Source organism: Chiroxiphia lanceolata, chromosome 11 (assembly GCF_009829145.1).
Source record: "Chiroxiphia lanceolata isolate bChiLan1 chromosome 11, bChiLan1.pri, whole genome shotgun sequence".
NCBI classification, from domain to species: Eukaryota; Metazoa; Chordata; class Aves; order Passeriformes; family Pipridae; genus Chiroxiphia; species Chiroxiphia lanceolata.
In genome coordinates this window covers 7236247-7374434 of record NC_045647.1, presented here as the reverse complement: position 1 = coordinate 7374434, position 138188 = coordinate 7236247, and the positions used below count along the sequence as shown (strand labels likewise).

Sequence of the window (138188 nt, the reverse complement as noted above, 5' to 3'; positions counted from 1 at the left end):
CATGCCAGACAGTTGAGTCTGCTGCTTTGTGAAACTGTGAAAAGCAGAAACCACATAAGAAGCGGTCCAGACCAGTGATGGTGGAGCAAAAGGGTGGCCAATAAATTGTTTGTGCTGGAGCTGAGTGGTATTGGCTACCCAGCCATGGGCTTGGTTAGGACCAGAGCCTCAGTATTAAATGCTCCTCATCCTAATCTTTGGGTCAATTCCTACCTACAAGGTCCTGTCTCAGAGCCAACATTTAACCCACTTTGATATCCTTTTGGAGCATATAAAACAGTCTCATGACCCAGGAACAGAAGAGCCTCTCTAAGGATGTAGCAGGATGAGTGAGCCAGCAAAACGTTGCAGCCCTTTTAATTTTTCTTCTTCCTTGGCTGAAAAGGAGAAGACAAGAATGATTTAGCTTTAGTGAATGAATTTTTAACAGGGAGGGATCAAACCCTTTGGTGTTAAAAGAGGGAAATTAATGACAGCTGAGTAACGAGATTTAACTCCTTGACATAAAAAGGCTTTTAGTGTTTCCAGAAGCTAAGGGGATGTTCTGTAATGGATTTTGATGCAAAGCAAAGACATGTTGCAACAGGAGTTGTTTGGAGAGGGAAGATCTGTGTCTGTGCAGTTTAGGATGGGGTTGAAGGAAGAGATGCAAATGGATGCAGTGGGATTTGAAGCTCAGCAGGTAAGTTGCTGGGTTTGGATCTCAGCTAGGACATGGCCTGGTCTGGAGGCTAAACATTCACAACTGGTCCTCCTACAAAGAAAACCTCGTATTAGCAAAGCTCCTTGCTATGATGGTGAGTTGCAAGAATAGGCAGCATCAAACCTGTGGCAAATGGAGATGTCCTTCCTATACATCCCCCCTGAGGGACTGGTGGCCCCGTGCTGTGAGGATGACTGCTCCCATGGGGTGCCCATCACACTTCCCAGTGATGGGATATGGGAGCACAGGGTTGGATGAGGAGGGCAAACCTCTCTTGGAGACCATCCCTTCTGAGAATGTGTCCTCTGAGGACCCACCTTGACCAAGTACCCAAGGTCAAAGCGGGCACTTAATCTGGTGGCATCATCCATGCTGGTATCACACTGTCACATAATGTGTCCCTGGTGTTGCTCAGTGTCTTCCCCAATCCCTTTGGGTTTTGGCCAGGTAGAAGATTAGTGAAAGCTTAAAATATCAACTGATGCTCCTTTTCTGGGGTAGAAAGATAGATTGAACTTGAGTCTCTAGGCAGCTTTCCTATTATTAAAGCAAAGAAAACACTGCACAGCCTTGAAAAGATTGTTTGGGAGCTACTGGTGACTCTGAAAGCATCAATTTCCTAATATCACTCTGTTACAAAAGAAGACTGAAATGAACAATATTGTGAAGCCAATTAGGAAAGAGTTCTTTGAAATTGCTAGGGCCCTAACACACTTTCTGTTATTGCTGAAATGTTTCTAAATCTTGCACGACTTGCATTAATGACTTAAAAGCCTTTTATCTGATCAATTCACTCTGTCATCATATGCAACCCTTTTTATTCCAATGCAGCGTGTTGTGAGCAATATCCTGAGTCCTTGGCTTGGATCAAAAGCCCCTTGTGCTAAGCACAGTGAAAATTCAAAGTGAGAAGCAATTCCTGGACAACTCAATAGCAAAGATATTCAAATGTTAGAGAAGGAAACAGAGGCACAGAAAAACCAAGTGCCTTGCTGAGCACATGTAGCAGAGCTGGAACTGCATGCCGGCCTACAGTGGGCTCCTCACTGCAGAGGGAAGAGGCACTGTGATGGTTTCTGCAACAGTTTCTGAACAAAGTGAATGGGTTCTGCAAGGCTTGATCTGCTCAGTCCTTGAAAGTCTCACCTCTGCTCAAAAGCAGAAGGGATGCACTTGGAAGAGCCCCAGCACCTTATAGTTAGGAGTAGGCAGAAGTTTGCAGCTCAGCTGTGGAAAATGCTCTTTCATTAACTCAGACTATTTGTGACTGCTCTGAGCACTCTCAGTGATCAGCTTTGAAGCTGATCTGGTGTAGGCAGCATGTCTGGCTGTATCCTCAGGGAGCTGGCTGAAAACTTGCTTAAAAGGCTACTGTTGTGTTTTGTTTTGTTTCTAGCTTACTCATATTGGAAGCAATGGGAGTTCATCATTGATTTCCCATAGCAGAGCCCACACAAGTGCTAAAGAGTCGAGCAGCAACTGAATTAATGAAATCTGCAGGCACCTCTGCCTCAGCAAGTGGGAACATCATATCAATATCTGATACCCCCAGAAGTGAAGGTGGTACGAAGAGTAGCTAGTCAAGACCTGACCTCCATGGGTTTGGGGTTGGGTTGGGATTTGTGCAGCGACAGTGTTGAGGTGTGAGTAGCCACCCTGGGAAGTTCTGCAGACTTTGGATCTAAGCTTAAAGTTCTGTTCTGAAAAGTCTAAATCATCTCTGCAGGTACGTGAGCTTTCAGACGACTTCCAGAGGAGAAACGGGGGTCAGAGACAGTTTCAGCCTCAGATCTTCAGATTCAATTTCCAAATATCAGCTCAGGAAGGCATGTTCATTCTCACACTTCCATTAGAACACCTACAGCTTCTCCCCGTGACTTCTTACTTTGTATCTGGCCTTAACTCTTTGGCCTTCTGGACTTGAAAAGTTTTGAAAATCTGGCTTTGGTCTAATCTCTAAGGAGCTCTCACAGATCACAGGAGAGCTCTCACAGCCCAGTCCACTGATTTTGAGCAGGTGAGTCGGGGCAGGGTTTTGCATGTTGAACTTTCTGCTGGGAGCCCAGGGCCACATGCACTGTACGTACAATTTTTTTCATAAAACTTTCAGGAAAGAGAAATACACTCTTCAACTATCTTGCTGTTACTGAACCTTCAGTAAGACCTCATGTCTGGGGCACCAGAGTCCAGATGCTGAGGGAACCTTGCAGTCTGAGAGACATTTTGTCTGTCTCCTCCTCCCTCAAAGTAAGCATTGTGTTACTTTTTCATGTAATATAAAACTTGCATACACTTTGCAAGCCTGTGTATGATGCACACCCCATCCCAGGACTGCCATGTGTCCTAGCCCACGAAAGCTTTTCAGCAGCTACACCCTCTCCAGTGGTTATTGCAGCAGGGAGGTAGAGGTTTGCATTATAGCCTGCCAAGGAAGCAGCTAATTGTGGCTGTATGGTAGGAAAACCTTCTTCAGGAGTGTTGGAATGACTCAGAAAGATGTTACGTGGTGCATTCCCTTAGGAGCTAAAACAGAGCAGATGAAAAGCTTTGTCCCAGACTTATGTTCTCTCCAAAGTGTGATAGTTTGTGAGCCTCAAAGGAGCACTCTGAAATGCCTCCTGTAAAAAATAAAATCTCTTTGTTTCAAGCTCAGTCAGGGAAGATAGACGTAGAAGAGATGGTGGTTTACGGTTTTCTGAACTTATAGCTTTTAATCCTGCATTGACTTTTACTGTCAGTGGTTTACAAGGTTTCCAGTGAAGCTGTGTCTCCTCTCCTCACTTTGCTCATCTGCTGTTGCCTTACCCCAGTGTAAGTGTTTATAGCCCTATATCTGAGTCTCACCCAGCAAAGGTAAACAGCAAATGACATTCAGCAGCCAGATAAATCAGGCTGTCTCTCTAATCCCCAGTTGTGCAAAACAGCCATTAAACTTAGATAGATTTGGAGTCATGGGACTGATCTTTTATTCATTGTTATTATAGGAGTTTATGGTATGCATACCCATAACATGAGTCAATCCCGGCACCCAGCACATACAGAGGAGCTGAAACCATGATGCCCCAAAATAAACATAAGGAAACTCATGGGATCACCCTAAGCCCAGTGTCAGGTGTCCATAGCAGGGCTGGTTGTATTTATCTGGTGTATTGCCTTGATGATCTTTTCTCCCATTCAAAGGCTCCGTCCAGAAAGGCCAATTTGGAGAAGATCTGCTGAGGATCACAGGTGGTGCTTGGTTCTTCTGGGCCAAAATGCAAATTGGGGTTTATAGCAAATGAGTGTGTAATGGCTTGCCAAAGAGCCATTGAGTCTCAAAAAGGACCTGGAGCACCAAGGGCCTCTGGGCAGGGAGGGACCCCAATGCCCAGGATGTCCCTCAGATGATGGCTCCTCACTTGACGGCAGCACAAGCTGCAGCCTCTTGCAGGGATGGATGGCACCTTCACATTTCTGACACCTGCAGTGTGACCCCTGGAACCAAAGGGATCAATTTCCATTTGTGATTTCCTCTTCCTTTTATTCCCCTTGCCATGATCCTGCTTTCTTGGAAGCAGCTCCTCAAGTGGGCATGTTTCTAACTCTCCAGCAAAACCAGCAGCCCAAATGGGTGCAGCAGCTCATCAGTGAGCAAAATCAAGACCTTGCTTGTCCTGAGATGATCAATAAATGATGTACAGGATACTAGGAGCTCCTCCACTCTCACACCCTTCTGCACACAGCAGCTTGTTGGCCTCTGCCCACCCGTGCACTACCAGAGCAAAGAATAAACATCATGGTAGGTGATCTTTGATGAGTCTTGCCTTGCTACATGTGATTACTGAGAGCCTTGTCAAGCATTAAGGTTATAAACTGAAAAATGAGCTCCCTGAAAGGCACCTAAGGTAGACAACTCTGACTGGATAAATTGGTGTATGCCAGGTCTCTAGTTGAGTTTGGATAATGAAGCTGGCTAGTACTAGGAATGGCCCAAGTATTGTTACAGTGGGGGCAAGCAGAAAGATCTACAAACCAACCCTGAGACCCTCCCTCCTCCTCCAGCACTGGCCCAGACAGGCTTCCCACTATTTCTTTGATTAGCTTTCCCAGGAGTATGAAATTTGTTTACTTTGACACCTTTACTTTGATACCTGGGGCTGTTGAGGAAGCCTGTGTACAGATGTGGATCCATTTCCCACATTTGCTGGTGGATTTCTCTTGATTCAGGTGTTCTGTCTCCATCCCCACATGATGTTCTTTTGGATTTTTTTTGTAGAAAACATGCACTAGCAGAGACATCCAGGTTAAGCATTATATGACAGTTTGCTTCTCTGAAGCTGGCAGGGGCAAAAACCACATGGGGGGCAGAATGTCCATAGGACCCTTTTTCCTTGGGCACTGCAGCTGGTGTCACAGCTTCCCTGGGTTTGTATGCCACTATGTGGATTTTATATGGGTTTGCCTAATTAATTAATGAAAACAAATTGCAAAATTACCTTCTTATTAAACTGATCTCACTACGGAAATAAGGCTGATTACTTCCCTGACAAATTTTAATTAGGCAGCTACAACAAACTGTAATAAAAAGCACAAATTAAAAACAGATCATACTAGACGTGGCTTTGTCAAATGCTGTGTTAATACCAGGTAACATACACAATGATTAAATTATATGGAAAAAGCTCTTATTTTCTCCTCTGGTAAAAATCTATCATATTTCTAGAGAAAGAAGAGTTTATATAAAAACATCACATTAATAATCAACGCGTCAGTGAGTGTTTATCAGTAGTTTCTTTCCAACAGCATCTCTTAACTTGCACATTCTGCAAGACTCAACCATTACAGTGTTATCTCTCCTCTAAATTTATGCTTGTAGTACACATGACTCAAGGTTACTGCAGAGCCCCTGAGAACAAGAAAAGCTTTATTACCTGCACATACACTCCTCAATTTGTCTTTCCTCTTTTAGCTTTTTAGGGCTTAGATTTGGCTCAGCTGAAAACAGAACACAATTCGATAATGATTTGCATAAGAATTGTAAGCAGAGGCCCACACAAATTAAACATTAATTAATGAGCACCTAAAGCCTTCTGCTGAATGCATCCTGAGGCCAAGCAATGCTGGGAGTGCTCAAGTATGCATGGGGGAAAGAGTGGGTAAGCATATAAAATTAAAGAGAAACACTTAATTCTTCTCCAGTGTTTATCCAGCCCTTGAGACTGCAGAAGAATTGCAGACTTCTTACCCCATTTAGAGGATGATGAGGGTTGGGTTAAAGGGAAAGCTCTTCCACATGGATCTGAATTCATCCAGAAGATCCCAGGCTGTGTTGTGTCCAGGATGCTGGACTCTGGTTGAGGAGTGACAGTGCTCTAAGCCGTAGCCTGGCTGCACCCTGAGAAGGGAGAGGCTGACCCAGCCCCACAGTCTGGGCACTGTGTGGGTGCAAAGTGGGGCTGGGGGTGCTGGGGTGGGTGTTTGGGGTCTGGGATGTGGATGGCATGCTGATGTCTGGGACAGGCAGGCAGCACCTCGGAGATGTGGTGGAGAAGGCAGGTTTATGTTCATTAATGCACAGTCTGGGGGAATTCAATTCATCTGAGGGAATAAGGAGACCTCTGATATAACAGGGCAGTGGGCTTTGGATGTGAGAGAAGGTCAAGGCCGAGTCTGGAGACTTTTGAAATCTGAAGTGACCGTTTTTCTTATGATGTTGGATGGGGAAAAGTACTCCTGAGAAAACTGCCTTTTAGCTTTTTTGGTCAATAGCCATGCTCTGGACCTGCTGCCACCCCTGACCTGTTATAGCCAGAGCCTTCACAAGAAAACATTTTGACTCTGGTTCTCTCCTTTTTTCTAGCCTAGAAAAATGTTTTGCAGCTCTGCTTTAGGCATTTAGCTGGGAGCCCCCAGCTGCTGGGCATTTCAAATCAGCTCAGACATTCTGATAAAAGGAAAACATTCTTTCTGCAGAGCTCCTGGGAGAGAGGTCATGGTGCTGGATTTCCCGGGCTGAGCAGATGGAGAGCTGTTTTGTGCTGCCTTATAGGTATGTGAAATGTCTCCTCACACTAGAGATGTGTTAATATACCAGAAAACAAATGCTAGTATTACTCTGAGCTGGGGGGTTGTTGGTGTCCTTGACCTAATTCAGTTGTGTAGCTGTCTTGAGCATAAAGCTTGCATCCCAGTAGCCTAAGAAAGGTCCAGTCAGGCCCTGCTGCTTCTTTTTGTAAGCCCTAAAAGCTTAGGAAAAGCAGAACGGTCCCCTTGAACTGGAAGCCCCTTGATCTGTCTGTGTGCTCTGCTGCAAACCTGAGATCATTCTGCTGTTGACAATTATTTCATAACAAGATTCCTGGCTAGATGTATGTATCCTAATGAGTACTAGGAGCTAACAAGGGCCAATAGGTACTTTAAGATCAATTGAAGTGCTCAGTCAGTTTGTTAAAGTAATGGAGGGGAGCCTGAACTTTAGATAATAAGCAAATAAATCGAAACACTTGATGTTTTTAAACTCCATGGTACTAATTGCTGCAGCATCTCAGGTCTCTATGAGTCAAAAACACACACTGCCCTTGTGGGCTCCTTGGGAACTGTCATGTGGCTCTCGGCAGACAGCGACTGTCCCCACGTGGCTGGGATCGAGGTGCGCTGATGTTGCACGGCCGAGTGTGCTGCCCCAGGGGAGAACAGGAGGTTTGGCTTCTGGGACCGTAGGGGAGCCCAGGTGCTTGGTTTAGCACTTGGTTTGCTCTGGAGGAATGTATTTAACTTGCTAAGGTGCCTGTGCTGTCGTTGCCCCGTGGAGCCCTGCATCCTGCTGTGCTGTGTTCAGTATTACTGAGTGCCTCCCTCCTTATCTGCCCTATGAGGGTGTCTGGAGCCTGGTATCCACGGAAAAATGATAGCAAAGGGAGTGGCCATTAGCTTATATAGACCTGTGTGCGTAAATATATGTTAAAAATAACATATATACTCTCAGGCACATGGTATGACTCTTGAAGATGTGCAGGGCTAGGAGATGGACTCAATGATCCTTGGGGGTCCCTTCCAACTCAGCATATTCTGTGATATTTTGGCTTCTCTACACACAAACTGTAATATATATGTAATATGTACCATATATAGTTACTAATATATAAGCTATATGTAAAATATCTCTCTGTGCACACACACACATATGTAAGATCTCCTGCAGTTTTCGCTGTTCTGACTTATCTTGCCTAAAAACTTCATCTTGCTTTTAAATGATTTTTTAGGCCACTTACGACTACAGTGAGCAGTACAGATCCCTGGGCATGTTCCTCCTCTGTTGAAAAACTAGGGCTTATTTCTAGCCTTGTGGGTTTTGGGTTTTTTATCCCTCTATTTATTAATGCATTAAAGGATCCTCCTTCTCATCCTGTGACATCCTAGCGGCTTTAAGTACCTTGAAGAGGGGTTTTGTTAAAAGCCCTTTGGCATTAAAATGCTGCCAAGTGGAGTAGGCAAGCATTCTGCTGGTCACTGCCCCTTGTTCCTGCTGATGTGACAGTGCCTTCCCCTGCCAGGAGCCATCCTGGTTCCTTCCTGCTGCTTCTCTTCTTGACAAAGTTTTTCCCCAGTGTGCAGGCACTGAGGTCTCCCTACCCCAGGGCTCTCTCTTAAACCCTCTCTCACATTTGTCATTTCTTATGTCTCTAATGTCGATGTTGAGGAGAGAGGGGCTGTCACTCCACCACAGGCAGCTGTGACAAGTATTTGTGGTGGAAGATCTTTGAAAAATAAATCTTCCTTTTTTTTTTTTTTTTTTAATAGCTGTGATTTGAGTACTAATCTAAAGGGTGATGAATATTTCGTGAAGGTTTGTGACTTTCCTGGGTCATACCACGTTTTTTTAATCTGATTGCTCAGAAACTCCTCTACTTTAATAAGCCCAATAGTTATAGGGAGAGGGCAGAGGAAGGGGGGCTGTGATGATAGCAAAGCCTTCCTGCTTTGCCATTTTGCCTATAACACACTTGTATGTTGTAAATACATCTTGCTGAAGGTAATTACCATGGAAAGTCATCAGCTCTTTCTCCAGGGACCTCCTCCAACAGGTGCATGTGGTGGGAGCCAAATGTCAGGTCTCACGTGGTGTGAGCTCTGAGAGACGGCTCCAAAATCAGGTGTTTCAAGTATTTATTAGTTAATGGTTCCTTGGGGATGTGAGGAAGGCTGGGACTTGAAGGAGCTTGTCTAGAAATGAAAGTCCAAAGATACAAAGGGTTTATATTCACAAGAACAAGTGTCCTGGAGATGCCCTGTGTGAACCTGATTTTAAGAAGGGGCACAGCCCCATTTGTGCTGGTTGGTCTAGGGGAGCCTCCTTGGTGATAGTCATTATGGCCAGCAGGACCAGAGCAGTGATTGTCCCCCTGTGAGGCCTCACCTCAAATCCTGTTGTCAGTTTTGGACCCCTCACTACACAAAAGACACTGAGGGGCTGAAACAGAGAAGGGAGAGCTAGGGAAGGGCCTGGAGCACAAGTCTGAGGAGCAGATGAGGGAGCTGGGGGCGTTCAGGCTGGAGAAAATGAAGCTCAAGGGGAACCTTCTTGTTCTCTACAACTCCCTGACAGGAGGTTGTAGCCAGGTGGAGGTCGATCTCTTTTTCCCGTGACAAGACAAGAGGAAATGGCCTCAGCTTGCACCAGGGAAGGTTTAGTTTGAAGTTTAGGAAAAGTTTTGTCACTGAAAGTGTGGTAAGGCATTGGAACAGGCTACCCAGGGCAGTGGTGGAGTTGCCACCCCTGAAAGTATTTAAAAAGCGTGTGAATGTGGCATTTGGGGCTGTGGTTCAGTGATGGATATGGCAGTGCTGAGTTAGCATTTGGATTCAATGTGGATAGAGATCTCTTCCAACCTAAACTATTCTGTGACTCCCACCACCCAGACTTTGTTCCAGGAACACTTGCAACACTGCGGGGTAGGGATGCTGTTGTTTGAAGTATCCAAAACAAAATTGTGTGGAATATTTAACAAGCTTTTTTTTCCCAACAAGTTTGCTTTACTGCAGGGCACTTAATCTGATGAATTAATGTGAATTAATGTGAGATGGGCTAATGTACCAGCAAAGACAGCAGGCAAAGATCTGTCTGCTGATCCCAGACATGACAGATTTCAACAGTGCTGCTGAGCATAGTGTGTGCTGATGCCACTAAAAATTGCCATAAATATAACAGCAGTATCTATACAGCCTCAGAGGAAGGTGCTTGTAGCTTTTAATTTCTCCTCTCTCTCTGTGATAAGATTGTGAGCAATCATCTTTGGAATAGGAGAGCAGGCTGGTGGGAATCTGCTCTCAAGTGCACAGGACAGAGATGCACACACATTGAATGGTGATACTATTCCCTTCCACAGAGTTTCTTTCAAAGCCCTGGAGGGTGAACCCCATCCTGGAGCCTGCTGCATGCTCCTGCACTGGCTGCCCAAGTATGTCACCCCTGCTACAAGGGCTCTGGTCCTGCAGCAAGCAGCTTTGATTGCCTGGTGCTGGAACCTGAGGACAGAAGCTCCCAGCTCCAACGTCTGCAATTCAACCCCAGGGAAAGATCTAGATTTGAAGACAAGTCAGGAGCCCCAGGCTTCTCTTAGTGTGCTTGGAAGAGGCCAGTGCCTGGAGGAGGGATGCTGCCTTGTTTCTGATGTGTCTGTGTAGGGAACTCACTGGCTCAGACTTTCCACACGTACCCTATATAATCTTACAAAATGTAGTGACAGGACAAGGGGAATGGCTTTAAACTGAGAGTAGGTTTAGATTGGGTATTAGGAAGAAATTCTTCCCTGTGAGGGTGGTGAGGCCCTGAAACAGGTTGCCCAGAAAAGCTGTGGATGCCCCATCCCTGTAAGTGTTAAAGGCCAGGCTGGACGGGGCTTTGAGCAACCTGGTCTGGTGGAAGGTGTCCCTGTCCATGGCAGGGGGGTTGGAATGAGATGATCTTTAAACTCCCTTCCAACCCAAACCATTCTATGATACAGAGGTCTGTTGTTGGGTCCTTAAAATCTTTCTAGAAGCAGCTCTCCTGTGACCACTGTGCACAGTGATGTGTTGGTACTTACAGAGTGTACAATAATGATCATAGTTTGTATATGGAGAAACACCTTTACAGCTTTGCTGTCTGTTTGAACTTACCCACAGCAGGCTCTCAGATGATGCATGTTGAAATGGAACCACCTCGAGATGCCTGTGTCTCAAGAGACCTTTGACGAGAGAGGACAAGATTTCTCTGTTGCTATTTTGAAAGATAAATGACCTGACTGAGTGACTGTCTGCTCACATGAGAAGTGTTTAGTCATTTGGCATGAAGCAGAATATCTAAACCATTAGAGTGTGTGGGCTCTGCAGTGCATAAATAAGTTACAAATTAGGGATTCTGAGTGGGTGCTCACCCCTTGCGTGCAGCGCTCCAAGTGATTACCGTTCTCCTCTTTGTCTAATCAAAGATCCTCAGCTCAGAGCAGGTTTCTAATTTCAACACTTGAGTACAACATATCTCACTAAATTAAATAACCTTTACCCAGGCAAATCATTGCAGAAATCTGTGTCTCATGCATGACAGATGCACGACCCCTGCCTTATATATGGCTTTTTTTCCTTGGCTCTGTAAGACAGCTTCCTCTGAAGGGTAAATGATTTCTTATATAAATATGAATAACCTTGGCTTTGCAATATTGTATCTTCAAACAACTTATTTAAGACATTTACTAGAAAATGCAGAAAGCACCTTGTAACTTTAGACATGATGGTTTACAGGGTCTTGGTTTCCCCAAGATGAATTTGGGACAGGATTTGCAGTAGAGCATCTTTACTCTTAGGGTCCTCAAAAAACTGGCATTCCTGGTGTGTCTTGCATTTTCTGCCTGTATTGCAATGCTGGAGTAACTGTCTAGATAAGGTCTGTGTGCGAATACTGTAACACTGCTCCAGAAAGGAGTCTTCTCTGTGTAAATGCATCTTTATGTAAAGAACTGGTAGGCAAAGTAGTAGGTGCTCATCAATGCAGAGATTTCCTCTACAACTTAGCATGTGCATCTTTCCAACTCTGTCCTGGGTCTCAGCTCTTGGCAGTGTTGCCTGCAGACTTTAATCCTGTCTGATGAAGAAGCTGTGCCATGCCTGCCTCTGATCCAAACCGGGGAGGACTTCAGTTCCATACATAGTCGTACTTTAGGTATCTAAGGCTGACGAAAGCCTATAAATACTAACTCCTGTGATTGAACCAATGGTAGAGAGAGTGTGCTGTGCTTCATAAATGGTGACAACCAGCAAAAGGTACATCCTGGGATTGAAGAATGCAAACAGAGCATCCTTGTAACTAGAGGGAGAGAATATGTCTAGATGTGTGCAGGGGGAGATTACCCTTGCCTGCAGTGATTTAACTTAGAGCCTGACATAAGTGTGTACTCGGGCTCTAACTCACAAAGAGTGGCTTTGCAGGGTTTCTTCTGCCCTCCGCCAGAGGCAGAGACATCTCAATTGCCTGTACAGCAGCTGCTGAGCTGCTGCAGTGCACAGATGAGCACATTAATGCACAGCTGATGCAAGTTGGCTCAGTTTGCTCAGCTGGGAGCTGTGGCTCAATAGATGCCTGAGATGTACCACAGCATCCATGGGAATGCTGCAACCAGCAGATAGATTTTATAGGTGGAGGTTTATCAGTTACCTGGCTTATTCTACAAGGGTAGTGAAGTAGAGCATGAAAATATTCAAATATATGGTTTTAAAAGATCTGTGAAATTATGGCTTAAAAAGGATTCTTGGGATGGGGTTATGGCAGATGGGACTCTGTGGGAAAGGAGTCAACCCTGTTCTTTGCTCATGAAGGGTCTCTCGTTGCCTTTTCTGAATCAGTTCTGACTTCTATGGAGCTCAGCTTCTTACCATCTTGGGTTACATCTTCCACTCTTCTGGGGTTTGGGGCAAGTTTTTCTGTGGAGAGTGGTGCTGTCTTGTCTTCTGGCAGGCATGGGGATGGTGGTTGGGCAAAACCTCACTGTGCCCTACAGAACCATCAGGCAGGAGCTTGTGTACAGAGCTGGGCTTTGCTCTGGGTATGATGGAAGGGTTCAGGGGCATCTGTGTCAGGAAATATTTCATGTACAGTTCATCACAGACCAGGGCCGGGTCTGGTTTATCTAGGGTTTGATAATCTTTCTGCCTATTATATAACCCTGTGTGCACAAAACTGGGAGGAATACCTGCACTCTGTGCATACCCTGGCCCTGAGCAGAGAGCAGGATCCTCACAGCAGTCTCAGAGAGAAGAGCTATCCAGCAGCAAAGTGGTAGCAGCAATCAGTGTGGACCTGACACAGTCAGGTGATGAGCTGCAAATCAGATTTCTTTCTCAATAAGCAGTTAATTTCCAAAGCATTTTCAGGGTTGTTGTTTTGTTTTCTTTTTTTGTCTAAGTGATCAACAACTCATCGGTTCTGCATGTGTATCCTTCAGACAAGGGACTGCTCACAGATCATTGACTGGAATTGTTCCTGCCTTCTGGTTTTGATCTAAACCATGCGCTGATGACTGAGAGAAATATTTTTAAGGACAAGAGGATGGTGGGTGCCATATTTCTGGTGTAAACTTTGAACAAGGAGGCATGTGCTAAAACTCACAGAAATTTTGTGAGCATCTCTCAGAAATGCCAATCTTTCCTTGGCATGTGAATATCCTTAATAATGAATAAAGCTGTTGATATCCCAAAACAAATGTGAGGGAATAGTTTGCCAAAGGAGCAGATGCTGTGTTGCATCCCATTGTATGGTTAAAACTCCCAAAAATGGCTTATCCACAAACCTTTTGCTTTTCCATTAAGTGATAATTCCCAGAGTTGTCTTATTCTGCAAACTTCTAGCTCCTTGGAAGAAACAGAGAGCACTAAAATTAAGACAATAATTTCTGGCTGTGAAACAAACGTTCTGAGGTTTTGGGCTTTTTTCGGTTTTTAGGGGGTTTGATTTTTAGTTTTTGGAGTTTTTTTTTAATAGGGGAAAACTATTCTTTTTTCTTTAGCTTCCTTTAATCTTTAAATAAATTTCATTGGAAACCTAAATTTTTAATTTATTTTTTTTTTATTTTTTCCTTCACTTTTTCCATTTCATCCAGGGCACTAACCACCCCCCTTCCCCAACAATATTGTAGGATATACCTGCATTTTAGTGCAAAATGACCCTGGGAGACATTCCACCCAGTCATTCCTGTTCTTGTTTCTGGGATCAGAAGGCAAAACCCCAAAGTGTGTTGTGTAGAAGCAAGTCAACCTTTGCAACCTTCTAGCTGTGCCAAACTGTTCCTGTGAGCCAGGTTGTGGTTTAACCCCCAAACCTGCCATCTTCCCAGGGGAAGCCCAACACCATCACTGCTGCTGTAAACTCCTCAAGTAGCATGTAACCTGCTTTGTTTGTAGTCACAGTGGAGCAAGGGGCTGCTGTTCTATCTTGGCAACATTTTATTTTGTCTTTGCAATGGAATAGAATAAAAGAATCAAAAAGCTCCCACTGCAGACGATTGTGTGTGTGCAAAGTAGCATCGACAGGAAATAACTACTCGTTGATCAGCCCAGAGATAAGGAGGCTCAGGGGAGACATTATTGCTCTCTAAAACTACCTGAAAGGAGGTTGTAGCCAGATGGGGGTCAGTCTCTTTTCCCAGGTAACAAGGGATAGAATAAGAGGAAACAGCCTCGAGTTGTGCCAGAGGAGGTTTAGATTGGATATTAGAAAATATTTCATCAGTGAAAGGGTTGAAGTGTTGGAACAGGCTGCCCAGAGAAGTGGTGAAGTCACCATCCCTGAGGGTATTTAAAAGAGATGTAAATGTGGCACTCAGGGACATAGTTTAGTTGTGGGCCTGGCAGTGCTGAGTTAATGCTTGGACTTGATGATCTTAGGTTTTTTCAACCTGAATGATTCCATGATTTTTGCACTGACTAATATTTTTTCACTGCTGTTTTGCAAGCCTGTGCTGGTCAGTCTGCATTCCAGTGTTGCCTCCACTTTACAGAGCCCACAGGCAGAGATTTCAGCATGCAGGCATAGAACAGCTTAATGGGATGGCTGAGATGCCTGGATGAGCCCCATCCGGGCATGGCCAACCAGGCAGTCTGGGGTGTGAATTTGCAGCTCTTCGTGGTGTATCATGTGTCACTGAAGGATAGGGGATTGTTTCTTCTGAAAGTGTTCTTATGGAAGATGTGGGGAGCACCTGCAGCCCCTGGCTGGGCTGCACTGATCAACCCAGACACTGCCCTTAGAGTTCTGATTCACACTTTCTCTGTATCAGACACTGAATTACACCCATGTACTCGGCGATAGCTGTGTGGGTTTTAACTCTGATAGTATAAGTAAAATTAGCACGGTTGATGGGCTCATTATCCACTTCTTTGAATACATTTTGCTCTCTAAATGGGAAGTAGGACTCTACTGTGTTGCACAGAGAAGTTTATCCAAAAGAAATGACCAATAACTCATCTCTAATTGCAGGGAGTGCAGGAGAGTAAAAAGCACTTTACCAGCTACTCTCTGACTCCACAGTGCAGAGCTGCTCCAGTCCCTCACATAAGAGTTTAGCTGGGAACTGTGGAGGTCTGTCCCACCAGTTCCACTGTCAGATGCAATTGCATTTTACAGGGAAGGCTTGCAAAGTGGCTGCTCATCACTATTCTCTTCAATGTCAGTTGTAACCTGTCAGGCATTGAAATAAAACAAGCTGTTGGCACTGTAATATGTATTTATGTCACCTTCTGTGCACCTCACGTATCCTGTAGACCACATGAATCTACATAATCAATTTACTCACTGCAAAAAGCTGCAATTCAGAGGCCTGACATGGCTAAAATATTAAAACTCCCATACCAGGCACTCCCTACCATCTAGACAGGCAGATACCTGCAGATTTTATCCGTTATCCGTCAAGATGCTGAGTTTCCTTTGATGTTGCAGGTACAGCCCAGGGCTGTGGCATTGGAATGGTTTACATCTCTTTTAGCAAAATGAAATCCAGTGTGTTAAGTGATTTTTCTCAGGAATTAAATCAAGAGGGAGTATGGTATAAACACATTGGCCAAAGATGCTATAGGGGAACTTGAACCTCCTATTTTACAGTCAGGATGTTTGCCATTGTTTTAAACACAAAAGCCCCCTGTGGAGGCAGAGATGCCTGCAGGGCTCCAGCTGTCAGGAGTGTGGTGAGGGAGAGAAGCAGTGGGAAGTAGGGGCAGATGTCCCACTTAGGACTGGGGCAGGGGGATGCTGAAGTCAAAGCTCCAGCATTTTGCTGCTGGAGGAAAGAGAAGGGGGAATTGGAGATGGAGGAGGTTGGTTGATAACAGCAGTAGCTCAAGGAGCCTCCCATTAGACGTGTTGGTCACTACCTCTCTGGTAATGCCTGGCAAAACAGGTCTGAGAGTCCCTGCTAATGCTGGAAGTTCTGAAATTTAGACGTGTGTGTTTGTTTTCTCAAGCTGTTAAATAGGCTGCAGGCTTTGGTGTCTCATGATCCTAAAATGCAATTGAATTCCCTCAACCTTGGAAATCCCTGTCTTCTCTTGGAGTTCTTGGAAGCTCTCCCTTGTGACCACAGCAAGAAGGGCTCCCCAGACTGTGCTTCCTCTGGTGCACATGTGCTGCACTGAGCAGCTCTGCGAGCTGGGAGACAGATGTTGCAGCTGAAACACTGAGGTGACAAAACCTGACGCGTTTGTGTGTATTTGGGGTAGCTTTTCAATTGTACTGATCTGATAGCAGTTTGTTTTAAAGGACTGGTGTAGTTCAGAATTTCCCAAAAGATGAAATACTGCTTGTAGTCAATTTTAAGACCCAATCCTTCCAAACAGGTATCTCTTATTCAGGAAAATGGAATAATAAAATTACAGTGACTGTATGCTTGAGGGCAAGTGATTAGAAGGATATAACTGAGCTGTATCAGAAAAGCTGAATAAGGATCCCAGAGACTGATGGCAAACAAATTGCTAGTTGTTCATAGGAACTTCTTTATCTGAGATTAATGACAGGAGGTTAGTGGCATCTTGCTCCAGAACCTTTTTTGGCTCTGGGACCCTTGCCAAAGTTTAGGCTCCCATTCTGAGTGTTGACAGGCGGAGAGAGCACTTCAAAATGTGTTATGGACATAATTAGTTACTGTTATCACAGTTTTCTTAATTAGAATATCATAAAAAGGGGAAGTGTGATGATTTACATGGGGAAGATCGGAAGAGCAGCAATTCTAAAGGCCAGAGACTGAATACCAGAGAGTAATATAAAGGTTACCTGCCTCTGTGATGAGAGATGGTGCTCATCTGGGACATTCAGAGGGATGCTTGGAGGTTCTTTAACTGATAACTGAACTTTTTTTTTTCAACTTGCCAGTAACTCAGCCAAATTGCAGGAGCTTTTGTTCAGCAATTGCCCATCCATCTCCTGCAGGATGGCTCACCCGCTGCCAGGATCCTGGCAATGCTGATTACTTGCAAATGTTAAAAGGAAGGCTTACTTTTAAAAAGACAGCAGCTTCTTTCATAAGTTACATTTTTCTTGCTGTTTCTAGACAAGGGAATCCAAGACATTCAAGTTATTAATTCTCATAATTGTGGGGAGAAATTATAAACCTATTTTTAAAAGAATGCAAGCAGCTAAAGAAACCCCGTTATTTTACCGCTATTTTGCCTGGCAGTTCCTTATCAGGGCTGTGCCTCACTTCCCAGACATACCATCCTTTACAAAGGCAAGGTTCCACCTCCCCTGGAGTTCAGCTTAGAAAGCACTGCCTGTTCCCAGCCTCCACACCTGGTTGAAGACTGCTTTTCCAAGTTGTTTTCTGCATCTCCCTGCCTGGTGAGGAGTCCAGACTGAGCTATTCGGCTTGGCTTTCTCTGCCATGATGAGTTTGCTTTGCTGTTGCAGGGAGGAGCATTTGACTGGCTTTGAGGCCAGAGCTCTGGAGCGTGGGGTGGCCCCAGTTATTTCTTGAGGGCTGTGGATCTAAAACTTGCAACAAAATTTCCCACTGATTATCAAAACTACCACAAAACCAAGAGCTCTTCCTGAATGAGATGGACTCAGAGAAGGTGCTTTGGTGGAGAAGGTGTGTTGAGGGTCGTGTCTGGGCTGTGCTGCACTCCTGCAGTTCCCTGCCCTACCACAGGCAGGGATGTAACTCGCGATCAATAAACATGTTTCTTCTGTTTGCATTAATCCTTCGTCTGCAAGTAATAATTAAATTGTACCCAGGGAACTTGGGATGTGGCAGCCCACAGAAGTGCTGAGATCCCAGCTGAGTCGAGGCTCAGCACTCCGGTGTATCAGTGGCCAAGCCCTGCACCTCCTTGGATGGGGGGAGATGGCAGCTCTGCACATCCCCTGAGCCCCAGGAGTGATCCCTCTGCCCCTCCTTCCTCAGGCAGGAGCCCCCAGCAGTGGCAGGGTCATGCTTCACACTCCAGGGAGCACCACACAATGATAAATACGCCTTTCACAGAGCCATCCTACTGGGATTCACTGGGAGAAATTAATCCCCTCCCTTTTCCTCTTCCCTTGACAAATAATTTCCGGTGCGACTGAACTTAAAATACCTAAATGAAATTCAGTGTGACTTTTTTCCCCCCATAAAGCAGTGACTGAGTCATAGTATTCTTGAAGGCAAAAACTATGTTTTTTTTCCCTAATGGCATTCCTTGTGCATATGGCTGTGGAAACTCGCTCCTATTTGTCTCCATCCACCCCCTCTGGCACGCTCACGCTCACACATGCACTTGTTGCTTCGAGGAATGATGGTTCTGGGAGCCATAAGGTGTCTGTATCCTTTGGAGGTAACTGGAACTACTGCTACAAGTGTTCCCTGTGTTTAATTGCTGGGAAGCAGTGATCTGAGAAGCAGAGGGAAGTGCTGGGTTTGGGGAAGTAGAGGTTGCCAAACACAAACCAGGAAAGCATTGTGCCTGCAGGGACTTTTTCAAGCCCTGATGTAGGAAATTGGAGGTTGAAGTTCAGGCTGTGTCACAAAATAATTACAGCAAGATATTTAGCCCTAGATGCTGAGAAGTGTCCTCTTGGGACTGCTATGGCTATTCAGGAGTGGCTCCAGGGGAACATTCCCCAACCCTGAATGACTGATGGACTTGATGTACCTTGGTGGCATGGGATGTTCCACCAAGTGCATAGATCACCAGAAGTACTTTTGTGGGGTTGTTTTGTTCTTGTTGTTTGTTTATTTGGGCTTTTTCCCCCTAATTCTGCACCCTCATTTGACTCATTTAGTGGGAGGGTAACTGGTTGTCTGGTCATGGGAGAAGAGCATGGGAGCAGGCTGGTCCCCAGTGGCATGTCTCACTCCAATCAACTGAAATGTCAATTCAAATTCAATTAAAAATTCAGCTGATGGGATGGGAAATGAGCAAATTTCTTGTTTACCTACCCCTTGTTTGCACTGTCCTAACAATAAGGTGAGCCCAGAGATGCAATGGTGCTTTTTGAGACACCTTTGCATAAGTCTGTGAGGAATTAGTCCCAGAATATGTCTCTCTTTGCCCTCCATGCTGGGTGTTTTTCAGGTGTGGGCTGCCACAGCCCCTCACCCTGCACAGCTGGCACCCAAGTTACCATGGCCAGCGATGTGTTGGAGCTCTCATCCAGGGAAGAAGTGGGCATACATGCTCTCAGTGTTTTTTCTGCAGGCAGTCCCATGCCCAGTGTGCCCACGGTGCCTGTTGTGCCTCAGATCCACCAGGGAAGAATGGGAAAGCAAGATGGGTTAAAAATGCTACAAACTTTGCACATTCATAGGAAGGGACTGTAATTTTCGCATTTAACACTCAGTTAGATCTAATGGAAAGCTGATATTTTTCTGTAGGTGTGAAATTAACCTTTCAATAAAACTAAAAGCTATCTTGAGCGTTTTCAAGCTGAAGTTTAAAATAGAGCAATTATGAAACTTGCTGAAAGACTGCCAAGTTTTCTTGTTGAAAACTGCTGCAAATGAATTATGTTTCCCTTGTGATTTACAGCACAGTGTGAAGGAACTTTAGTTTGTATTTAAATCTGTTTCCATTAAAGACTATTTGCAGCTTACAGAAATTATTTTTTTTTTTTTGGACAATGTTGTCAAACTCCATCAGAGAAAATTCCTTTCAATGTTTAATACCACAAATTGCTAAACATGGCATTGTTTATGAGTGCCACGTGTGGCAATTGTATGCCTTGAAAGAATATTTTCTTTCTGAGAGTGGATGGCTGATGCTAAACAAATTAGCTCTCTTTCTTGTGGAGATTGCTGGAGGCAGACAGGGGGATGAGGAGATTTTGTCTTTCCTTATATCCCAGCAAAGCCAGGATCTTCCATGCCATGCTCCCTTACCCTCATTTAGGTTAAAAAAGGGAAACTGAATTTCGTGTAGGTGTTGCACTCACACGTAGGTGCAGTCGTGGTGTCTGTGCAGGGGATGGTGTTTGCCAACAGGATTGCTACCGGACACTGGAAAAACTCATTGAGTCAGCATCCAATCTGGAAATGCAGCCAAATTTGCAGCCTACTCCTAGAAACAAGGGATTAAATACCAATTCAGAGTGAACTGCTCTCTTTTACGCAGTGGTATTCACTGCAGACAGCACAGAAGAAATTCCTGGGGATGTGGGGCGTGGGAAAGATGGTTGGTCACGGTAACACAACTGTAGTGTCTGGAGTGGAAGCTGCTTCATTGGCCACCTTTCTAGGAAATGGATTGAACTTTCTGTGAAATACATCTGATGGGTATGAAGGATAGGAAAATAAGATGGGTCTGTGGAAAGGATTTTAAACAAGGAGTTAACATTAAAAATATTCCTGTATAGAAGGCCTTGTGTCACATATACAGATACCATCATTTCATGTACATTGACACCTGCAGCTTCAGTTGGATCCTCTCTCCTCAGTGACCTTGAAAGCCTGACAAAGCAAACCATACCGCCAGTGCTAGGTGGTTGTTAAAAATATACATGGTTGGAATCACATATTCCATGTAATGACAAGGTGGTTCTTTGAGGTATTCATGTCTGAGGTCAAAAGCAAAAGAGCATTTATCTCTTGATTTTTTTTTTTTTAATTGCATTCTGAAAATAATATGTTAGAGGCAATAGTCAATCTCCTGTTCAAAGCAGTCCTGAGGCAGGAGCACCATGGCATGACAAGTGCTGGCTCCCGCAGAGGTGGGGTGCTCATGGTGCTCTCCCCCAGCCAGGGATTTGGGATGTGGTCCCCTTGGAGACGTGGCAGTGCCTGCTGGCTCCCTGCTGGCAGCTGTGCCTGGCAGCCTGCTCCAACCCTGCCAGGTGCTGGCAGGTATCCCCCAACTTCACAACATCAAATAATTTTGCTGTTTATTCTGGTTTAAATAACTCAAGGCATGGCTGCTGCTCCCAGACCCAGAGCATACCAGACACAACCATATGTCCCTCGTGTGTGGGGTCAGTCAGCTCACTGTGACCTGCCAGGGGCTCACTCCCCACCAAATGTTTCTCCTCCTTTCCCTGCTGCAGCCATGCACACCCAAACCCTGTAGCACCAACTGCTTTGTGCTGCATCCACCTTGTTTCCAGCTACAGGTGGGTTCAGGTCAGGCTAGATAGCACCATAAACTGGGGGGCTTTTGGCAAACAAGGCAGCTGGGCTCAATTTTACTTCACAGATGGTGTTCCCAGCCTTGTTTTTGCTTGAAGAGCTTCCCCATACTTGACGGACTGCTCTTTGGCACAGAATAAAGTACATCTGGGGACCTGTCCTGGGGTAGACACAACTGAATTATTTGCAATCACCTCTGTGCCTGTGTATCTAATTAAAAAGAAAACATTAACCTGTCAAAGTAATTGATACTCTTGCAGTCTCCATAATTATCCTCCATAAATGTCTGTCAGCTGTACAGGGCTCATATACTGCCATCCATCCTAATAGGAGACAGGCTGCTTGCCTGACTCATGCAGGTGGGCTTGGTGCTTACTACTGGCTTCAGCAAGGTGGTGATGATTTACATCACTGGAAACCTGTTCTGATAAATGTAATAGCTGGTAGGTAATTGATTTCTTGGTAAAAATCAGCAATGAGAGTGTCATGATTCTTGAAAAACACAGCAAAGTGGCTTCTAAAAGCGATGAATCACACTTCTGATTGCATTTATGTCAGTCTTGCATCAACACAGTGGTGAAATCTGTTGGCTGTAGGTTCAGTTGTACTGTCACTGAAGTCAGCACTGATTTAAATTATTTAAGTGACTTAAATGATGCTGAGTCTAGCTCTGCTGTCCCACAGCTGTCTGTGCAGGCCCACATGGGGCCACCTCCTGAAAACAGAGAAGACCTAGTTCACTGTCAATAGAGTTTGAATGGAGTGAATCAAGCAGCCAGCAAAGGTACTGAGGATAGGGAAGTGAGTCTCAAAAGAGCAGGAAAAGGACTTTTGTCATGGTTGTGCTGTGTGTTGTGTCAGTATAAAGAAGGTGAAAGTCACAGTGCAGAATTAAATGCTGAAGTGCAATGCTCACCATTGGTGCTCTGGCACAGAGCAGTGGGCACCTGGGGACTCCTGGGGACAGCTTCATAGTCACAGTTGTGCTGTGCAGGGGCAGTGGGATTTTTGGTGTATTTTTAGCATACAGAAAATCACTAGAGACTGTAAAGGAGAGAAAAATTGAAAAGCTTTTTCTTTCTTAAAGGCAAAAAAGTGCATTTTCCCCTCATGCACATACTCTGCAGGAACTTGAACAGAGGGAATGCTCTCTTCTCCACGGATGTTTTGATGGGGAGGGTCCTGCCCCAGTGGATAACTCTGGGAAATTACTTGCTCTGCTGTCTGAAATTGCTCGACTGCACTTTCAACCATAATTATAAGCTGTCGAAAAGCTGCAACAGATACTGATATTTTGCCAAAGTTATTCTTGGAAAACGAGCTATACCTGAGCTTGCGCTATAAACAGCAGCAAGAGTTCATCAGGAACTCCTCAGTATAATGAATACTGAAAATGCTGCCACACCAACAATCAGGAGATTAGCAGAAACCGTGGGTTTGAACTGCTCTTGGTTTATGGTGCATTGCCAGTATCAGAGGGAGGTTTTGGCTGCCACTTGATATCTGAGATTTACCCTGTATTTCTTCTGTTTCCAGTTCTTTTCCTGGAGCCTCATCAGATTGACCAAATTAGCTCAAATTAGGGCCAGGGTTTTTTGTGTCCACTTTGCCTGAAGAGTTTGCTATTTGGGCATCCACAGCTTCTCTGGGTAACCTGTTCCAATGCCTCAACACTCTCACAGTAAAGAACTTTTTCCTTATATCTGATCTGAGATGCAATGTTTCTGAAATTATCAGATTCTTATAATGGTGCTAATCTTGGAAGCTGATAAAAAAGATGGAAAATCCCATTTCCTATTTCAGGGTATAACACTGTTCCTTAGGCAGTTAGCAGCACAAGAGGCATCATTTTCACAGAATTCTCCAAAGCTTAAAGTTTTCTGTTGCCAAGAAAGCAACATTTTCTTCAATACACTTCCTCTCCCCAAGGTCCTTCAAAATTTCTGTCTACATGAAAAACCTTATTCAGCTGAACACAGTTGACACGTTTCAATCAGCTCTCATTTTAGACAAATAAAGGAACACAACTCTCTTTACCCTGTAGAATAAAGATTTCTTTGGCAGCAAGTTACCTGCTACAGCTGCTACCAAGTCTTTCTGCTTTTGAGTTACTTGAGAGTTATCTTGAGTTAGTTGTGGATGTAGAATGCCTGGAAGTGTTCAAGGCCAGGTTGGATGAGACTTTGAGCAACCTGGTCTAGTGGAACCATGGCAGGGAGGGTTGGAACCAGATGAGCTTTAAGGTCCCTTTTGACTCAAACTATTCTATGATTCTGTGATCAGAGGTGCTTTGTTGGCTTGTGATGTGTGAAGGGGAGCAATAGAGAGGATAAGGGATTTTGCAAGGTCCTTCACACCCACCACTTGCACTGTTTGTGATTATTTCCTATTCTCACCACTGGATCCTGTTTAGAATCACACATTTTATCTCTGTTAGGGACAAAAGTTCTGCTGATTAAATTATGTCTCCACAAAGTGGAGTAAGGGTTGTACAGTGCAAAAGTTTCTAAATTTCCCTTCAAAAAGGGGGTAAAATCACAATACCTACAGAGGTAACTGGCCTGCCCCAGCTCCCCAGCAGCCATAAGAGGCCATTAAGGGAATTTCACAAGTTTTTTGGAGGTGGGATAACTATCACCATCAATTATTTTGTGGCTACCCCTAGGAAAAAAATGCCTGTTAAAAACAGATTAAAGAGAATAGGTTTCTATATTTAACAAGGCCAGACAATATTAATATGCAAGTGCAGGGACATGGCTAATGAATAGGGTTTGTTATTACTAAGGCAATCTATAACTTCTTTGAGTGCCACAAGTGGTGGGGAAGTCACTGCTGAAGTGACCGGAATTAATGAGCTGTCTCAGGAATTTTATCAAGTTCTCCATAAAAGTCTTTCCTTTGCTCCTGAGGAGATGGATATATTCAGAGAAAGGCAGAGAAAAAATTTCTTTGTATCTGCTTAAAGGTTGAATGATCATGAATGCTACAAAACCCCTGAGCTTAGGAAGCTCTTCGTGCTGAATTTTTATGGGAGCTTTGAGCAACATCAGCCCCGTTAGCAAAGAAATACATCTCACCTCTTCAATCTGCTGGTTTACCTCCTATGGCTCCAATCCATCAGGATTCTTCAGTTTATGAGCACATTAAAAACAAGAGAGGTAACATGAACAGACCGGACCAGGTGCGGGCTTTGGTATGGTTTTTTAATAAAGACACTAGTCTGCAGCTTGCACAAAGCTCTTCTTGCTTCATGTTTCCCCAGGGCCAGACTGATTGAACCATCCTACACAAAACTGATTATTTATATAGCAAATTATAGGAGTTTTAGAGGAAAACAAAGGCTTAAGGGTCTCAACGTATTTTGTCAGTGGTGGGATCTCAGGTGAAGGTCCCTCATTCCTTTGGTAGCTACACAGAGGGTGAGGAAGATGTGAAACCCCACTTTTCCCTCCTGTAGAGGAGAGCTGATGCTCACAATGGTCATGTGAAGTAGTTAACCCTCCATGTGCCCTACCTTGCAGTAACAGGAGGGTAAATGCCTGTTTAGTTGAGTAGCTGTGCTGTGGCTGACTCAGAAACAAGTTATTCACATGCCCACGTCACAAAACAACATGTTCTCTTGTATCAGAACTCTTGAGGAGGGCTTGGGTGCATATTCACCCCCTTCTTTGCTGCTGAGGTCTTGGTTCAAGTGAGAGCTAACGGAGGGCATCACACTTCTGTGAAATGTATTTCCTTCAAGAAATTGAAAGGTCTCAAAGGCTCAGGGTGCATGTTTGAGTTAGTGTATATATGCATGTATTCATAATTTCCTGTGGCAACTGTCATCCTCTTTTTATTAAAAATTTCTCACACATATCTACAGATATATATAAATTGCATGTAGGAGTTGTTCTCTCCTGTATCCTAAGAAGGGTGCAGAGTAAGTAAGGGAAGATACAGGACAGAAATGTGCTTCCCTGACATTAACACTATGCCTGTGTCTAAAAGTGCCACCTATAATTAGACAGTGTGAGCAAACAACAGCAATCTTTCTCCTGTTGTTTGCTCCTTTTTCACATTCAGGACTGTGGGTCACTTCCCAGCAAGTACAGGAACCTGTTAGACCACAGCAGGTGGATCTCTGCCAGGTGTGGCTTTCCTCTTCCTGCTGGGAAGTGATGCTAGAGGAGCTCTGCTCCAAAGACGGCTGAGATGTAAGTGGAAAGATGTTGGCCAAGGGCAGGTTTGCAAGGCAGCCCTATGCAGACAGCAGAGACACAATGAGAGAGGAAAATAAGTCCTTTCACATGGTTGTTCTTAATTATTTTTATTTTAAAGACATGAAAAAGGAGAATTCAACAAGTCGTTGAAAGTTATGGTAGGTGAGAACCTTGTGATGACTAAATGTATGTGCAGAACATGTGAATGAATTCAGGGTTTGCCATCAGTCTTCTTAAGATGCAACTTCAGGGTTCAAGAGGGTTTTTTCCAGCTAGAAAAAACGGGAAGAACCTGTTTCCAACTTCTTAAAATATTTTCTAAACTTCAGTTTGTTAAGCACAGTTTTCTAGGCTGGAGAGCTCAAATACTGAACGTGCAGGGGTCTGCCATAGCACCCATTTACCTCACAGATCCCCCAGTGTAGTCCAGACACAAGAGAGTCACTGCTGTCAGCACTGAGCCCCGCACAGGTTACCTGGTGTCCACAGACAAAGATAATCCCAGGGCTCGGAGCTGGACTCCTGCAGGAGAGAAAAAAGTCCGTCTCCCTTCCACAGAAAAATGCAGGCACCGAATGCACTCCAAATATACAAGCTCCTAGCAGGCACTAGTGACATTTAAGCTATAAAAAAATACTTTTGTTTCCTGCTGAAACCTTATGAACCATGATTTGACACCTTTTCCACAAGCTTTGGAGGAGCTGTGCTGAAGGAGGGAGGATTAGCCTTGAGGCAGGGCATGAGCAAGGACAGAAACTGGGGCTTGTTCATCACTCAGCTGATCACTTCTCATTCCAGAGCTAGTTATGAGATATGTTAATTTGAACTGGCAGCAGATTTTGCATAAATACATCTCAGAACACCAGCCAGCCCTAACATTTGCCGTGGAATTTAGTTTTCATATTATTAAAACTTTATAATGAAGTTTTACAGTGCAGATCTTACTTCAAACTTTGCTGCAGTGACATTCAATACTAGCAGAGAATATGCTCACTCCAAAGGTTGAAGGGTGGAATTTTATTAAGTGTCCTGTGCTTGGCCTTAACTTCTTTACAGTGTAGGACATTAGGAATGTGGGGGTTATGTCCATAGGATTTGCAGCATCCCTCTTTTCCGTGTGTGTGACAGAACTACCTAGAATTTTTATGCAGGAGCAAAGCATTTACTGTTGATGATACTGGAACTATTTCTATGACATCTTTTTGTCTAGAATGTATGTATTTTATCCTCTCTTTATAAAGGTAGTTCCACCAAAGTTATTAGCACTCTTCAGAGAATCTTCCCTGGACAAGGTTGCATTTTCCTTCTGAAACCACATGCCCATATGGAAAACACCTTCCCTGTGTGCCTGTGGAGGCTGAGGTGCTGTTGCAAACAGCACAGCTTTTGTTCCTGCTGTTTTATGAGGCTGCCAGAAGGGAAGGGGGTGCAGTGCCTGGGGAGGGCAGGCACACCCAGGCAGGGAGGCAGCAGCCAGTGAAGGAAGCAGAGCTGCAGGGGCTGGAGGAGTGGGAATGAGCTGGCAGAGTGAATTTGCTACCCAGCAGCTTTTGTAGCTGGGGTTGATGCCTTGCCCTTGCCTGCTATTCACAGCTCTTCTCTTGTCCCCCAGCTGATGTGCCAGGTCACTGGGGTGTGTGAGCTCCAGGGCAGCAGGCTGTGGGTGGGAGCAGGGGTTTCGTCTCTCTGAGGGACCCCTGCTCTGGGTAACACTGTGGTAAGCTCACCACCTGACAGGCTTCACCTCTTATCTTCCAGTGCATGTGTTGGTGATGCTGGGAATACCAGCTCTGTGTAATTAAGACACAGCACGTCTCGTTCAGCAGGTTTTTATTCCCAAGTGTTGCTTCTCCTGAGCTCTGTGGGGACCTTTCCCTGAGCCAGGCCTGAAGGATAGAAATATGTTCTCATAAACACATGCCAATGTGGGTGATTTTTCAGGCAGTGAATCCAGCGTGAAGTCTGAGCATCCCTGGGTATCCCCCAGGCAAGGAATGAGGGAAAAGCCTGTATGCTGATCCTCACTGGAGACCTGTGCTGGAAAAGGCAGGGAGGTGAGGAAGGGGCATGCCATGGCTGGGGCTTTGCCCCCCCCCCCGTAGTGAGGGCAAGAGTGGCTATGTCAAGCCAGGCACCACAGTTTATAATCCTGGGTCTAGAGAGATCAGAGGGAGCTGCACAACCCTACCTTGCAGGCAGGTAACATCAGCTGCCCTGTGCATTTCCTGCTGCAGCCTGTATGTCCTGGGACCAGCCAGCAAAATTCGAGCCAGCAAAGGCATGTCTGGATGCTCCCTGCTGTGCCAACTGAATGGACACGGTCTGTGGAAATTTCCTGGGATCAGAGTTTGCTATTTCTGTTATCATTTTTTTACAGCCTGGGCTTGGCTGGAAGCAGCTTGACCTAATAGCACCACTTACCAGGGGTATTTCCATCACAGTCCTGGGATGTGCAGTGGCTGCTGCAGGGTAGGGAAGTTTTAATATTTAATATTTTTTTTTATATTTTGTTTTTATTTTTTTTTTATATTGCCAACTGCTGAGTTCTTAACCTCTTTATGCTTAATGAAATCTTATTGTTTAAATAATACTAAATAAATCCCCACTGGTACTTGGGATGCCCTCTAAACAGGGTTCAGCAAAGCCCCTCAGTCAGACTGGACAATAGCTGGACTGATGATCTGAAGGTGAAAAATGTTAAAGCAGCACTGAGTTGATGGGAGAAAGCCTGGTGAGACACTTGCTGGCCTCAGGATGTCCCTACCCCATGCTGTGACAGAGGAATCATTGAGAGTGAAAGAAAGGCTGACTACTCATAAGGACTTTACTGAAAGACTTTCCCAAAGCTTTTAACAGGCAAAAAAATCTTAATAAGCAAGAAGTACAGAAAACCTCCCTGAAACTTTAATTGCTGTTCTATAACTCTGCAACTGGCAATCTCGCTTTTTACGGGTCTGCTGTACAGCTGGATCATCAGCCACTGAAGGTATTAGTTTATAATTAAAATGCTGGCAGTTCCTTAATTACCAGCACTGCTACAATGTCATTCACCACTTTAATTGTTTGCCTTTCTGATGGGGAGCATGAGTAATTATTTTTCTTCAAGATTTTCCAGTAAAATATTATTGGAAAGGATGTGGTCATCCTGTCAGTCTGCTGGAGGGAGGAACATGCTGTGTTGGTGTAATGCACAGTTTAAGTGTTCAGCAGGTGACTCTGCAGGCAAAACTGCTTCCAAAAGAAAAGCATCAGGGTGATATTTTCAGACACCCAGGCTGACAAGAGAGTAGGATCTGACTTAATAAATGCTGGGAATGGTCTCTCCCCTTGGCTGCTGGAAAGCTGGGGTGGCTGTGTGGATGGTAGGGAGGTAATAATGCTGTCCAAGAGCTCAGTTCCTGTGAAGTTTTGCCTCTTCATCTCCTATTTTGTTAAAAAAAAAAAATAAAATCAGAGCATCACCAATAGAGGAGCTTTTTAACCTTTTCAATGCTTTGTCTAAATGAGCAGCAGCAGGATTGTACTCTAACTTTGGGGGTTAAAAAAATTTCCCAATGGGAATGGTCAAACATTGGAACCCAGACCACAGAGGCAGTGGGACCTTCATCCCTGGGGACACTCAAACACCCAGGTTCAGGCTTAGAGCAACCTCGCATAAATCTGAAGCTGGCCCTACTCTGAGCAGAAGTTTGAACTAGAGACCTCCAAAGATCCCTGGCAGCCAACATGATTGACCGATCCTATACGGCCAGTTTAGGTACCTTACTTTTACTCGTGAGCTAAGAAAAGGCAAAGAGAAGCAGGTACCTGTTGTGCAGGAGGGGACAGGGGGGACACAGCGTGCGAGGGACCTGGTGTGCACACCAGGAACTAGGCTGCTATGGAGCCCCAGGAACAGGCACCTCAGTGTCTCTCTGGCTTTAGCACACCATACACAGAGCTCTACAGCATTTTAGCAAACAAACACAGCCTACTGCTGTTTCACTCACTTGGGAATTGCTGCTGAAATTAATGAGCAGGAGAAGGACGGGGTGCTGAACCCAGCCTGCTGCGGCTGACACGGCTAATCACAGGCACAGCGACAGGCAGGGAGCAATTTGGAGATAACACAACTGGGAATCTTTCTTGTCTCATTTGCACTGACGTATCCATGTAATCATTACATTTTGGTTGGTTACTATTATTTCCCGACGAAATTGCTGCTCTCTGGTCCGTGTGCCCGGTCTCTTCCCCCGCTGCTCCCCCGAGAGATGAGCCATTGTAACGCAAACAAGCGGACGGTGTTCGACAATGGGCGGTAACAGGACAGTGTGAAACAACAAGGTAGCTGAACTTTCCAGTACATCGCTAGGTGTCAAGACAAACAATAACAAGTATTTACTCCTCAGCAGTGACTCTGTGTTTGTATCATGAGTAGAAGCAGTGGAGGGGGCTCTGTGCTGGCTTGAGAAGCTGTGATAGCAATGGGTGTGAGCTACGGTCAGAAAAAATGGGAGTCACTGAGATATGTGTGTTGATTTAATCAGTTTAAGCTTCCAGAAGAGCTTTGTACAGTGTAACCAGCAGTCTGCAAGGTTTTCAGTTGCAGGCTGTGGGTGTGCAAACGTGCAAGTATGTCTGTATACATGCACATACAGAGGCTATAGGTTTAGTCCTAGAGAATGGGAATGACAATCAGCACACAGTTAGTTGGCTTTGCTTTTCCTTTCTCTTTCTTTTTTGCTTCCTTTCTCTTCTTTCCACTCTTCCAAGACAATAAGCCCGCTGGCTCTCATCCCTTCCTTGATCATTCCCTGAGGGCACCGCAGTGGTTTGATGCTACAGCCTGTCTTTGAGCCCTCTGTCCTGAGGATTTGTTATGTTCTAGCTATTTGTCCCCATGGAGCTGTGTCCCGCAGTTTCTGTTTGCCCCCAGCCAGGCTTGGTCTGCAGCTGACTACATGCAGGTTACAAGGCTTTTGAAATCCCCTGCCTGCTACTTGCATTAGCAGGAGAAAGTAAATATTCCCACTGCTTTTTAGCAATTCCCATCCTCAGGCGCTGTTAGTGGCATAAACCATCTATCAGTTGGCAGCAGGCTACGGCAGGAACTGGCACACTTGAAAAGCCCATGACATCGGATTAAAGCATCCACAGGCCAAGTAAACACTGGTGAAGCCCAGGCCTGTGGGGGCAGGGAGCAGGCAGCTCCAGGCAGTGCCCGCAGTCCCTGGCTGTGTTGCTGAGACTGGGCTTGTACAGTGCAGCTTTGCTCCTGGTCCTGCAGTCCAAGCTCTGAGGAAATGCTGTGCTGCCAAACAACCCTGCTGCTTCCCTTAGGATTTTGCTCTCTAACCACACTGTGATGTTTTCATTTTTTCTCACTCCATTTTTTTTTAAATCTGAGTGGCTTTGCAACCTCCCTACATCATTTTCAGCACAGGCCTTTACCCAGATTGCAGGAGCAGTGTGGTTTCCTTCTTAAAACTTGCTTGTTGGGTGCTAGCTCCAGCCTTTATATGCTGTCTAGCAAATCAGCATCACGTGAGAGGCCTGAAATAGAGGTGAACAGTTTTCCTTCATCGTCTATTACATTATTTGGTGTAGGATGGTACAGGCATACCAGTGTTGGCTGATGCATTGTAGGGTTGGTGTCTGGATTTAGTCCTATCAAGCTTAGGGAATGTCTCTATGTATCTTGAGAGATGATGCAGTGGAGCACAAATCCCCTTTTTACATCTCTTCATTCAGTAAATATGCTGGCTATTTACTGGAGCAAAGAGATTACATGGGAGTTTTTCCCCATGTGCCTTGAGATCCTTTGACATTGCTTGGTCTGCTTAGTGCAGCAGCTGGCAGGTTTGAAGGGTTAGGCAGTAAAAGAGAGAAAGGGAGAGAACCTCTCAGAAGCTAAATACAAATATAATCTCTCTATTAAAAGAGGGATTTACTGTCTCTTACACCATCCTCCTGAATGAGTAGAACTGAAAAGTCAAACCCAAACACCCCCCAAATATTCCACTCTGCTCCCCCAGCTCTTCAAGACTGCCTTTACACCCAGGCAGGTCCTGGAGAGCTCTGCCCATGTGGTGAGCCCAGTTCCTGTGCCCTCTCACTGCCACCCTCTGCCCTGTGTGCACAAGCAAAAGGACCCAGGGGCATTGCCAGAGCCCACACAATGTACAGGAAAAAAGCTTTCCTCTGCTTTGTTGGGTTTTGTGGGGCTGGGAAAGGTTGGTTCTGGGGATTTTGTTCTCTTTGTCAATGTGCCAAGAAGTGCTGGGAAGAACCTGTTTTTCCATAAAAGAAACTGAATGAATGTGTGCCCTGGATAGGCTGAGTCCTGAGGTGCAAGACTCTCATTCTTCCAGTGAATCCTGCTGCTGTTACATACCAGCAAATAGTTTTGATGCTCACATCTTATTTGACCGAGGCACAGGTCTCCCAAGGAAAGTTTCTGTCATCAGGACCGTCAGTTTTCCTTAAATCGCTTTTCAAGTTACCTCAATGGCATGACACACTGGTATGTCAGAAGGGTAGAGATGTCACACAGCTCTACATGCTTTGAAAAATAACCTGCACATATCAGCCACCCCAGGGAAAATCTCCAGCATAACTTGTCTCCTGGGGCATTCATGGGTGTGTAGGCAGGTAGTGAGTGGATGCTCCCACTACAGGAGATGCTCCCACTTGTAGTTTTGCACCTTGCTGGGTACTGGGGCCACTAATGACATGGATGGCAGGAGTGGTGGACCCAGTGCTCCACGGCCCTTCCCATTTCCAGCAGTCAGAATAACAAAGCAAAAGAGAATTGATCTGAACGTCTTCTGCAAATTTATGCAGAATGACTCAGAAGATACTGAGGTTAACAGGCACTAAGAAAGAAACCAAGACTTTTTTTTTTTTTTTTGATGTTTCCTGTTAAATAAGTTAAAACATCTCCACCTGTGAATTTCCACTAGGCTGTAAAAGTTTCCTGAATGCAACTGGGAGAAGCTGCACTGGACAGTGATGGTTGTTTCCATGTGTTGTGTCTAAACTTGTCTCTTATCCTTGGTAATCAACCAGGGGCTTTTGCTTTCAGCTTTGAAGCTTATTGTGGTTTGGGATGTTTTTAGCAACAATACAATGCTTTAGAGAAAATACATAGTTTGGAATAGGAGTTAACACATGGGGATTTTGGTGCAGCAAGTTCAATGTAAAGATGAATCTCACTTAGGTTCATATTAGGAGATTTAAGTGTAGTAATGCTTTATTGAAGAGTCATTAGGAAGGTGGCTACAGTCAACTTGCCCTGCCAGATCATAAATTATATGTTGTTTTTTATTCCAAATGAGCTGCTAGTGGGGCTTATTTGTTACATTCAGCACACGCTGTTATTTCCAGCATGCACTTCTGCTTTGTGTCGAGAAGAGCCCAATCTTTCTCTTCTTGGAGATAAACCATAATTTTAAATTCTCTAGGTGGTGACTTTTTCCTTGCAAGCAAACTGGCAAAGCATAACAAAGGTTGTTAGTTTTCCTTTCATTTTTCCTTTAATGTGAGAGCCATTTAAAAGCATGTGTCTGGGCTGTTGACTATTTTAGGAATTCTCACGCAGTATAATGCTTTTAGCAAACTTTTGCCAACTCTTTCACTGTGATGCTGCAAATTCTGAGCATCCCAGTATTGAATGATTCTGAAACATCTCTTGCCTTGGCTTCAGGGTGGCGGAGTTGGGTGTGTTGGAGGCAGCAGTTTAGTGTACCAGAGGGTGCTTGGTCCCTATTGCAAGCACTGTCAGGCTCTGTTCTTCCAGCCCTTGCATGGGAGAGGCAGTGTGGAGGGTTGGGTATCTTGTCATCAGCAGGAAAACGAAGTATTGGATATGCTTGTGTCACAAGATGGGGCATCACAAAGAGTGAAGGTTTCAGCATTGCACCTTCTGCTCCTTGGCAATGTTTTCCGTGTTTTGGGGCAGTTTAGGAGAGGCTTTGAGAATCACCATAGTTCAGGCAAGACACTGAAAATGAAGTGCAGGGGTGAGCAAAACCCTCTTGGGGCTGTGCTACGCAGGGCCAGGAACTGGACTCGATGAACATTGTGGGTCCCTCCAGCTCTGGATATTCTATGATTCCCCGGGGATTTAACTCCTCCGGAGACTGGTGGGACTGTCCGCGCGTGGGAAACGGGAACTAAAAGAAAAAGAAAAGCTCTGGAAGGGGCTGGCGAGGCCGGGAAGCGCTGGGAATGCGCACGGTGGGATCGGCGATTCCCGGGCAGCCCGGCCTCTGCCGCCCCCTCGCGGCTCCATCGGGAGCGGGATCCGTGTGCGGGAGCCCGGGCCGAGAGGGAGGCGAGATAAACAGCGGGAGCCGGGGTTTCTCCGGGCGGTTTCGCACCATTAGGGCATTTGGAATTCGTTTTGTGCCTGTGGGGTGTTAAACAAGTGCTCCCCAGCTCACCCTGCTCTGCCGCGCTCCGGTACGAATCCATGATGGACCACGGTGGGGACCAGTTTTCGGGCTGTTGATAAGCCCACTTAGATGATCCCATGGGTGGTGTCTGGCAGCTCCCAGGAGCTGCTGTGGTTTGTGCCATCTAAACGTGTGGCCCCCCACAAAAGCTACTCAAATACAGATGTAACAAATGTAGAAAAATGAGTTTGTTCCCAAGTTCCGTCCTCGTGGATCCCTTGAGTAACACCACCTCATGCCATTCAGACAGCAACACCAGCAGCTGCCCAACACAAACAGTGCTCTGGCTCTGGCCAGGACAGGCCTTTAGTTCCTTCTTCCATGAAACAAGTCCCCCATCATTTCACCTGGCATAGGGATCTAAGGCACCTCGTCCTTCCCTTCTGGACTCAGCTATCTTGGACAGACCACATGCTGCACCTCTGGCTTTAGGATCACTCTTGAATACCTGGGAAGCTCCTTGGCATGAGGATGCTGAGTCCCTTTGGGATGCCCTGGTGTCCCGTTCCCCAAGTGCCTTCAGCACATCACCGAGCAGCCTCACTCAGCCCTGCCAGGCAGCTCCTGCTGGATTCTTTCCTGCTGCCAGCAGGCAGGTGAACCAGGCCAGGCCAGGGTGGACACCAGGGCAGGCTGCTCCAAGCCTGGCTTTGCCACCCGGCTGCTGTGGCGCTGCCCAGTACACAGGGACAGGAACAGCCTTTTTGTTCTGCCTTTACACAGTGCCCAGCAACACACTGGCCCTGGGCTAGGAGTGGAGGGACTTCTGTGACACCGATATCCTTTGGTAAAACAGACTTGGGAAATGAAGGCCGTGGTAACCCAAGGACATATTTGACAATCTGGATGAAGCTCAAAAAGGTGGAGTGCTTCTCCATTGCCAACTTGCTTTCCACAGGGTCTGTTGCATATAAATCTCTAAAGTGGCTCTATACATCCTTAATGCATGTACTCTAGAAAGAAAAAACCACACAGGTTTTTTTCCAGAGCAGAACTAACAGTATTTGTCTGCATTTTTGAGTTTCTTTTCTTTTTTAAACTCACGAAAAAAGGAGACCCATCTGAGACTTGAGTAAAGGAGTGAGGGAAAGCACGGTACAAGCCAGCTGTGACAGCTGGAAAACTTACATGACAAGTATCTAAAATAATTCATAATTTTTAGCTCATAAATCTTTGGGATCTATTTTTTGCAATTTTCTGTCCTGACAGCAGCTTTCTTCAAATTAACATGGTTTCAGAGATATCCCATCACTTGGCAATGTGTCACTGGGACCTTTTTTCTCCTCCTTCTTCCCTCCTTTCATGGAGCTTGCTAAGTCTAACTTTAAAAATTACACCCAAGTTACCAATTCTGTCCAATGTTCCATTCTCCCTCTGCTGCTCTTGTTTAGACAGGACAGAAGAATAAGTCTTGGCATTGCAAATGTCAGTTTATCACTTCAGCAACTCTCTTTCTGCTTTTATTTTCGCACCCACATAGCAAGAGATGGAGCATTTAGTCCCTATCTGAGCTGAAGGATTATTATATGACAAGGCAAATCATAAAACCAGGAATGATTTCTTATTTAAATAGTGTCATTGTGAACATTCTGAGTTCATGTACCTAGATTTTTATACATGCATATTTAGAGTCAATGCAGGTAAGCAGCATCACAGAAAACCTCTGGAACAGAAGATTAAAGGAAATGTAGATACACATTTCCAACCTATGCAGGGCAGATTTGAAGCTGGAACCTGAGGTTTAGTAACAAAGTAGGTTAAATATTGTTGATAATTAGAATTCCATTTGGTTTTGTTTCTTTTTTTGGTACAAATCTAATGCTCAAGAGGTTAGATACATAAATACTGAAAATATTAGGAGCAAATATTTTGGATGTCTCACTGAGCCCGCATTTGCAATGAATTGATGTTGCTTTTTATTTTGATTGCTCTCCAAGGTGGCCTCGTGACATCACCCTCTTGCTGCCACATTGCACTAGGGCAACTTGAATTTCTAGGGCAGTAATTTCTTTTCAAGATTGCATCACTGTAATTCAAACTAGAATATATTCCTCTGCTATGTGTTTGTATTGCTTCTCTTGTGTGCAACTTTTGGTTTTGCTTATGTATTTCTTACCAGAGGGACAGACTTGGATGTTGCCACGTTTATGGTCAGGTTTTATACAGAGCAGTGCAAGTTCTGAGATAAGATACTTAATTGATGCAAGTAATTTCCAAAGAAATGTGTAAAACAATTAATGGAAAAATTTCAGATTTTCATGATGACACTGCTATGGAGACTTTTTAGGTGTTAAATGTCATCCACCTCTGCACCAAAATTCAGTCCAGGTAGCTTATGAAGGGCATTTCAAACACAAAAAAATGTTAATATGCTTTAAAAGTGTCTTGAGCCTTTGTAATTTATGATCTTCATAATTCATATGTTCATGACAGTGACTACTCCCTGATTTGGCAATAATTTAGTATTGCTGCTTTACAAAATATTTACTATTCACTGTTGTTAGGAGGGGAAAAACACAGTACACTAAATACTTTTTGACGGTGTATTTTTTCATATTAAATCCTCTTTGTTTGCTTAACCACCACCCCAACCTGCCAAATCTGTAGTGCATGAGAAGCACTGCATGTCTGCACAAGCTCTATCAGGCAAACCTGAGCTTCCCCTGTGTTCTGAGTTGACCAGCTGTGAACTAGAAGACTTTTGACAGCTTATTAGTTCAGGGCTGCAGTGTGCTACTGAAGTTGTGTGACTTCTTGTTCAGCTGGCTTGCTGTTAGCAAACCTGGAATGTGAGCAAAACAAGCTCAGATATGTCTGTTCAGCCCAATGCACATAGATCCACGGCCACTGAGAGTGGGAATTATGTGGAAATCCCCCTCAGCTGTCACCGAGTGAGAAGGCAGCTCTGTTCTGTAGAACATCATTATTTTACTTGAACCGTATATGCTTATGGCTCTGTCTGAGTGAGATCCAAAACGTTTTCCTTTACCCAAACCACTGGAAGGCTCAATGTTTTTAGAACAAGGCTAACAGGAGTGACATCATCTACTGCCCCTTCCTTCCTCCTTGCCTTACAAAAGCATAGAGCATACTCCATTCTCTTCTCTTTTTGGGAAGGTTGAAACCTCCCAACAGACTGCAGGATGATCCAGGTGGATAAATTCCGCCTTCCCTATTAATAACACAAGTATCTCTGATTCTTTAACATCATGGTTACTGCTCTGCTGCTTCAGGTTTTTTTTGTGAGGCAGGAAGGGTTCCACCATCTGTTTCAGAAATTATGATGTATTTCGTAATAGTCAATTGACAAGTAAAATCCAGAAGCAGATTATAAATGGTATCAGGATTAGATTCCTGGTTCTTCAAGAACAAAGCTTTTAAATCACAGTTTTAAAAGTCCCATTTCAAAATGTGACTTTTGATGTGGTACAACAAACAAAGCAGAGCAAGGCTTGGATCACTGCAGATCTTTGCATCACTGAGGAAAAAATTAAAGCTAGTACGGGATGATTTTTGTTGTTTTATACCCCTTAACAAGCATTAATTCTATAGAAGTAATTTGTTTCATATGAAACTAGTAAGTTCTAAAATGACAGCTACTTTGAAAAACTAAGACCCTGCTTAGTTCAGATTTAGGTCCCATCTAGACTAAGCTATGGAAGTTGGGACTCATGTAGAGATGCACTGCCCTCAGTCTGATGTCTAGTAAGAAAAGCTCAATGCCTACTAAAAATAGGAAAACCTGTGAAAACACCTTTTATTGACAATGTTTTACAAACACCTTAGTTCACAAGCATTGTGCAGAAGCTTCATCCTTTTTAAACCATAATTTCACAAATTACAAAGTTTGTGAATTAACACAAAGTGCCTGTCTGCACAGATCTGCAACTGTTTTCCCCTGAAGCATAAGCAAAACAAGTATTTTTGTATAAAAATTCACAGAAGCACTAAAAAACTATTTTCAGCTCCACCTCCCTTACTGTTGGTTTCAACACAACATGAAGATACTTGGACTTTCTTCAGTAGTACTGTCAGTCTTCATATCACATCTACTGCTTGGCCTCTGCTTCCATTTGAGTTTCTTGGGATTCTTCAGCTTCTGAAAGTTTTTCATCATCTAAAATTCAATATTACTGTTAGCCAAACATGCTTGGTCATATTTACAGACTATATTGCAGAGCTGTGTCCCACTTAAATAGTTTAATTTTGATTGCCTTGAATGTGTAGCTGACTATCTCATAATATAAAGTGCTATGTTCAAACAAACAAAAAAATCCTTCAAAGTTTTTAAGGATGTTACCTGTAACAGCTATTATTGGAAATATGGGGTAAATTTTATAGCATCAATTCAAGCAAATACGAGAATGCTTCAAATCACATGCCTTCTTTTTGCCTACTAATGGTTTATTTATTTCAAACTGAAGCTGTGCCTTATACTAAAGTGCTACTTCCTTCATAAAATCCTGAAAGCTGAAAAGTAATCTATATATTCATATGAAAATGCATTCTAAAGACTAATACTTAAGCAACTGTTTGTAACATATAATAACAATAACCTTCTGCTAAAGTTCACCTAGGATTAACAGTTCATTCTGCTTAAGAAGATCTAAATGGCCTTAGAGAATGAAAGTCTGCTCTTACAGCCATCTATGCATTTAATCAGGTCATGCTCAAAGGCTGTACCAATTGTTGTGTCTTCGAAAGACATGGCAAATATCCAGCAAATAATATTTTAAAACAATATTTCCATATTAGAACATGAAAAGTTAGTGGTGATTTGAAAACATTAATTATTTGTATTACAAAAATGACTAATTCCTGAATTTAGCTCTTGTGTATGACAGCTTTAGTCCCTCCTCTATCACAAACTCACTGTCTGAGTAGGTCAGTCATTTACCGTTCCTGTATTTCAATTTCTTTTTAGTAAAGCCTCAAATGATACCACGATGGCAGTGATATTTTCAAAACTATCAAAATAGGAATTACACAAATATGTTTGGAAATAAGCACGAGAATAATTTTCTGGAAGAAATACTTTCTCTGTTTAAAAAAACAAACAAACAAAAAAAACTAACCTGAAATTGCTATTCTCCACCCCCACATTTTAAAGAATTCTGCTGCCTACAGATTAACCTGAAGCTAGTCAGGAAATGACACAGTGGGTAGCTTGTAGAAGAAAAGGCTCTGGACTACTAGTGGGGAAAAAAATGCTGCCGATACAAGAGGTCACCAACCTCAATTGCACAGAGCTATCCCACTGCTGGAAGCTGTGAATCCTTTTGATCCACTGAAACCCAACCCAGTCATATCTATTACCTAAGAACAACACTTACTCTCCAGGGTTTGCTGAAGTTCATGGATAGTGCTCAGGAGAACATGGAACTGTTTTCTTCTCAGCTCCAACTGGAACGATAAAGTGTGTATTGTAGGAAACAAAGAGCCAAACAACCAATAGCAGATTCTCCATTGTGTTCCTAATAAATTATTATATAACAATCTCTATGAAAGACCTACCTTATCTTCAACATTTTCTTTAATGTGAGAAAGGTTTTGCAGTTCTTTTCCCAAAGCTTCCAGCTGCCTGAAAAGAAATTGCCATAGTGTTTTTAAAAAGTTCTGTAAAATTTTTGCAAAACAGATTTGAACTAAGTAGAGAAAAAAGAACAATTAAATAAACAGCATATATAAACAAAACACAAAAAGTGAAACAATATAGAGGTAAGGCTACTTCACATAAATGTTAAATTATTATGTTCTAAACTTGTAATTTCAGGATTCTTACAAAAAAACAGGCCTCCAAGCTGGAACACAGTTGTACACTGGGCATTTGGACTGTAACAATTTAGTCCTGCTATAACATATTATTTACTTGACCATACAATGGAAGTTAAAGAAGCAGATTCATAGAATCATAGAATATCCTGAGTTGGAAGGGACCCACAAGGATCACCAAGTCCAACTCCTGGCCCTGCACAGGACAGCCACAACAATCCCACCATGTGCCTGAGTGCTGTTCAAACACTCCTGGAGTGTCCTGAGGAGCCTGTTCCAATGCCCTCTGGGTGAAAACCTTTTTGTTCTCACTCAAACCCACCATGGATCACCACAATCATTTTTGAGGCAAGCCAAGGATATCAGGTACCCCACCCAGCGTACACCACCTTTCAAATGAGGATGGAGCACCAACTCTTACATGCAAACCTCCAGTTTGGTCCTTCTGCTTTTCCTCTGATGTCTACCATAATTTATGCTCCATGCAATGTGAACAAACTGTTGCTTTAAAGGTGAAGGGAACTGAGGCTGATCATCCCTGATTTATCAGCAGACAGAGCCATAGAGGGGTCAGCAAGGAAATCAAATTTTTTTTTCTGAAGCACTGACAGCTGCTACCACTAACCCTGGGTAGGGAACCACAAAAATGCATCCAGTCCTAAGTACCTCACTGTGAATGGGAAAAAGGTCTGTTTTAGTGCTACCTGAGGGTATTGTCTTTTTTTGAGCCAGTATGCTTTGTACCTCAAAGGGAATGCCTGAGAGAGGGTTGGGTTGACATCATCCCTTTCTTTAATGGAAACAGGCTAACAGCTCATAGTTTCATACTATGATTTTGTCAGTATTTAGTTTCTACTTTCTGCAAGATTTCCATTTGGCCAAATCTCTCTGTTTATACCATGTTGTCAGGTGTGAGCAGACTGAAAGGACATGCAATTTTTTTTCTAGTAACATCCAAGCTACATCTGGAATTTTACTCCTTTTATTTTCTGCTCCAGAGAATTTTTGCCTAGCCTCCTCCTTTTCTAAGACTCAGTGTTATTTCTGGGCCTTCTGAACAGCCCTTCCAATACTGCATATAATTAAACTGTGGGCACTGTAGTTTAGTAGTTCAGCTCCTGTCACTTCCTGAAGTGGCTCCTGTGCATTATTTGTGACTAAGCTCCAAACAGATCTTTTTGTGCTGCATGACTAGCTGTTCCAAGAAACAGTACCTTAAAAGCATAAAGAAAGTATTTTTCTGAACTTTGCCCTATTGTGCCATATAACCTGCAGGAGCTATAAATGTAGCTCTTGACATAAACCCTGATGCTTCTCCTCACAAGAGGTTTCCTCAAGTGTTTTTAGTGATAGAGAGTTCCATGGAAAGTGTGACATTGTTCATGAGGCTTCCTCTATTCTGATTTAAGGGTGGCCTTTGGTTCATTGTATGATTTTCTGTATACTTCCCTATGTCCTGCATTCTTATTAGCTGTAACTTACCACCATTTCAAGCTTTGCTTAAGAAACTTAAGCTTGGATGTGTTAAGCAAAATTAGAGTAGCCCTTCCAAACCTAAACAACCTGGTGTCCTCCAAGATCAAAAAGTATAGTTTATCATAGAATTGTAGAATGGTGTGTGTTGGGACTTTAAAGATCATCTCGTTCCAATGCCCCTGCTGTGGGCAGGGACACTTCACTAGACCAGGTTGCTCAGAGACCCATCCAACCTGGCTGTGAACACTTCCAGGGACGGGGCATCCACAACTTCTTTTAGTCTTCATTTACATGTTTCCATTCTTAATTGACTTATTGGAAAAACTTCACTTTTGATAGTTCTTTATTAAGGCCTCACTTGATAAATTAGTCACATAATGACTAATGAAGTAAGAAGTAGTCAAGCCTCATGATTACTGCCTGTAGTAACTGAAGTTGTGTTAACGAAATCAAGGCACAGGAAAGAAATCTGTGAAATATTGTCAATGCCTTATAGCTATAAAAATGCTATTATTAGGGTAGTAGTATAACCAAAACTCTTCCTTTTGCTATGAAAGGCCACAGAAAGTGAAAAGACAGCCTCCCTTGGCAATTTCACTGAAAGTGGGCAACAGGACAAGCACAAGCTGCACTTAAATGGGAACAGTAACCCCACTCTACACCTTTAATGAACTGAAGAAGAGCAAACTCATAGATGCAGTAAGTCCTGGAATGTTTCTGTGGCTTGATAAAGTTACAAAGATGATCTCCCAACTGCCCCAGAAGCACAGACAGCGATGCAAATTCAGAATGTGACAAGCTGCACTGTAAGTTACGTGCAAGACGAGTTGGACAACAGGTAGGTCCAACCCGCATGCCAGGGCAGGTTATGCTGAGGTACAACACAGCAATTTATAACCAGGCATGCAGGAACAACTACTACAAGGAAAACATTAAAAAAAAAACCCCTAAGAGCTTTCTCCTGCTTTCTCTCATTCCACCTTACTCGCTTGTGTGTTATGCATTTTGAGTGACCACTGAATTCCTCACTGGTGCATGTTGCAGCACTTCCCACTATCTCTCTTTTCTGAGAAGCTCATCTCTGGTAAACTGACAACAGATGTGCATTTATATCCAAGTTCACTTATTCACCTTAACAATGGAAAACTCTCAACTACAAAACTATTAGCAATGCTTGTGACAGGGAGAGATGGACGTTAATTAAAAAAGCTGATAAGGGCACAGAGACATGAGTTTTTCTTGTGTCAAAAGAAATGATATAAGAGCGAGGAAAGGTCAAACTGAAACCAAGGTAATATCAAATCTGGTGACTTCTAACTTACTAGCTTATTGTAATTTAATGTAGTTTTATACTTACTTCAATGTTTCATGTCTGTCTGGATGATGCTGTATGACTTTGGCCAATGCATCATATTCTGAAAGACATTTAAATAGTTAATTAAAATAATTCTGAAAATATTGATTGAAGAATCAAAACTCAGGTACCACAGAATGGCAGGCTCTTTCTCCTTCTTGAAAAACTGTTTTAACATTTCTCAAATCTGTACGTAACACTTTACATCTATAAAAAAGTACCTGCAAATATACATATATAAAAATGTATAGGATTTACACCACGCTATAACATTTCAAAGTAGATGATATAAACTACCTAAACTATAGATATGATTATACACCATTATCTACTCACTTAAACTTACCTAGTGACAGTGATTCATAAAGGATAAGGCCAGAAAACACGACCTTTAGATACCTCTGCACTGCTGCACACTTGGTCTTTTGTGTACGATTCATAAGCATTGGGTTTAGATACAGTCTAATGTATATGTACAGAAAATGGTGCTAATGGTACACAGGAACATTTAAGATTTTTAGAAAAAAGTATAAAATGCTGCATGGATCTTTTTAATATTTTAAAAAAATTATTACACTTAAGAACGATATTATGGTTATTTAGGCAACTAACACATGCGTCTGGGATTTTTCTTTGGCCTCCAAACATCTCTCTGAACTTTTCTTTTAGATTTTCCTGATGTTGCATGTCATTGAGATCGCCTGGTTCAACCTTGACTACCTCATCCACCAAAACCTATCAGCAGAGGGTGTGGAACCCATCAGCTTAAATATAGTATCCACATCCTTCCCACTTTCAAAAATTTTGAATCTATTTTGCAATACAATGCATTTAAAAAGATAACAAAATAATGAAGCCCACCGGCCTAAATACAGACAGTGCTCCTTACCCTGGCGATTCTTTCGAATCCTTTTTGCTTGCAGGATTTGTTTTTTGCATTCAGAAATCTTCTCATGGGCTGCAGCTATACTATTTTCTTTAAAAAAAAAAAGAGTTATATTGAACTCAAAAAATACATGTAAATAAGCTATTCTGCTAAATTATAAAAGATAAAGAGCTGTTTGTGACACAGTGGCCTGTTAACTCCATTCATTATAATAGTTCAAAAAAGCTCTTGTTTTGTATGCATTTTATATACTGCTAAGATGCCCACAGCACATGTATGAGTGCTATCTAGTAAAAAAAAAAACCCTCCAAATCACTGATCAGATATATATATTTTGTTTACCAGAACTGGCTCGAGCTCATTCATAAAAGAGAAACTGTCAAACAGAAACCAGTAAAATTTTCTCATATTTACCTATATCCTTATAGATTTTTTCATAATTTTCCATTTCTCTCAGGTTCATGTCATACACCAGAAGAGTTTTTCCCATCGAAAATTCACACTGTGACAAAGTACTCAGCATTCGTTGGTACTGGCTATAACTGAAAAAAGACAAGATATTTATTCCAAAGAGTGTAAAAGTACAAAACTTCATGTAGCATAAGTAACAGCTAAATAACAATTATTCAATAAATACCTTAAAGATTCAATGTATAATTTCTTGAAAGTGCAGCTAGAAACATTGTACCCATTAATTCCACCATCATGTCCTTATCGGTGTAAAGTGAGTATTAAAGTAATGAGCAGTTTGATCTAGGGTTTATAAATTTCCCAGCTAGGGTTGGCCGCCGAAATTAGTATTTTAATATTGCAGTGCTTCTCTGTACACACAATAATATTGTGTCCTCCGGGAATTTATATCCAGTACTAATAGGGACCCCACAGCATGTTGTCACTCATCCCTTACTACTTTGACTTGTTTGTTTTTTGGTGTTCTTTTTTTTTAAAAAAAAGAGAACCACAGCAGCAGAAATACCAGCAGTATTACTCTTCCCTTACAGAACAAAAGCAGGACTGCCAACTAAAATATTCGAGTCATGATCCTGTTATAATAGCGGGACTCCCGGACGGATCATGCCGCGGCAGGGGAATCCTGAGGGCATTCGAGCGGTGCTGGCAGATTTCATGATACAGCCCGCAGCCTTCAGTGATTTCTGACCCGTCTCTAGCCCTCATCTCCCAGCACAGCGCTCGGCGTTTGTCCTGGAAACAACACAGAGCCATAGGAAAAGCAGACGTACACGTTTCAACACGGGTTTTTTCAAAATGGATCGAGCCCTGTTTTCCGCTGCAATGCAAGCCAAGCAGTTCCAAGACTTAAAAAACCAAAACAAAACAATAGAAAACAAATACCCTTCCTCTTGAGATCCGGAATTACACCACTTAATGAAACTCTTCACCAACAAATTGATCCGCCTGTCGTCGCCAGCTCCGTCGCCATCGATCAGCAGCCGCTTGCGGATAACTTCATCTGCGGAAAAACTCCTGTTAGATCCTCTCCCGGCATGGCAGCCGCATCCCAGCGCCGCGCGCGGGGCTCTCCCAGCCCTTCAGGGGACGATTCCCGGGGCCAGAGCGGGCGGATCTGCTGAACCCGGGCGGGTGCGGGATGCAGGGAGCGGGGCCGGGATGGAGGCCCGTGTGCGGGGTGAGCGGCCCGGGCTGGGCTCGGGGCCCGCGGGCGGCTGCTCCCCCGGGGGCGGGCGGGGAGCCCGGGCGGGGGTCGCGGCCGCGGGGCGGGAGGAAGGAGGGAGGATGGAGAGAGAGAGAGAGAGAGGGAGGGAGGGAGGTCTCACCGTCGGTCACGGCCCCCATGGCGGAGAGTGCCGGAGCCGGCGGGGCGGCGGCAGCAGCGAGTGAGGTCAGCTTCCCACAATGCAGCCGGCGAGAGCGGCGGCCATGGAGGGGGAGGCGGCGGCTGCTGGGGCCTGAGCCGGCGGGCGGCGGACGCGCGGCCCGGGGAGGGCGGGCGGGCGAGCCCCGCGCCCCGCGTGGAACCGGCCCCCTGGCGAGGGGCGGCCCCGCCAGGTGAGCGCCCGACGGGGGAGGGAAGCGGCGGTCCCGCAGCCAGGCTCCACCTCCCCGCCCCCGCCACCCGCACCGGCCCCGCCGCCCCCCGCCCGGCCGCCCCGCCATGCCCCCGGCACATGGTGCCGCGCCATCGAGGCCGCCGGGGCGGGGGGCGGCCCGGCCGCCCTTACGCCACGCTCCCGGCTTGGGGTGTCTTCCCTGGGGTGCCATCGCCTTCGCCATCGGCGGTCCCGTCCTCCATGCACGGGGCTCTCGCCTGGCTGCGGCCGTGCCGTCCCGCCTGCGCTGGTGGCGGTGATGCCACAGAGGTGCGGGGGGACGGTTCCACGGTGGTGCTCAGCGCCGTCGTGATGGCACAGGGGAGCAGGTGGATGGTCCCACCGTGGTGCCCAGTGCCATGGACAGGAGGGTGGTGGGACCCACTGTGGTGGCTTTCTAGTCCCTGTGACTGGAGGGAGCTGGAGTACGGGTCCCTCGGTGCTTGCTCCCTGGCGAGGATGTGCCCGTGGTGCAGGTGTGAGGGCACCGGGCTGGCCTCACCGGACCACCCTTGGGCTCATCCCCACTCGGTGCTGGGAGGACAAGCAGCAGGGCGTGGGGCGCGCTGAAAATCATAAAATCATATATTATTCTGATAGGTGTGCTGGCGAGTTTGGCTGTCACCAGCAGATAGGAACGATAGTTGTTTCCTCCTGCCCTGACAAAACTAAGGTGGTGCTGGCAAAAATGGCGTGTCTAGAGAAAAGAGAGATTGAGGTGTTACCATGTGTTGATTTAAGGATTTTGTCCACAGACTTGGGCACTTGGGCAGTGCTAAAGCTGGTAATGTTAGTATTGTATGTATCATTGCATGTTTGACGTTTCCGGAGCTTGACACCTTCGTATTCCCTCTTCATTTTGGTTTGGACAGTTAAGTAGCTCATGGTCTTGTTTTGCTCATCGCTTTTTATTGACAATTTTAGGGTCGTGGGAGAAATCGGGGAGAGAAAAGAACAAAGTTAATGTGTCCTGTGATCTGTTCAGTTTCTGGTTTTGGAGCTATGAGTGATTAAGAGACGCTTTTTTGTTCTGGATAGTGGCATTTAACGGCTATTTAAGGATTTGTTGATTGTTTCAAGTCAGTCCTTTGTCTTCAACAGGCAACTGGTCGGGTTCTTTGAAAGGTGCTACTGGGAAAGCATTACTAGGAGTGGTCATTAAAACTCTCCTTGAACTTTTAGGAATAAAGAGTTTCCAGCATAGCAAACTTGGATAAGTGATTTCTGTTCTTGAAATTTTTATGTATTTTTGTATGATTTATGTGTTTATGTGTGATATAATTTTATGTGAAAACCTAACTCTCTATCCAGTCATGCAAAGTTTGGGCCAAAGAATGGGCCATTAGGTATGTAAGCAGTATTAAAAATGCTCACTTTTATGAACTTTGATTTTGTTGCCATTTAATATAGTTGGTTTGAACTAAAAACTGTTTTTCCTAAGGCTTTGGTCACTATGATGCAGCTCTAGTATTTTGCCCGAAGGCTGAGAAGAAGACCTTGCTGAACTTCTCTGTGCAAATTTTATACACTTGCTGCCTTTTCCTCTTTACCCACTGATTTCCTCTTGGAAGTCTTAAGCATCTTGAAGCATCCAGTTTTATCAAAACTTAATATTTTTCTTGCCCCTCTCTGAGCTCTTTCCATTTTCTGAGTCCTCTCTGTTTTTACTGCAGAGAGAAGTTGGTCAGAACTGAAGGCTGTTGTAGGTAAAAATCCACAATTATTTATTTAATCATCTTAGAACTTCTGTGTGATATTCTGTCATTTAATACAATACAATCTTTTCTCACTTTTTGCTCATCATTCCACTGTTGGTCAGATAGTCTTATTAAACTCTCCACAATGACAAATAGATAGTCTTTGAGTAATTAATTTAGAATACAGCAGTCCATGTGATTAGTTAATAGTATTTAATGACTTTTGTGCCATTCTTGTCTTCACATGTGTTACTAATTACAAGCTTCTATGAAATTCTCTGTTCTGGGTCTTAGGCTCATAAGAACAATTTTGAGAACAAAGCCATTATTTTTCTTTTTGAGACAGGGCTTTCAGGCATCATCGATGTTCATTAACTTTTCTCATTTTGAATGGGAAGTAGAACTTGGTAAATACATCATCAAGAATCTCACTGAGGCTATGTATTGATGCAATAGTTCTCTTTCCTGCTGTGTTTTGCCATATTAAATATCCATGAGATGTTTTTGCCCGGGAAGCCAGTTCCAGCTTGCTGGGTTTCTCTACGCATTTGAGAATTCACAATGTCTTTGGAGTATTTCTTTTGATTTGCTCCATTTCCAAGTAGAATTCCTTATCTTGTAAGTACAAAACAACTCTTGTTTCATGTGTATGGTGTGTTGCACTGGGCTGTATACAGTCATGTTTTTGCCATTAATTCAGTGTGATGTATGATGTAGATCTCTGGAGCAGGGTTGACCTACTCTTATTTATTTGTCCTTCACCAGTATTCTGTGCAGATTCTGTCAGCTACAGTCTTTTATATAATCCTTCAACTGACCAGCAGAAACACTGAGGAGCACTGGACCTTCCTTAAAGCATCAGTAGTGGAGATTCATGCAGTAGGAAAAAATGTCTTGCACAGGGTATAGCACCTGACTCTGTGCCAGCTCTTTTGGAATAAGTACCTGTGTGTGCTTTCAACCAAGCTAAATATGATGTCGTTTTCCCTCTTTCCTTGAATTCCTTTATGTGTGCCATATGGTAAGACCCTGAAGCAGCTTATACATAATAATTTGTTGCACATCTGTCCTTGTCAAAAGTGTTAAATGATCCTCTGTAATGTTTCCAGGTGACTCTGGATGCAAGAAATATAAACTAGGTAAGTTTAGTACTGCAAGATGTTACACGTGTGTAGAACTGGCTCTGATTTTTCATTAGCTTTTTTTTTTTCCCTGAAAATATGGCTTTTAAGTACACAGTTTGTTTTTTTTTATTGAGGAAATCTGTTAAAGCTGAAGTTTTTCTTTCCTGAAAAACAATCTATGAGAGTCAAAGTTTAAAGTGACTTTATACCTCCTCCCTTTTTCTTTAACGGTGTGTATATATTTTTTTTTTCCCAACTGCAGAAAAAGTTAAAGGGGAAGAAGCTTTTTATAGTATTCCAGGCTATAATGAGCTCTGATTTTTAAGAGCTAAGAAAACAGCTTTAACTATTGACGAGGTGGATTTAAAATATTTTTTTCCTAAGCCTCGCTAATAATTTATGAGGTGGTTTTAGATTCCAGGTTTTCTTCATGTTGAATAACTTCTAAATCAGACTGTTGTGTGGCCCTAAATCTTACAGAGATCTAAGTATAGTAGGTCAGAAACTACAAGGTATTTTTATCCAGTCCAACCTATATTCTTGTCAGAAAGCCATACCAAATTTATTTAGCGAGACCTATTTTCTGTAAGCCTATGTTTAGCATTGCTTTTTACCACCATCCTTTATTTTTCTGTTGATTATACACCATGATTTTGTGCAAGACTGATATCAAACTAACCTATCGGTGTCACCCTGGGTTTTTTTTTTGTTTTAAATTATGTTAGTGCTTTATTTTCTTTGCAGCCTTCTTTAGCCTCAGCATTTACTGAAAACCAGCATCAGTCTTCCAAGAGCTTGTCATCTCGTTCTGTAAGAATTCTTAGACACTGGCTGTCTAATTCTGCAGATATTAAAATAGTCACTCTTGGCAGATAAACCTGAAATTTTTCAACCCAGCGATTGAGAGAAAAAAAAAAGTAGTGAGTTGGTTCTTAGCCTTGTAAAAGGCTTTCCTGACATGGACCCTTGTGTTTCTGCAGAGCCAGCACATTTTCACAGAATTACAACAGAATGAGAAGGGAGGGTGAAAATACTTGTGACTGTAATGACAATACCAATACTTTAAAAATGCAACATTTTATTATCTGAACAATAATCAATTTTGCTGTCTACTGCCTGTGTTACCAAGATTGATTAAATGTACTGTTAATCCTGTCCTTTAAAAACCATGCTCTTATCAGATAATAACGTAACCACAAGTTGTGGGCTACAGGACTGGTTATATTTGTTGTCTTTTACTTTGTAACTGTAAGAAACATGTAAAATTCCAGAATTTTTGACAGAAGCACTTTGCAAAATACAAGTCCTGGAAATATTTTGTTCATTAGAAAGACATTTCATTACTACTACTTTTCTCATGAAGGGAGACAAAAGCTTATCTTACTCATAAAAAGCCCCCCAGTGCTGTGTGGTCCTTTTAAATAACTTCTTCCTAAGTAAAGGCTCTGTGCCTTAGTTAATCTCAATTATACAGGTGGCATTCTGGTATTGTCCTCTTTCAGATATCTTCACAGGAATTATGTAACAGCTTTCTACATTTCATATCTGGATCCTAGTGAATATTTATGAAGCTTGAAGATCAATTATTGTACATTTTAAGATGATCTGTGACGAATTTATTAAAGCTTGTCAAACTCAAGCTGGAATTGCATGACACTGGAAAGACAGGTATTCAGTGAAGAAACCAGAGCATGCAGGTGCAGGGATGCAAAGGAAAGTGTGCCTTGTGTGTGTGCCAAAAGGGGCTCTAATTGAGGAGTGGAATTAGCAGAAGTGGTACAATGGGTCATTGGTCCCCTCTTCCCAGGCACTTGGTAGATTCCCACTTAGCAAGAAAGTCAAGGTGTTTTAACGGGTGCCTCGTGAAACTCAGTGGCATGAAACTACTGCAAGACAGATTAGCTGCTTAGAATTTTCTTTTAATCTAAAAATCATGAACACTGTAGACTTCAGCTGCCTGTGCGGTGCCTTCAAGATCCCACATGTTGCATTCTGTGATTTAAAGTGACTCAGGGAATTTTAGGGTGGCATTTCATGCAGTTCTGTAATTCCATTGCATGTATTTGGTAAGAAAGCAGACGTTTATTCTTTTGGAATTGTTTTTGGCAGGATTAGTCAGTTATCTAGTAGCCTCTTGGTTTGTTGGCAGGATATTTTCAGGGTGGCTTTGCTTTATTTTTTTCTAATGAAAAAGAGCATATTTTTATTTTTTTTACTTCCCCAGTCCTTCGGTTCATGGCTTTGATAATGATCAGTGTCGTGCCAGAATTTTCAGAGGAAGAGGTGGATGTTGACTGAGGTTTTACTACTGACTTAGATGAAAATTGGTCTTTGCTGGCATTGGGCCAGATGGTAAATGTTTGTATTTAACTGTGGTTTGAAACATTGGATGCACAATAAAAGAGTTGTGAATATCATATTTACTTGTATCATGTTTAAATAAACGTTAGTGCTACCAGAGAAATTTTGTGCGAAGATTACAAGGGAAAACAGGCATTTCCTCCTTTGAAAGAGCGCTGTTTTCTCAGTCACGTGCCCAGATGCTTTGCCTCGGCTAAGAAAGCTGAATCAGAGCTATTGCGCAGCTTCTGAGTCAGCTTTTCAAAGTTTAATAAAATTAGTTGGTTAAGTTTGTTTTCTTTCTGCTTTTTTTTTTTTTTTTAATTTTTTTAAAAGCAGTCCAAATCTGTAAAAGAAGACGTAGAAATTTAATAAGACTTAGAGCTTGGCTGTGTTATGGACAGTAGTTGAAAGAAAGGCTTCTATCTCAGGAGATGAAGAAAGAGGGTATCAGGTCTCTATCGATAAACATCTGTTTCTCATTTTAAATTTGGTTTATATTTTGCTTTGGATTATTTTGTGGTTTATTTTCTTGTAATAGAGAGACTCTGTCAGTGGGTAGTGTTTAAGCACAGCTACAATTTACAGTTCCCATAAAACATGATACAGTGACACATGTTCTCACCCCCTGATTTCTGAGTGAGGTACAAGCCTGAGCAGTGAAACAGAAATAATTGGAGGCATGATTGCACACTTTTAGTGATGCCTGCTCAGGTTTAGGTTTTAGTATGTCATATGTTGCATCGAATATGGATGGCACTGGTTGAGCACTGGAATAGGCTTGCCAGGGAAATGGGGCTCTCAGACATGTGGGGATTCTTAGGCCTGTCCTGTGCAGGGCCAGGAGTTGGACTCAGTGATCTTTTGGGTCCCTTCCAACTCAAGATGCTCTGTGATTCTATGAAAACACTCTGTTTCTCACCACCATTATCCCACCGATAATGACTGGAAGCAGGGTAAAACCCCAAAGAGAAGTTATGGCCTGCTTAGGAAGAAGGCACACTCTCCTCAGTTTCTTTTTCTTTTTCCAGGAGACCAAGTGTTGCTTCTAAACTTTTGTTTCAGTTGCTGTCAAAGCAGATGGTTTAAACAAATATTTCAATGGTGAGAGGGGAACTTGGCATTTCCAGCAGAGGCTCTCGGATCCAGAAGGGGCAGGTCCAGGTTTTGGCATTTCCTTACCTGCCTCAAGTTTATTGTACCAAAGGGAAGGTTGGTCTGGCTGAGGCCAGCTGGCTCGTGATTCCATGAGGGTGGAGGGGGCCAAATGATTTAGTATCTGCTCGTGTTTTGTTAAAGTTATACCAGCCAGAGCAGCTTGAAGGAGATGATGAATCTGCACATTTTCTATGCAGTAGCTGAAGTAGGAACATGCTTAAATCCTGCCTCTACCCAGGGCTAAGCACCTTTCTCTAGGGAGCATTTTGGATTCATGCTCTCTTGAAATTAGGATCATAAGCCCTTTCTTTCAAAAAGGGAGCAAAGGTCAATCTTTGCTTTCAAAACCCAGGAGGTGGCGATGGTTCTGGTTCCCTTTTCGTCATTAGCAGAGCTGTTATCCGCTAGACTGCTCACCACATGTGTGGGAGACTTCAACCCAGCTATCCTCCTTCCTGAGGGGATTAATGCCCATAATTCTTTCCATCAGAGTGAATTTTGTAATCACCAGACTGTTGACTAGTATGAGGTGGTGTTGCTGTGAGAAAGACAAACTGAACACAGCGGTGTAGCCCAACACAGGAGATATTTGATGACTGAGGACTAAGGTGTTTAAGGGAATAATCCATTAAAGCAAACTAGTAATTTCAGAAGTGAAGAAGAACAATCAAGATAATTTTTGCATTGCAGGTCAGGTTCTGTTCAAGATGTATGAGTACTTCCCTGGTGATTTCCATACTTTATTTGCAAGCGGGGATAGAATTTGAGTTTGGGAAGTATAAGAAACAGAAAAAACCAACCCCAAACAAGTTGTGGAATAAAGTAATCTGCTTTGTAAAAAAAATGTTTTGGTGAGTTGCAAAAAGTAAATACATAAATTAATGTCAAACACTGGGAAAAAGGGGAATTAGACACAAAATACATTCTCTATGAAGTGTGTGTGTATACATATGTATTTATATATACATGTAAATTTTCAGTTGAGATATGAAAATGGTTATATGTGTGCCCAAAACACTGAGCCCAAAGTGTTATTTCTCTTAATAGTAGTTACAAACATATGTAACAATGTATCTATTTTTATAACAGTGTTTTAACTAGGTTACAAGGTAACTTTTCTTATAATAATGGTTCGGTAAAGGTGACATAAACACCTTTGGTGGTGGCTTGTTGGGATTTGGGGTTTTTTTTGCAAAACGTTAGTGCAAAATGTTTGAAAACCAGAGTTCCTTTTGGTCCCCTGCCTTTCACTTTTATTTTAATAAAAATTTAAATTTTGATTATGGATGGAGAGAATTGAACTAATAAAAGAGGCAAGGCAGATAAATTGGATTTTATAAATTTGATGAGTAAAGAGTGGCTTGTAGGAGGTGACAGTAAAACAAAGACACGCTAATAATAACTGCAAGTATGCACCTGTGATTTTGTGGTTCACAGTAAATATTTTCACTCCGGTTTCATTCCAGTGTCGCTTTGGCAGTTATGAGTTGGTGGTTTTTTTGTTCATTTTTGAGATCTGCTTGTGGTTTTTGGTATGTGTGTGTATATATATGTATTTATATATAAAGTTAGGATGGTGTTGAACAATAACATATCCTGAAATAAACCGTACGCATGTAGATTAAAATAAAACATACAGGATTTTTTTTAAAAGAAGTTATTAGTTTGAAATTTAATTTTAAAAGTACCTTAATGGCACTTGAGCTGCAGCCACTTTGCTTGAATTGGAATAGTGTGATAGTTACAGTCAGGTTTTCTGGTGGAGCTTTTCTTTCCTGTTGTTATGTGGAAGACTTGCACAAGCAACTGACTGTAACCGTAGTTCATGTCATCAAACAAATGGAAGGAAATAGCTCAAGAACTGTTGTTTTCAAATGTTTATATTAAAGAAATCTGTCCTGGTCTTGCAAGCTCTTGAAGGGATTTTGAATTTTACTTGTCCTCTCAAATATTGGTGTAGCCTTGTAATACGATGTAATACAGGTAATGGGTTTCCCAATGGCTGGATTATTCTTATCAAATCTTGATTTGTAATTGCCTCTTCACAGTGTCTGCTCCTCATCATGTCTTTCTAGGACTGCGCTACTAAATTTGGCACGAGAGTTTCAACTCTAAGACAGCCATTTTGCAACCTACATTTTCTTCTCTTTCTGTCAATATCAGTCAGTGTAATTGTTGTTCTGTATCTTCTTTTGAGATGGATGCTATGAGAATGTGTTGCTCCCTTGAAGAGGCCTCTTAAAGTCACTTGGCAAGTAAAGTTGTCTTTAAATAAGCAGTTGTTCTCTGCTGGCTTCTGTGCAGGTAGTGTCTTTTAAGCAGCTGCAATACTGTCATGGCTTGGGGAAAAATAAGTAACGGGCAACCCTAGCACAAGGCAGCTGCTGGGAGGTGTGGGCAGGGTACAGCACTGTGTGTAGTGGTTGAGATGTGGTACAGTAATTCATGACAAAAGGTAATTCTTTTGGACAAAGCTACAGAAGTAGGAAAATATTACCTTAACTATGTGTCAGTGTACTTAAAGGAATGATTTCTGCTAATCCAGCTGTCAGCAGGGCCCAGACTTGGCTATGCTCCATTATCCTTTTTGTTGAGAAAGGAGGAAGGAGTAATTGGAAATTCCATGATCTCTGATATCAAGTCAAAGATCTTCCCAGGAAAGTGTCTTCATCGAGAGGAATGTTGATATGTGATATAGTTGTCTGTTGTTATCAGAGAATTTAAATCTTAAGAGTAAAATTTGTGTTAGAAATAGAAATACTTTGAAAAGAGAAAATGTAGCTATTGAGGGTTTATGCACATAAATAAAATACTGGAGGATATGTGAAAAAAAATCCCTTGCTTTTATGTAGTCATAATTTTGGAGATTTACTTTGAAGCTTTCAGATCAATTTTTGACTTTTTATTTTTCTTGACATTTGATGAGTATTTTTGTGTGTTTCTGGTTCTTCACAGCTCTTCTTTGTGCACCATCTCTGATATCAATGGGAAAGTGCATAGTTTTGCTGCAGGACAATGGGGCCAACCTCCTTTTTGTATTTGTGCTCACACCATAATAGTGATGTGTATTAAATCAGAAACATGACTTGAATTTTTAAAGTGATAGGAATATCATCTATACTTCTGTTTGGTTTACTTATAAATAAAATCACTGCATAGGAAAGGAGTGCCTGCTGTGTTCTAGCTGAGCTTCCTAAACTTTCTTAGACAAAAAAACTCCATATAAAAATATTAAAGATGCTGAATTTGTGAAAGTAACTCTCCTTGGTCTGGTTTAGTTTTGAAAGAAAGTATTAATTAAATGCACACATTTCATTCATCATTGAATGAAATTAGAAAAGAGGAAGTATGAAGATGCCAGTGCAGTTGCTTAAATATCTAAAAAACGTGATGTATAAACAATGTGTGCCACAAGAATGCAATCCCTTAACTTAAACGAGAGGGGACTGAGAGGGTGAGAACAGGGATCTGTTGAAGGGCATTGTGTCAGGTGGGGAAAGAAACAGATCATGTTGCAGTGATGAAGACTGATCGTGGACAAACACAGTTTTCTAGTGGAAGTATTGAAAGGTTGGAGTAATCACCATTGTAGGAACAGTGGTGCATCCATTGCCCCAGGTCTTTAAGAACAGGTTTGATTGCCTGTATTGTTCCCACCAGGTCGTTTAATTATCATGCCCTGGGGCTGAGGGATGGGCTGTCTGACCTTTGGTGGTTCCTTCGATCTCTCCTTTAGTTAACAGATCTGTAACTACACGTTGGACAGATTCTAATAGGATCAGAGCACATGATACATGCTGAAACCTACTTTTCACTCCTGTAACCTGTTTATCAGTTCACTTTCAACTGAAATTTGTTGGATCTGTGATAGTTGTCAAGGAAAGGTGTTTTCAACAGGTTTGGTTTTTTGGGGGGAGTGTTTCTTGCATGTCCTCTAGGACAATGCTGTAATGAGTCCCTGTCGTCCTTCTGTTTAAATATTCTTCTCTGCTGCAATGTTGCATTCAGGCCAGTTACAGAATTGTTATTCTGCTTGGAAAAACTAGGGGGATTCGTGGAGTTCCTTGTGGAGAAAAACACTCCCTGAGTGTGGATCAGAATGAGCAATTGTTCCAGCTGGCTGCATCCATGCACCAGGAGGAAACTGTTGATTTCAATAACTACAGCTTGGCCTAAGGTTCATACGTAGCCGTGTTCAACAGCAAGCTTTGTAATCCCATTTAATTTAATTTTATCTGTGAATATGTTTCCCCTTAGGAAAAATTAATTTCTTAGTGGAACTAGCAGTGAGAGGATGGATACTGTGGGACCTGGAGGTTGTGTATCTAATGCAACAACAAACGTGAGAAGAAATCTTGTGTTTTTATAATGCTTCATTACCAGTCTTCTTGTCCATGAGCAGCAGTGAGGAAACGAGAACTGATTTCTTCACAAGGCATTATTAGTCATAGCTAATAAATTATTTTAATAGCTAAAGAGTATGCTAACACTCTACTTACATGGCTGTGACTTCATATCTGCTTACGCTTTGCAGAGAAGGTAACTGCTACTGGGAATATTTTAAAATGCAAATTATTACATTCTCCAGGTAAATGATAACAAAAAATTCTTCCTTTTATTCAGTTAAAGAGTATCTAGCAGTTGGTTGATTAATGCATGAGTATTAGGTGCTTTATTAATAGCTACATAAGTAGTAGTTAGAAAATGATATGATTTTTATATAGTATAATAAGCAGCTGTGAATTAATTATATAAATATGAGTCAAGTTTACAGTGTGTGAGAAGAGCTGTTGGCTCAGGTGGGCTTTTGTAGACATTTAAGACACTTGTATATTTGGGTCAGTATGAATATATTTCTTAAAATGAAAATGGCAAGGTTTTTAAACGAAGTTTCATGCAACTAAAAAGACATTTTTCATCTTATTAATATCACTAATGTCATGAATGTTAAAGCCTTGTCAGCATTTTAACACTGGTAGTCTTTGAAATGTCACTGTTGCATCTTCAGCTAATGATGAGATTCTGTTTTCAGTTTCTTAGCATGGCCCAGCATATTTCTTAGCAAACAAACTGAAACACAGGATTTACTTGAAGAGCAGTATAGTGCTATTTTATATCTGGTTTTCCCACATGTACAACTTGCACGTTCATAACAAAATTGAAGTTTTCGGAGAGAAGCAGGGAGACACGGGCCAGATGCTCGTTAGTCACGAGTTCATAACATTGCATGTTAAGAAGAGAAACCTAAATAATGTAATCTTTTAAGCTAGTGGTAACTTTCTAGAATGTGAGTTCCTGGGTTTTTTTTGGCTGGAATTGGCATTTCTCTCATTGCTGGACCGTTTCTGTCCTTGTTCCCACCCTGTTCCGTGTGAGCCGATGCGCTCTGACTCTAGATGGCAGTCACTGGTAGGGGAAGGGAACAGTCGTTCTGGGATGGATGCTGGGCTTGAACCCTGCAAATCCCTGCACTGCTTGGCTTCTCTAGCTGGAATTTTTATGGTGTTGGGCAGCAATAAAAGTGTCACCTCAGCTTTTTCCCCTTCTGAACTGTGACAGAAGAAGGGGGGAAAAAAATAAAAAAAATAAGAGAAAATGTTGCAGTGAAACATTCACAAAGAGAGCTTTAGTAATGCTGACAGTACTGAAGAGATATCTTTTGTATCAGCACGATTCCTATCCTAGATTAACTGAAATAAATTTGTTTATAATGGAATAAATACCAGTTTCCCACTAAATTCAGTTTCAGTGAGTAAAATAGATTGACTAAGGTTCAGCTAGGGATAATAGGAGTGGAGATATGTGTGATTGTAATTTTATTTAATTGAATGGGGATTTTCTCACAGTCTCATGGGCAAGTGTTAAAGGAGAAACTGTTCTCATTTTGCTTGAGACCTTGTGTCTTCCCCCACCTTCCTGCCCCCCCATGCTCCCTTTGCAGTGTCAATCCTCTCTCGGTTTCCAAACTCCTTCCCATCACAGGTAATTCCCTTCCTTCGTACACGTTATCAGTTTGTCTCTTGATTCTCCTCTCTGTCTCTTCTCTTTACAGTAGAATGAGCTTTAAGTTTTTTCTCTCCCTTTCTTCGTATAGATGCTGTTTGCCTCCCTAACTCCTCACTACTGAACAGTCTGATGTAAAGTTGCTGTTAGAAAAGGCAGCAGCACTCAGGCAAATGAGCAACAGCTTCTCACCACTTGCTGTGCAAGGCTGATTGCTCTTCACGAAGTAAATGCTGCTTGATAAGAAAGCTATTGTTATCATAAATACAGTTCAAACCCAGGATTAATCTATACATGTTGTTGATCTCTGGTTTCAAACACAGTGCCAAATTACAGCCTTGTTTACCTATATGCAAATCCCAAGAAACTCTTTGGAAAGAGCTGGAGTAATTCTGGATTTGCAGAGGTATACATAAGATTATGTTTTGGCCTTCAGTTTTAATGATAAGGAAATTGTTTACTGTTGTTTTGCATGTTATATTAACTACCACCATTAGTAAAGGGACTCTGATCCTCTAACTGCTTTGCAGATATTCTGCAGGGCATTTTTTGCACTGAAGAAGAGTAACTGAAAATCACAAGATCTTGATTTTTCCTTAATACAGTCCTAGCAACAAGCTTTTAATTTCTGAACATGCTAGTTTTAGTTGTGGAAAACTACTGATTTTAGAAAGGAAAAATGCTTCAGTTGCAGAAGAATGAAAAAAACCCACAGCCAACCAACCAAAGCTTTAATTAGGTCTATATTTTTACATGTTTATGATGAAAAATATCATTGACGTTTCCAGAGCCGAGTTGTACAGTTCACAGTCAAGTGCATTTCCAGAGCCAGTTTGAAAAATGTGGACCATCATTTGTGAGGGAAAGCTTTCTGGGGGTTAGCAGTAATTTAGTACAGATTTCTGTGTGAAGTTCATGTGCAAGAAATACAAGATAGAGATAATTCTGGTATTATGTCAAGATTATATGTTGGGATGACAGGTATCACAGTCCCTAATAGATTGCACAGGACAGAGATAATGAAGAGTGATGCTTTCTGTTCCCAAGCCTGCCTTGGGCCTGGTATGTAACTGTGGGCAAATCACTCCTCCTTCCTGAATTTCTCTGTCTGTAAAAATGATGATAATGATATGGATTATTTTGTGTTTCATTTTGAGATCTAAAGGGAATACATAGAAATGAAGTGGTAGGAGCATAAAGAGAAAATACACGGTGGTAAAATAAGCATCCCTATTGCAGACAGCTTTGTTCTGGGAACTGATTATAAAATTATTGATTCTGCTGTTCTTTCCTGTTGAGGGTGTCACTATGTACTCGTTCACAGGATTGAAGGAAAAAAATTTTGCTGTTTCTTATGCTAGCCTATCTTTAGCTTCTCATTCAGAATTTACGATAAGATTATTCTGCTTTTTCTTGCCCATTACCATCCCCATGAGGGACAGTTAAAGCTGTAGCTGGTGGAGGGTAAGGACAGCAAAGGTCTGTCTGTCTTTCTTTTCTCTGTCTCCTCCCTTTCTATCTCTCTGTCTCTCTTTGGCCGTTGAAAATGTAGGTCATATTGCATCACCATAAAATGGAACAGTCAGAAAGGTGTTTGAAAAATGCTGACATCCTTAGCCCGGGGTGCATGCCAGTGTCCTTTGTTTACATTGAAAATAGTGGTGTACCTGTGTAAGAACCAGCATCTCTGTTAAGGTTAGTGGTATGGTACCTGAATTATGAGTCAGATTTTAAGATGACTTTCATCTGCCTACAGTAATTTAAAATTAGACAGATAAAATGCAGCCACTCAAAATAATGATATACACGAGGAGCTAATTTGAAATCCTTAATCTGCAATAACTGTGACAGTGTAGTTTGAATAATATTACCTTTAACAGTGAAGCTCAGTAATAAATTTTGCAAATCATATTAATCATGTACTCTCGATTGTCTTGATTAGCTGTGCCTTTCTGTTTTGAAAGCTATGTTTATATTATACATTTTTATATTCTTTTTTGTGTTACTGTTTTACCTCATGCACCCTTTTAAATGATCCAATCAGAATATTATTTATTTTAAAAATGGAAAATCTTGATGTCCTGTGTCTTACTGCTTACTACCAGGCTTTTATTGTTTGTGTTTCTGATGTAATACAAGTTGTGATTGGTATGAAATATTCCCATGGCATAAAATGCAGAACATATCTTTTTCTTCTCTGTAGATATATATAAATACCATTTTTAAAGAAATGTATAAATATCATTTCAACTGTCCTTATTTATCTTAGTTTGCTGCAGTAAGCTAACATGTTTTATGGATTGAACTTTCAAATAGTGATGTAAATCATACTGCAAGCTGTAGGTATTTTGAAATATAAGACAAGATACTCGCTTATAGAAAATCTTTCATTATTTCTGAAAACAGGTATGATTTTTTACCTTTCTATTCTCTGCTGTGTGTGGTTGTACTTAAACCGTTGAAGTGCAATATGCAAAGGCTTCTTATGACTTTGTTCATCTTACTGCTAAAGAAGACTTCTAAGTTAAAAGAGAAATGATTGGAAGATAAAAATAAAATTAGTGATGGGATGATTTGTTGAGGAAGATAATGAAAACTGATCTTTTCCTGTTGTTATTAGACAAAGGAAAATTATAATAGTCAAAGTTAAGACCCCTCAAGTGCACATTGCTATGTATAATTATTTTGCAATTTTTATCAATTTATTTATAATTATCCAAAAGGTGTTGTTTGTTTCTCCATTGATTAAGATATATAGTAACTAAGGTATTAGTTATTTAAGTTTCACCCTTCTCATTAGCTATGAAGATAGCTATATGCATGTTGGAAATAGTTTCAGAATAACCTGTACCATTATTATATTTTGAAGCAAATATTTTGTTCCATCTGTTTTTGCACAAATAATACTAAATATTTAGGTAATTCTGAGAAATGCTTCCTATTGGTGTACATAGGAAAAACATGAAATCTTGAGAAGCTGCAATTTTGTAACTGATGTTTACAGAAGTTTTGTATCTAATCTCTGTTTGAAGCGTGTAGCTGGTGGTTATTTTTCAGTCTGTGAAGATGTGAAGAATTGTGTCTCCCAGAGGGACTGGGAGGGCCAATTATGCAATTGGGGGTCATCTTCGACCCCCTGAGATTCTGTAGTTGGTTGTCCTGAATCAGTCTCCGGCACAGACAAGATTAACCTGAGAACTTCTCTGATTTACCCTTGAGTTACCAGGTGGCCATAACAGCAGCCTCTGGCCTGCTGTTCCCTCAACACACCCCTACTGTACCCACTTTTCCAAGGGGCAGAATAAGACCTCATAAGGTTATCCCTGTACTTATAAAATGTCTGAATGAAACCCAGTACTGGGGTGATTATCCCTAATGTGTCCAAATATTTGTTTATATAAATGTAGCCTTTGTATTTTATCTTAAATTTGGATATTTAGTAGATAACAAAAGAAAAATGTGTTCCAAAATGTAGGTACATTCTTTGGTGCATATTTCCAGCAGATGGAAAGAAAAAAAGTTAAAGGAGTTTGGGTTGCTTTCAAAAGTTAGACATGTCCTGTGACACACATTTATGTTTTCTTTTATTTTGATGCGTTGCAATTACAATTTTCGTGTAAAGGTATTTCTCTTTAAATGGATAATACACTAATAATAATTAGTTACTGTAACTGTGCCTATATTGTGTGCTTCTGTGTTGATACAGTTTTGACTGGGGTATAGCTTTTGCTCTGCCAGGCTGTGGTTTCCTGTCTTGCATATCAGTAACTCCTCGAAGTGTTAAATAGCAGTTGCAACCAAGTGTCTTTGATAGTCAGGCAAGGGAAGTGGCCTAATGCTTCACTGGTTTGGAAATGCCGGCCTTCTTCCATTTTCTTGGATTGCTTCTTTAGCTGTTTTTGTCATCTTTCCACCTTTCAACTAGATCTCCGTTTTCCAAGGTACCAAGGGTACCTTATGGAGAGAGAGCTCCTTCTGGCTGGTTCTCAATCATCCCATCCCTTCCTTGCATTACACTCTGCTGACAGTTGTGGTTGTAATTGACCTGCTGTAAATTCTCAACAGGAATCATTCCTGTTCTTTGCCACCCATTATCCAGAGAAAGAGCTCTCTTTAAAGGGTCGTTAAGCTGTCACTTTACTCTTTTGAAACTTACTCTTTTAACTTCCTTCAAACTCGGTTGCAGATATAATCCCTACAGCAAAATTCACAGGTGGTGACATAGTGTGCTCTGATCTCTCAAATATATAGGAATAACATTTTTGCTGATCTTTCCTTCACCCTCGTCCAGGACATTTCTTGTACTTACCTGTTATCACTCTGTTCCCAGATTTTTATGTCTTTGGAGTTATCTTCTGGTTTATAGTTTTTTTTTTTAATTTTTGCATGAAGCAGCAGAACTTGCCTTTTGTATAACAAATAGCACTTACATCAGGATAAAAGAAAGAGTGTTTTGCATGCAGAGCTCTCATATTCCCTAAAGAAATTGGGGTAGAGATGGAGGAATGAGTTACTTCCACTGCAGGGAAGTCATAGGCTTGAAGGGACTGGAACTTTAATGCCAGACATTGAATGATCTTCTCGTAAGGGGATGGTCCATATGAATTCAGTCTCCTGTCCAAAACTAAAAAAGGACAAAAAGGATTTTTGACAAACACTGCATTGCGTTTTCCCAGTCAGCAGCAGCAAGAGTTGAAGAGAAAGTTCTATACTGTAGTATTCGGTGAGATTTGTATGTGTAACAAGGAAATACAATGTTTTCTGAGACTTCTACTAGAGTAGAAATTTGTTAATGATCATTTTTATTAAGCACAAAGCAGAAGAGTGACTGCAGAGGAGAGAGAAAAATAATACTGGACTTGCTCTCTTGTCCATTAATGACACAAAAAAATTGGATTTTATGAAGTAACTAGAAAATAATTAATCTAGGATATACTTCTTAGGATCAGGATCACTGAGCAGAGTCAATCTTAGTAAATACATCTGTAAGTGATCTCAGTCAAGGTACTGTTAGCTGCTAAGCTGCAGTTTAAAGGAAGAGGGGAAAAAAAAAGGAGTTTATCCTCAGTGCATAAAAAAGACTTTAAAGACATGAATTCAGTTTGCAGACAGCTTCCCAGAGGAGCAACAGAAGCTGGGAAAAGCATCGCTCTGCCCCCAGACTGGGACAGAGCCCTACAGCCCATGGGACAGCTTGGGTGCCCTCTTGCACTGCATTCCTCTTGTCTCGACTTTAGTCCGGAGCAGTCTGGACTTGTGTCCTTGGAGGGGAAAAAAGTAGTTTTCTCTGAAGTGTTATCTGGCCCCAGTGCTAGGTTGGCTTATTTATATGGATCTTCACGGCTTTTTAGTGGTGAAAAAGAAAATCACCAGTTTAATTTCAAAGCACTTATAAAAATCAATTAATTGATCTTAATTTTTTTTAACAGGGCTTTGGTTTAGCTTTAGCCAGTTAGGCTAAACCAAAGCAAACCAGCCTTAGTTTAGTTTACACAGACAACAAGTTTATAAGCACTGAATGAAAGGATCTCAAAAACCTGAGCTTGAGATGGTAAAAGTTCCTTTTGTGGGAAAGCCTCAGTGTGTACAGGTCTCTGTTTTTTGTTGAATTCTTCATCAGTGGTGCAGTGGTCACTGATGATGATTACGTGAGGGATCGTTTTTAGCTGCCCGCGTTCTGTGGCACGGGGGTAAAAATGTCCATGGCTGTGTCCTGAGAGCCCCTGTTGTTGGAGTCGTGCTGTATTCTAGAAAAATCCTCTGTAGGAAATCCAGCACCGTCGTGTTTCCTGCTTGTGATACAGACACGTCTGCTTGAGAATCTGGTCAGTAATAGTCGATGTAAGTGCAGTAACTGGGCTGAAGATTGAGGTTTCATCCAATGCATACCTTTCTGGTAATGTCAGGCTGCCATTTAAAGAGCTGCTCTCTACAGAAGAGACCATAACAGCTCCCTGCTTACCTTTCAATTTGAAACCCATTGCAGAAAATATATTTGTAGAATTGATAAAATGCTTCATATTAGTTTTTAAATAGACACAATTACAGTTAGGAAATGCAGTTAAAGTTTCAAATGCCTTATTGCTGTACTCTTTTTCTTTGCTTTCAGAATTAATCAGGTACAAGTTAGGAAAAGCTTCCAAAATCTGAACAGATGAAGATCAATTGATAAGTCAACCCAGCGATTCACCATACTTTCAAGGTACCGTGACATGCTTACCCAAATATTTTCCTTAAGCGTAAGATTCTCGTGCTTTAGATGTGAGCAGTGTGGAGAACAGGGTATTAGCAGGGCTGCAAAGCAAGTCTGAAGTGTTACCAGATGCAGAGGGGAGACTTTTTACATGCAGATGTTTAATGTGTGTTTCAGTGGGAAATAAAGTGACCTGACCATCAACCTAGAGGGAGTTCAGTGCATGCGACAGCCAAACTTAAAAAAGATAAAACTAAGTTGGATTATATCTTTCAGTCAGTTAGGTGAATTGATTTGTAAAAGTAAGTTGTGGCAGACGGGGAATATAATAGAATCAACATTTTTAATTTATTAGTTTTTATATTTTAGAAGAAGTAATCTTCTTTTTATGAATAATTATTTTTGTCTACCTCCATGTTTCCATGATATGTTAAAGCATTTGAAGTCTGTTAGGCCTTGGTATATACCATAGCCTACCTGCTGCATCAGTCCTGTTATTTTACAAGTTCAGAAAGTAGAGTTGTAAACTCAGGTGAAGACTTTACAGTTGCCTAACACAGCGAGAGATTTTCTCCATGACTAGTGTACATGGCAGAATGTTAGAAAAAAAGAGAAAATTATGATAATAAATTGAAATTTTGTCTAAAAGGCTGCTAGTGCAGATTATTTTATCAGGTACTGCTAATTCATTGAAACAATATCTGTTTCTTTCTCTGTTTCCCTTACATTTATCTCTACTCTTTATCATCACGTGCATTTCACCATTTTGTATATTTTTGCTTAACACCACGAAAGAAAAGACTTCACCCTTATGCACAGACATGAAGAATCCAGACTGTTACAGCCTGGCCACTATTTGCTGTGCAAATCATTTCTTAATGTATTTAAAAATAGATTGCAGCAGAAAGGGCCAGTTAGCATGGAGTTGATCTGTAGAACTTATTTAAGTGGCAGAGTTAACCTGGGCTCAGGAACAGTGAGGAATGTTTGTCCTGATCTGGCTCTTGCAATATGTAACATTGGAAGCTCTAATACTTGAAGGTTTTATTACAAAAGGATTCCCTGGATTTTCAAGCAGCCTGAGAAGTGGCTGTCTTAGTGAACCCAGAGTACCTGGGGTTGCAGAAGTTAGCTTTGTTCTTATCTACTTCCTTGCTCCTCATCACTAAATAGGGCCACAACATCTATCAGGTTTTCATATAATTGTAGGAAAGTCTAGATTGGAAGAATCCTCTGGACATCATCTGGTCCAACCTTCTATTGAAGGTGGGTTATCTGAGGCCTGGTCAAGCCAAGTGTTAAGTATTTCCAGCAAGGGAAAGTTCACCATTTCTCTGAACTCCCTGTTCCAATATTTAATTGTTCTCACAGTAAATATTTTTTTCTTGCGTCCAGACAGAAGTTCTGAAGCAACTTGTGCCTGTTACCTCTTGCCCTGTCACTGTGTTCCTTGTGAAGAGAGTACCTCCATCTTCTCTGTAATTATCTTTTACTTATTGGAAGACTGTGATTACATCCCCCCTGAACCTTCCCTTCTTTAGGCTGAACAAACCAAATTCCATCTGATTTTTTCATGCAGTTTTCCAACTTTCTAATCATTTTGTTGGCTCTCTGCTGGACCATGTCCAGTTTTTTAATGTGTCTCTTGGAATGGCTCAGTCTTCCAGCCTGTCACAGTCTCTGTACATAGTGACATTTTGGGTTCATCTATTTGTCTTCCTAGTTTTTGTGTCATCCACAGGCTTAGTAGGAATGCATTTATTCCAATCATCCAGATAATTTTAAGAGATATTGAATAGCATTGAGCCCAGTGTTGACTCCCACAAAACTCCATTTGTGAGTGATTGCCAATTTGATTTTGGGCCATTACCACCCTTTGAGCACAGCAGTTTAGCCAGTTTGCCAGCAACCTCAGAGTCCCCGTCTGTGACCTTTCAGACTAACTCCCTTAGCACCCCTGCATGCACCCAGTCAAGTCCCACAGACGTGCCCATGTCCTATTTGTGTGATACTTCGTTGTTAACTTGCCAAGCATGTGGTCAGTGCAGGTAACATCAGCAAAGCATCAGCAGGCAGCAGTCAAACATGAGAAGAATGGTATACATTTAAATTTCCTTGTGCCAGGGTTCTCAGGGTCCTTGGTTTGTGGTTAATCAGCATGTCACATTTCTGAGGGTCTCAGGCAGCTTCACATCATAGGCTGGTGTTATTGTGGTCTCAAGGAACTCGAGTCCTGTGGGCTGTGCTTGGACCCAGAGTCTTGGAGCCATGTGAGCAAACTGGCAAGAAACCAGGCAGGGTTATGAAACCTTGTGTGGTAGGTAGGTTCCATCAGAAGATCATTAGTACCAAATTGTCCCCATTGAGTGCTTTGATTTCAATAAATGGAAATTCAGCACTAATGTTTTGTTACAATTGGCCTGAATAGCTGTGTATTTTAATAATTCTAAGTTGTAATGTCATATTCTCTGTGTATAAATGAGAATTTAAAAGGTCATACCTATTTCTGATTCCTCTGATTAAAATGATTCATCTGCATAATTGGGTTGCTGAAATTGTTTTAACATTTCCAAATTCAAAAGGTGATTCCAATACCTTATGTAAAATTAATAAACATTAATTTGATTTCCAAATCATTAACTGGATGCATGTTGTGTAGTTTTACCTATTTATCTTTAACATTTGGAAACTTTGTGTCGCTATTGAATGTTTTCTCTGCAGATTTCTCTTCTTGAATTGACGGTATCTAGTGACATCTAAGCAGGGGAAAGATCTGTGTTCCTCTATTCCTTTTTCTGCTTTAGATCACTGTGTCATCAATTCTTGCAGAAATCTGACTTGCCTTTAAGACATATTTGATAGTTAAGAAAAGAAGGAAGTGGTTCCAATGTTGTGATAGATACTGTATATTTTATTAATGCATGGCAATAACATTGGCTTATAATTTGGGTGTAAAAGTGTTATTGTGGTGTTTGGATAAACATATAGGAGCATGTAGTGCATTCTCATCCTAATGCAGAATTCTTTGCAGATTTACTTACACTTGTTAGCCTCCATTGTCCTATTCCTCCTCCTGAGAAAAGGATACTTTAAGTTATTCTTCTAATCTTAACAATATTGTTGTGTTCTGGTACAGGTGGTTGATAGTAGGTATCCACAGTAATTTCATATTCCAGTATTTAAAGTAGCTGTATTCCAGCACTTCTGAGGATCTTCAGCTACCTCTTTGAAGTATTACTCATAAATAAAATTATACACATCAACCTGTTCCCAAGATCTGTGGGAAAAAGGATAATAGACTGGCATGGTTTCTTATATAACTTTTTATTTTGTGCTGCATATGATTATTATTTTGCAGGAGCATGGTCCTGTGTTTAGTTATAAAGGGAGAAGTTGCTCCATTTCACTGAACTACTGGTCACCACAATATGTTTTTCCTGACATATTTTTTCATAGTGGTGCTTAAATTAAATGGTCTGTTTTATATGGCTGGGTGGTTCTATCTTCATCTGAATGTTCTGATTTATATGAATTTTTATCTCTTGCTTCCATACTTGTCCAATTATATTCTTACACTTCTCATGCTGGAGATATATTTTAAAATGCACAGAATGTCCTCCCCGTTCCACCGCTGTCAGCAGGAGCTGATGGGAGGGTCAGGACTTCAGCATATCAGCTGCTTGAGTTGTCACTTCATCCTGAATCTCATCTACCAACAAGTCTTCAGTAATAATGTTTCTTCTTAGTTTTAAAGCCCTTCTTGATCATTTCATACCTCTTGGCTAGAATTAACTTATTTGATTTCCTTTAATGCCATTATGGCCCTCAGAGCTTTTTCTTGACAGACTTTTTGTGATTTCACTGTTTTCCTTTCTTCTGAGTCCTGATAAAGTGACACCCTCGTGGGGTTCTCTCTGTCTTCCCTTTGCACTTCAGTTCCCGCATCCTTTCACTTTCATTGTGGAAAATCATCGGTGAATCGCATCATTGTACTTCTGCTCTTAAAAGAGCTCAGCTGCAGATTCATCCTTCCTTTTTCATTCCAGTTAAGAGTTGTCATATCTCAGGTCCTTTACAGAGGCTGTCATACAGATTCTAACTGAACAGCTGAAGTAGGTGTTCCCTGTTTGAACGGCTTTCCCGGACCACCTGGCCAAAGAATGAAACCTGCTGGTACAGGTGAAAAAATGCCTGCAGTGTCATGCCACAAAATAACCATCCGCTGCAGTTTCCAGCAGTTGCATGTTGTTTGTAGGCATACATTTATTCATAGTGTCACCAACTATGTTTAATATGTTGTTAAAGCTATTTAGTGAGCTTTAAAACTGTGGGTTTTCTTTTTTTGTATGTTTCGTTTCCTCTTTCTGTCTCCTTTCCTTTTCCAGGCTGTGTTATATAGTTTGTTTATGCTTTCCTCACATCATTATTTGGCTGTTTTCTCTACATCATCCATTGTTTTCTGCTGTTTTCCTGCCTCACATTTTTCCTTCCCCACTTTCTCAGCTTAACTCCTCCTTGTGTTTTCTCTCTGTTCTCCAAATACCTGTTCTCATTCACAGGTATGAGCAGTCTATGGTTTTTCACACATTGTCTTAGTTCCAGTGCTACTGCTGGGGCTATTTTGCTTCCTCAGCTAAGTCCTTAGAACTGATGGCGTTTCTGGGCTCCTTTTTGTTCTCTTAAAGAGAAGCATTGGCTTTTAGGCAGTGCTTTCCACACTCCAGTGTTCTTCCTGCTCCTGACCAGATTCACCCCACTTAATTCTGGATGCCTGATGCAGGTGCCTAATTTATGTGCATCCTTGACTACTTCTGTGGTCAGTGGGAAGAGAAGGGTTTCTTCAGAAAGTGTTTTGCATCAGGAGGGACCAAACTGATCCCAAAAGTATCCCTGGCTCTCCACTGACCGCCACGGGCGTTTTGCATAACTGCACTCCTGACTGGATGCCTCAGATCTGTAACACTCACCTCTGTTAAAGTCTACAGCTTGTACATGTGTTTTCAATTCTGATCTCCTTGTAACATGATGGATTTTCAGCGTTTTCCTTTTTTTAGCCTAAAATAATCAATGCATCCGTGTATAGCATTATGGAAACAATTTAAGGAAATTGAACCTGTGTGCTTGAAAGAACCCAAACACATATTCAGCCCGATGAGCTTGTGGGAAAAGAAAGTTCTCGCCACTTCCAGTGCTTGTAAAATCAGTTTTTCATCTGCCCCTATTCCTGCTCTCTGACTAATTGGTCTTGTGCACTGAACTGATGAACCAGTCCTTCTGCTGCCACTTCCCTCCCTCTGCTGGAATACTGATGTACTCACGCACAGTGGGGAAATATTTCAGTAGCGGAAGGTTTACTAAAGGACAGCCTGAGGCCCAGACTGCAGAATTAGATCTTGAGTGGGAATATATGGGAAAGAAAGAAAAGCTGTGATTGAGGGAGGGGAAAAAAAATGCAACAACCAGATTGAAAGAACAGAGAAGAGCCAGAAAGGGGGTAATCAAAGCTGTATGAAATAACAGTGGCATGTGCTTTACCTGTGTGGCTGGCACTTTTGAATCAAGAGGCATTTCTGAGTAACTTGATGAGTGTCAACTTCAGAAGCTGAAAAGTTGATTATCTATTGGTTTGTTAAAGTAATTAGCTAATCGATGTAATTTTGCCAAATTAAGCCATTTTGCTTTTGCATGGTTTGACATACATACATTGGTAATGTTTAAAGAAAAGAATCATGTGATGTGTGAACATTAAATTAATATGCCATGGTCAACTCTGTCACTGTTAAAGGGTAAGGGATGGTATTCTGTGACTCTGTTTGGTCACTCTTCACTATATTTGCTCTATGTTTTTGTTAAAAAAAAAAAGAAAAAGCCTTTATGGATTTGATCGACACTTGGACATATAAAGGATTCTTTTTCAAACTGCAGCTGAGGCAGCTTTCTGATGACTTTCTCCAGGACAAAGGACCTGCATGAATGAAGTTTGTAATATAAACGAGAATATTTGACACAGAGAATATAGACCTGTCTGTAACTTGCTTTATCCTATAGCTGGAGTCTGAATTCAGCTATGGATGTTATCTTAGGCTCCATTTGTGAAGCACTTGAAGAACTAAGCTTAAAAGAAATCAATCATAGATTATTTTTTTCCCATTCGGCTTCTATACCACAAAAAAAAGCTGAGGTTCTGTTCAGAAATTGTTTAGCACCTGATGGACATTTTTTTTCCAGTGATGTTCTCAGCTTTAATTCTAAGTAGTTTTCTATATTATAAAGTATTCTAATTGATAATTAATCAAACAATAATGCCTTCCATTCATCAGTTATCTTTAGACTCTGGTACCATGAACACCTTTACTCATGTTCAGACTAAGTTGAAGAGTTTTTCGAAGCTACAGTGCAGCAAAGAGCTGGTGTAACTGTCAGGGTCCATCTTGAGAAGTTGATGACCTTTGATAATTAATCCTGCTACAAATGTCTGCAGCAGAAGTCACAGTTGCTCTCTTTATCTAAATTTTATGGTGTTGGCCTTTTATTAAGGAGTTAAGTTAGACTTGCAGTGATCAAGAGGAGAGAAAAATCACTCTAGCTGTTCTGTGTTAGATCTGCAGTTTTATGAGATACATTCAGAGTGTGACATAAATTATCAGTTGGGTGGAACACTGAAACTATTCTTATAATTACAGCCTATCCCATCCCATATGACTATAGTGTGATGAGCTTGAATTTATAGATCTTTTATATGCATAAATTTGGAAACAAACAGCTCTAGCTTGTATAGTCCCACACTTTAAATGAAAATAGAAAATGAAAATTAGCTAAGCCTGCGTGTATATACACCCCTGCAGGACTGGGACTGTGTATTTTAAAACAATTTATTTACAGTTCTGATTTCTGCTGTCTGGTTTTGCAGATACCAGACAAAATATGAGATCTGTGAGCAGTTCCACTGATGGTGCCAGTCCCATGCTCTCGAGCTCACACATGGACTGAGTACCTATAGAGGAGGCAGCACATAAGATTTACATGTTTTTAGCTGTTCATCAAGGGTATTTTATTGACGGTGGCATCAAGCATGGCCAGAAATCTTTGCAGATTGTGACCTGAGAGTTTAATTTTATATTGGTACTTGAATATTTTAGTGGAGAGAAAACCCTATAATAAATGAATTCCAAACCCAGATTTTTTTTTTAATCAAACAACTTGGTTTTTCCAACGCTTAAACTTTGTTACTATGAGTCGTCAGGCACGACAGCATCCTTTAATCCTCGCTTTTAACACCGCTCGACGTCATCCCAAAGTTTAGGGGGGGGGGAAAAAAAGGTGTTTAAGAAGAACTGTGGAATAACAATGACAAGACCCTCCCCTCGGGAGACAGGTTACGGGTATAACGAGGGCAGCTGCGAGCAGGAAACTCGCTCGGTGTCCCCCCCTCCTGCCCGGGGCGAGGAGGAGAGGGAGGGAAAGGCTGGAAAGGAGGGAGGGAGGGAGGGAAGGGATGGAAGGGAGGGAGCGGCGGGGGGGGAACGCGCCCGCCCGGAGCGAGTTTCCTGCTCGCCGCTGCCTTTAAGGAGGCGCCGGGTTTAAGGTGGACCGGCGGGGAGGGGCGGGGCGCCCATCCCGGCCCCGCCCGCCGCGTCGCTCCCGGCCCCGCCCCCTTCCCGGGGCAGCGGGTGCCAGGCGGGGTTGTGATGCGGCCGTTGTTTTTGTAGGGTCGCGGGGCCGCGGTGCGCAAGGGAGCGAGGCGGCCCATGGAGCCGGGGCTCGCCTGGCGGGCGGCGTAGCCCTACCCCCGGCTCCCTCCCGCCGCTTTGTTAGCGCAAACCCAAGCGCGCCTCACCTACACGGTGAAGAGGAAGGCAGCGCTCCCCGCACAATAATGGGCACCCGGGCGCTGCCCCCCGGGCCGCCGCAGAGGTGAGTCGGCGCTGCCGCAGGGCCGCAGGCTCCCGGCGGGGGGAGAGCAAGGAGAGAGCGGAGCGGGGCGCGCCGTGACAGCGGCGCGGCGCCGCCGCCTTAAGAGAGCGCGGCGCCACCTTAAGCGGCCGCTGACTTTTCTCGTTACATTGTAGCAGCGGAAAGAATGTCGGCGCGGGCCGCGGGTGACGTCAGGAGGGAGCAGCGCGGCGGCCCCGCCAGGCAGCGGCAGCGGCGGCCCCGCCACGGCGAGGGAGGAGGCGGAGGAGGCGGGAGCGGCGCCGGCCCCGCCGCCACCGCAGCGGCAATGGCGGCCGTCGGGGAGCGCAGGTCCCTGCCCAGCCCCGAGGCGATGCTGGGGCAGCCCTGGAGCCACTGGGTCGATGCTGCTAAACTTCACGGGAACGACGGTGAGTGCCCGCCCGCGCCGCCCCCCCCGCCCGTCCCCAGCGCGCCCCGCGGGGTGCGGGTGCCCCGGGCGCGGCCCCGGGACGGCGCGGCGGGTGCGGGGCCCGGCGGGAGGTTGGGTCGGTTCCTCCCCCCCCCGACATTCGTTGCCCGGTGCGCGCCCCCGGCCGGGCTCGGGAGCGGCGCGGAGCGGGCAGCGCTTGCCCCAGTTCCTGTAATCCGGGACACGGTGCGGGGAGGTCGGATCCGGTCCCCGGAGCACGGCACCTCCTGCCCTGGATTCAGCCGGGGCGTGGGGCGGGGAGCTCCCGCCGCAGGTGAGGCATCCCCGGCGCTGACAGCGGCTCCCCCGCGCCGGGAGACCTCGGGCAGCGCGATCCCGTGTTTACTGCCCGGTGTGTGCCCACGGGGGAACGGGCTACAGGTCAACAGCCCTCCCCTGCGACTTCAGCACGGGTTGAGATCTTGTCTTGTGGCTTTTTTGGTTCCAGGAACAGCATTAGAAGAAAGTTTCAAGGAATATGGAAGAAACCGAGAAGCAATGCGACTTTGCCGAGAAGGTGAGTGCAATTCATTCTTAAGAAAAGCGTACAGAGAAGTTTTCCTGCTCGTAACTAGTTGCAGGAGGGACCTGCATGGAAAAGAGAAAGATAACTTTGATCCTATAGCTTTGGATTTGGGACTGTGGCCTGTCAGTGACTGGTGTTATTAGCATTGCTATTAAATTAATACCTAATCTCAAAACTACAAGTTAGGACATAGGTTACTTATTGTCTTTGCTGTATTTCTATATGGATCTCTTCTTTTTTTTTTTAGCCTATAAATAGTCCTAAGGAAGATGTATGGCCAACACTGATAATATCTTCTCTTGAATTAATATATTTTGATTCTTGGTATAACCCCTGTCAGCATTTGAATATCAATCCCTTCCTCTGTCATGTCAACGTGTTATGTTTATTGCTTGGTGCACTGCTAAATGAGAGTGACCTTTCACCTGTGATTAGCAAAAGCCCATTAAGGCCTAGTTTGTTGCGAGAGTAACAACTTGGAGTTGTAAGTAGATGATGAATGAAAGCTGTAGTTTATTGGTTACTTTCTAACAGGCAGTGGAAAAAAAGAAGGGAATGGGTCTGATTTGTGATGTTAATTTTTGTTTGTTTTTCTAGTTTGACAATTATTTTATAGCAGAGAAAGGTTCTAAAACTGTCTTAATATTGTTGGTACTTGGTTCCCTTGGACTGTCTGAGAGGGGTGCTGGAGAAGAGGCCCAGCTGTTTTAGACACTAGAACAGTTAGACCAGAGTCATTTGTTTGATGCTGTTAGAAATGGAAGACTGAGTTTGTAAACATGGTTTACAATCACAGGAGGCAGGACTTGCCAGGGACCTTAGCAGGTGATCTGATTCAGCACTTACCGACTTTCGAGCTACAAACAGCAAATGAAACCTAAAGCAAGGTGGCACAGGCTAGTTAGATTGGGAGGCAGTGATCCATACTGAGGCTGAATCAAAATGGCTATTTTTTGTAGAATTCCCTATGTTGCTAAAATTTGGGAAAAATCAATTTCTAGAATCAGAGTCAATGATCACTGACTGGGAAGAAAGATGCAATAGGCAGCTATGCTGCAGCATTCACATTCACTTGGGTCATTTTGCCATCTTTTGAGTGTATCTTTAAGTTCTTAGGCACTTGAAAAATCACTTTATTACTTCATTGCCAAGTTCCAATGTAATAGTGCTAAAAGAGCATTTACAACAATAAGCATGCACGTTATCGTAGTAAAGATTTTACTTATAAGGATTTTCAAACATTTGCTCTTATTTCTATCTCTTAAAATGCAAGCATCTAAGGTTTCCAGATTTTAACGTTAGCTGGCAGGGTGAAGACTAATGTATCTTATTTTTTTTTTCCCCTCTGGAGAGAGGTCATGAAACTGTTTTTGCATAGGCTGATCACTGAGACACAACTTTTCCACGTTGACTCCAACTGTGTGAATGGTTTGTAGGGTTATGAGTTGAAGGAAGGTCATAAAAAACTTTGAGAATTAAAAGTGAAACTTAGTAGCTCCGTCAGGCTTCCGGAAGTCTATTTATTTTAGTTGCTTTATGACATATGAATGAGACACTGACTTGGTATATACCTGTAGCTGGTGTCTAGGGAGCTCAGCCTACTACAAAATAAAGCTGCAGTGGTATTAATTAAGTTTAAATTAACTTAAGGAACTAGGGGAGTAGCAAAACATGCCAACATATATATGTATTGTGTTATCAAATAAAACTTCGAAAATACTGTAACTGATTCGTTTTCCCAGAAAGAATTTTGCCTTCAAAGTTGAGGAACAAACATTTATTGGACTGTGTAAACCTTGGTTCTTAACACAGAAAGGTGAACCAAAAGTATAAGTTTTGTCAAATCCACTCTAACCTCAAAATTTTTGTCATGGTACCACAGTATTTTAAATACAACTAACAGAACTCCTTGTCTAAGAAAGCTACTTCTCTACTGATTGGGAGTTGACTCAGAGGCCCAACTTCACAAAAGGATTTCAAGGTTATTTAGGCTAATTTAACCTTGCATTGCAACTCTTCCAGTTTGCATAAAAGAATTAAATATTCATGGCCTGGAGAGGGAGCGAAGGAAGGAACATGACTTTACAGCCCACATATTAGAATTGGGTTCAAAACCAAGAACCATTTTCTTTATTTAACAACTGTCAGGCTCCCACTGGCCTGTGTACCCACTGGGATATGGGTGGTAGCTGTTTCTTTTCCCACATGCTGTTTCTCTGCATCCTCTGGTGGGAATGGCCCCATCCTGCCTGGTGGCAAGAGGTGGATTTCAGCCTCACAGGCAGTGGAGTCTTAGTTTCCTGAATGAAGAGTGAGTGTTCCTGTTGTAACACTGTATTAAAGAAGAGGCTTAACACTGCCAGCTTCTCCTTTTGTTGTGCTTTAAAGGAAAAGAACGATGCCTGTTATTCTTTTAAAGGAATAAAGGACATAACTGTGTAATTCCGGGGCAACATTTGCAAGCAGTGGAGAGAGGCAGGGTTCCAGACACACCTTTGTCGCTGGCATTTCCTATTTGCTGATCAGGCAGCTCCTCTCTCAGCATGCTGGTGGTTGTGAAGCCTGATGAGTCCTTAATACCTGTCAGTGATGCTAGTTCCACGCAGGGATCAAGAAACTAAAATTAGTTCATAGTCTCAAACACTTTTTTCTACATCCAGCCCTCCTTTTCATAATGAAGCTCATGTCAAAGTAAGAACTAGAATTTGAATTTGGGCTTCCCAAACTCCCAGTATTTGTCTTTCTTACTTATTTTCCTGTTTATATTTCACTGCTCTTATAAGCTTTCTGTTCTGCTAATCCATAATATGCAATCATTCCTACTGGGATCCTCACAGACCTTCATCAAAGTAAGAAACTCATTGGATACTTTCTTACATGTTGCTTTTTGAGACAGGAACAGTCCACACTGAACTTTGATGTAGAAATCAGAGTTGCAGGAATAAGGTGTGGGCCCTCTTGTTACAGAAAATCTCCAGAAGATGGAAATGAGAAAGAGATGTCCATCATCATGGGAAGATTTTACTTTAAAGTAACCCTTAAAATTTACTTTGATTTTGTACACTGAAATCTTCTTGTGCTGAGCAATCCTATCAATATAAGAACGTGTTAGAATCAATTGTGCTTATTAGTTATTTTCATATGTAATTGACTTGACAATCTTTTGGCTCCTCCAGTCAATTAATTAGAGCTTGTGAACCAGCTAGAGGTATGATTCCCCTGCCACACAGCTTGTGCTGTGATGAAGCAAGGATAGCCTGTTGCATTATAATCTGTAAATGCACTTTAAAACAGCGAGGCAAAAATCTCATACTCTTCATGCATTTTCCTTATTTTGAAAAGTAACTTTGCTGAAGTGCATCTTTCAAACTTGTTTGTGTGATAGTGGGAGTGTGTGCAATCAGATGCAGCCAAAATGTTTTTATACATTCAGTTGATCTTGGAGATGTAGCAGATCTTGAAAGGAGGTTGATGTGTCTGTAATATCTGATACTGTTTAGTTTGAAAAAAATGGATTCTTAGTATCAAACTTTAATCACTTCATGAAACAGTTTTTCAGGAGATTCTGGCTAACTGGTGCTGAATTTAGTTTGCTTTTAAAAATTTTTCTGGCCGTTGTTGTGAAGAGGATCTCTAAATAGAACTGTGTGTGTAAGTGTAGAGTTCATGCGTGGTAACTTTGACAGGCTTCAACAGAGTGAACTTTTGCTTCTTACAAAATTTGACAACAGTTTGGCTCGTTTTGCTCTGTGGAAGAGTAGAGAAGCTCTGGATAGAAACAGTGAGGCCTAAAGTCGTTTATTGGGGCTGGGGACCTAACCTTCCCTCCCCCCAAGAAATTCTGACTCTCCTCACAGAAAATTTCCAGTTGCTACCAGTTATCATATGTGCTGTTTTAAATAAAACAAAAACAGCAAACCCCCCCCCCCCAAAACTAAAAAAACACAAACCACCACCACCCCCAAGTCTCTGTTGGAGAGAGAGAGAAAGAACCCGTGTGCATCATCATTACATGCATTTTTACTTATTAATCTGTACAACCCTTTTGAAGTGGTTGGGGTAAGAGTCTGTTAGATTCTTATATTGACTCATAAAATAATTGTTAAATATCTAAAATTATAAAAATTATAAAAAAGGAAACTATATAGTATCTCAGGGGAAAATAAAAGCACAGGGAGAAGAAGAGGGATTTGGTTAGACAATTTAAAATTGTTTGGGTTTGATTTGGTTTTAATAGCTTATCCAGTGCATGCTGAAACCATGGGGTGTCTTCACTAGAGCTTAAGTATCTCATTCTTTCAGTTACACACACAGAGTCCCTTTTTTTAGTCTGATTTTTGCGTGTTGCATCCTTTGAGAGGTGAATCCTTTGGTGCTGCCTCTTTCAAGCACTTCACTGGTACTGTCACCATGGCTTATAGTTAACTGGCAACAAACTACAGGAGGACAGAACATGTGTAACTTGGGTCTTGAGCTGAATTTGATCAATTGTCATTGATCAAGATAGTTGAATCTTTGCTGAAAAGTGGTCTTGGCCACCCTTACAGCATCCATCCATGCCAGTGATTTGTTCTGTTTGTACTTGATGCTTCTTAGAATCCCAAGGAAGTTTGTGGTTGCTCTCTGTATGTAACTGAGCTATTTGGGATGATCTGGTCATGAGGGGAGATGCAGAGGAGGTGGTTACTTTATCAGAGGCTGAGTTAGTTGGGTGATGGTCACTGGTACTCAGCAGTATCATGGGTCAGAACTGGTGCTGGCTGTGGGGTGATGTTGCATGGTACCGGTCTTACAGTTTTTAGACTATTCTGTCTTAATAAAGCAAGTGTTTAATTTTCTGTGGGAATGCAGATTGTCAGTTTTTGGTAGGCACCTTCAGAAAATGTTCCAGAAGATTTTGTGACTGTACAATCAGTCAGGAGAGCAGGTGGGAGCAAATTCTGTTCAGCATCGTGTCACCTGATAACAGTTGAACTTCTGGTCTTTGACAGTTAATATGTCCTGGGGATAAAAATAAAAGACTCCATGAACCTCTAGGGCATTCAGCAGAAGCTTTGAGATTTGATTATATTAATTGCTATTAATGGAAGCTACCAGAGCTGTGATGGTACTAAGAGCTATGCAATGAACTCTCGTTCTTCTCGAGCCCTTGCTGGGCAGGGTTGAGCCCAGTGAAATCCAGGACTGGGCCAGAAAGGCTCACTAGAAGCCCAAGGTCTAGAATTTTCCCAGTAGCAGGTTCAATAAATAATTAAAGTGGTGGTGAAACTTCTGTTTCAATATTAAGTTGTAAATACAAGTAAGAGACAGCATCTTATTTCAAATTTAAATTTGTTTTTATTCAGCCTTGGGAAGTGCTCAATTGAGTTGATTTTTGTTGTGTTAAATCATGTCAGAGATGCTTAGAGGGCTCTATAGTCCTTGACTGCCTGCAAATACACTGTGAGAATTTTTAATAGATTGAAATAAATATTTTAAGGTAGCAGTACAAAGTGCCATGCTTCTTTTTTGACATTCTGCATAGCTCTTCACAGTCTGTAATCAGATAAATCTCTTCTTCATTTCATTGCATTTTAATTGACTATTTACACAACAAGTTTTAAGGATCTGTGGGCTGGTTATCGTAAAACAATTACAGGGAGACTTTAAAATTGCATTGAACTGTGTAAGAAAATTGCGGAGATTTTATGAGATTGCTTGAAAAGTGTGCAATTTGAAAGGATGCTACTTTTGAAATTCTTTGCAGTGACTGGCTCTCATTTTCTTCTTGTTATTTTTTCTCCTTAAATCCAAGTTCTGTTTACAATATTTAATTATTTCTGACGAGATGAGTCAGATGTTATAAATAGAATATTGTGATGTTAGACTGCAAGTTAGAACTGTGTCATCTCATATGCTTTAAAGATACTTTGCAGGTTTTAGCTATTACCATATTAGTGTGATATTGCAAGGCCTTGGAGACTGTCACTGGAACTGCAGCCACAAAACTACCTCGGTCTATCCATAATATGTGAGAAGGCAGGATATTTTCTTTTAATAAGAACCTTTTGAAATAGTTGTCTATACACATATGTAACAGTCGGGAATTCACTGTTATCTAATGCTTCTTAAGTGGTATGTGTGATTAGCTGGGTTATCCTTGTGCAGAAGAGGTGAAATCTTGATAATACTTGGTTAAAGATTGCTTTGTGTATAGTTTCTGTGCTATATTTAACAACAAATGCTGAGTAAAAGAAGAACAGTGCAATAAATATGTAGAAATGTGACTTTCACACGAGTTGGTAGCATTATCTTCTAAGTAGAGCAGGAAAGACAAAAAGGCTTAGTGAAGGATACTTTTAAATAAATTGGGTTAAGAGGATGCAGATTACTCTCTCTAAGGTAACTATTTTAAAAGCTATTTCTTCCATTGCAGTGGATCTATAAAAGCAAATCTGTCCAGTTCTTACACCTCTCCTGGCTATGCCCAGACTGTGCCTGTAACTGCCAAAGGTCAGCTGGGGATAGGTGTGATCTCTTATTGCTTACAAAACAGAAAAGATTGTATCTTTCACAAACCCTTATAATGTTTGACTTGTAATTAAGTAGTCTAAATAATAGCTAAGATGCTTAAAAATTGTTTCTCTTCCTGTGTAGTGAATGAAATCACCACTGCTGTGGAACTTCCCCATATGTATGATACTCAACATTATTTCCTAGACATTCTTACAGTGTAGGTGACAGCAGAGAGGTGAATAGAGCTTTGTATTACACTTCAAGTTTTTTAGCAATGAGTGTTAAAATCTGACAAAGGGAATTCAAAGTATAATGGAGCAAATAGCATGACTGTAAAAGCAGTTGTCATGGAAAGCAATGAATTTGTTGTAATCTGTGTTCCCATTGCTAGAAGGCTTTGCACAGTCAAAAGCTGTCATTGCCTTTGCAGCTGTGAGCCAGGACTGGTGGTGCCGTGGCTCTTGGACTGATTCTCATGGCAAGTCAGATACTCGTGGTAATCCCAGATACTACGGGGTATGACAGGATATGACTTCATCAAAGTAAACTACACACACAGCTGCTCCCACATTGCTTGGAGTCGTGATTGCTACCTTTAGAAATGGTCACCATGATGGTAAATATCCTGGGTTATTGGCTCAGGTAGATTAGAAATACTCAAATGCTCAGTTACTTGTGTGTAAACGCTGCTCATCAGCCCTTGTGGAATAAGCTGGTTTGTGGTAACCTGTTTTCCCATGAGAAAGATTGTTTATTTTCCAGCTCACCCTCACCCTGATTTCCACTTCCAATAGCTTTGGCATAGCCAATAGGCAAACTTCATTGATAATACAGGGCGAAAGAGATAATTGGTTATGCCTCCCTTCTCTTCTGGGGAAATTATAACAGGCAGAAAACTTACGCAGTGTTCTTGATCTGCTCTTCTGTTGCTAAGCAAGAACTTGAATCTTTCATCGACTGCAGTGCAACAGAAAATGCAGCGTTCTCAACTGGCACTGAGAAAATGTATACAAAGGAGCTGAAGGGTTAAAATCCATTAGGGACCAGTTTTGAGATTGTAAGCCCATGTTGTGTGCTTTGGTTCTGAAATCTAGAGCTCTTATGGTTTTATCTGCAAGAAAGCTGGTTGGGCGCTTTTATGCCTGGAAGTCCTGTAGGTGCTTGCATTAAAATGAAGGGTAGAAACTTTAATGAGTTAAATTTGAAAATCACGTCATATAGTGAATACACAGTAAATTGGATGTTTGGATGTTTGTTTTCCATGAACATCAAATTATGTTGTATTTTATCCTCCATAAACTCAGTTTTCTGTCTACAGTTTTCTTCATTGACTGCGTAAATGGTGTAGTAGATGTTGTCAGTAGGCAAATTGGTTTATTAAGTGTTACCTGGGGATGTGAGGTGGTGGTGTGAGCCACTGAAGTCAGCAAGGGTTTTACTTGTGACGTAGGGAGGACGTAGGACTAGGTTATGGTGCTCAGTGGTGAGAGAGAAGACAGCCACGTTCACTACAACCTCACGATCAGACAGACAGCGGAGAAGTACTTCACTATGCAAACATTTAATTGTCAGTCCCTAGATATTATAGCCATGGCTTTGTCAAGGTGTATATAGCCTAAATTACACCCTCTGGCTATTGTTTCAGGCAAAAATACAGAAGAAAATTTGTATCAGTTTACACCTAGGGTGTGGTTCTACAATCTTTTTTTCTTTTTTTTTTTTTTTCCCCTCCTAGCAATGCTGGATTAAGCAGCTCCTCTGTCTCTGCTTTGTGAAATAACAGTTGTATTCTAACTGTAAAGTTGTTTCCAAAACAAGGTGGTGGCTGCATAAAGAATATGATTTTCCATCACATATTTGGTCTGGTAATCCTCGAATCCGTTCAACCATGTTTGATTGTGTATCTTCTCAGAGTGAATCTGATATGATTTTTACATGTCTACCTACAAAATTGTATAGCATAGTAGATCTTGTATCTTGGTTATCTTTGAGTGTTAGAGATGTTGTATCAGTGAATAACTGCAGTGTAAATCAGGATCAGTTATAAGTGGTGTATTGTGAAAACTAAACAGCAAGTAAGAACTAGTTTATATAATTTAATGTATTAATATTTTTTAAAAATTATTTTTACTAATTAGTTATGTCAGGAAGCCAGGTAATAGAAATCAAAAGTTTCTCTAACATTGCTGAGGTGCTTCCCAGTAACTCTGTAAGCTGGAGAAAATACAATTTGAATTTGGGTTACTCTGCTGAAGAAGAGTTACAACGTCATTTCTCTGTTATTGGAGTGCTGTTGCAAATGATGCCAAAAGGAGAGATAGGCATCATTTATACGGTATACATAAATGTGTGCCATACCAAATATTCTTTTTATCCCTTCAGAACAAATCCACAGTCATGTGGAATATCCAGAGGCCTCAAATGCTGCGAAGATTTGGGATAACTGGCCATATTTTTGATGGATGTGTCAAAGGAACAGAAAGTGTTCCCAATAGTCAGACAGTGTGGGTGTTGGATTATTGAGACAGCCACATAAAATAATTTGGAAAGTGAATTATTTTCAAAATAATACATCTTCCCATGAATTTCCCCACTTTTCCCAATAAATGTTAAAATCATCTGTTTTGTTCCTGTTCAGTTAGAATGACTCTAGAAATGTATTAAAGGAGTGTTTTACTTGCCTCTGACAGCTAGAAAGAAGGCTTTGCTGGGCTTTACTTTGTGAGGAATATAATTTTGAGGTTTAGGATGTTCAGATAATTTGGTTTTTAAAACATAGAATCTGTGTTTGAATGTGTCTGTTCTGCTCTGCAAACAGAGATGGCAGTCGTCCTGCTCTTGCCAGTACTAAATGGAAGTACTTGAGAGGAAAGGCCTAAATTAATTTCCTGATAGGCAGCATTTACTTCATAAAAGTACCTAAAGATGGATTCTCAAAAGCAATTTTGTTTTTCATTTCTGTGAAAGTTGTGTTACCCAAATCATCTGTCTAGAAATCCTGCTTGTTAAGGAGCTTCTGTTCCACATTGTAGTTTGTAATTTATAGAGATGTTTTGAGCCAAATTCAATATATCTGCATTGCCTACCAAAGTCAGTGTGTATAATAGATTGCAAATTTTTGTCCTAAATTCTGTGGGGGTTTTGTGGCTCAGTGATTGAAGGAAGACTTCTACTACCAGTTGTGTTATGAGACTCTGGGGGAAATATCAGTGTCTGAACCGTACCTGATACGGTTTGATTATGTTTTGTATCTAGGCTGGGCAGAGCCCTCTTCTTGTCTGGATATTTCTTCTCTAGAACCTGCTTTAACATCCAGTTTGCTGTGCCTGATGTACTGTGCCTCCAAAAACCACTGTTTCCATGGGGTGTTTGGAGAAGTCCGAAATGCATCAGTCTTTGTTTGGGAAATTTCCTTTTGGTTCTGCCTGACTCTCAGCTTGTGCCCTGAAATGGAGGGGTGCAGACCACTGTGACATTTGCTGGAATAGAACTTGCAAGTATCTTCTGTTGTTTTTGTGGCCTGAATTTAATGATCTGAAGCGCTAGCTTGATAGCCTTGGAGATAAGAATACTATTTTTATCCGCAGAGTAGGTAGAGCACAGGAGTAAAATCTTCAGTGTGCTGTCAATGTGTCTCATCTGAGGCTTGTTTACAACTGCTTGGGATGCAAAAGGGGTTCTCTGTGCAACACTGCAATTCTCTGTCCTCCTGCTGACGCCATACAGAATTGCTGTGGACAACCACAACAATGTGAAGAAAGGCCTCTCTCCCAGGAAAGGTCAAAATCACAGCCCGGATAGATGGTGCTCTTCGTTGTAGAATGGGGAGACATGATGGTAAGATGCAGCATCATCAGTTTTATTTATAATTTAATCATCCCAGGAGTTTTCTTGCACTCATGTGAGTAGAGTTGTGACCGAGGTCTCACAGGAAGCGTGGTGTCATCACAGTGATTCCGGGTGATGTCACCGACTGACAGGAGCGGTTGGGGTGTCCCTACTCCTATGGTGGCCCGGCCATACCCTTTCTTGGACTCCTTTGGCATCTTTCCCCAAGTGCTCCACACTGTTGCTGGAAGCAAAAGCTTTTGAGCAATTTCCAAACACAAAGCGGTGCATTGTGGGCCAGCGCTGGGAAGACTGGCTCAACAAGTTTGGCAGCAGTGGCTTTGGCTTCCTGCCTACCCTGGATAGGCACCACTAGAGATTGCCACAGTCTCCGAGCGGGTTTGAGCTGAAGATCCCAGCCTAGGTCCTAAAATTCATGTGCGTGCAACTGCTGTGTCTGGCGAAGGATCTGCTTCTGTTGGAAACCGTGGTTTTGTTATCCTAGATATGTTTGCAGTAGTTATCTTTTGGCTCCTTTAGGAAGGTGGATGTGTTATTTGTTTTCAGTGTACTGGGGGATGGTAAACTCTACAAATTTATTATAATATCAAAGGATCCTGTTTACCTTTCAAATTCCTGATACCTATTTAATCTTACTTACTGTTGTCATCCTGAATCATCCAGGGGCAGTTAACTGGTGCTCTGAAATGTCCTTTTGCATGCCTTTTTAAAATACCAACTCTGTGTTCTTTGCTGTGGCTGTTCCTTAAAACTGGCTTCGTGTCTTCCCTGACATGTTCTTTGCAGACAGGCCTCCTCTTGCAACATGATGCATCAGACCACCACTTGAGGTCTGTGGGGTTCTGAGGGCTGCAGGACACCACTTGCCTGTGTCTCACTGCACAGCTGTGCTCTGAGTACGTCTAATCTTGTATCTGCATAAGGATGACTTTGTCTTGCTGCTTAAATAATCACATTTATTGTTTTTATGTCCTTTTTTGACACAAGATGTCTAAAAATTAAAGCTGTGCCCATTTCAGTACTTTTTCCCAAGAGCATTTTGCTCCCTAGCTGGCCTTTTTTTCACCTCCCACTGTGTGTTTAGGTCCATTCATACATATCTAATACCTTTTCTTCCTAACTGTCTCGAGTGCTGTTATCTGCAGAGAGACCAGAGGAGCAAAGCAGTCTTAGGAAGTATCTGTCAAAAATAAAAATGTGAGTTAGACCAAACCAGCATAATCAGAACATAAAGTAGTCCAAGCAAATTCTTCTGTCTTTTCCTTTTGTTTTATTTTGCTGAAGGTGTTACCTTCTGTGTACATCACAAGTGGGCTGGTGTTCAGGTTATGTTAAAGAGGCCCAGACCATGAAAGAACAGAAAAACTACTTTAAAACATGCCCTTTCAGAACTTCTGCATGTATAATATGATCTAAGTGATGCTTCATTTTTTAATGCATCTTAATTAAAAAATATTAAAAGTTGCAGTCCTTCCCAACCTTATGAGTGAAATGGGTGATTTCAGTAGTGGAGAACTAGGGCCAGATATAGAAGAATTATACCTGGTGCAGATTTGTTCAGCCAGTGTTTTCAAAGTCTTTATTCTGTATACATACTGTGTATTCTATGTATAATGTTTGGAGATGGAATTTGGGAAGATTTTGTGAAGGCGGGCTCCTAAAATAAGGCGAATCACTCCTAACAGTGAAGAAATACATCTTGGAATAAGGATAGCAATGGGCTTATCCTAAAGGGGAGGTGATGTGCAAAGGCAAAACCTGAATTTCTTCTTTAGAAGAATTCAGTATTCCATAACAAAAAAAAAATTAACTTCCATGAAGAGTTTTTAGGCTGAACTGGGTTTGTGTTGTATCACAAACAGCCAGCAGTGAAGTTACTGACCTTACACTGTGAATGGGTAGCCTGATTTCCTTCAGTGCTTACCTTTTTTCTTCCTATAACTGTGTGTCAGAGGACAACTAGCACTAGTTTGAAGCCTAACCCTTCTGAACAGGTGGATCCCCTCTTGGCAGGAAATCCCTGGTGACTGTAGCTCTGTATGTGCTGGAATATATCAATTGTGAGACATAAAGACTTAAGGTTTACCAGTTCCTCAGCTAGATAATTGAAATAGTAATATTTCATTGTTTTAAGGTATGCAATAGCCAAGTTCAAAATACTTTGTGTAACTACATGTGTGTTCAAATACATAAGAAATGGGTTAGCTCTTTTACTGCACTATAACAACCAAACCTTTTTATTTTCCACTTTGTCTTTTAATCTTATTAGATATCACAGTACTGTTGGGCTTTTTTTGCTATAGTACATTTATATGCCTGTTGCTGTGCAACTCGTATTTTTTTTTTTTATTGTATCAGATCAATTCCCAGTAAATCTGTAAAGCAAGGAAAATAAATTTTAATGGAAAAACTAATAGTGCCTGCCAAATTGAGAGGGGTACAGAAGTGTAAGTTGGTATGTGAAAATCAGGAGGCATCAGTTTCTTTATAGCTATATTAGGCATGATTGAAGCAGTCTTATTTTTGAGGTGGATGTTCCAGCACATGGAGAATGGGAGTGGCACGGGTGGGGTGGTTTTAGGTAGTTGGGTTGCCTAATAAAAGAAAATATTGATATACAATTCAGTTGACAGGTCCTGTGTTTTATATTTCTTTTTTTTTTTGATATGCTGATTTGCTCCCTCAGGTATCAGGTGCATGATATCAGATGTGACCAGAGCATTTTTTGTACCAAGATGTGTTGTCTTTGCATTAGAGAACATGCTGCTGTCACACAGGAGTTGGGGCTGCAGTCAGCAGGGAAGAGGAGGGGAGAGGCTGAAGGATGAGCACTGTGCATGTCTTAGGTAGCAGGGAACATGATGTGTTTTATAATTACAAAATTTTGTTGTGTTCTCATACCACAAAAGATGTAGTCATGGGTACATTGTATTCCTCCAGTTCCCAGTAAAAAAATGTGTAAATCTGTATGTGAATGTCTGTTGCTGCTCTACTCCCTCAGTTACTGAACACTGAGTCACAGCCAGCACCCAGTCCTATGGCTGGAGATGGACAGTTGCACAGGGAAAGTAGCAGAAACCACATGTGCCAGTTCTTTTTCCCCTCCAAAGCATGTCTGGATGGGAGATGGGAGAGGCTGGGACGCCTGGAGCACGTTCACCATTTGCAGTCCCGACGTATCAAAATGCCTGTGCTGCAATGAGCCGTTTTGTGTAAACTGGGAGTTTAGGTTTAAATAAAAGAAACTTCCTTTTTCCTACTCCAAAAGTGCAGCTGCTGCAGAGTACACGGAGTGCTGCTTGTGGAAGAGAAGAAAAGTGCCAAGCCTGTTGATGTTAAAACAATTCATAATTGTAGCGTGCTTCAGGCTATATGACTTGAGATATATTTTAGACTATTCTGTGGATGATTTATTTCATTTTAATTGAGGCTGTGTTTAACTAGTGGCTTATCCAGAACATTTTTCCCCCCTCACAATAGACCCTGGTTTTCTGCATAATAACTGAAGTGTTTCTGTGTACACTTTCATATTAGCTTAGTCCAGATTTTAATTTTACTGTGCAAATTCAAGGTTTTTCATTCCCTGAATTCAGTTTAATTTCTGTGTCGTAGTTGCAAAACTCAACTCATCTTTGAGGGTTCCTTAAAGGTATTTTAGGATTGGCTTATTTTTTTTTTTTGACATAGGAACATAAATAATAATTTGTTTGCCTTCCCAAAATACAGCAGTGGCATGATGAGATCATGTCACCTAAAAATAATGCATGACTTTGAATGAAGATTTCTTACATGACAAATTGTATGTTCAGCATTTGCATAATATTATATAAATTGGTTGGAGAAATTTAAAATACCTTTAGGTCTGAAAACTAAACAGTAAATGGGAATAGTTTTGCAGATGACTGACTTCATTCGAATTGCTGATGAAAACTTCATGTAACAGGATACAATGTGTGGGGGGAGACTTAAAAAGCTTCTCAGCAGATTAAAATATGCTACTTGTGTTTCATTGAGAAATTTACTCCTGTCTTTCTATTGACAATCTTCTGTAAGATTGCTCACTGAAATTATGGATTATTCTTATAATAAACTTAGAAAACCTGTTTAATAGTTTGATTGAACAATTTGACATGTGTTTTGTGTTAGATTTTCAAAAAAAATGTGTGTAGATGAATTCATATACAAAGAATTTAACTAAATACTTAGATGTCTGCTTTAATATGTTTTATATATAATTACAGGAACATTCAAATCTTGGGAGCCTAAAATTAGAACTCCCAGCTGCACGCTAGGCTTGCAGGTGCACGTGTGCATGACACACTTCTCTTTGGTATCTGCTGCTCAGTTTTTATCCTTGGATATGATACAGACACTTCCCAGAACTGTTAAATTTTAGAGAACAGGAGACTGTCAGTGTTTCATTCTGCATCCTCATGGAGAGAGGGAGGAAAGGCTCCAGGAGAATTGCTGTGCTCGTAGCCTTGCACAAGGATTGCTGTTTGGATTTGCAGCTTGGGTATGCACAGAGCAGTGTTACTGCCTGCAACATATGGCAAAGCTTTTTGCTGGAGGTGTAACTCCAGGGGATGATGCAGGGGATGGGCTTTTGGGAATGCAGCACAACTGAACCCACAGAAAAGAGGTAGGTCGTCCTTGACCCTTTCACCAGGTAAGATTCTGCCTTGAATTTGGGGAAAACAAAGTAAAATCTGCAGAGCTGTAGCTTTGGAAATGCAGACTGTCATGAGTTTTGAAAGGAGATCTGACAGAGAGGACTCCACTTTTACAGATTAAGTGTTCTAACACTAGTAGAGATTTATGACAGTGATCAAATCTAATGCAGCTCCTGTGCCCAGTTAAACCAGATTGTGGGGCTTTTCAGTCTTGAAGTGAAAGTTGTTTCTCTGAGCCAAAACTTTGAGGTTTGAGTATTCTTAGGACTTCAATAAAATGCTGGGTAACTGCTATATTTGCCAAAGTGGAAAATGCAGTAAAAACATTTAATCAAGTTTTCAACTGTTCCTTCCTTCACCTGATCAGCAACTGCACAGTGGAACAAAGTTCAGAACCCAAGGAGAGCTGTGCCTTTCAAATGTCTCCTCCTTCCAAAGCTGTATGTGCAAAACATATAAGTTACTTAATGTAGAAAATGCAGTTGGCAAGTTGGCAATAGATAACTTTGCAGAAAATGCTTCAGCAATGCTTCCCTAAATGAAACAGCTCAGGTGTGGGAATGCCCATTTGTTTTGTTTTGTTTTGTGTTAAAAGGCTTTTTTGCGTCTGAGGCAACATGAGCACCTTTTGAAAACAGATTTTTTTAAAACAGTGTTTCTGTGTGCAAATTTGATCATTTTATGTTTGGTTTGTTTGATTATGCATGTGTTCTTTGCAGGCACAAATTTGTCATGCCTGCACATATGGTTCGTAAAATGCTTGTGTTCTATTAATACTTAAGTGTTCATTATTGGAAATTTTGCAGAAAACCGTGAAGTATGCATGTTTTCCTAGAATCTCTTGTTTTGTTTTAAAATTTGTGTAAACCGGAGCACTCTGAGTACTCCATGGTTTAGTTATTTTGTTCACAGTATCTGTTTAGGAATACTTGCTTTTTATTATTGTCTTGCATAGTACACAGTAAAAAAAATTGCCAGGAGTTTAATTTCACTTCAGCATTGATAAGTACACAAAAACACATGTGTTCATGAATGATAAGCACTTGAGTGTTTCTGGAAAACAATTTGGATATATGTTGTTTAGAAAATAATATTTTAGTTGCAGAAAGTGAAATAGTTGTGTCTGAAAGGTAAGTTTTGAGACGCTAACTTGGATCACTTTAATTTTTTAATAAAACATTCATATCAGTTAAAATAAGGGCCTGTGTGACTTAAAATAGATGGGAGCTTTACTTAAGATAACCAGGTTAGTTAAATACCTTGCAGTGCTGTTTGTAGCTGCCTCAGTTTGCAGCTAAGATTCTCCTTGTGCCTGAATATTACTTGTTATTGACAACTAAAGTCAGCAATAGATTCAGCAGGACTGGCCCACTGTGCAGATTTCTTGGCAGAATTTTAGCTTTTTTGGCCAACTATAAGTCATTAGTTTGGTGGTGACAGAGCTGAGGTTTCTGTGTGAAATCTGCCTGGGTTTGGTACAACCTGTTTGTGGTCCTCAGTGCTGGTTAGATGCTTTCCTTCTCCCTCCTCGTGCATCTCCCCGAGATCACAAGCCCTTAAACATAGTAATTTGGAAGGTTTTATTTGCTTTCAGACACTAAATGACATTCATGTTCTCCACAGCCATAAAAGGTAAAACAACAGAAATATTTTAATTACTTTATCAGGATCTGACATTACCTGGGACATGTATTACAAGCAAATTATGGGAGTTGTCACAAAATTTCTTTTCCTTCAAGATGTCAACTACTTTTAAGTTACTACAGCTGTGGTTTTTTTCCTCCTCTTTTCAAAAAATTTTCAGATGTTAGTGAAGAGTTGTGTTATCTTAAAATAATAGTTCTGTTAAAACCATGCCAGTAAAGAAAGAGATCTACCAGTTAAGTCAAGTTAAAACAAAGTGTACTTGCATATTTTTTACCTTAGTATGATCAAGACTGATTCTCTTCTAATGAGAAGAGAAAACACAGCTAGTACAGAGCAAATGTATTCAAGATAGCTCTTGGTGGACATTATTTGATCTTACTTGGTTCATGAAGTAAATAGTTCAAACAATCTAGATTTTGGCAACATTCCAAAACAATGGAATCTATTTACAATTTCCTTTTATAGTACCTCTGAAACAGTTCCCTGATTTCTTAATGGAAAAGCTAGTGAATTGATAAAAGTTGGTACATTTGCTTAAGGTGGATTTGGATCAGACTCTTGTAAAAAGAAAAGTACATTCTGTGTTTGGGGGGCGATTAAAAATAATACAGGGTTATATCTGCTGTGAGTGTAAATTTAATAGTTTAGGGCATCATGGTTTTAATGTGTCTAATATTAATTATAGTGATTAAAAATATTCTGGGAGTATAACCAGGTTGGTGCTGTGCTGAAGGCGTGTTGTGCTATGCTGTGGGAGGATCTTTGTAGCCAAAACCTTTTGCTGTTCACATCAGGTATCAGTGTACAGTGTCCATTGTCAAATTACACTGAATAGTGAGCAGTGCATACATGTTTGTGATAAATCAGACTGAGACTTTAAAAAATAATCTTAATAAGCAGATGTTTATGCTGGGAATAGATAAGGAAGAATGAACATTAGCAGTGTTTTGGCATGAAAAATATTTCTGCTGAGCTTTTACATATTCATGTCGCAGTTTGATCGAGTTTTCTGTTCGTTTGCTGTAACTCTGATAGTTTGTACTTTGCCCTTTCACTTCTGCCCTCGGTAGTTTTGCTTTCTCTTCTGATTCAGTTTTCATTCTCCTCCTTTTTTCTGTTGCAGTAAACAGACTTCTGGAAAATAGGAAACTCGTGTTCTGGTCTCTGCACATAGCCAGGATTAGGGTTCATTCTACCCTCTTCTAATGATTGCTGTACTGGAGAGGATCTTAACCTCACTGGTTTTGGTGATATTTCATTTCTAGAAGGGATGCTGTCTTATTACATACTAGGATAAATGGACTGTGCAATGGTCCCTGTCTGAAAAGGGGCAACAAGGTTTGTAGGAAATCTGATATATTGTGGGGGTTAAAAAAAAAAATCCAATAAAAATATACAGCTGTGGTAACCACTGAAACTAGTGGCTAAATAAATGCAAACGGCTGACCTTTTCTCTAACTGAGGAGGTTTTAGGCTGTTTTGTGTGTTCTGTTGTGTGTGATGTTAAGTAATAGAATTATGAGGTTGAGAGTACACAGTTAGTTTTAATGACCACAAGCATGAATTTCTTTAGTGTAGCTGCCCTGAAAGAGAATGCTGGAAATACTAAGAAATTACTCAATCACTTATGTGTTTCCACGATGTGTTTCAGAGAAGAGGAGATGGCAGCTCAGTGTTAGAAAGTTTTTCAGATTAGACATGCTGAGCTCCATGTTACTTGATGTGCAGTATGCCAGATGGTCCATTATTGTTTTTCCTTTTTTTGTTAGAAAATTATGCTCTATTGACCTTTTCCAAATAAGAAGCATTTTCTCTATTACATGCTCAACAAGTAAATCTCAGAATTGTGTATGCCATGGGCTTGTTTTAGTCTTGGTAAACAAGTGCAACAATACATCATTTAAAGTTACCTTTTTAAAAACAAAGTTACATTTGAAAGGAGAAGTGAATTCCGGGGGTCACAATGTTCAGAGGTTTCTTATTATGAAGGTAAATGAAGTAGGTTTAGAATTAATGTGACTAGCAGCTCTTATAATAGTATCTGTATGTTGATACCATATAAACATTTATGGAATTTATGGAAAAATACATGGAAAGTTTGAGGTTTCGATTTAAATTTTTAGTTTGACCTTGAAAAATATTCCCAGATGGAGAGAGTTAAATGAGCCCAGCTTCGGAAGAGGAACATATGAATCATGGTTGCTAGGCTCTTCCTTGAGAGGCATAGGCTTTATATTTGCAGTGAAGTATTTCAAAAAGTAATCTTCAAACTCAGGGGAACAGTGCATTGAAATGACACTGGTGAAATACTGTAAACTTCATTAGACTTTTAAATAGAGAACGTGCATGTCATGAAGTGAAACAAGTATAAAGTATTGGGCGTTAGAGTATCAACTGCAAGGCTTGTGAACTTTCATAAGTGGTTGAGGAGGAACAGGAAAATTAGGCGTCCATTGCCTACTCCTGGTACATACTTCTTATTTAAGTTTTGTTAAACTGTTCTGTGTATTATTCTCTAATATTTGCATGGCCTAATTTGTCATTCATATAACAGTGCCACAGAGGTGTTTACCCTGTTGGAACACAGAAATAAGATTTCCCTGAAACCTGCTCTTGCTCTACTCAATTAATGACTGTGAAGCACATTAAAGATGTGCTACCTGCCTAAGAATGAGGTTCTTGGGTTGGGAAGTGTGGATTCAGGTCTCTTCCAGTTGTCTTAACTGATCTTGTTTGTGTTACACTCCTTACATTTTCAAAGCCATTGTTAAAGCTAATATGCAGGGCTCCATGAAGCATTGCTACTCCTTTTTGCCCACTCAGCGTGCTCAGACTCAAGTGTTATTTAGGGTCCTATGAGCTTCTCTAACATAATTTAATTGTATCTATTTTAAACAAATGCTTTGGTAATAAAAAGCTATTGTTTATTTTACCTCCTGTGAGAAAACAAAAAGAATTGCACTTAGGCCTCTAACCTTTGCTGCTCCCTCACTAGTTATGTTGGGGTTCTGCTCTGTTACCAGTGCTGTAGGAGACCACTGTGGGGTAGATCATCTCTTACACTGATTTGTGCCATCTGGCTGGAGTTCTGTGTGTGCTTCCTTTGAAATCAGGTTGTGATTTTGGGTGTGCAGCAAATCCTTTGCTCTGTGTCAAGTGGTTTTACTCTTAGAATGGTCCTTTGTGAGTTTCTGTATTTCCTAATTCTGTATTCTGTCATTGCTTGCTGTCACTTGGAGCTAAGATTTTAAAACTGAAGATGTGTTTTACGGTGTAAATGACACTTGTAAATTATTCAGATTTCTTGGGATCCCCAAACTGAAATAAGAAAACATTTTTTTTTTTTGCATCACTTTCTGCCAATTTGTTTCAGTTGTCATTTAAAATTGGAGCTCTGTATTGCCAGCAAATACTCATAAAAGAGTTCTTAGTGTGATGGTGCTTATATGTAATGTCCCAGAGCAGTATCAAGGAGTACTTTATTTTGCAGGAGACACAGAGCAGACGGTCCTTCTCTCATGTTCACTATTCCCCCTTGCATTCTGTACAATATGGTTTAAAGTCTGAGAATCCAGTGAGGTCTGAACGGTGCAGTAATGGGAACAGATTCCAGGGTGTGGATTTACAGTTCGTTGGACATCACACAGTAGCAGCCTCTCTGTGGGCTATTAACAACGTAAATATCAGGCAGTGCACGCTGTTATTGTCCCATTCATCCTGGAGGATTGGTAGTCAGGTGGAAGTGACCCTGGAGTATTTGCTTGCTGTGTGGAAACTTTTATACGCAGGCATACCCAAAGAGCTCCCGCACGAAATATTAGCAATGACATTTAAGTTTATACTTGTTTTCTTACCTAGCTTAACATTACATCATGGAAAGTAGATATTGAAAAATAGAAGCTTATTATTCCTATTTGATCCCCCCCTCCTCAGCATATATTTACTAGCTGTGCTTAGTTTGCAGTACTTGTGTGCTGGAGGTCTTAATGCTTTTTTTAAATGATATCATATAAATAAATAAGCAAGAGTTGCTATTTAATGAAGCGCAGATGAGATGATTTGTTTATTTAATGTAACCTCAGTTGCAAAAAGGTGCCTGTGACTTAGATGAGTGTAGCTGTGATCTCTCTCAGCCGAGTCAGATGTCCTTGGTCATTTGCGTCCAACTGCAAAATCCGGTTGGAGCTGTTATTGCAGGTATCGTGCTTAATTTTGGTGTAACACTGGTAAGGTTTTTGGAAAACCTGGGATAGATTATGTGTTTTAGAGAAAAGTAGTTAATTTTTTATGATGAAGATACATACTACAAGGGGAGTCCTTAATTCTGGAAGTTCGACGTGGATATGTTCTGTCCGTGAGAAACCAAGTGGAGTCCGTGGGGCTCTACAGGGCTGATGGTGTCATTCTGCCAGTGGCTGCCTTGTGTTATGGCACACTCACTCTTAGCATGCAGCACACTCCATTTATTTCACAATTGGTGTTCTATTAATGAACAAAACCGTGGTTGCTGTTTTTAAATTAGTAGATGTAAAATGAAACTCTGGGGCAGTTCTAGCACAGGGGTAAATAAGTTCAACTTATTTTCTAAGTTACTGTTAAGATAAATCTATTACTTGAGCATTTTTATAGGAAAATAAACTTGCTTATATCAATTTTAAACCTTTAAATAGTGTTACAGCCACATATAATGTTTGCAGTTTCCTGGTTTTTTGTCTTTTAATTATTGAATAACATTTTTAGTAATATCAATGTAATGTACCTTTAAGTTGTGTAGTAAATGCTGAATTTATTGCTCCAGTAGTCTCTGAATGCAGTTATAACTGTTAAATATATTATTAAGAAACTGTATTCTTAAAATTGTAGAAACTAATTTTATTAGTAAAAGTCTACAAGTATGTGTGTTATCTCCAAAATCCACACATGCTCTGACACACTATTATCTCCAGTTCTCTCTCCTGTATAGCTGTTACATGGATCTCTGGCAGCAGATGGCTGGACTATAATGCACTGTTGAACAAATAAAACCATTAGGCATATAATACTGCCTGGTAAATGACTGTGTGTTTAAAATGGTTTAAAAAAATTAAATAGAAAATAAAGTTCACTTTTGAATTCATTTAATGACATTGGAATAAAATCCAAACCCCTTTCAGAATACATAAAACATCCCCTCTTATGTTGTGTTTGTCAGTTGAAGTCAGTCTTTTTTTATTACATTCTTGCATCTGGTATAAGATAATCAGTCCTAAATCAGTTTTCTAATAGATGTTTTCTACAAGTAATCACTCGTTTTACATTTATCTTTGTAGGAAGATTTTTGCTTTTGTAATACTCCAGCACAAAATTATCTATTGCATTATATGCTCTTTTTTCCTCATTTTCAAATTTGATACAAATGTCTTAAAATTATGATTCAACACTGGTGTCATGGCTCTGTAATTAAACTGTTTTTCAATAATTGTCAGCAGCTGAGAGATGCCATTTTGTCTTTTTGTTTTTAGATATGCCAATATTTGGTCTTTGCCCGGCTCATGATGATTTCTATTTGGTGATGTGTAACCACTGTAATCAGGTCGTAAAACCACAGGCATTTCAATCACATTATGGTAAGTGCTTAACTATTTTTAATAATTAAGGGTGAGGTTAAATCAGGATTAAGCCTGGCAATTTTTTTTTTTTAAATTGATGGTACATAGATCATTACATTATAAAAAATGTCAAAGAACATAACCTGTGTTTAATCATTTTATATACATTGTAATGCAATTACATAAAGATCTTATTCTTTTTAATTTTTTAATGCTTTCTTGAAATGCTGCATCCATACAGTTCAGTTTCAAAATGACATATCTAGTGTATTTCACAGCCAGAGTGTGTAGTGTGTTTGTGTCTCTGTGTTATTTCTCCTTGTGTATTTATATAGATTAGTTTTATATATGTGAACTGTGAACTTGAGCTGAAAACTAAACTTACAACAAAATTCGTAAAACACAGTAAGCTTCCAATAGCCAGTAAGGTTATTTATTTATTTTCAGAAGTATCACTTTGTTGTTTTTTTTTTTACTGGTCTGTTGGTTTTGTGTATGAACTATGTGAGGAAGCTCTTGTTGTGTTGGTTGGCCAGTGTTTGCAGAGGACTAAGAAAATGTGAAGTGCTAAGCCAGTTTAAGTGCCCAGTTACTTCCTACAAACCTAACTGGGGCAGTTCTTCTTTTCCATGCTCCTCTCAAGACTAGAAATGAACTTCAATCAATTTCATGCCAGTATTTGGGTGGGAGGTTTTTGGAATTCAGCTTTTTTTTTTTCTGGAGAAATTCATGAGATGTCTTCTGACCAAGTGCTAATAGAAAAGATGGACAGAGCATCTTCTGAACTACTCCTTCCTCGCTCTGTGTGCATGTGTTTGTACATGTTCCCTTTTCTCTGGGCCAGTGCACTGATTGCCTTGGTGTTTACAAGGATACAAGATGCTGGATATGGGCAGGAAACATTGAGAACAGGGGATACATTTTCTTGCATCTTAAGTAATCCAGCCCTTTGGCAAGGAAAGATATACTCACTTCTGCTTCATTCAGGCTGGAAAAGGATCTTTCTGTGCTGTGCAGAGGGTGAACTTCTTATCCTTACCTCTCACTTGGTTTTGTGTTACGTTGCCTTATGGATTATAGCCCTACCCTTTCTGTTGGATCCAGCAGTTACATCACACAGCGTGACTGGGAGAGAAGTCCGAATAGGTTTTGTGTCAAAATTGTTGCTAGTTTGCTTGTTATTCTGTGGATGACTATACTAATAATTTTTTTAAAAACCCACGGTTTTGTGGATTTAAGTCTCCAGAGCTGTTGGGAGCCAGAAGAAAAGGACATCTGCTTTTCTTGCTCTGGTTGCCACAGGCCTTTTTATTAGCCAAGAGCTAGTCCACCCCTTGCCAGTGTGGTTCCTCACCTGTCACTGAATATCACTTTAAGATGTCCAATAAGTCCTTCTAAAATATTGTATTAAATTGATTCTGACAGTTAAAAATAAATTTATGGGGGAGGACTTGATGGTACCCAGTTCTGAGCGGTGGCATGTTGAATATTCCACCTTGAGGTCTGGAACTGGCTCAGGGTGGTAGTGGTGGTGAACTGTGGATACCTGCAGACACTTGAGTTGTCTTTGTGAAATGAGCGGGTGATCTCCAAATACTGTCTGACAGACAGGTAGGAACCAGTATCATAGTTGTCGTGACAGCCTCACGGGCAGATGGAAGAAGAAGCAGTTCAAAAGCTGAGTAGGTGCTACATTGGCTCTTGAGCATGGACATGAAAACATGGCATGTTGTAATGCTACTTGTACCAGTGTTAGACTTATGTGAAGTTAATTCAAACTCTTCTGTAAGCACTGTTTGCAATTTAAAAGGGACAGAGTGAACAGGGAGCTACAAAACAAAGGTATGGAAAATATTTTAAAAAATAGTAATAAATACTAACGTAATGTTTCCATTCTGTATCACTTTGTAGGAGCGTGATCTCTAAACATGAAACTTTCTCTGATGCAAACCCTACATCAGTGGCAGATTCATACTTTTAAGAGAAGTACAGAAGGAGGGAATGGAAATGACGAGGTTATTCTTAGTATTTCTTAAGCCCATTCTGAACAATGAAGAGGCTCGGCACGGGCTGTGGCGTGCAGAGGAAACAGGCGGGGTCATTCTGATGAGAAAAACAGGCTTGGGTGGGGTGAACGTCATTAAAGGACCTTAGTTTGCCAAACTAATAACCTCAGAAAGGTAAGGAGGCTGACTTGGTGATTTTGTGTAGCACTAGTTCTCAGAACCCTCTGTCAGCCTTCACATTCTTGAAATCCTTACGCAGCTGTTCCTTATTTTAGAAAATTGAATGTGAAAGGTGATAAATATGGCACGTGATTGATTACCAGGCAATGATCTATTTTTTCTTTTTTTTAAACACAGCGTAGCTCAGGAGAAGGAAGTTGCTGAAGTGAAAACACGCAGTTGTTTTAAAACAAAAAGTATGCCATCGTGATAACAAGAAAGTAAAACACCCTTTGGATCCATCACAGTCAATTTGCCCTGAACTAAGTTTTTTTTTATTGGTGGTATTATTTCAGGGATTGATAAAGGAGAGGTTACTTTATCAAATTCTGAAAAATTACAGTGCATCAATGAAGCCGTATCTTTTGGTGTTGTTCTTAGGGTCTTTTATTTTTTATTCTTACTAGAGAAATAGTAATCTCTTAAAATATTCTACAGCTCCTGGTGGTGTATGTTGCTTCTACTTGGTGTTCTTTGAAACTTGTCATGTGGGATTTTGTTTTCTGAAGTAGTAGAATATGCTACTTTAAAATGTCACTTTGGTCAAAGGAAGGCTAAATAAACTATTAGCTAAACCTAATGAGCTAATTAATTTCTTCCAAAGCATATTTGTGATAAACTACTTAACTAGGTAGGCTGAAAGTGCATTCCAGGACACATCCTTGCATTTTTCTCTGGACCGTGAGTAGTCAGAATTAATTTAAATATAACCTTATTCATTAGAATATTTCACCTTTTTAGTAAAATACTTTGTTGATATGAATCACAGATTTGTGTATGTAACAGATACTTTTCTATTTCATGGATTTGATTAGAAAAGATAGTAATTCAAAATTAAATTCTACTTTTTGAGGCAATCCAAACGTGCATTTGGGGTATGAATTTTCCATTTTAATAATTTATTCTATACTGTTGGTATATATACTAGCATTGATTTGTAAAGTTAGTATGCATAACACCACATGCAGAATGGTTTTTAATAGCAGTCTAATATAATGAGAGATCTGAAGTCTGCCTGTAGTATTCATTCTAGCCTATGAACAGCAGCTGGCTGTCAGTGCCCTCAAAGGGTTTTAGCCACTTGACATGGGGTGGCAGTGCTGCTGGGAACATGGCAGGAGCAGGCCAGTCAGCCAGGGAAGAGTTGTTTCAAGGCAAATCCCGTGTTCTGTCAGATCCCAGCTGCTTCATTTGGGGTGCTGAGCAAGTGATTGAAGCCCTTTATTTACTTGTATTCTTGGTGCTGCTTTTTGAATGGCTACACTTTCATGGTATCAACATCTTCCCTGGATGACTCAAGATCAGTTCAGTGGTGAAAGATGGAAAGCAGACACAATGTTCATTCAGGGATCGAGTCTTATGGGTGAAGCACCTGAGATCACTTATCATGATGACCTGTTCTGAGAAAGCACAATGTTTTTCTCCAGCTGGAGTATTTCTCTACACTCCAGCCTCTCCAGCTTCTGTGCCACATAGACCCTCTCTCTGTGTTTGTATCAGGTATATTTCTGAAGTCCTTGCAGTTTTCTCTCCTTAATATATAAATTCTTACAGTAAAAATGAGTTTGCTCTGTCACATTCCTCAAAACAGCAGGATGTGCCTGTGTCCCTTTGATTTCCCCCCTCTCTCTTTCCCATGAAGACATACTTGATGCAGTTCTCGTGCTGCACCCGGGGGTCGCTTTTTGAGGAAGCCGTCGTGACAGTTATTTCAGGTTGTTCGTGGAAACCCTGAAGTGCCATGGGTTTTGGGCTGTGTGACCTTTCGTTGGCATTTCAGCCGTTCCACGGGTTTATCACATCTCCCTGTGGTTATCAGCCTCCTGGCTGAGGAGAGCTGCTTCTCTGCCTTGGCTGGGCTGCTTGTGGCTCAGAGAGAGAGCTGAGCAGAGTCAAAGTAGCATCAGCATAGAGATGTGTGGGATTTCTTCCTTCTCCTTTTTTCCTATTTTTTTGTCCGGGGTTGTTTCCTCTGTGCCTTGGTTTCCTTAAGTACAAAAGCAGGGTTAGACTCTCAGCAATAACAATGAAGGCTACCTGTAAGACTTAAACTGAGAGTACCTGTGAGTCACGTAGTGATTGTGAAAACCACGAATACAGTACGTGTTGGGAAGAGATGATGATAGTGTGTTGGGCTGCTGAGTCATTAAAAAGCTATGTTGAGTGTTTTGATTAACTTCCATGGGTTTGGCATCGTGGCAAAGGTGAGCAACTACCATGAGCTTTGCCTGCTGCTGCTGCCCCGTGAGCTGGTGGGGGATCACTTAAACATTTCTGTTTCCAATCAGTGCATGTTTAAACCTGAAGGACAGGTTTCAGAAGTGGGATAACAATAGAGATTTGCCCATCTTTTTTTGGTTTCTGTGAGGTTGTGAGATGGGAATAAAGAAGTCATCGCACAACCTTATACTCAAAGGGCAGATCCTGGCAGTAGAGAAAGAGATGTTTGCTTGTGTTACTTGGGTCCATCCTGCAAGTCAGTGCCAGGTCTTCGGCAATCTCCTCTATCTAATAGTGTAACTGAGCTCCTTCCTCCCTCAGCCAGGGCTCACACCCACCTTGAGTTAGCAGGTTTCCACTTTGGTGAGTCATAAAGGGATTTTAGGTGGTGTTGTTAAGTGCTTGGATTTGGAGAGAACATGTGATACTTGTGATTTTAATTGGGATAAATGGTCTCCTAACTATCTCTGTCAATATGCTCTTGTACTTTGGATTTGTATCACGTGTAATTTAAGTATTATAGTCCCTGCAGCAGTACATATCTGGGTTCTTCTGACATACTGCGAATTGAATAAAAGTTTGTCCTACCCTCTTTCTGTTAAATTTGGCAGCAGCTAGTGGTTTTGAAAAATTTAATACTTTTAAGTTTTATTTTTCAAAGTTACGCAGATGTTGCTAGTTTAGAATAGGATAGTGTACTAGCATGGATTCATGGATTATGAAGTAAAAGATAAAGTGTCTGTGCAAGGCAGCATTTGAAGCAGATAAGAAAAGAAAGGAATGTACTGAATCTTGTTCCAAAGCCATTGGACCTGAGGATTGGGGTGTTTGTTGTTAGGGGCTTTTTTTTTTTGTGTGTGGTTTTGTCCTCATGGGAGATTGTCTAAGCTCATCCGCATTTTGGAGGGATAAGCCTTCATTATGGCCTGCATACTTTTGGCAGGAAGCAATTTGTTTCAGTAATTAAGTGTCCACTGTTCACTAATGTCTTTTTAAAGCAGTATGAAAGGGTTTTGTATAAATCATAAGAATTTTCTTGGGTATCAGTAATCTTCTGTAGTAGTCTAATAACCAAAATAAAACTTGAATATTCTGTGGTGTGTCACAGATGTGCTGGAGCAATCTGCCAAGCATATTGCCAAACATGCACAGGTGGCATTTGGCATATTATGGCTCGAGTTAATGTATATGATTTAACAAATTATCATTGGCAGCTTCAGCAGCTTCTGTTTAAATGCACAGTCCTCTCACAGTAGTTCTCACAGTCCAGATTCCAGCAGTTGAATCTTAGTTTCTGGGTCCAGCAACAACTAGTTTAATTTCTTGGTAGAGATTTGTGAAATTCTGTAGCTTTTGCAAGAATCATCTTGGCATATTCCCAGAAGGGAATGGGCTCAGAGGTCAACACAGGATTCATTTCAGAAGGGGGGAAAAAAGTTTCAGCTGACTATTTAGTCAACTTTTAAATAAAACTATTATGACTTGGAAAGAAACTGTAACTGTATTTTGAGCTTTGAAATGTGCACCCCAAAGCCATTAGCTGAATAGCAGATGTGCCATGCAGATTTTACGGAGCACTGTGGTTAGTTGTAACTTCACAAACAGTTCACAGGCAGAAGGTTATTTTTATAAATGGAAAGGCTGTGGTCTTTGTTTACTACATGAAAGCATAGGGAGTCTGCTTGAGAAGCTGATGGCAGTTTTCTAGTAAAACTTCCTCCTTTTTTGTGGGTACACAGATTTGTCAAGCTCTGGTTGAAACATGAAGGAATTTAAAGTATCAGCTAAGAAAAAAAAGTGATGTTCGGCTTCAGATTTAAAAAAGATACTGATGATTCTGTTTACCACTTACCAGGTAACTCATGTTATTCTCTCTACAACACCGTGTGCACTAAGATACTACTGACTTCAAGTGCTTTGGTGTGCTTTAGGCTCTGCTTTGGTTAAATGCGAATTGAATTTCATGATGTCCTACCATTGCAAAAGACCTGGATTTAAAAATCCATGTGGTTTAATACTGGCTGAAGAGAGAATATATATTTTATTCTGTTCTTACTAAAATGTTAAAATATTTATAACAAATCTAACATACAAAATTATGCAAGGGTTCCATTAAAACCCTCCTTCTTTATAGTGATGTCCTTGCTAGGTATTGGCTTGAAGGCTGGAACCAACTACTCACTTTTGAAGATAAATGTTGAAGGGGGAAGAACAAGAGGAAAGAAAGAAGCATGGAGATATTTATCTTTGTGAGAAAAGAGGAAGCAATGCTGTGTTCACTGCCACTTACAAAAATAGTTGTTCGGCAAGAGGGAGAAAGTGAGTACATTGGTCAATAGATGGGAGTAAGATCTGAAGAGAACAAGTAGTTCCAATAAAAGTGGCTGCTGAGTGTATTTGACTATAGCTTCACTTTGGAAGAAGCCAGCTGGGATAGTTGGATCAGGTCTACACTTAAAAATGATTGACAGTGAGAGAGTTAACCAATCAAAAAGTCAGTGTTAAGTTTCATCACTCAGAACTTCTGTGAGCTGAAAGGGCACGTGGAGCAGGACACAGCTCTCCCAACCATTGTTTCAGATTTTCTGCAGTTTCAGGGAAGGCTGTTCTGCATCAGCTTACATGCTCCACATCCTTGGAAGGTTTCCTTCACAGCTAAAAGGGCTCTTTCTAACGCCTGAGCCACTCCTCCAGGCTGGAGCCCGGCCAGAGGAGGTGGCACGCACTGCGAGGGCAGGCCGTGGGCACGCAGGGTCTGGCACAGCGCCCTAAGCTGAGTGCAGAAGAATGAAGCTGCAACCTGCTTAAGAGCTGGGGTGGTGGAAGAAGTCTGAATTGGAGTAAAAATGGGCAAGATTTCTGCTGTTGTGGAAGAAAGACGGGAATGTGTCAGAGCCGTGGAGATACCAACTTGGTGTTGGAGGGTAGGGTTGGGAGTAGTTTAATTTCACAAGCTAACCACATGCAGATCCATTATTTATAAGGACTTTCTCATTTATTTTTTGGGGAGAAGTCTCTAACTGTGTAGATTATTCCAAGAGCTGCAAACCTCAGATGAACACCACAGCGCTTCGTGATTCCAGGGAGAAGTATTCTGGGAAGCTCGTAAAATGGTTTTGAGTATTGAACTGTCATGAAGAAAATAATTTTTGTTGCTTTTTGCCCTTTTTTTTTTTCCCATGGAATTATTTAGTTTCCAGTTGCACAGACTGTACCCTCTCATCCCAACATCCAACTCTTGGACAGCTGCAGCATTTTTGGTAGTCTCTTTTTCTCTGCAAGCACAGCTTCATAGGTCAGATAGGAAATCTCATTGGTAACCATCAGTTACACCAATTTTTTTACCAACATACAGCAGTGCAGTACCTGGCTGGGGCAGCAGTGCCCAGCTTGTGTGGGCAGGAGGGGGATGGCAGCTTGGGCAGGGCTGGCTCAGCACGGCTGGAATTAAGTGGTTTGAAGTCTGGGTGGGTGTGTGTCCGAGGAGGGGAAAGAGAGGACACGAGGGAATAGCTAAAAAGGGAAATGTAAAACAAAGAACTTAAGTAAAATACATCTAAAAAGAAATAGATGAAGACAATAAGGAGGAAGCTAAATAAGGAAGATAGGAGAAAATGACCTTGGAGGAGGGAGAATGAAGTAGGTACAGTGCTGGGTTTTTTTCCTCTGTAACAAGGAGGAAAAGTGAAAGAAAGGAGGAGAGGATAAACAGGGCAAAACAAACAAAAGCTTTTGGACTATGTTTTCCTCTCTTGATGTTTTGGCATCAATGCCAAAACGTGTTTTGTGTAATGTCATGGCATTTTCGGATTTTGCACATTTTAGTGGGGGGTGGAGGGAACAACAGTGTGTCATACTTGAGACACATCTCCTGGCTTTGTCAGGCACTGACCATCAAGGGAGAAAAGAGATGGATATATATGTATGCATGTACACTTATTAATAGGTCATCTTTTGTTTTCTTATACATCCCTTTTATTGTTTCTGACTGGACTTCTTAAGTTTATTTTAAAATTCTCTTTTTCTGAACTGTAAATAATATTTTTTTAGAGAGTAGGATGTATGTGTAGCCTTCAGCAGCTTTTGCAGTAAGAGGAATTACCCCCAGTTCTCTACAACTGGAGAGAAGGTAGTGTAGTAGATGGAAGACAGTTATCTATGCTGGACCTACATAAAAACAGTATTCTGTAGGAACTTTTTCACCTCCTGCCTCAGGAAAAGTGGACAGCATTCCAAAATGTAGCCAAGCAAGTGTCGCACTTTTTAAAAAACTTGAGACAGTATTTTTCTTACGAAGTTGAAAGAAATCAATAACATTTTGTTTTTAGTAGCTGCTACCTATTTTAGTTAAGTAGCATTTCGTCAAGTAATTTTCACCTGTTATTTATTTACTCGTTTTTGATCACCAGTTTGCTGGCTCTTTAAAAACAAATGTGCAGATATTGACATGATACTGCTTTGAGGTCTTTTTCTTATGAGTAATATGATACACTTAAAATCTAACATGTGATACACATAAAGTCTACAAACTGTGTTTTTTAGATATTACCAGAAGAGGGAGTGTATAACACTTTGTATACAATGAAACCTGTAAGTTTATTGATTAGTAGCAATCAATAACCATATGATTCATGTAATAAGTTAAAAAAAATAATAATTGCAAGCTCAAGCTCACTTTCAAAAGAGCACAATTAATGCCAACTTTTTAAGCTTCTCATTAGGCTCAATTCAGTTTTAACACTAAATAATTATATCCAAGCAATGTAAATGACCTGGAAGTCAATTCAGGTTCCTAAATGTTATGTTATGTCTACCTATAGCAAAGATTCAAACAGCTTTTCAATAGCAATCTTGGATTAGCTCTTGCAGTATCCATAACAGTGTGAAACAATTACAGATATCTTTTTAAAATGTAGAGAATAAACAGAAATAGATAAATATGACATGCAATTTTACATACATCTGTGATCCTATTATTGACTAATCGACCATCATTAGCTATCTCAGGCAGTAACAGCCAAAATACTTCCAAACCCTATTATCTCCTATTGATGAAACAAAAACATAATGCAGTGTTTATATAGAAAATCAATATTTTTACTCTATAATTTATGTAGATGTTCCTCCAGTTGTCATTCAGCAGGGCAATAGGTTAATCTTTTGAACAACAGCAAAATGATGTAGGAGAAAAAGCCATCAGTGTGTCTAATATGTAAACTCCTGATAAACTTTGCCTGTTCTGCTGCCTCATACAAGTTCTGCCTTGTCTGAGAGAGCTGCTAGCCACAAAGACTGCAATTACATTTTGTTCCCCCAAGATGTATTAGAGGAAGAAGAACCACTGCCAAGAGATTCTTGTCCTCTTTTCTGTTCTCTTTTCCCCAGATAACGAGTTGCCCAGGTTGGTATGACACTCACTCCTTGCACTGCTTTGTAAAGGATACCAATTAGACCAGGCTCCTGGAGAGCTGAAGCAGTTCCTACATAACTGAGTTTTCCTCCTTGTTTGGCAAGATTGTCAGAAAACCTTTAACTTACAATTCTATGCGAAGTAGCTTTTGGAAAGGAAGCCTTCTCTTCTAGCTGGATCACCTTCTTATGTTTTTACCCCACAGGATTTTCTCCCTCTGCCAGGCAGAGGTGGTTTTGTGCCATGTACTCTCTGTGTGACCCTGCTGTTGCAAAGAACCTGTTTGTCATGTCTGGCTCTGGGAAAAGCCCGGGTTTCTGTGGTGTCTTGTGGTGAATTCTGTGCGTTAGGTAGAAGGTGTGCCCCTTTGAGGGCACCCTTCCGCCTTTGAGCCTGAAACTTTCCAGCGTTTGTGGATTATTTATGGAGCTGGATTTGAGCTGGTCAGAAGTTTTATTGGATACACATCGAGAGTTTTAAGAGCTGTTCATTGTCTGTAGGTATTCGCAGGGAATTCATGGCTCCTCTCATTGCTAAGAGGAAAACTGGCTGTGTCTCTTTTGTTGCTGTGTGGCTGAAATCTTCATTTGAGTTTGTAGGCTAAACATTTTGGTTTTCTGCTGTATTAGGGCGGACTTGGTGAAGTAGTTGTTTTCATTTCTTTCGCTCTCCTGGGAGATATTGAGAAGCCTTATAGTACTCTCTAAAGCTCTGGCCGTGCTCATCACTGGCATGGGACTAGCTAGCACTCATTTTCTTCAGTTTCATTTTGGCTTACAGCCTCTGACAAGCCACATGTAACCATGTATATGCCTGGAAGGATGCCACACTGGCCCTTCCCTGGCCTCTAAGGTCAGAGGAAAGGTTTTTAAACTGCCACAGTTCAGTCCCCTCCCCATCACACTGCCATGTACTCTTTGATCAAAGGTCATCATGTGGGTCACAAAGCAACCCACTGTCCAGCTTCTAAAAATACCTGGGGCTGCTTTAATAACGGTAGAAATTATATAAACTTATATATGTGTGATGTATTGCAAGGCTTGATGCTCATATCTTGCTTGCTATGGACTGAGAATGACAGCTAATATTGCTTACATTTAGTAGTGACCAGTTCTTTTCTCAGTCCAGCTCTCCATAGGATTGGTCAGTGTTGAGATTGAGGATGGGCACTGATCTTTAAGGCCATACTCATCCCCTTTTTCTGTGATCACAAGAATGTACCCAGGGAGGTTGGAGGCTTGGCAGATAGTTAGGACATGCTAAAAGCCCTGATGGGCTCCTGGGCTGTTTGTTGTTTCCTCTACCCTGTTCCAGTTGTCTGGGTGCCAGTGATCCACCATAGGTGTGGCTGTACACTTGAAATCTAATGTACTAAATGTCCTTTTCTGATTTTAGTCCCTGGAAATGACATAATTCTGTACTTAAACCTTCACTCTATGTGTGTACACATGTGCTACATGAGTAGCAGTTATATTTTGTATTTCAGGTATAAACAAGCATGTTGTGGAAGTGGAGTTGATACTGAGGCATAAAATGCTGTCACTTGACTGTGCACCAACAAGCCTGTCAAGTTATTCCTCTGTACTCAGTCATCCATTTTATTCTGGACACACTCCAGTTTTCTGCAACCTGAGGAACTTCTAAGCTTGCCCACTTGGAAAAGAAAAGAAAACACAAAACCCAGTAATTTTGCCTGATATATTTGTTTTGTTCTGTAGCATGTAAAACACTCTCCAAAGTGGCAGCTGCTAGAGAGAAAAATTCACTGATTTCAAAATCTATTGCCTTGTGGTTCTGGAGGTTCTGGGAATTTAATTAATGATCGTCCTTCAGAGCATTCATTTCCAGCTTCAGGATAAAAACAGTACAGAAGACCTTAAATACAAGTCAGTAGCCCCACTGTTTGTATGAAATTGCTGCACTGTTCACTAAGGCTGATTTTGTGGTGTCCTGTAGCACCTGGCAAGGTTCTTTCTGTGCACCCCCCATAGCAGCAAAGTCAGTTTTCCAAGTAACCACGCTGGAGTTCTCAATTGATCAACTTTAAGAAATTTGATGTTGGCTCAAGGCCCATCATTCTCTTCCTTCCAGGAAGAATAATAATAGTAGCCAGTAACCAAACAATCCCTTCAAAGCAAAATATTTACAACAAAATCATCCTAGACAGTACTAAATGTAAACATAAGCAGGCTGCAGTATAAGTAAGCCCAGCTTATGCAGTGTTGATATCAATCAGATGAAATTCCTTGGAAATCCAGGGTTTTTTTATGTACCCCTCAAAGCTTCTAGAAACTGGTGAACTCATCATTACTGCAGCTCATAACCCTATTCTTTGTCATCCCCAGTTGCTGAGGCCTCCAGCCCGTTCCCTGGGATCAAGTCACAGTTTAATTCTTTCTAGTCCTCGCTCAGTTAATTGCCAGCTTTGGCACAAGTGGGCGTTTGGTTTGTGAGACTGTCGGGCCTTTGAGTGGATGGTTCTGCTCTTTGTTAGGGAGAGAGCAGATGGTGCAAAGGCTGGGGCTGAGTGGTCAGGACTGGGGGAGAGGGCAGGAATGCTTTGTGCTGGGGCAGTGTTAGCTCTCACCGGTCAGCTTACAGTGGTTGTGAAATTGGTGCCTGAGATGGCTGAATTTTGAGAAAGGATAAGTGAGTTTTAATGTGCAGTGAGGTAACGAAGCCTGGTCGTCTGTGGCTTTGTCCTGTGTGTTTTGCCATCACTTTCCCATTGTAGCACCTCCTGCTCTGTGCACAGACGTAGCTTCAGGTTTCACGTCATGTTTTGCCTTTTTTTTTTTTTTTTTTTTCCCCTGCCTACCAGTTTAATAAGACATGCACGTGGCACAGCTGGGCTGGAGTGTGCACATGATGACCAGCCAGCAAAGATCTTCCTGCCTTTCTTCTGTAAGAGCAGGGAGAGAGGTCCTACCTTTTGCCATCTGAATGCTGATTTTAATGCTAATGATAAGCCCCAGTATCTTTAGGACACCTCCCAGCAGGGGACTGGGAGGGCACCATCTCAAATCCAGTTCTTTAGTTTTCTTAAAATTAGCCTAATTTCAAAATACAGAGCACTAAAATATAGACAAGGGGAAGGAGATGTGGTAGAGCTGCATTAATATCTTTTTACAAAACCAGACAAGAAATGTAATGTAAGTAAAAGATTAAAAATTCTCTAGCCAATCTTAAAAAGAATTTTCCTGGTAATGCAAAATGTGCACAATACTTCAGGTTGTAGTGTTATTTTTTTCCCCCATTTTTTTCTTGTTTGTTTTCCATTTCTTAAATTCTGCAGTACTCATTCATGCAAGAGAGCTACTGTATGTGTTTGTAACTGATAATACCACAAATGATATAAATATCTTTTTGTGTTACGTGTGTTCAGTGAGGAAATAGAGAAAGGAGGGGTTGATGCTGTTATTTACATTATCTGATGTAGTAGGAAGCAAACTTTATTCCATTGCAAGGGAAGAAATTCTTTTGCAATTTCAACACAGTTCGGGTTGTCTTTCTTGGATGATTTTGCAACACCAAAGACCTGAAAATTAGGTTCTCTGCAGTGACTCATATCAAACTGCTTCTCTCCCTCCTGCCCTGCCTGCACTGTCCTTCTGATGTCAGAGCAGGAGTCTCCTCACTGCAGCCTCGTTCCCTGGGAGCGAGCGGCGTGCGCAGGTGGATGTTCCTTTGTGCAGGGATCTACACAATGTATTATCACAGCTTGTAGGGCTAATTTTAGGCCTCTGAACTCAGGTATTAATTGATGGCATAAGTGTTTGTATTGAATCTAACGTTGTTGGTGTTTTGGGGATTTTTTTTAATGACTTTAAGCAGTCTTGATAGAAAACAAAACTTAAAAGCTCTTGCAGTATTTAGTACCAGGAAAAGAACTCCCTAATTTCATTGCCTTATATAACAGGTTGCTTTTACTACATTAGGTAAAATTACTTTTGCATTTGTCTCAGTACACTGGCAGCATGTGACTTCACTGTGCCACGTGCACAGTCCGTTTCAAGGTGAAACCCCATGAATATTTACTGCATAATGTTACTCAGAAGCCTTTGGACGTTAGAAAATAGTAAATAAAAACACACAGATTGAAACAGTTGGCATATATGCTGCTGCTATAACATAAGCAGGCAGAAAATCCCATTGCATTCTCTCTGCCATTGTGTGCCTTCCCATGGGCCGTGGCCATCCTCTCCCTGTGTGAATGTCCCGTCATGCCTCTCCCTTCCATTCCAGCTCCTGCCTTGATGCCCAGCTGCTGGGGTTTCTTAGCAGTTGGGTTCTTTGTCCTTGCTCTTACCCAGAAGGAAGACAGCTTTCTGTATTGTTCCATGTGGGAATTAAACTGACTGATCTTGGTCAGTTTATTTGTGGAACAGGCAACAAAATAGAACTTATTCGCCCTCTTGGTCCTAAAATGAGAGCGGGCCAAATCAAAGGCTAAAGAAGGATGAATTCTAGTTTTTAAGACAAATACATCAGTGCTGGTTCCCCATATAGTAGTTCTAAGTCAAGAATTTTGTGAACCACTAAAATCTGTTGGAGTCTTACCCAGTTTTAATTACGGGTGTGAAGTAGGAGAGTGTACAATAGAAACAAATACTCCAAAAACATTCCTGCCGCTGGTACTAATTTTAGCAATGGAAGGAGTTGCGTTTTAAAAACAGCATAATCCAAGGAAATGTCTTTGTATTCCTGAGTTGTCCTTAACAATTAATGATTAGGTGACATGAGTTGTCAACTTCTTGAAATTTGGAGCCACAGAGGAGCTCGTTGTTGTCTCATATTCTGAGTGCATAGACATGGGAACGTTACTATTTAGTATTTGTGTTTTAGGATTTAGTATTAATTTCTAAGTTGTTAATGGGAGCAGTAGCCCCCAGGTTGCTGCATGTTTCTTTAAATAAAGGAAAAAAACAACCAACCCAAACAAAACCCAGTCTGCTGAAATGCTGCTCCCTTGTGTTTAACCCTTCTTAGTGAAAAGAAAGTAATGTGCTAACACACTGATACTAATACACAGAGGTGTTTGTACAAGCTGGCTGCTTCTCTTCTTGGCAAACTTCTTATTTTAATGAAAAAATGAGTTGCTTAGTTTTAAAAATGAATTTATGTGTAATCTGATAAGTGAGGAAAGACCAGAAATTTCAGCTTTGATTATGGTAACTTAAAATAAGAGCAAAAGCCACAAGCTGTTTTTTCCTATTCCTTTTGTCAGCAGGTATGCTGTAATTTTTTAAGTGATTATTTAGAAAATGGTGCAGAAATTAATAATTTGGTAAAACTTAGATTTCACTGTCTATCCACTGGCTTTGGGTAGAAATCAGGGCTTGACAGTCAGACCTCAGGGCCTGGAGATTTAGGATGTGGAGACCTGTCTGGAAGTTTGGGGCAGTAAATACTGGCCTGAATTTTTGCTGCTGGAAAAGCGTCCTGGGAGTGTCCAGCGGTGCTCTGCCGGGGTGGCAGGAGCCGTGTCCCCCAGGCCATTGCCAGCCCTGGGAGCTGCAGCTCTGGTGGGTGCCCCCAGGCTGGCTGATGCAGCTGCATGGGAACCAAACCAATGTGGGGTGGTGGGTGATGAGCACGTTTGCTGTAGGAATCACCCCGGAGCTGCTGGCACGGGCCTGGCACCTCGCTGTGGGAATCACAGAGCATCCACACAGCCTGATGCCCTGGCTGTGTCTGAGCGGTGCCGATGCCACGTCGGCTGCAGCAGGTTTGTGGGGGAAGCTGAGGCTGGGCAGTGGCCTGGGGGCACCTGGTTGCCACAGGGTGCCTGGAGCCAGCCCGGGCCACCAGTGCGGAGTTGGCCCGACGTGGACGGTGGCACTGCCCGTGGGGCCTCGGTGGAGCTGCTGCACCACGACATGGATAATCCCACAGCAAGGGATTAAGCGCTGCAAGCGGCCCCCGGGAGCCCTTCTGAAATGTCACCGGAGTGCCCTGGCAGAGCTCCAAAGGCAGGCGGGCAGCGAGCTGGCCACGGACAGGGACAGCCCGAGGAGCTCTGCTCTGCGCCTCTCCAGAGCTGCAGGGCCAACTGTGTGAGTACCTGGACACTGCTTTGGGCTTTTTCCCTGCAGAAACTTGAACCCCCCCCCTAAAAGTACTCTGAAACCACAGCTCAGATGGGGAGACTGCAAGAGAGAAAATAGCAATCAAAGCTTAAACAGCTGATTGCAGTCCTGTCAGCCCCTTAGATAAATTGGCAGCTGTTAATCAAAGTGTTAATTAAAGAAACTATTAAGAGTGTGTTCATTTTAGCTTGTTTTTCTGAGTGTGCTCATCCGTGTAATTTATAAATCAGAGGGCAAACACATTCCTGTTACAGCTCTGCGGATGGCTGGCTGTGGGCAGGATGGTCTGTGCTTGGCTTCGGAGGAAATGGGACATGCAGGCACAGCCTGCCTGTGTCAAGTGCAGTCATGTTTTTTATTTAAAAGGTTAAACTGCACAAACATTTGAGTTAGCACATCCTAATTACAGCATTGCTCCATTCTTTCAAAGGGAAATGTGAAAAGGCTGGTATATTTAATTTGAAAGACATTATTGTGAAGGCACAGTAGGTCCGTGCCCTCGTTTGGCTGTGTTAGTGATTTCCCTGAGACTTTGCTGTGCTAATGCTGCAGTAAATTTTTAATTAGTGTATAGTTAACGTGGTCAGTGTCTTTAAACATGAAAAAAGTTGTTTTATGCCAATTGTGATTGACCAGTGTTAATGAAATAAGCTGTATTGATCCTTTTTTGTACTTGAAAAAGTATTAATACCTGAAAGTATTAAATTAGGGTAAAATAATTAAGGATCTGACTTAACGTAAAAGAAGAAACCAAGTTATTTGTTTGCCATTGATGTTGCAAATTGAGTGTTTATGTTCCAAGAGATTTCAAATTTTGGAAATTTGAAAAATATTGCAATTAATCTTACCATGGGTTTGCTTCCTATCTTCCTTTTCCATCCTGAAAAAGTTACGAATTTTGTGTCCAAAACCTCAGAACAGAAAATGGAGTGTGTTAGCTCTGCAGGCAGGACCCCAGCCCGGATCCCTCATGCTCTTCTCATTTCTCCAGGGGTTTTTCCTGCCAGTGGACACCGCCCATAGGTAACATTTTTGTCCCATTTGCAGTAGGGAAGCACATGAGTTGTCACATCCATAAGGTGTGTGTGGTTGGTGTACAGGGACGGGTGAGAGACAGGTGACATCAGAGGGTGACAGGAGCTTCCTCCTCAGTTCCATCAGCCAGTGTTTCCTCATGATGAGCAGGAACACCTCGGGGAGAGGAGTGGCTTTGTAGTTGTCTGGTTCAAATAGCCATGCACATGGTTATATTTTATTTTTTAATCTTCCAAAGCTCTCGTATCCTGTGGCAGAGGATGCCACTAGACATGCAGTACAAAAGAAAAATATTTGTGCTCGGTGTCTTTTTATTTTGTGGTTTCTTAAAGACAAAATCAAAGAATGTGATTACCTTGGCTGACACTGCTATTTTTGTGTATATCCTCTTATTTCCCTGCTCAAAACAAAGTCAGTTCCCTCTTCTTGATCTTTTTTTTTATGGAGCTCTCTTTTGTATGGAGAGCTTTCCATTCAAGGCCTATCTTTTACACCCATCTCCAGAACTTTATCAGTTAGCCTGTAAACCCCCTTTGTATTATGGTTCACTAACAGCCTTTAAGCAAGTTTTCATTGTCAGCATCTTTTTTTGTAGCAGAGTCAACATGCAACAATTTTTGTCTGACAGTCAATATGCAACAGTTAACGTTTGCTACATGTAAAGAAATACCTACAGGGGAAAGCATTAAAATTCCTGATCGTGGAGTGAATAAAAGCATTAGCAAGATGAAAGTCAGGCAGGCATTTGGATAGGTGAGCTCATCTGAATTCGTGACACAATATTAAACTATGTGATAAGTTCTTGTAAGGAGCATTGTTGATGCTGAAGGGGAAGAACATGGTGATAAAGGTGTAAACCTGATTTCTGGGTAGAGAATGGGCAGAGAGAGAGAAAAGCAGAAGTTAGGTTGTGGTTCTTCCCTTAATTCTTTATTTCTGTCTTCCAGCACACCGTTCTTTATTAAACTTTTGTTTACTCAACTTCTTATTGAACTTTTAAATTTGCTATAGGCTTGTTTTGAAAAACTGAAGCTTTTCGTTAATGTCATTCAGGGTAAACATATGCAAGACAGCAGTTTTTGAGCTATGTTTTTGAGGAAGCTGACCCATTCTGCATCTGGAGATGCTGCTGATCTGTGCTGGTTACCCCTCTCTGATGCTTTTGTTTATTACCTCTGTGCCTTTTCTGAAATTTATTTCAAACAACAGTTTATTTTTCTTTTAATAGCAAAAGAACAGTTTATTCAATACCTGCCTTTTAATCAGGCTGTGCAGGTATTGTCATGTCATCAACAGGCTACACAGAGATTAGTGCTCGTAATGTGGATGTTATAATCTCTCCATGGCCCGATTACCATCTAAGACACTCTACTGTCCTTCCATAATAACTTTGCAATATTTATATTGCAGTGCTTGACAGATTTACAAGACAGTTACTGAGCACAAGGGCCAGGGCCAGTTCCCTGGTGAGAAATCTGTCCTTTCCCCGCCTTCTGGCAAGTTCACTGGGGAAGTGTAACAGAAGCTTGAGCTTGGATGTTGTGCCACAGTCTTTGTGAGATGTTAAAGCCCTTGCATTTGGCTTTACCTGAGCAAGGAGGAGGATGGAGAAGGATGGGAAAAGCATCCTTATCTGGGTCATGAAGGAGGACATTCCAGCAGTGGGTCTCCCTGGCTCCATTTTTTGCTTGTGGTTCTGCTCCATGAATAATTTAATATCCTGCCTCTATGGGTTTTTCCACATTGCTCTTGAGAGTTTTACTGGTCCCATGGGGCTCTGAATAGCTGAAACAAACCTGATGGGAGTATCCCTAATTCCAGTTTGCTGCTGCACAACACAGCAAAACCCTTGTATGTCTGCAGGGTTGGGATGGCACTATGTATGGGTTGTTGCTTGAAAGGTTATTTTACATCTCTCGGGAAAACCCTGTGTATTTTAAGGAGGAATTATAAATCCTGTGGAAATTGATTACAGAACTACTCATGCATGCTGAATGCAAAGGGTTTTGAAAGGATTAGTAATAAATAGGGAAAAATGGAAAAAACTAGCTTTAGTAATGAACAGAGAGTTGTGGAGAGGCAGCAGTAGGGGAAGGGATGTACTTAATGGTTATTTATTTAAATGCATTTTAGTGTTGCTATTTATTGCTGTGTTCTTAATAACTGTGTTTGCAATCTCATCCTCCTTTCCATCATTGCAATCTTGGAGATCAGGGGAGGTGTGCTGGGTTTGGGGCTGTTCTGCAGCAGTTATAGAGGAGATGGCATTCCTGCCCAGTTAGTGTTGTCCTACCAGAGAATTACAGCCCCATCCTGGCCATGCTGTAGTTGTACCATAAAAAGCATAATTTAAATATCCTAAATTATAGTTACAGGATTTCTTCTTTTTTAAAATATTATTTTAAAGTACTGAAGTTGGCATCCAGAATCTTACCAGGGAAGAAGATCTTTTTCCGTTTCTCCCTCTGTTTTCTTCAACAGCAGCAACAAAACTGACTCTGCTTACATATAATTTCACATACCTTTATCTAATGTATTTTGCACAGTGATTACTTGTGAGTGGATTTCAGTTCTCCGAAGTAAATATCTAGAAAAATTGTAAACTTATGTATTGCACTGAATATTTTTCAAGTGAGGAAGTGCAAGATACAAAGTTGCATCAGTATTGCTTGGTCATAGTCTTTTTATAAAAGATATTATATAAACCTGGATCTTAGATAAATATTTTATACTTATTACTATTTATTTGTAATATTAAAGAACTCTGATCAAGATATGGAAAACCATTGTGGTAAGTGATGTGAATACATAGAGCAATGTAATGCTTATGTATGTGCCATCCTGACTTGTGTTTGGTATCCTACAATATAAATTATATACTTCCTTTGTTTTTCTCTCCTGCTAAAGCATCATTTTTCAGTGAATGGAGTACCACAAGCATAGAGATTCTATCAGTCAGATTCTCCTTGTGGTTTTGCCAACTGAATGATAAGCAGTAATATCAGCTGCCAGTTGCAAAGCAATGGTTTTTTATGAAACAGTAAGACAAAGCATCTCTAGGGAGATGACAGATTGTACTGGTGCCCATCAAGCCTTGGCAGTCTGTCATACTGGTTGCTTGGACTCCACCAATAATCCATTCTGTAACTTTCTTGGTGAAGCGAAGGTGTCTTTGTTCAGCTGCTCTCTGTTCAGCTGAGAGCGTGAGGTCAAACGCACCAACTGAAGATGGAGTGACCTCATCCTGCCTTACAGTGCACACAGAACTGATGGGATGATTAAAGGGACATCAGTGGGAGATTAAGGCAGAATCCTTGGTATCTAGGTCCCGTGATTAGAGCGGGATAATAAAGCAGCAATAAGTGAGTGAGCAGCAGATCAAGATCCTGCACAGGCGATTGCTCCCAAGCAGCTGCACACTGCCAGGGTGGCATCCGAGGGACAGTAATTTGCCTGCTATGCCTGTGATTGTTTTACCTCCCAGTTTTTCCTGCAAAATCCTCATGGATCTAGCTTTTCTTCTTTTTTTCTTTGTCATGGTGAGATCAGAGTGATGGTGGGTCAGAGTCCCACTTGGGTTAGAGCCGCAAAAGGGATTTTAGTTGCTTGCAGAGTAAAATCAGGAGCGATGGTGAGGGGCCCTTCCACAGCAGTGTCCGTCTGTGCTCTGCTGTCATGTCATGGATCTCATCTTCCTGGGGAAATGAGAAGATCAAGTCAATTAGCTCTCCACAGTTACTCTAGAAATGTCATACTCTTACTGACAGAAAATAAATTTTATCCTCAGGTAGAAGATGTTTGTTTTAATGTGGCCGTATTACATAATTTCTCAAATGACAAGTCGCACATAGCTCAGTATGATGGAGAAAAGGACAAGTTTGCTTTAATTTTCGCTGTTGTCATGCTTATATTTTAGGTGAGACAGATACATGAAATAATAATTACTTAAGCATAAAGGTGGTTTTATTCTTTGTTTCAATATACACCATCTAATCCTATAGCCTGAGTGATAATCTTACACCTACTCTACATGATATTTTTAACCTGTGTTAAAACTTATGAAATTTGACTGAAGTTACAACATGTTTGACTGAACTAAACTTGTGTGTTTGCCTGGTTGTGCTTCGTTTTTACCACTGGCTCCTCTAGCGCTGACACAGGTCAGTTTGACTTTTTGCCCAGTACTTACGTAAGGAGTCAGTATAAAAAAAATGCATTTATGAAATTTGATCTCTACATCTTGTGTCTGCTGCCCCAAACTATCAGTTGATGCCCAGAGAGAATGAAGAGCACAAAGCACTTCTAGATTTTGGAAAAAAAGCATAGACTTGAGAGGAATGTTTTAAAAAATTTTTAAAGTATGTTGCTCTAAATTTTTTTTTCTTAATGATTTTTTTTCTTAAGCATACAGCAAAGAAAGTGGCATTTTACGAAAAATTGTATATTTTTTTCTATGAAAGGATATCTTATTTTAGTATAGCAGTAAGTTACATATCACAATAAGTCCAAGTGTTTACTCAGAGATGGAAGCATAAGAAGCAGTAGCCAAACATGATGAGAAGCCTCTCCTTTTTTCATCTTCTCATTCCATGTTACTTTTTTTGCACTTTTGTCAGAGTACACATTTAGTAGGAAATACACAAAGGAAAATAGGGTTTTTTAAACCTCCAAAATTGGCAGCCAGACTACGGGGCCAAGTGAGCTGTTTAATTTTTTTTTAATGCTCTTTAGGAGATTTATATTATCAATATCCATTTTATGAGGAAGTCCTATGTCCTTTGGCATTATGTTACATAATTCTTGCTGAACTATGGCACAGAGATGCTGTATTTTTCCAACTTGATAGTTAACAGTTATCCTGGTCACTGAGCAGAGACATTCCTTTGGGATGCCATCTCTTTTCACAGATTTCTAACTCCTTGTCCAGCCCTTCTCCTTAGGGTCATAAAGATGTTATATAAATGCAAAGATATTTAGGGAGGAGTTTATCTGTTAAAATTTAGTGTTGAACGCAGCTTTCATTTTAGGTCAGATCCTTCCCATTGCTGTGGGATCAAGGAAGACTTTCCAGTTCTTTGTCCAAAGCCAAAACTTACATCTTTCTGACATTTAAAAAACCAAAACAAACAAACAAACAGAAAACCCAACAGAAAAATCCGAACATAAAAAATTCCTTCCCCCAAATTTTAGAGTTGAGAACTGTGATAGGCAGGTGCAGTATTGGAAACATCACTTTGATATGTTGTATAAGTAATCATGACATAAAAAGTTGTTTTTCTCTCAAAAGTGATGTGAAGGGAACTGATGTGAGTGCCAGCTTTTGAAATTTGAAAACTGAACACCTGGAGATAGTTATATTTTTAAATGTTTTCAGGCTGAGTCAGAGTTAATGATAAATGGGAACTTTATTAGATTGGCAAGATTAGTAGAATTTATTACTATAATATGCTTAGCATAATAAGCATGGTGGTCTTGATTATTCAGTGGCATTTTGTGTAGTAATTTTTCCATTAAAAGACTATGTCAATCTGTCAGTAAATCTATTCGTTAGATGAAGTATGCCATGCTTAATCCATATCTAGTTTCAAAAATAATATTAGTTTTCTCTAATGAGACATCAGTGCTCTTCACGTGATTTACAATAGAGAACTTAGGGAGATTTCACTTAAAAACATGAATATTATAAAGCAACTGAAACATTATATATAAGCAAATTCTAGTAGCAGCCCTACCTCAACTCGTACGTAAGTCAACCAAAAATCAGGTCTAGGCAGGTTATGAAAAATGAGCTGAACATTCTTCTCGATTTGTTGATAGACTACGCAAGTTGTGGTTATGCACAGAAGGGGTAAGTGAAGATTTCACAGCCTTACAATGTTACAATATCTCTTTCAGAAATGATCCCAGACTTCTAGAAAAAGTTAATCTGTTTTTTTTTTCCTGTAGGTGTGTCTTTTTTCTGTGTATGGAAATCTCTCTGACAGGTACACTGTGTGTGATCAGCCATTAGGCTTAGTTCTCTTAAGTAGTTTTTTTATCATTGCCAGTTTAAAACACTTTCTATTTATGCTAAACTCACTTGTTTGAGCCTGGTGCTATGAAACATTTATGCAAATAGTACTCAGTAACGTTTCAATTTGGTGCCAGAACAGTGCTAGTTAAAGTTGCCAGAAGAGAAGTGTTCCTATCATTCAGATGAATAGCTGAGATTACTATTTTGTCTGGTTTATTCCTCATGATTGGATGCAAGGAGGTTCTTAGTCTTGGTCTAGTCCCTTTTTCTTTTTGTCTGCCAGGATTTTTCAAGGAAGTAACACCCTCTCTTCCTTCAAAAAGCAAAAGTCATCATAACAAACTCTCCCAAAGATTGCATTAGTCATCCACTGACTTACTAGAGATTATTTGTAGCTGTGATAAGCACTTGGATTTTGAATTTTCTAAATATACAGAAGGTGGAAGAGTATTGAGCAATTTTTCTCATTATCTCACAGAGTAATCTCTCAGGGTGTAGCATCGCTGAACTAATGGCCCTCAAATAGTAACTTATCAGAGCTGCTCAGGGATTCTTGCCATTGCTATAAAAAGCCATTTGGCAATAGGCAGTGTGTCACGTTAGAAGCACAGGCATTTACTAGAACATGAATATGCTAAAATACTTCATTTACAGACTCTTCAGTGGCAGCTGGTTCTAAAAAACTGAAGTGGATGATTTTGAACATCACAGATAACTACTCCTAAATACTACCTTTTTAAGGCAGTTGATCCTTGAGATGGGTGATAAGTTACTGCATTTATTGGGTGTTTTTGTTGGGCACTTCACACCTGACCTCTCCACTTTTTGGTAAATACTCATTCAGAAGTTATGACTGTTTTGCTGAAGGTTCATTAAGTGGTTTTGCACCCATTTTGCAGTTAAACAGAGGAACACATAGGAGTTGGTTCAGTTTCAGAGATCGTTTCTTGACTGGAGTCAAGGCTCCGTGTGCTTTCTCTTTTTTTCCTGAGCTAACAAACATATTTCAAATTCTACTTCCCCACTTCTGTAAAAAAATGGCTTGCCAGGTGTCAGACTCCTGTGTCTTCCTCTTGCACTGCTGGAGTGGCTTGACTTTTCCCCTCTGGTTCTTTCCTGCCCGATGACATTGGTGCAGAGTTGGTGCTGTCTTGTTTGGTGGCTTCCAGCTACCTTGGAGTCCTGGTTGGTCATCATCAGTGACATGTCATTGCTGTATATAAGACTGGGGGGAATTGGGTCCTATAAGCAAAACACAGATATACTAATTTACTTTGCCCAGAGCGTTACAGACTTTTGCACAGGTTGCGCTGGAGTTGACTTTCACTCTTGGCTGTGGTTGTAAGTTCATGAGTAGCCTGCTGCTTTCACAGTTCACTCAAGTCAAAATCTGTAAGCTGATCCTGGGATTGGTCGATGGTGGATTCGGGCACTTATAGCAGTACTTGGCTGAGAAAGAGGTGTTACTGCTGCCTTTCCACTTCTCTGATAGACCTCTTTCTCATTTCTCTTAGATCTGTGGTTTGCATATACTTGATTGCCAGACCGTGCCTCTTAGGCAGGTGTTAATTACAGAGATCATTGAGGAATCACAGGTGTCCAAGTATCAGCTAAGCAAACAGTCAATTAACATGTCTGTGTGTAGGCAGAGCTGGGTGCTCCCTGAAGCCACCAGGTGTTTTGAGAATTCCTTGTTCTTAAGAACTACCTTTACAATATACACTATTTTAGCTGAAATGGTGCTAGTAATGTAGAAATGTTCATGGTTTGCTGTTAATTAAATAACACATTCAATGATGGAATATGACCACTCGATTCAAATGCTCAGATTTTTGGTTTTGTAGAAACCAAACTGTTGCTGCTTTAAATGTTGTTGCTAAATAGAAACAACAGGCGGGGGAAAAAAACCCAACCAAACAAAAAACCACAATACCCCAGAAAACAATAGTTGACTTGCTATTCTCAGGAGTGTTCCATACTGAAGGTCTAGTAGACCATGCCAAAGGATTATCATGAAGTAAAAGTGAAAATGTTGGATCTAAGATAATTTTGACCATTAGTAAACATACTTACAAATTATTCTTAACCTTTGATGAAATAACATATGTAAGCTTGCTGGGCCTGAGGATAGGGGTCTCTTGGCTTTGTGTGTCTGAGGTCCAGGGCTGATTCTCACTTGCTTTTTCTTTAAGATTGAGAGAGAGCTAAGCTTTAGTGCCTGAGGAATGTAGCTCCCAAAGTTTGAGGAGACTCCCATAACCCGCTGGAGACCAGCATTGAGTGGAACCTCGTGGATTACAGTGAGGGCTTGAATCCTCTTTGCTCTGTGTGTGGCAGGGGACCTCCCAAGCCAGTAAAGCAAAAATGTTAATGTAGCAAATGACAACATGAAGTATTTAAGAATTGTCTCTGTATGGGAGCTTAAAACCCCCTTTTTTTCACTCCTTTTCAGAAAGAAGACACAGCTCCTCCAGCAAGCCGCCTTTGACTCCTCCCTCCTCTTCAGTATTTTCCCTCATTTCATCTTTCCCTTCAAAAAACAAAGGTAGCAGTGGAAGTGGGAGCAATCGTTCATCCAGTGGAGGTACTAGTGCACCATCATCAAATTCCAAGTTGTTGAAATCACCCAAAGACAAGCTGCAGATCAGCGGAAACAACAGGTTAATGCATTCGGTACAGCACAGCAAAGTCCCCCACGATAAAATGTGAGTATGCATTTTGACAAAGAATTAAATATTACTACTTGCATAGGCACTGCTCTATCAGTAGAGTTTCCTTTTGTTTCAGAGGGGTTTTGTTTTAAGAGATAATCACTTCAAACTCCTCCAGATCTTTTCCAGCAGCCTAGTCCAAGATTACAGATAATGCGCATGACTGTGTTGAACAAGATCTCTTGCAAAGGTGCATCTTAAATCACCATGAATGAAGGTCATTTCACTAGGGGCTCTTAATTCTTTGATCTGATCTGCATACTTTGATCTTAAGGGAGTTTTAGCTCTGATTCAGGTGATTTTTGACCTGCACTGCTGATATAATTTAATGTCACAGAACAGGGCATTTCTCACTGGACATAACGATCCATTCCAGTTGCTTTGGTGATAACTCTGTCTTTTGAACCCAAATAATGGTTTCTGAAGTCCCTGAGGACACTCTGAAATACTTACAGGGAAATGAGGGAAAAGAGGTCAGAAAACATTATGGACATCATAAAAAATATGAAAATTAAAAAGATAATAAGAAAATGAGGAGTAAAGGAGGAAGGTCTACATTTGCATTGGGTATAGATCAGAGTATTGTTGAGCAATAACATATTTTAACTACTTTTTTTCAATTTTCTTCCCTTTGTTTTTCATCAATAGTATGACTCCATCTGTCAAAGTGGAAAAGATTCATCCAAAGATAGATGGTGCCCAACTGAAAGCTGCTGTTGGTCCAACTTGTTCTACTACTGTGAGTTCCTCAATAAAGACTGGCCTTAATTGTCCCTCAATACCAAAGCCACCCTTGCCTTCCCCTGGACAGATACTGAATGGTAAAGGTCTTCTCTCTGTGCCTCCATTTTTGGAAAAGAAACCTGAAGAAAATACAAATAATAGGAAATTTTTACATAAAAGATTGTCAGGTAATTATTTTTAATTATTATTTGCTATATTCCTCTTAGTAATGTATCTATAGAAATACATATAGAAATAAGTTTCAGGAGCAAATTAAACGCTTTTGTAATACTTTAACTTGTAATAAGTTTTTTTATGTTACAATTTAAGTCTGTAGTTTGACATACACTTAAATGATGCAAACACCTTGAAATGTGGCTTTTGCTTTCAGAAACTGTACAGATCTTAAGGCCTGTCAGTCCCAACAGTTTTAAAATTTTGCTCTTCTACTGTCTTTAAAGATTTTAGTTTCCTTCTTTCTATATGGAAGGTTCAAATGTACATAGAAAATATAAAAACTAGCACCTTTTAAACTGAAAAATGGAAACCTGTCTGGTCTTTACACTTTTTAAACACAATTATTTTGAGTGTTAGTAGAATGACAGCAAAGTTGTTGACACCAAAACCAACAAACAAAAACCCATTTTTTTTTTGGTCACAATCCATAATGATGGTGACCTCTTCTCCTAACAGGCAGAATCAGCTCCTCCTTTGGGGTCACTTACAGGTGTAAATGTCTCCATTCTCTTTGTAGCCCAGAGATCTGTATTTCATCACACCATAAATTTGCTGAGAGTGTAGAAAATTTCATTTGTACAGTTTTATTGTGCATTTTTATTTCTACATTTGCCTGTGTTTTATTTGAAAGTTTCCAATATGGTTAATTTTTTTGTAACGTAGCTAAATGTTATTAGTATTTCTAATGTCTTTTGATAATTTTCACTTTTGTGTATCTCTGACAGAGAGAGAATTTGATCCTGATATATACTGTGGTGTCATTGATGTGGAAACCAGGAAACCTTGTACTAGGTCTTTAACATGCAAGGTAGGATATCAGAATCAGAATAAGATTATCTGGAGTTTTAATTCAAATTCCTGAGGAATATGATAGAAAATGGAAAACTACAAATTTCTACTGTCAGTAATTACCACTTTAAATGCTACCTCTCAAAACATGTTGTCCAGAACAAAGAAGGAATTGTTTTTGAAGTTCAGTTAATTATTTATTCAAAAACATGTTTTTTAAAATAACCTGAGGAATTGTATTTTTGTATAAACCCTTTAAATGTGGATGCTGACATGGGACAGTCTATGCTACTCCACATGTGGGTAGCAGGGGACCAACACGTTCCTCTGTTTGGGGGTGTAGATCATGAATTTTAAAATTCCTCATAAGCATTAAAAATATTATTCGTTTATGCAGGATTTAAATAATTCAAGCTCTCCCCCTCTCACACCCCCTTCTCTCCCCCCAGCAGAGTCTGCAGCAGGTACTTGGGAGGTATTTGTGTAAATGTTAATGCTGCTGGATGTACAGCCACAGCCAGCTCAGAAATGAGGCTCCTACAGAAAGCCATGGAACATGCCTAGAGGTCAAACTCTAAATTAAACAATCCATAAAAACTTTCAGTCAGACAAAATGTCTCCTCTGGCTCCAAAATCTTGTGGGACAGAGGGGTATCACTTGGTCCCTAGGAAGCAAAAATCCAGATTCCCTGGAAGTGTGCAATATTTTGCTGCTTTCCTGCAAAGCAGCTTAACCTGTCAGTTTGGGAAGCATCTGGTAAATAAACCACCTACAGAACAAAGGTAAATGAAGCTGGCACTAATGACCCAGAGGAACTGAACTTGAACACATTGCCCTTTTGGAATTACAGAGGGGAGGAAATTGTTTTGCTAATGGAAGAGGGGAAAAGCTGAAAGATTTTACAAGAGAAAAATGCAAATCAAAAGTGAAAAAGAGAAAGAAAGTAAAAATATTTCTTAGGAATTACTTATAACTACTGATAAAATATTTTTGGAATTGCTATTTGTGTCTGAATTATGTGATAACTTTTGCCTACTAAAATGAACCAAATCAAAGCCTTGGTGCCATATTAAAAAAGGTATTCTGTGTGACTTTAACAATTCAGAAAAATAACTTCCATCTATTTCACCTTACTTAGAATTTGTGCCATTTATGCACATACGCATCTTACTGTGTGTAATGTTCAGGACATTCAAAGAACTTTGAGTCCTGTCTGACTCTGGATTCTGCTGGATGTTTTGCATTCCTTAATATCTATTTGATTACATTAGTTTTCAAGGAATATGTTAGTATATAGTAGGCAGCAAAGTATTTTTATAAATATTTTTCAAGTCTCCCATTAAGTCTTATTTTAAACGTTGATGTGTTGAATATTTTCATAAGTTAAAGTAAATATTATCTCTTTTTAGTTTTGCAGGAGTTGGCAATTGAGATATCAATGTAAAAAAAGATTTTCAGTTCTAGTGTTAACCTTATAAAAAACGTGGCAGTTCACGTTTTAAAAAGAAATTTGAAAGAAGCCTTTTACTGAATTACTGGTTTTGTTACTTTGTATCAGACAGGAATATAATCATCCCCCAAGCCATTTTAAGTTTGTTTTCTAAGTCATATTTGCATTTGTTTACTAAACCAGGAGTATGATGATTTTCTCTGTTTTAGAGCTGTAGACGGGTGTTTTGAGTATTTGACTTTGACAAATGTAGTAGCCTGGGATTAATGATTTATTCATGGTTCTGCAGACACATTCCTTAACCCAGCGGAGGGCTGTACAGGGTCGAAGAAAACGATTTGATGTGTTATTAGCTGAGCACAAAAGCAAAACCAGGGGAAAAGGAACTTCTTTCGACATTCGGATCATCATCAGCAGATGCCCCCTCTCAGGGAACCACATCCCTCACCTACTAAAACTTCCCAGGAGCTGCACCAAAATTCTCATGGAGTTACTCTTACAGAATCAAAGCCTTTATTACCTAATAAACCCAAACCTCACCCCCCCAGTCTTCCAAGGTAAGGAAAATCTGCAGATCCAGTGGTATGAAATTAATAGAGGGAGCTTTTGAGGGTGCGATAGGGATCTGTTGGACGGGGCAGTGTGTTTGCCCTAGGCCTGATGACTGTGTGCAATTAGCAATTACCTGCTGAGTGTAACTCCGGGTGAGGTGGGTTTGGTGTTTGAAGCAGTAAAAGCTGACTTGCATCAATAACAGCAGTTCAGCAACAATTGGGCAATGCTGCTTTTCCAGGGGTGCCACCATACCCCACGTCCTTCTGCTCAGTGGGTGTGTTCCGAGACTATGGACAACACCAGGAATCTGTTAATGTAGATTTCCTTCTGTCAGTAATATTAAGCACTTAAAGGGTGGAATTTTTGACTAGACTTGGTTTGATAACACCTGGTTACTGCTTGCCTTGCTCAGGCCTCCAGGCTGTCCAGCCCAGCACAGTGGAAATGCCCCCAGCGAGTCTCCTTCTGTCCACGAGTCCCCTCACCCTCCCTTGCCTGCAGCTGAGCCAGCATCTCGGTTATCCAGTGATGAGGGAGAATGTGATGAAAAAGAAGAGCCTGTTGAAAAACTGGATTGTCATTATTCAGGTCATCATCCTCAACCAGCCGCTGTACGTTTTAAAAGTTAACCTCGGTCTCCCTGGCTCTAAACTTGTAAACAAATTACTTGGGGGTTTTAGGGCGGTTTTCTATGGAGTATGTGATTTTATTTTTTCTTTCTATATTTGAGAAAATTTTGTGGCCTAGTAGGCGGTGAAGGTTTAACTAGTTGCAAAATAAACATACAAAAAAAATGTGTTCATAGCTCATTTCCCAATCCGAAGAAACTAAAATGCCAAAATACTAAAGATGAAATTGGTAACTGCTCTAAAGGACTGTGGGTTTGGAATAAGGACATGTAAACAGTGTCTTTTTGGTGAGATTTGTTATTGGACTTCCCCTCTACACACCCACACATTTTACTCAAGGTATCAACATCACATTAAAGGTGGCAGTAAAGTGTTTCATAGTTAAATCTTGACAAAAGCTAGTTAGTCTAACTAAAAGCAAATTTATTGCCTAGACTGTATGTCAAATTATCTCCTTTTTTTTAAAAACAGACTACAAGCAGATAGCTGGTAGCTCCTCAGAAGTAGATGTTACATATATATATATTTATAATTTTTTTATACATACACTCAAACACACACTGCTGTATTTCTCTGTTTAATCAAAGGGATTCAAATTTGACTTTTGCTTTTAGTCATAAGTCTGGGAGTATCAGATAGGAAGAGAAAGATACCAATACACCAAGGCCAAAAATGTAAAATAGTTGTTATACCATAGAAATAAAAATACCAATTTATATTTTTTTTATCCTTTATCTAAACATCAAAAAACATATTATTTAGCAATATTTGTTTATAAACAAGTGCTTTGTTTTTAGAGAGTTGTTACTGGAAGTAGAAAACACAATGAAATCTGTCTTTTCAGTTTTGCACATTTGGTAGTCAGCAAATTGGAAGAGGTTATTACGTGTTTGACAAGCGGTGGAACCATATTCGATGTGCACTTGACTTCATGTTGGAGAAGCATCTTAATTCACAAATGTGGAAGTGAGTATAAGTGAAAGAGTTCTTATTATTCTTGGTATTTGTAAAAGTACATGGAACCTGTGATTCTAGTTTAAGAACAGTAATCTTATGTTCAGATTAATCAGAATGAAGGTTGATGGGCTGTGCTTTGTTTTTTGCAACAATTAACTGTCAATTTCATGAAATATTTCAGTGGCATTAATCAACCTCAAGAAACAATCATTTTAATGGAGCGTTGTCAGACTGGGTACTAGTCTGAAGAGTGGTGGTTACGTGGGATTTTATTTGTGTCTTTCTGTTCACCTGCAGGAAAATTCCTCCAGCATCCAGTACCACAGCATCAGTCCGTGCTCCACATCGGACAAACTCGATGCCTGCTTCCCAGCACGGTGTCAATGCAGCAGGTTTCCTCTTACCCACCACGGTTATGTCATCGCCAGCGTTGGTCTCCTTCCTGTGTGTCTGAATAATAAATCGTACCATCCCACGGAACGACACTAAATGCCAATCCTGCTGCTTTGGGGGCAGTGGATCCTGTCTGCAGTATGCAATCGAGACAAGTGTCTTCATCCCCTTCAACACCTACAGTGCTTTCCTCTGTACCTTCACCTATGCCCAGCAAACCTCAGAAAATGAAATCCAGCAAATCTTTTAAACCTAAGGAATCTTCTGCTGGCAGTGGCACCTGTAACAGCACCGGCAGCGTCAGTAGCAGCGGCGGCTCAGGAAAGAAGCGTAAAAACAGTTCCGCACTGCTCGCACCTTCTCATTCCACAGAGTCCTTCAGAAAAAACTGTGTGGTGAACTCTGGAAACTCTGGGACCTCCTATCATCCGTCGGTGACAGCTTCATCCCACAGTGTTGGCCTCAACTGTATGACTAGCAAAGCTAACTCTGTTAGCCTCAAACATGACCAATCAGGGAGGGGTCCTCCGACCGGGAGCCCTGCGGAATCCATAAAGAGAATGAGTGTGATGATGAACAGCAGCGACTCCACGCTCTCCTTAGGGCCCTTTGTTCATCAGTCCAGTGAGCTGACTGTAAATTCACAGCAGTTTTCACATTCACATATTCCCTTGACAAATTAATAGGAAAGAAAAGAAAGTGCTCACCTGGTTCAAGCAGCATCAACAGCAGCAGCAGCAAATCAAACAAAGTTGCCAAATTGACATCAGTGAACAATGTTCATGCAAAACACACTGGTGCAATCCCAGGGACGCAAGGACTGATGAACAATTCTCTTTTTCATCAGGTAGGAAATTTTGCCTCAAACTAAGCCAGCATGAACAATCATTGATTATTCATGTGCTTATATTACATGTGTTCTCTTAATTATTAGGTAGCCAATTCCAGGTCCTGTTCAAGTGAAAGATACTTCTCATATTGTCCACTACTCAGAGTGTTTTTATAGTACATTCACACAAGTTTTTATTAACACTGTAAAAAAAAAACCCCTATATTTTATGAAAGTAATCCTAAATGTGGTGTTTCAAGTTCCTTATATGTTGCCTGTGAATTGCTTTCAGATGAAATTCATGTATTTTAAAAATATAATTTTAAAAATCTCTCCAGCCTGCCGTGGAACTGAGCTGTGTGCCTCAGCCTGACTCCTTGTTTCTGTGTCAGGAATAAACATTCTACAAAGTGGAACGTAATGATGCTGATAACAGAACTGTGATACTGTGATAAAATAAGCCTATTATCCCAAGGTGTCATTGACTAACTTCTTAGTAATAACAAGATTAAATGTATTTATAAGATAGAAACCTTTTAGTAGGTAAAGTGAACAGATATGCTATAAAGGAAATGGATCTCATAAGTTTGTAAGATCCCATTTTAAAAATTAGTTTGGGGTTTTATTGTGTTTTAAACAAATCTCACTGGAAAAGTAGTGTCTTCAGGATTGAAAACCCAAGAAACTTTGTTTCCTCTGCTGCTTAAACCCTGAAGTCTGTGCACCTGGAGGGCCAGGAGGTCAGTAAGAGCTTTATCAGAGTGGTTTCTTAATTTCAGTTTCAACCACAGAGGAAGATTTTCACCGTTGTGTTTACTGTGACAAAAAAAAAGCATTCAGATGGCTGAATTTTTTTTATACTTACCTAATCATTACTACCTCAACTATGGAATATAAATTAGAAATATAATTTGAGTGAAAGGAAGGAAATTGTGCCTGAAAACCATTGTAATCTAAGAGCTTTAGTGTCAAGTTAATGCCAAGCATGTTAACAGTGTCAATGTGCCTGAGATTCTCCCCAAAATATACTCTCATCCAGAAATGTGTTTTCAGAGCTTCTGCTCCAACAGCCTGGCTCACTCATCCTTCTCTCTCTTTTCTTGCTCCCAAGCCAAAGGCCCGTCCCTGATAGCTGAAGGCACCACGGTGAGAAACGAACTGGACAGTTTTCACTACAAGCAAAACCTCCATCTGGATTTCTGGACTCCAAGATGCCTTGAGTTTTCCCAACTTCCCATGGTCCTCAGGTGTGGAAATCTACTGGACTGTCACTTAAACAAGGAATTTCCCTGAAGCCATGTCTGTAGCAACGAATATACTAGAAATGGACACTGGATGAAGTTCAGCCACATAATTGCTCTTATCAGTGTTAACAGTGGTCTGGACTGTTTGCTACAAATCTGTGAGATTTTCCTTACAGGAGTACATCATCTTGCCACTATTTGACATAGTTTGGCTGGGCAAACGAATGTTTTCTGGGGGGAAATAAACGTTACTGTGGACTTATTTTTATACTGATGGTGTCTTTTGTAGGTGATAGCTAACCAGACAGACACCCTCAACGGAGAGGACCCCACGACAAGGGGAAAAATGTGTGAGGCACAATGGAAAGAAGCCCTCAAGAAGGGAATATGGCTTTAGTGTTTTTATAGCAATGTTCCTTTAATGGAATATAAAAAAAAAATAGCACAATTCAAAAACTAGTCTGTTTGCCCAGCCTTTTGCAGGTAATTTGGGATAAGAAGCTATCAGGAGTTTAAAACAAAGCAAACCCGACAAAAACAGAAAAAACTTGTTTGAGGCCATTGCTCAGAAAACAAGTATAAAAATATCGTATTTGTGTGATACAAAACCTATTTTATATTCTTTTGAATAAGATTTGATTGTGGAAGAAAAGGTAATTTTGTTCTTTAAAAATTCCAAAAACATCAAACAGACAAAGGCAAATAACCTCTAAAACTCTGTGCCCAAAGAACGTATTTATTGACCTATACTGTATACCATAGGCCTTTGTTATTTTAAAAAAGATAACTTATTGGCGAAATTAGGCTGGATTTGTCTTTCAGCTGAAGAAATTAGCCCTTTTAAAACTAAGTTTTTAAAGTATTTAAATATTTTCTAAAAACCATAAAATTCGTTTGTGTAACTAAATTGTTAATATGAGATACCTTCCACCACTCAGTGAGATTTTTTTGGTCAAAACTCTGGAATAAACACCAATTTGACAGGAGAGTTCCCTGTGAAGCACAGGTTTGTGCATCACAGTCACCCCACGCCCACCCAGGCTTTATGAGCACGGGGGGCTTTACACAGTTTTATATAGTCCAGCCAATTTTTATGAAATATTTTGTCTTGCATCAAAACACCTCAAAAGTGAATTCCACTAAAGGGCTCATTGTATTATGGTTTGACCCCTCTGGATGTTTTTGTTAAGTTTTTAAACATCAGGTAAAGGCTCAAAACTAACTAAAGTTTCATTAAGGGGGCAAAGCAAAGGAAAATTAATTCCTAACCAAGGAGAATTTTTTTTTTCTGCCTTAAAGGGGCACCAGCTATTGCTGAGAAGAGACAATCTGAGCCTGTCCAATTGTTCAAGTAGCCCAGCCTTCTCCCCATTCTGGTGGCAAGTAGTAAGTACATCAGGGAATCCAAAGCCACTCTGAGTAGCAGTTGCTTAGCTGTTTACCTAACAATGCTTTCAGTTTCACCTGAACTTCCTACAAAATCATTGTTATACAGCAAAACAAGAAGCCTCTATGCAGACACTTTAGCTTTGAATTGATACAAAAGATCACACTGAGAAAGCAATGTACTAGAGACTCTTATTATGCAAACTTTTAAAAAAAATAGTAGACAACTTTTCAGGAACAAAAGGATTTGTATTTAATAGGATGCCCTGTTGAAAGGATTGTTAGAACTGCAATTGGTTTAATGTAAAAGGAACCAAAGTAATGTGCCACAAAGAGAAATCAAAGCGTATTAAATCCTGCACATTTGGAGTGAAATCCACGCTCCGATGAAGTCCCTGGGGCAGAGCTTCCACTTCAGGACAGCGTCAGTCACAAGTGCAATTTGACTCTTGGTAGACACAAAGGTAAAGGAAACAAAAATTTGGCAAGATCGGACAGTAGTGAGTTTGTGATCGAACTCTCCTGGTTTTTTAAGGTTCTGTTGATCTGAAAGCAAAATGGCAAATCCGTGCTCCTTCGGTAGCGGGCAGACGTGTCAAAAGTGAATTCCTGTACAGAGCCAGTGTCTGCAGCCACCTGTGTCATGTGGGTTTGAGCCATTGGGAGCAAAGAGTTAGAACATAAATTCTGTCTGCCCTTACAGACCTGCTTAAATATATGTTTTAGATCTTGGTTATAAGCAGAACATTGTTCCTGAAGTTTATTGTCACATAGTTCTTACTGTAAATAATTAAGGAAGCTTAAAATTAATTTTCCTTGCAAAAATTGAATTTGCAGTGGCTGGGTTGTTTCTAGACAGATTTTGGTATTAATTTAAGAGATACAGTTTTTATAGTCTTTCCAACTTCTCGTTATGACTCCTGCAGTTTTCTTAACCTAAAAAATTGCTGCAATGATGAACAAAGAATTATACAAGAAAAAAAACATACTTTTGTATCTTTATTTTGGAATTTCTTGTTCTATTATAAATATTGAAGTATCCCTATTTCAGAAGACATATTTTGTTAATTGATTGTACATATTTAAATATGTATTTTTGCACAGGTCTTTTTTTCTTATATCCAGTTTTGGTACAATTGAGATCATCTAGTATTTATTTATTAATTAATTAAAAAAAAAAAAGAAAAAGCAAATACCTTTTTATAATTTGAAGTGGTTCACTGCCAAGCCAATAGTTAACATGCCTACTTTGCAACGTTAAGGGATGCCTCCGTTTTGTGAAAGCCGTGTCCCTTTTCCTGTCTTGGGAGTGGATCCACGCAAAGGATCGCCCGGGTCCTGCGGTCGGGTCCTGCCCCGGGAGCCCCGAGCGCAGGATCGGAGCTGGAATGGTCGATGTGGCATTGCTTATCAGTTGCCTGATTCCCAGAAGATCCATTTAGTTAAGTGACACACTGCTTCTCTTTTTTTTTGTTTGTTTTTTTTTTTGTTTTGTTTTTTTTTAGTGTTCGTGTGCGTGTGTGTGCGTGCGCATCCGTGTGGGTCTCATGTGGTTTAAAACTAACGGAAAAACTGAAAGTGCCTGATATAACTAGTTTTAAGCTTGGACTGTTTAGACAGCTTCTCCTTAAAAGACTTGAATGTTCAGTTGAAATTTTGGAGCTTGCTTTTTCCACCTATATATATGTGTGTGTATATGTATGTATGTGTGCATGTATATATATATATATACACATACATATATATGTATTTCTGAAATTAATGAGATGGGTTGACAAAAGAAAACAAATGATGCTGGTAACTTTTGTAAAATCTTTTAATTCGAATACCTTGTGTTGGAACAATCCCATTGATAACTGATATTTAGAATATTGCCAAGGGTATGAAATATGGTTTTAACCTGCAGTTTATTTAACTGTCTCATTTTGGGAAGGGGGAGAGTGGTATTCATTAATTAAATACTTTAGAAAATGTCCAAAACTATTGTTATTCCAAAACAAACAAAAAACCCCAAGTAAGTACCTCTTAAAACCACAAAAAAATAAAGATGTGATTTACAAATGGCATTTCTAAGGCAGTTGTCTTCCTGTAAGAGTTCTCTTGCCAAGGAATCTCTCTCTTGTCTTTTACTCATTCTGTCCTGGAGGAGGGAATTGGGCTTGGAAAGATTCTTAAATGTTTCACTGTTCAGCAGAAAATAATCATTTTTACCTTTTGTGCGAGATATTTTACGTTTTAAAGATAATTTTGAAATGAGCACTACATAATGTCAATGTGAATGTAGGCCTTGGAAGCATCTTGCTCGGTGTTGAGCCTGGTTCTAAAAGCAATCTCCTGTGTAAAATGTGTGAATAGTTTGATAATTTGTATACATAATCAAGAGCATCTGATCAGCTGAACTCTGTGTTGGCTGCTGTATAGTACATGAACAAATGTCATGGGATAGAAAAATTACTTTGGATATTTAAAAGAAAAATAAATATATAGTCTATTTGTTTTGTAACAAGTTTCTGTAAATAAATAATTTATACTATTTATAAGAAAAAGTTGTGCTTTGCTTCATGAAAAGATTAGTTTGTTGAACAAACATGTTACTAAACAAGGCAATAAAATTAGGACTTTTCAATAAATGAGGTTGGTTGCATGGAATACATTATATGTTTCTGCTTCATTATAAAATCCTTCACTATAAAGGAAAACATTATCTGTATTGGTGCCTATGTGAACTAATTTCAGAGAATTGGACGTGGTCAAATTCTGTCACTGTACCTCAGCATCGCGGGTCAGCCCGGTAGGTTTGGAGCTTTCCATCCTACAAGGCTTTGGTACCTGGTTTTGAGCGGTGCCTGGATCACCTCTGCAGCATTTTCCTGTGCAAGGGACCTTTTGTTACTTAAGACTTACACTTTATATTATTTTCTAATCGGAGTCATGAGAAGCAGCTTTCACAGCCCCAGATGCGATATGTTGAATCATCATGTTTCCTGAATTTTTTTTCATTCCAAAAAAGTATCTTCCACGTTTTTCACAGTTTGAAGACCAAATGTGTGAATTCTGTAGGTTAAATACTCCTACAAAGCTTTTCTCTGCATGTGACTCAGGACTCGGTGTTGTGGACAACTTCTGAGGAGCAGTTGGTAAAACTCCTGTTAGTAGGACAGGACTTTAGAGTAACATCTGTGGCAATGGTTCCTTTATTCTTCTCTCTTTTATTTTTTTCCTCTTATAACAAGTTTTCCTTAATATTTGGAATAAATGCTACAAGATGCAAAAGGGGTGCAGACAACAAGCAAGTTGTGATTTATCTTTTTGTAATTAAGTACTCCTAATAGTTCTACATTTACCTTTTGTGTTGACTGAAGGTTTTTCTTTGCTTTTTTTTTTTTGTCTTGCCTTCCTGCAAATATTTTTACCTTCCTAGTAGCAGTTTCTACCGTCTGTGCCATCCCATGTAAACTGTTGGCACTGAAGCTGGTTGTGCTGAGCTGTACAAGTGACCACAGCACGGAGTGCACGGGAGTCGGGTGTTTGTGCAGCAGAACAACTCTGAGCTCTCTGCTTGGTGTTCAGGCAAGTTCGTGACTCTGAGTCTGCTTCAAACTGAAGGAATAACTCTGCATTTAACTGCATCTAATACAGAGTTCAATAGCCTCTAAAACTGGCAAGGTGAAGAAAGAGGAAAAAAAGCTGCATTTATCCTGTGTAACCCCGAGCTCTCGAAGGTAACTCAGCTCTGTGGATTTGGAGCATCCTCCCCTCTCTTCCTTTGCTGTGTTTGGTGCAGTGCAGTGCCAGGGAGCCCTGACCCCTGAGCAGAGGAGAGCTGCTCTGTGAGTTATTGCTTCTCCTGCAGGCTCAGTAGAGGGGTTTGTGATGGAAAATGCCTTCTGACCAGGTGCTGGCCTGGAACCCAGTTAGCACAGACATCCCTGGCCTGGGCAGAAAGCAGTTTCTTCCCATCAGTGATTGTCTTACAGGAAAATACTTGAGTTTATATTTGGGAGGAGTTATTTGTGTTTAGGAGACTGACAGTGCATGCAATGAAATCCCAGTGTCAGAGTTCCCTGTGGGGGGTGGGTCGTGCATCTTGTCGATGCCCTTTGCATTTAACATCAAAGCTGGCGATGTGTCCTGGGAAGCTGAAGGTGTCTGTTGGGCTTAAAGGCTACAACCTGCCTTTGGCAGAAACTCTCCTGAGCCCTGGTCCTGCCCCAGCAGTTCTGGATGCAGGGTGGGTGTGAAGTTGGCCTGGTGCCCTCCCTGCACACGGCAAACGGCCCCAGCACCCGCTGCCTTTGGAGGCCGGAGCGCTCCGTGGGCACCGCTGTTTGTGCCATTACCAAAACAACCAACACAAGGCCTTGCCATTGGCTTTATTTAAATGCAAATTCCTGTTGGTTCCTTATTATCACGTTCTGCTGCAACACATAATCAAACACACGTGGCTTGTAGGATCCAGCATGGGACTTTTTAATTTGACTGGATGTTTTTCTCAGTGCTTTGGCTCAGAGCTGTGTTAGCTGCTGGATTTGTTCCTAACAAGCAGCATGGGAGCTTTGTCAGGGAAAAGTGGCATATGCTTGGGTCTTTTTCTGACCCAACAAACTTCAGGGGAATCTCAAAAACCTTTAGAGAAGTTGTTCAAACTAACCTGTATTCAAACTTTATTGAAAAGGAGGAAAAGTGGCCTGCAAAGTGCAGTCAGAAAGCTTTGTCCAAGCCCAGGAGAAAAGGCTGGTATCTGTGGCCAAACTGGTACAGAAGTACCATCAGTAGAGACAGTGTATTGCTGCTTGGGTTCGGTGCTCTCTGACAGTGCTGAAGTTTTTTGTCCTCCATTTTGCTGTTGAGCTCCCTTTACCAGAGTCTCTTCCCACCCATAAGAGGTGACTTTTTGCTAAAGCAAGTGCCTTGTCTCTTGTCTGCAAGGTTGGACCCTGAGCTCTGGAGCCCAGTGTTCGGTGAGAGAAGCAACGGAGCTGTTGGCAGCTCAGCAGAGACAGGTGAGCCAGAGAACATTTGCACACAAACTTCGTAGCAGAGCTTTGCTAACAAACCCTACAACACCCCATCCCCTGCCCTTCCCGCCCGCATTCCCACCCATTAACGGCAGGGAATGCACTGCAGAGTGAGGTGGAAGTGTCTCGGTGTTGTGGCTGTGGCTTGAAATCTGTGTCTGGTTCTGGCTACTTTGTTGCGAGGGTGAAGTCAGCCTTGCAAAGCGAAATTGGAGAATGGCATTAGCTCAAGAAACTGCACAAGCTTAAATTACGAGAGAGAATGTACAACTTTGGTATGTGGACTATAAATCCATGGAAAGGTGTCAAGAGTGAGGCACGAACGGCTGTGTCTGGGGTGCTGCTCACAATCAGAGTTAAATAAAGGGAAATCACGAGATCAGATTAACCAAAGGTAAAACTAACATGACCATGGGACAGTAAAAAGTAACTTGAAATTACTTCAGGGCTTAAAGGAAGCAGAAGTTCTAATGCTTCTGATTTGACAGGGAAATGGAAGCAGGCAGTTAAAACCAACAGAATAGACATAATTATGTCCTTGATAAGCTCAAGGCCTGACCACCCTGGACCCCTCAGCATTCCTACTCTTTGGACAAACTGTGTATCAGATGCTTTTTCTTTTTTTCAGGAGAGCAAACAGCTGCTCTGGCTAAGCTTTGCGCCTCCAGCTGTGAGCTTTAGGTGTTGCCTTTCCTTGCAACTGTCCAGAATTTTATTCCACCACTATTTGGAATGGCTGAGAGGCTGAACTGCTGCACAAAGCCTTCACATTGCTCAGGTAAAATTGCTATGACTCTCTGCTGCCAGGCTTTGGCCCAAAAAGGTTTGGTAAGAAGTTCTGTGGGCTCTCCTTGGATCCTCCTTCACAGGATGTAGGCTGAGATCAGGAAATGAGCAAGGCAAGTCAGGATCTTTAAATGGGGTCTTTGCTCTGGTAGGATTGTGCACTTCTGTTTGGAACATTGAGCAGAGAAACCAGATTCTGAAATGCTTGGCTCCAACATGATGATAATGATAGTTAGGATAAAATGGTTGATAGCTCTCCAAAGACTCTTTAGTAATAATTTTATTTTCCTCACAGAGTAGGCATTTCTGTTTTCTGTTGCTCTTACCTACACTAAGAGAACAGCAAGATTTCTCTGGAATGCATGAAGCCCCGTTATCTTAGTTTTCTTGAGTAGGTTTCTATTCTCTTCAACTTAACAGTTAAAAAAATACATGACAGTACATAAACTGAATGGAAGCTTTGATATAGTTAGTTAAGGCCAGTTCAAGTAGAAACATCCTGGAAAGGAAAATTTATCTGTGCACCAGAAATGAAATCCCTCAATTCAGTGAAGACATGCAAACAGTATAGCCTTCTAATAGGCTTCACATCTGCACATATGAAAGGTGGAAAAGATGTTCCCAAAAGTCAGCCTGATTAAAGGCTCTCTAGCTGGCTCTACTTATCTGGTATGGAACAGATCCAGAAAAACAAGAGACATTACTGCAGCTTTGAAAAGTCTGAATACTGGGTTCTATCAATTAAAACTTTATAGGAAGTGGTATGTGTGGGAACACACAAAACAGAGACTCATTAGCTGACCACCTGGTGAATTCAAGAGTTCTCATTTATTACTCTCACTATTCTGAAGAAAGATCAGAATTTTCTTCTATGTAGGACTGTTTGAAACTTAAACCTTTAAACTCTAAGTATCTGCTTCTTGGATGGGGAACAACCAAAACAGCTTCCAGTAAGTAGTAACAGAAACCCAAAAATCGTGAGGTCATATTTTGGTTTTCAGAACAGTTCATCAGAGAACAGTAACAGCCCCTCAGCACTGAGGGGTCCAACCTTGAGCAGGCAGCAGCAATTCAAAGCCAGGAGATAAGTGGGGAGGGGAAATTGTCCTGTCTGTGGCACAGCAGCTTCCAAATGTTGGGACTCTTCTTTGTGTACACCTACCTGTTGGGGTTACTTCAAGCACTGGAGTTGCAGTGAATACTGGCAGTAAATGGGTTCTGTTGCCAAGTGCAGCAGCATCAAACAGCTCACAGAGCTCAGTCACAGACTGTCTTTGGGAGGAGGGGAAAAAACCCTCCAGGCAGGCCAGCAGGGTAAACAGCTGCTGCCTACAGCCAGAAACCATGTGTCATCAGCCTGGCAGCAGCCTATGTGAGACATTCATTCCTCAGCAGCTGTGAAGGAAGAAATCGTAACCCCTGCAGTACTTGATCAGTTGTGTCACACTGCAGTGGTCACTTCCACAGCTCCTGCCATCACTCTGACCTCTGCAAATCTAACCCAGGCAGGAATTACAAATGTAATACTTTGCTCACGTGCTGACTTCCTGTAGTTTTAAGGGAGAGGCTACTTCAGTTAAAGATGTTCCCAAAGTTTTAGTCCATATAGTTTCTGTGGTTATATTATTTCTTCACCTCAACCACTTGTATCCTTATTCCTTCTCCCTTAAAGTGTAACCCCTTTATTGCAAGAGTTTGTCCAGTCTGGACAGTCCACAATCTTCACTAAAATTTTTGGCTACTTTACTATTATGCAACTGATTCTTTTCACCTCTGATTCCAATACAAAAGTCTTAAAAAAGCAAGCATGAAATGGCCATGAGTTCTCTCTGTTCACAGGTTGTGACCCTGCTTTGCTATTCAATATTGAACACTGTATAAAGAGGCAAGGAAAGGAACAAAGTATATTACCAAAGAGATCACCAATGGTATAATACATTTAATAAATGAACTGGGTTCCGTACACCCGAACAGAACAGTGTACATAATGAAGTGGAAAGTAAAAACACTACCTCTCCTGCTAGTTATTTTTTTCCCTACAGTATACCAAGTTATACAATATATTTATAGGTTACTTCCAAAATGTTTTAAACATCTAAATCTTGCATTCCCTTGCATTAAAAAAATTACATATTAATTACTCTGGAAAGTTTCTGAATTCTGTTTAGCAGCAAATCTCCTTTCTTGATGGTTTCTTGGTACTGCCAATTCTTGCTATCGGGCCTAGGAATTGTGAGGGGGGGAAAAAAAGGGTTAGAAGAATGTATTTTATATTAAGGCACTAAACATTTCTGTAGTAAATGTCATCAAAAGGTATACAATTGAACTGGGCTGTCAAAACC

At 41.1% G+C, this 138188-nt stretch overlaps 3 protein-coding genes and 1 long non-coding RNA gene across 5 annotated transcripts in view; 2 read left to right on the top strand and 2 right to left on the bottom strand.

Annotated features, from left to right (window-relative positions):
• Positions 1-37664: 37664 nt before the first annotated feature.
• Positions 37665-45477, bottom strand: THOC7 (THO complex 7). The gene is made up of 8 exons (XM_032698680.1): positions 45216-45477; positions 44773-44890; positions 43834-43961; positions 43423-43509; positions 42537-42594; positions 39446-39512; positions 39265-39334; positions 37665-38048 (listed from the first exon to the last, which is right to left on the bottom strand). Exons 1-8 carry the CDS (start codon positions 45232-45234, stop codon positions 37981-37983), a joined length of 615 nt encoding a protein of 204 aa, XP_032554571.1. The 5' UTR covers positions 45235-45477; the 3' UTR covers positions 37665-37980.
• A 313-nt stretch (positions 45478-45790) lies between these two features.
• On the top strand, positions 45791-70081 carry LOC116792076. 2 transcript variants are annotated; one of them, XR_004358994.1, is made up of 3 exons: positions 45791-45964; positions 63920-64012; positions 69929-70081. It is a non-coding gene; the product is annotated as an uncharacterized LOC116792076 (long non-coding RNA). The 2 variants fall into 2 exon arrangements; XR_004358993.1 differs by having other exon boundaries at positions 69867-70081.
• A 1608-nt stretch (positions 70082-71689) lies between these two features.
• ATXN7 (ataxin 7) lies at positions 71690-132120 on the top strand. The gene is given in 15 exon segments (XM_032698678.1): positions 71690-71917; positions 72073-72327; positions 72817-72885; positions 95060-95164; positions 120591-120843; positions 121498-121760; positions 122535-122617; positions 124339-124425; positions 124428-124606; positions 125017-125215; positions 126078-126199; positions 126488-126652; positions 126654-127252; positions 127255-127430; positions 128524-132120. Coding segments are annotated over 14 exon segments (2562 nt in total). The 5' UTR covers positions 71690-71917; positions 72073-72083; the 3' UTR covers positions 128542-132120.
• A 5639-nt stretch (positions 132121-137759) lies between these two features.
• PSMD6 (proteasome 26S subunit, non-ATPase 6) overlaps positions 137760-138188 on the bottom strand; it is a 6488-nt gene continuing 6059 nt past the window's right edge. Inside the window, exon 8 of the mRNA XM_032698679.1 lies at positions 137760-138069. Coding sequence (XP_032554570.1) covers positions 137973-138069 — 97 coding nt within the window. The 3' untranslated portion in view covers positions 137760-137972. The remainder of the gene's footprint in view (positions 138070-138188) is intronic.

Excerpts from the sequence above, each read along its gene's own strand:
- THOC7 (XM_032698680.1), bottom strand. Across the intron at positions 39,513-42,536 it reads GACAGACATGAAACATTGAA|GCAGCTGGAAGCTTTGGGAA; the intron begins GTAAGTATAAAA and ends ATTTCTTTTCAG. Across the intron at positions 38,049-39,264 it reads ACTTCAGCAAACCCTGGAGA|ATGATGAAAAACTTTCAGAA; the intron begins GTAAGTGTTGTT and ends ATTGAATTTTAG.